We start from the raw sequence: 121,896 nt of genomic DNA on the forward strand, positions 1-121,896 counted from the left end.
CAATAAGGTATATTTGTATTAGTGTAAAAAAATCTAATTGTACTGCTTGCATCAGTTACTTGATGTGGAATAGAGTTCCATGTAGTCATGGCTCTATGTAGTACTGTGTGCCTCCCATAGTCTGTTCTGGACTAGGGGACTGTGAAGAGACCTCTTGTGGCAAGTTTTGTGGGGTATGCATGGGTGTCCGAGCTGTGCGCCAGTAGTTCAAACAGACAGCTCAGTGCATTCAGCATGTCAATACCTCTCATAAATAAAAGTAGTGATGAAGTCAATCTCTCCTCTACTTTGATCCAGGAGAGATTCACATGCATAGTATTGATATTAGATCTCTGTGTATATCCAAGGGCTGTCCCTTTTTGTGGCACTTGACCACACTACTGAACAGTAGTCCAAGTGCAACAAAACGAATGCCTGTAGGATCTGCCTTGTTGATAGTGCTGTTAAGAAGGTAGAGCATTGCTTTATTATGGACAGACTTCTCCCCATCTTAGCTACTGTTGTATAAATTTGTTTTGACCATGACAGTTTACAATCCAGGATTACTCCAAGTAGTGCATATTATTTATTACAATATTTAGTTGAGGTTTATGGTTTAGTAAATGATTTGTTCCAAATACAATGCTTTTAGTTTTAAAAATATTTAAGACTAACTTATTTCTTGCCACCCACTCTGAAACTAACTGCAGCTCTTTGTTTAGTGTTGCAGTCATTTCAGTCGCTGTAGTAGTTGCCATGTATAGTGTTGAGTCATCCGCATACATAGACACACTGGCTTTACTCAAAGCGTGGTATATCATTAGCAAAGATTGGAAAATGTAAGGGGCCTAGACAGCTGCCCTGGGGAATTCCTGATTCTACCTGGATTATGTTGGAGAGGCTTCCATTAAATAACACCCACTTTGTTCTGTTAGACAGGTAACTCTTTATCCACAATATAGCATGGGGTGTAAAGCCATAACACATACTTTTTTCCAGCAGCAGACTATGATCGATAATGTCAAAAGCTACACTGAAGTCTAACAAAACAGCCCACACAATCTTCTTATCATCAATTTCTCTCAGGAAATCATCAGTAATTTGTGTAAGTGCTGTGCTTGTTGAATGTCCTTCCCTATAGGCATGCTGAAAGTTTGTTGTCAATTTGTTTAATGTAAAATAGCACTGTATCTGGTCAAACACAATTTTTTCCAAAAGTTTACTAGGGGTTGGTAACAGGCTGATTGGTTGGCTATTTAAGCCAGTAATGGAGGCTTTACTATTCTTGGGTAGCAGAGTGACTTCTGCCTCCATCCAAGCCTGGGGGCACACACTTTCTAGTAGGCTTCAATTGAAAATATGGCAAATAGGAGTGGCAATATCATCTGCTATTATTCTCAGTAATTTTCCATCCAAGTTGTCAGACCCGGGTGGCTTGTAATTGTTGATAGACAACAATCATGTTTTCACCTCTTCCACACTCACTTTACAGAATTCAAAATTACAATGCTTATCTTTCATAATTTGGTCAGATATACTTGGATGTGTAGTGTCAGCGTTTGTTGCTGGCATGTCATGCCTAAGTTTGTTTATCTTGCCAATGAAAAAAAATATTAAAGTAGTTGGCAATATCAGTGGGTTTTGTGGTGAATGAGCCATCTGATTCAATGAAGGATGGAGCTGTTTGCCTTTTTTCCCAAAATGTTATTTAAGGTGCTCCAAAGCTTTTTACAAAAATCTTTGTCATTTATCTTTGTTTCATAGTGTAGTTTATTTTTCTTTTTATTCAGTTTAGTCACATGATTTCTCCATTTGCAATATGTTTGCCAATTGGTTGTGCAGCCAAACTTATTTGCCATTCCTTTTGACTCATCCCTCTCAACCATACAATGTTTCAATTCCTCATCAATCCACGGGGATTTAACAGTTTTTAACAGTCATTTTCTTAATGGGTGCATGCTTATTAGTAACTGGAATAGGCAATTTCATAAATGTGTCAAGTGCAGGGTTTGTTTGCGCCTCATTACATATCACAGACCAACAAATATTCTTTACATCAACAACATAGGTATCACTACAAAACTTATTGTATGACCTCTTATACACTGTTAGGCCCAACCTTTGGAACTTTGGTTTTCCTAGATATGGCTACTATATTGTGATCACTACATCCGGTGGATCTGTATAGTGATTTCAAGCACATTTCTGCAGCATTAGTGAACATGTGATGAACACATGTTGATGATTTCATTCCTGTGCTGTTTGTAACTACCCTGGTAGGTTGACTGATAACCTGAACCAGGTTGCAGGCACTGGTTAAAGTTTGAAGCTTTTTCTTGAGTGGGCAGCTTGATGAAAGCCAGTCAATATTTAAATCCCCCAGAAAATATGTTGATATCACATACATCATCATGCATTTTCACACGTTTTCCAGATATTGACTGTTAGCACTTTGTGGTCTATAGCAGCTTTCCAACAGAATATTGCTTCAACAGTATTTAACCTGAGATCCTCTATAATCTTTACAGGAATGTGGTTCTGAATATAAACAGCAACACTTCCACCATCGGCTTTTCTATCTTTTCTGTAGATGTTATAAACTTGTATTGCTACCACTGTATCATTAAAGGTATTATCTAAGTGAGTTTCAGAAATAGTCAGAATATGAATGTCATCAGTTACTAGCAAATTATTAATTTCATAACCTTTTTTTGTGTGTTTTTTTGTTGTTGAATATTACCCCGTTTTCTCCCCAATTCTGTGGTATCAGATTTAGTAGCTACTATTTAGTAGCTACTATCTTGTCTCATTGCTACAACTCCCTTAGAGAGGTTGAAAGTCATGCGTTCTCCGATACACAACCCAACCAAGCCGCACTGCTTCTTAATACAGCGCGCATTCAACCCGGAAGACAGCCGCACCAATGTGTCGGAGGAAACACCGTGCACCTGGCGCGCACTGCGCCCGGCCCGCCACAGGAGTCGCTGGTGCGCGATGAGACAAGGATATCCCTACCGGCCAACCCATCCCTAACGACGCTGGGCCAATTGTGTGTCGCCCCACGGACCTCCCGGTCGCGGTTACGACAGAGCCTGGGCGCGAACCCAGAGTCTCTGGTGGCACAGCTGGCGCTGCAGTACAGCGCCCTTAACCACTGCGCCACCCGGGAGGCATAACCTTGTTTCTTATGCTACATTTGTTAACATGGGCTATTTTGAGCACTTTTCTTCTGGTATGCTTACTTGTTTTCATTGCTTTACTGAGAAGCTTAGCAGACGTAGATATGCTCATGTTATTTATGTTAGTGCAGGGTGAGCTGCACACAGTGGACTTCCTCCTAGGGTACACCGCCTCAGTGCTAACAGTATAAATCTAGTTCATGATTACAGCATACAATAGCTGTCACGACTTTGGCCGCAGTTGATGCCTCTCCTTGTTCGGGTGGTGTTCGGTGGTCGACGTCACCGGTCTTCTAACCATCGCCGATCCATTTGTCATTTGTTTTGTCTCGTTTTTCCTCACACCTGGTTTTCACTTCCCAATTACTGGTCATGTATTTAACCCTCTGTTTCCCCCATGTCTTTGTGTGTGATTGTTATTTGTTCAGGTCGGATTGTTCCGGCTGGTTTGTACCGGTGCTGTTTATCACCTATGTTTTGTGGCAACCGTTCTTTTTTCCACTTTGTAAATTGTTTACTTTGTGCTGTCGGGTAATGCGTTGTTTCACTCATCTCTGCTCTCCAACGCCTGACTTTCTACACCAGCTACACCTACCAGCCTGACATCATTCAGAGCAGTTAGAGGGACATAAATTAGGTTACTTACATTGTATTGTGTCTACCAACGCCCCTGGTGTAATGTACAATTGCTCAAGCATTATGACAACTCTGTGTCACAATGGTAGGGATAAGCTGAGCTAGGCTTGAGTCATTGATAAGTCATTGTCTGAACGCAGCCCTATAATGCTGTTAAAGGATACAGGAACCCAAATCATTTGGATTGATCCCATCCTCCTTATAAAACATGTTTTGTTTTCAAAAGGTATTGAAATTGTCAAGAAAAGTTACACCCATTGAGCTGCAATAATCACGTAACCAGTTGTGAAGAGAAAGAATCCTGCTAAAGTGTTCAATGCCACGATTCAATTTTTTATTTTTATTTATTTTACCTTTATTTAGCCAGGCAAGTCAGTTAAGAACAAATTCTTATTTTCAATGACGGCCTGGGAACAGTGGGTTAACTGCCTGTTCAGGGGCAGAACGACAGATTTGTACCTTGTCAGCTCGGGGGTTTGAACTCGCAACCTTCCGGTTACTAGTCCAACGCTCTAACCACTAGGCTACCCTGCCGCCCCGATGAGGGCACAGGGCCAGATAGGATGGGTGTCACGTTCGTTATAAAGATTGGACCAAGGCGCAGCGTGGTATGCGTACATTCTTATTTATTAAAATAATGAACACTGAACAAAATAACAAAATGAACCGTGAAGCTATACAAACGATTGCTGACAGGCAAGCCAATCAAAGGCAACGATAAACAGCTGTCTCTGATTGGGAACCATATCAGGCCAACATAGAATTACAAAAACCCAGAGACCTACAAAACCCTAGACCGACAAAACCCTAGACATACAAAAACCCTAGACAATACAAAAACCCTAGACAATACAAAACTAGCGTACCCACCCTTGTCACACCCTGACCTAACCAAAATATAAAGAAAACAGAGATATCTCAGGTCTGGGCTGGACAATGGGTCTTCTGTTAGTGTCAAGCAGAGAGTCAATTAGCTCTTTGCAGTAAAACTGCAAAAAAATGTAGCAAAGAAAATAACCTTATGTCCTGAATAGGAAACGGTATGTTTGGGGCAAATGCGACAACATGTTACTGAGTAGCACTCTTCATATTTTCAAGCATGGTGGTGACTGCATCATATTATGGGTATGTTTGTCACCGGCAAGGACTGGGGAGTTTATAATACCGTACACCTTTTGTTTAATGGGTCCGCACTCAAAAAGATATTGCATAAAGCATACTTCGTTTTTTGATTTTTTTCATCCTTTTCACTGAATCAGGGATAGTGTACACAGACGTTTCGGCTTTGCAGCCTTCTTCTTGGTAAAAAAAACGGAATAAAGCTAAGCACAGGTAAAATCCTAGGGGAAAACCTGTTTCAGTCTGCTTTCCAACAGACACTTGGAGACAAATTCCCCTTTCAGCAGGACAATAACCTAAAACACAAGGCCAAGTATACACTGGAGTTGCTTACCAAGAAGACAGTGAATGTTCCTGAGTGGCCGAGTTGCATTTATGTACAAAGCCTTTATATAAAGGAGAAACGTATGAAATGTGCCCCTGACTGTCTGTTAACATTTGGTTAAACCTCCTCCAGCAGCTGGATTTGGGTACTGAAGGCTTGACTTCCCATCAACAAAGTTCTGAAAGAATGATGTCTTAAGATTTGTGATACACCATGTAGCCTAACAAAGTTAGCTAGCTGATGTTAGCTAACAAAGTTTAACTTAGTTGTATAATGTTAACATTGTTGCTAACTTTATCTAGTCAGTTTATTTTATTTCTCTTAGTAATATATTGAGATATCACACACTATGAAAAAGGTTAACTTAGTTGCTTACCTTGGAGCAAACGTGTCCTTCATTAGCTATCTTGCTTGTTGTGTTCAACTGTGAATGAAGTCGTCCACAAAGTTTTATCCACAAACTACACTTCTCTCTGTTAGCTTTTGGTTTTGGAAAGGGTATGTCACATATAGATATCGCATATATATAGATAGGTATAGCATAAAGCATGCTTCATATATATATATATATATATATATATATATATATATATATATATATATATATATATATATGAAGTATGCTTTATGCGATATCTATATGTGACATACCCTTTCCAAAACCAAAGTTTATAATTTTAAATTTGGAAAAGATCCCCTTATTTCCAGATTTGGGACCACACAGTAACTCCACTGAATAGTAGGCTAGTGATTGCTTTGCAATGCTTGCAGTTAGCCACTGTTACTGATTCCTTCCAAACCACTCATTGTTGAATTTGCGATTTCCAACTTGTTGTGTAATGTTTATGTCCAATGGCCGAAGAGCACTCATACGTTTTATCTATAATTTCTCTTCATTATTTCTCTTCATATGACAAGGATTAAAATGGATTTTCCAGCTAAGATTTTGAAAATATGATGTTGACATGATCAGTCCAATCAAAGCTACTATAGATATAACGTGATTTGATGTGGTGATTTGACCGAGCACATCACATAAAAATACTAATCCCGCACAAATTTAGGCAGGCAACAGGTTACCCTTATTCACACAGAAATTAACGCAAATGAAACCAGGTGTGAAAAAAATAACCAAAGACAAAACAAACAGAAAAGGAAAAAAGGATCGGTGGTGGCTAGTAGACCGGCGACGCGAGCGCTGCCCAAACAGGGAGAGGAGTTACCTTCGGTAGAAGTCGTGACAGCAAACTGATATGTGACACATATTAATGCCAAAATAACATGCAAAACAGGCAATATGCTTTATGCTTTATGCTATACCTATCTATATATATATCTATATATATATCTATATATATCTATCTATATATATATATCTATATATATATATATATATGAAGCATGCTTTATGCGATATCTATATATCTATATATCTATATATATATATATATACACACAGAGGCAACTTTGCCTGTTTTGCATGTTATTTTGGCATTAATATGTGTCACATATCAGTTTGCTGTCACGACTTCTACCGAAGGTAACTCCTCTCCCTGTTTGGGCAGCGCTCGCGTCGCCGGTCTACTAGCCACCACCGATCCTTTTTTCCCTTTCTGTTTGTTTTGTCTTTGGTTATTTTTTTCACACCTGGTTTCATTTGCGTTAATTTCTGTGTGAATAAGGGTAACCTGTTGCCTGCCTAAATTTGTGCGGGATTAGTATTTTTATGTGATGTGCTCGGTTGGATTTACCTTTATTTGTTTTCACGGTTACGTAAGTGTATATTGTGTCGGAACTGTGTTTGTTCCTCCGTGCGTTTGCATCGGTTCTCTGTTACGAGGGCGTAGTCCTTTTCGACTGTGCCATTCCTGTGTTGGTGGACTGTCTTAATAAAACACGCTTCTCAGACATCCCTGCTCTCCTGCCCCTGAGTCCTACACCTATCACCTAGACGCACCTTATCACATTTGCAAACAATGTAAAAAATATATATATATCATAGAGTTAATAAAGCCGCATACAAACATGGTCTCTTTTATTTTCTTGAGTAAGGCAGTTCCAACATGCAGGTGTTTCAGCCTAGCTCAGTGCTTTCTGTGGTAGTGGGGCAAGCCAGCAGAATATACGAAGCGCCGTGGTTGGCCCCATGTTCTGTCACTCATGGGGACACTAGGTCATCACCAAGTCTAAGGGTAGTGCTAGAAAATTCTAGCCCCTTGTGTGCTGCCATAGAGTTACATTGGAAGTGCCCATCCAAGAAGGCTCAAGGTCATTGGCCACAGATAAAACCACATCAAATCACGTTATATCTATAGTAGCTTTGATTGGACTGATCATGTCAACATCATATTTTCAAAATCTTAGCTGGAAAATCCATTTTAATCCTTGTCATATGAAGAGAAATAATGAAGAGAAATTATAGATAAAACGTATGAGTGCTCTTCGGCCATTGGACATAAACATTACACAACAAGTTGGAAATCGCAAATTCAACAATGAGTGGTTTGGAAGGAATCAGTAACAGTGGCTAACTGCAAGCATTGCAAAGCAATCACTAGCCTACTATTCAGTGGAGTTACTGTGTGGTCCCAAATCTGGAAATAGGGGGATCTTTTCCAAATTTAAAATGATAAACTTTCAACATTGGCCATGCTGTCGATGAAGCATGATTTGTGCCGCACTCAAAACAACTGTTAACTGCGAAAACTTGACTTCAGTGAGTTCAAGACAACTGGGAAGTCGGGAATAAACGAGCTCCGACTGGGAAAATACGTTTTGAACGGTCATCCAACTCGGAATTGTAAATCCGGCCTCTTTCTAGAGCTGCAACCTGAAGATCAATGACGTCATCATGATTCGACCTTGTTTTTTTTTTAGAAGTTCCCAGTTGTCTTGAAAGGACCATAAATCCAGAGAATGCCAGACTTTGATGACAACATTTTCCCACAAAGGTCCACCGCTCCACCTTCCTGTTCAAGTGAGCAGAGCACAACAAGGTGAGTCCAAAAATGTATTGTATACTGCTGCATAAATTATGTAATATGCCAGGGAGATATGTATACTGTAGCTAAGAAAGTAATACTAAGTGTATGTTGTGTAGTAAGATGTTAGTAGTCCAAGTGCCTCACCCTAAAAATGTGGTCTATTTACCCCTCTTAATTTCGCCTACTGTTCTGACTTGGTGGTGCACATGTAGCCTATAACCCTCACTAACTTTTATAGCTGTATCACCGCCTGGCACAGCAACTGCACCGCCCGCAATCGCAAGGCTCTCCAGAGGTTGGTGCGGTCTACCCAACGCATTAACGAGGGCAAACTACCCGCCCTCAAAGACACCTACAGCACCCGATATCACATGAAGGCCAAAAGGATCATCAAGGACATCAACCACCCGAGCCACTGCCTGTTCACCTAGCTATCATCCAGAAGGTGAGGTCAGTACAGGTGCATCAAAGCTGGGACCAAGAGAAAAACAGCTTCTATCTCAAGGCCAGCTTCTATTCTAAACAGCCATCACTAGCACATTAGAGGCTGCTGCCTATAAGCATAGACTAGAAATCACTGGCCACTTTAATAATGTTTACATATCTGGCATTACTCATCTCATATGTACAGTGGGGAGAACAAGTATTTGATACACTGCCGATTTTGCAGGTTTTTCCTACTTACAAAGCATGTAGAGATCTGTAATTTTTTATCATAGGCACACTTCAACTGTGAGAGACGGAATCTAAAACAAAAATCCAGAAAATCACATTGTATGATTTTTAAGTAATTAATTTGCATTTTATTGCATTACATAAGTATTTGATACAGAAATTTCAGCCCACCATACTCACGTGTTTTCCTAATGTACTTTTCTTAGCGGATGTACAATCGTCGCAAATGTAATTATGGGGATTTTCAGTCCCCGGAGTGAACATAATTGTACACTCGCAAACCCGACTGAAAAAGAGGGCTGAGGGGCTTATGTTGCAAACTTCCCTTGCTTGGCTAATCATTTGGACCGCCCTCCTTGGGATGATGGTTTGTCTTTTAAGTGTTTGGACCGCAACCAGGGAGAAATATGTTTCAAGTGAACATAAAATTGTAAAACGGTGTGCCTGGGGCACATGTAGTACTGACAGTTGGTACCTGGAGAGGTTAGAGGGTGGTGTCTTTTTATATATATAAAAACAATAAACAAGGGACTGTGTGGATAGTGTGTGTCTTTTAAGTGTTTGGACTACATACCAGGGCTGGGGGGCTTACGTTGCAAACTTCCCTTGCTTGGCTAACCATTTGGACTGCCCTTCAAGATGGCGACGGGGATTCCCCAAGGGCATAAGGCGAGGGTAAGTGGGCGAGGGTGAGTGTTTTAAGTGTTTGGACCGCAAATGTAGGCCAAAGACGCAATGGAGATTCTTTGCGAAAAGTGTCCGAGGTCTGAGTGGCTGGTTTACGGTAAGCTCTGGTTGGTCAATCGCGGTTCGGGGGGGAGTTTAGAGCAGGTTCAATCGGATGGAAACCGTTCTCCTCCGCACACAACTGATGCTTTGTAGCGATGCATTCAAGGGCATGGTTTATATGACGCCTTGGTGGGTGTGTTCTTTGCTGACAATTAGTGTTTGGTTTCACATTATATTCGTTCAGTCAACATGCGTTCCTCCCACAACTGTGTATCCGGAGACCACCATTATTTTTTTGCGTAAATAGAGTGATATTTTAGTACCAGTGTGCAGCAACAAAATTGACCGCATAACATATTTGATTATTACGCCAAGTGCATGAACTAGGATGTCTGCAACGGACTGGTACGCGCACAAATCCCTCGGTGAAGGTCTGTACTGGATCCAGGAGAAGTTTTTTGAATCGTCAAACAGAGCAAATATTTGGCTCCTTCGAGGATCTCACCAAGATGTAGTGATAGACACAGGCTTGGGGTTGAGGAGTTTACCAGATTACATTAACACCAAAGGTCTGCTTGGAGACGACCCGCAGCGAAAGAACCCCATTTTGGCGATCGCCACCCACGCCCACTTCGACCACTCAGGTGGTCTGCATCAGTTCGAACAGGTGGGAGTCCACAGTGCAGAGGTCGATGCTCTGGCCAACGGAGACAACTTCGAGACCGTTACGTGGCTGTCTGACAGAGAGATAGTCCAGGCTCCCTGGCCAGGATGGAGGGCCAGAGAATACAGAGTCAAGGCTGTACAACCGACACACATACTACAAGAAGGTAATAACCAAACCATACAATCTAGTGGTTATGGTACACCAATGTGGTGGCATGATTGTTACCAGTAATCTGAAAGACCATTTGCTGTGTTCAGTCTCTAATGCATGATATGGATTTGAGAGAAGGATATGGTCAATATGAATGTAATTAAACAGTCCTTAAAGGATGTTTGCCCCTTGTTACAGAAAATCAACATTGCATTGGAATCCGCTTTCACATTAAGCTGCATCCCATAGCGAAATGTATACTGCAGAGTAGACTTGGCAGGGCACCAACACTGACCTCGCAAGTCACACACACACACACACACACACACACACACACACACTCGTGCAAAGGTGCGCATGCAAGCGCACACATGCAAGAACACACACACACACACACACACACACACACACACACACAGCCTCACATCAAGCATGATCCACCCCTATTTTATACACTTTTCTAACTGTATAGTCAATCTCATCATACTCTCTCAATAGAAGTCAGAGCTTCAAAAAGGCCTATTGTTGAGTCTCTGGCTGCACATTGTTAAGATGACGTTTCACTCCCTACATCAGTTTGACTCGGTTACATGAACTGTACAATGTTGTTGCTTACAATGGGTCCCATAGGAGGGATTATTTAAGGTCATGGCTTTAATGTGTGAATGACAGTGGCTCACAAATAGCATTAGTGGTTGTTATTCTGCAGTATGCCTGTATCTGCAGAGATGCTGTTTTCATACTCAGCCCATAACTTTGATGGATTTTATTTCAGCCAGGGAAGTACAGCAGCCTAGACCCAGCCATACTGAATAACTACAGAGCCTGACAGGGAGAACGTCCTCATTTTCATTCACATCCACAGAGATCAGACCACAAGTTATCTTCTTTTTATGACACACACACACACACACACACACACACACACACACACACACACACACACACACACACACACACACACACACACACACACACACACACACACACACACACACACACACACACACACACACACACACACACACACACACACACACACACACACACACACACACACACACACACACACACACACACACACACACACACTCTCACTCCTGATCCATATTCTTCATCATAGCAGGTCTTTTGTCCCTTCTTGTTTCATTTTCACTCATTGCTGCTCACTTGACAAAGTTGGAGCAAACTCTCCCCACCTAGCGTCCTATCCCTGTGTCATTTTTACACCAGTCAATACACTTCTGCTGTGTCAGTGCTGCAATGCAGTTGGAATATCTTATTGCTCAATGAGTCCATTTTCCACGTCTCTCTCTCCTTGCTCTCCCTCAGGTGATGTCATCAACCTGGGCGACAGGCAGCTGAAGGTGCTGCACATGCCCGGCCACTCCCGGGGCAGCATCTGCCTGCACGACGGGGACAACAAGATGCTGTTCAGCGGGGACGTGGTCTATGACGGAGCCATGATCGACTGGCTGCCCACCAGCCGTGTCAGCGACTACGTCAGTAGCTGTGAGCGCCTGGTGGGGCTGGTGGATAGTGAGCAGGTGGACCAGGTAATGCCTGGACACTATCACACGTTTGGTGCGAAACGTCTCCACCACATCGCCTCGGGGTACATCGACAGAGCCGGCACCTGCCCGGCACGCTTCTCCACGTTTGCCAGGAGGACCTTGGCCGGATTGGCGCTACGGGCGTCCAACACACATCGCATCTGCTAGCCACATGGCATCTGCTAGCCACATGGCATCTGCTAGCCACATGGCATCTGCTAGCCATATCGCATCTGCTAGCCACATGGCACCCCCAGTTTGAATCTTTTGCAGAGTTAGGCTGGGGGATGTGAGGAATATAATTCACCCCCTCAATTAACAGGATTTCCTTGTACTGTCTATTATAAACTGATGTGATCCAAAGTATGTTATTTTAAATGATTCATCAAAATGCCCCCATTGAATTACATCAGGCAATGATTGACAGACTATTGAGATTCCCATTATTACAGGATTCATTAAAGACTGGAAAATAAACCTGGTTTATTATGTAATATTAAGATAAATATTAAGTTGTGTGATCGTTGGAATGCTCTTTCCCATGAGGCAGCCTCTCATATGACAGTGTTTCTTAACCCCAGTACTTCGGGAGTCCCCACAACTACTCAAGCTCTTGATCATTAGTTGAGTAGCTGAATCAGGTGTGCTGTCGCTGGGCTAAAACATATTTAAGAAACCTTAGGGAGGCCCGCTTGGAGTAGAGATGAATAACATAGTTCCCTTAGGGGACACAATGTGACAGCACAACACCTACACAGAGACAGACAGGCAGACAGAGGGCATGACTCATCAGTATCTTTTATAACATTGTCCCCAGGCTAAGAGAGAGGGAGACAGCCAGCTGGTGAAAGAGACTCATATATTTTGTAACACTAGTCTCGGGCGGGCCAAGTTTTTTTCCGGGCCGCCTATGAATAAAATAAAAAAAATGGGGGGTGGATTTTTTTGTCAGTGTTATCTAATATTTATTAATTCCATTATTTTACTTCTAGATGTGTGTATTGTTGTGAATTGTTTTTATATACTACTGCACTGTTGGAGCTAGGAACACAAGCATTTCAATACACCCGCAATAACATCTGCTAAATATGTGTATGTGACCAATAACATCTGCTAAATATGTGTATGTGACCAATACAACTTCATTTAATTGAATTGACTTAAACTAGATATAAAGTATGTAGAAAAGATAATGGGCCTATATATTTGTAAACAGGATTATATTTGAGAACTAACAATCACTGAAATAAAAGCTAGACAGTCAGGGAGAATAAATGAATGAATGGATTTGGTTTGAGTCACTCAGATAGCATAAACCATGGCAAAATGTGTAGAATTGTAGGACATTTTCTTAGAAAAAAAAGTCAGCCTCATTGCAAAATGTGTAGAATTGCAGCAACTTTGCTTTAGAACAGCTACATTTAGTCACTGGGGCCAACAGGAAGGCCTCAAAGTATTTGTTAGTTCTCAAAGATAATAAAGTTCCTGTAATTCTACACATTTTGCAATGAGGCTGACTTTTTTCTTTTAAGAAAATGTCCTACAATTCTACACATTTTGCCATGGTTTATACCATCTGAGTGACTCAAACAACAAAATCCATAAAAACATTTTTTTTTTATTATTCTCCCTGACTATCTAGCTTTTATTTCAGTGATTAAGTCAACAGCTGCACCATTGGCCATGCCCTCCACCTAAACCCCATTTGAATCCAGAAAAAGTCCGCTCTGTATAATCCATCACACTCGCAATAGAATAAAAGTGTTAGCACATTCTTGAAATGAGACAATCCAGTTACTGTGTGGTTTTCCTTTTACTTTCAACACTGTGAAAATGGCATTTTCAACATGCACAAATTCCTATTGAAAGATTCATGTGACAGTTTGGCTGCTTCCCAATTGTGTACCCTTTTCCCCAAAGTGTGCACTTTTACACTCCACATCATAGATTTAACAATGGTGGAAAGTCTGTCTAGCAAAGGATTTTACCAATCCACAATTCTTTTAAATCCATGACTGTTAATGTGTGGAAGTGCACACTGGGAGACGGGTGGAGAATCGCGACGCAGCCTTGGATTCCGTGTGCAGAGAATGATTGTGATATCTAGGTCAATGGGCTCTTGGAGCACATTCAGACTTCAACTCTAAATGGGTGAAATATTAATTCAGTCTCTAAACTGTATAAAAACAAAATACTTTGGTATGCACTCGTTTTATTATTTATTTTGAATAAAGTGTGTGGGCATGCTCTGTAAATAGAATGGGTCTGTTGACATAGGTTTTTTGGTCAACTGACACAGAGTTAGTCAACATTGACAAATAGCACATGGTGTTTGATCTAGAGTTAGTGGATGGCTTTAATCCTCATGTCATACTGACGTGACATTTCTACTGGGATTATACGATGTATATCATTTCCACTAAAAAGGAGAGATATGACAGAATAAATAATCCCAGGCTGTTTCTGAATGGATACATCATTTATTATTGTTATGTTAATACAGTATTTAAAACATGACTGACAGTTCTTATTCCTTCCTCCCCTAGGATGACGTGCATGCAGACAGTCTGCTAACATAAGACACTCTTGCAAGGTTAACATTACAATGTTATCTATTAGACACAGTTATAGATATGCAATCTGTTAAAAATAAATCAATATAGCTGTATTTATAACAAAATCAATCATGTATAATGTATAAGAAAAAGAGTTTTGTTAAGTTATTACAAAACAACTTTACAGTAACAAATGCCACTTTGAAGCATGTGCAGTTGTTTTGCTCTGAGTGAGCCAGCTGCGAGCCCTTGGGACACAGTAGCATGTTAGAAAGTCCATTAGAAGCACAGGGATTGTTAGGCTTTACTGCACAGACCAGAGACACACCTACCCCTGCCCACCTCATCACTTAACCAATACAATCAGCTGCTTGGCATTAGGTGAAAGACTACATTATTTCAAGACAAAAAAACACAACACAATATTTTCTAGAGATCAATATGTCCTGCATTGCATACTTGATCGATTACAATGTTTCATATGGTATTGCAGCAGAATTCTGAGACCGGTTTGCCGGGCATAACATTATGACTGTAGTACCACAAACTAAGAGGTCAGAGTTGTGGGATTCCAAAACTCTTCACCCATGTATGCACATTCCCAGGTTCTACGCTCTTCAAAGTCAGTTCATTTGCACACGGTACTTGAATGAGGCAGTGTAACACAGGAGTTAATATGGCTTCTCGTGATTATGTAGTACATTACCTTTGGCTTCCTTCAATTCATTATAATTACTCCAAACATTGGTACAAATAATTGCAGTCAGTTTCTTAACGGAATGTCCTGGTGAACTCAAATATTGGTTGATGTGTATTAGGCCTACAATGTGTTCATGAATGTAGGGGAAGTTCTGGAAACCCAGCAGAGGAAGTGACCCGGATGTTATCACAGTAGTAGTAGTAGTAACGAGTAGCACAGTAAATTAATGGGAGCACAGTTGCATTAAGTTGAGTTTTCAAAATTCATTCACTTTCTGAGCAGTTTAAAGATCTGAAACAACACATTCCTTGACTTCGAGCACAATCATGCAATAAGCAAATCAGTGTATTAGTAGTTTCAGAGGACTTTTTCTGGCAGGATTTAATTGCCATTACCGACGACAATGGGTCTAGCCATTTGAATAGATCACAAGTTACACCAACAACCCTATGACCACACTCAGATACTAAACATTCCCATACACTGACAATTCTCCTGTCATTAGAGTGAAGTCATTCCAGTTAACACCAAGGCCCTTTCATCAGAGAGGAAGTGGGGGCTTCCTTCCTGTCAGTTCTTACCAGGGCCTTGGGTGATTTGGGGGTCTGAGCTGGGTTATACCTGGCTCTGGAGCCAATTCCGGGGATCCAGTTTAGCCCTCAAGTTCCTGAGGCTCTGACGGGCCGAAGAGGGGTGTGAGAAAGGGGTGCCGTCTGACAACTCAGGGCTGTGACTGCCCTCGCTGGAGCTGTTACTGGAGGTAGAGTTGGAGCAGGACAGGGTGGCCTGGGGGACGCGTTGGGCTGGGATGGGGGCAAGGGAGGAGGAGGAGGGGGGCTGACAGGAGCACTGTAACACCCCTCCACACCCCCTGCCCCTGAGGGTGCTGAGTTTGGCGTCCAGGGAGAGGGTGCGGGGGCGGAAGTGTGAGGAGGGGGAGGAGAGGGAGAGGGGCTCTGCCCAGCCACTGTGGCGGGAGCAAGGGCTGGTGCTGCAGGGGCTGTCGCTGTCCGAGGTCAGGCTGGCTTCTGAGGAGAGCAGGCCGGGCTGGGGGCAGCGCAGGGGGCTGTGGGGGAGGCGGTTGTGGGTGCGGGGGCAACCAGGAGAGTCCTCGAACAGGGACATCCAGGGAGGAGAGGTCCCCAGCTGGCTCCTCAGCTCCAGCTCCTGCATCCGCCTCGCCAGGATGTCCGTCACCGTGCTGATGTCATCAGAGGTGTCAATAACTAGGAGGAACAGAGGAAAGTCATTACTGTGGCCGAACAGACCGTCCTAATAACGTTGAGACAGTCGAATACAGTTCAGAGAGGGTAGACCTAGACTTGGTGATGCTAGTTGAAGGGGGGGGGTGGGGTCAGGTTCAATACTGCAGTGTGTGAGTGGACCCCACTGGTACTTCACCTGTCGTTGTAATAGGAGGAGAGCAGAGCACGAATCTCAGCAGACACAGCATTATCCTGCAGCAAGATACCCTCACAGGACGGGATGGTGAGGGGGGCTAGGGTCCGGGGGGGGGGGGGGGCAGGTTTTTATGTGCATTGACGGGCAGGGTGAAATAAAGTTGTGATACATGATTTGGGGAATAAATTGATGTGCATAACACGGTAAAAAGGAGTTAATTTAGAATGTATGAATATTAGAATTCCATTGGAGTGTAAAATTAACAATGATGGGAATAGAATGATAATGGTAGAAAAAAAGGGGGGGGGAAATGTAATTTGAGGACAGGAACAAGGGAGAGTGGCAGGGAAGGTGATAGCCAAAAAGGAAGGATTGAGAGACACACAATGAGAGAGAGAGAGATAAAGGAAGAGGGAGAGAGAGAGTCAGCACGTCAGAGAAAAGAACACTTCCATCCATTATGCATAGAGGTTGGTGTGCTAGTGCGGTAATAGGCAGCTCAGAGTAGAGTCCGATGGAGAGCTCATGCATATGTACCACCACTGTTAGAACAGTCAGAAACATGCATGCGGTTAAGGGGACGATCATCCTCTGGAAATATACTGAACAAAATTTAAAGTGTTGGTCCCATGTTTCATGAGCTGAAATAAAAATCCCAGAAATGTTCCACACGCACAAAAAGCGTATTTCTCTAAGATTTTGCCCACACGTTTGTTTACATCCCTGTTAGGGAGCATTTCTCTTTTGCCAAGATAATCCATCCACCTGACAGGTGTGGCATATCAAGAAGCTGATTAAACAGCATGATCATTACACAGATATGTGGAGTTTTGTCCACAACACAATGACACAGATGTCTCAAGTTTTGATGGAGTGTGCAATTGGCATGCTGACTGCAGGAATGTCCACCAGAGCTGTTGACAGATAATTTAATGTTCATTTCTCTACCATAAGCCGCCTCCAAGGTTGTTTTAGAGAATTTGGCAGTACGTCCAACTGGTCTCACAACCGCAGACCACGTCCGCCCAGGACCTCCCCATCCGGCTTCTTTACCTGTGGGATCATCTGAGACCAGCCACCCCGACAGCTGATGAAATTGAGGAGTATTTCTGTCTGTAATAAAGCCATTCTTTTTGGGATTTTTTATTTATTGGCTGGGCTTGACTCCCCAAGTGTAGGCCTACCCATGGCTGCGCCCTTCCCAGTCATGTGAAATCTATAGATTAGTGCCTATTTTATTTATTTCTATTGACTGATGTCCTTATATAAACTGTAACTGAGTAAAATCATTGAAATTGTTGCAATTTGCATTTATATATTTTTGTTCAGTTTCATTTATTTGTTTTTGTAAACCTATGAACCTATTATTAAGCTATAGGTTTTGTAACCCTAAACGTATAACTAACAAATTACTCTATGTTCTAACTAACAAATTACTATATGTTCTAGATTTATTACAAATAAATAAAAGCAGAAAGAAACTCAAATCTAAGTGTCCACAACATATTACTGAATCATATAAAAAGTATTTTTGGGCAATTTGTGTCGCTGTCTTACCCATTTCATGGTAAAGAGAACCCTGTTTCGATGTGACCAGGGTTGGTTTCCGGGGCGATGGCAGCTCAATCTTCATTAGGTCATCACAGCACTGCTTCCATTGGCCTGCATGGAAGAAGGAAACTGTCAGTCATCTTCCAACATCCAATCAACCTGAGAAAACCACTAACGACACATCAGGAGTCAATGAGCACATGAACAAGAGCATATCAGGACCTATAGTGTAGGGTGTGTATGTCTACTCTAGGGCCAGGAGTTTTTCCCTGAGCTCACCAATGAAGAACTCAGGCCCCTAATCATGTGATCAGCCTACTTACTCATGTCATAGAACTGTTGCCAGAAGGCCTCCATCCAGCGATGTGTGTCTTCACGACTGTCTGCTGAGAGTGTGTGTGTCACCTCCTCTCCTCCATAATGGTTACTGATACAGATGCTCTGAGCCTTATTGTGGAGGTCCTTCTCCGACGCCCGTATTCTCGTCTTCTAACACACCGGATACACACACACAATCAGCTAATAATGTTGCATTTGACCAAATGATTCAATAACCTCCCCAAAAAGATGAATTTAAGCATCAAAGCATTAATTTTCTCGTCACCTCACAGTGCGTGAATGCACTTACTGACACGCAGAGCGGTGAGTGACATATATGCCAAGTCCACTCAAGTAACCTCAAGCATGAATCTGTCCCAATTATCAGCTATCCAGGCGTGATTGGGAGTCCCATAAGGCGGTGCACAATTGGCCCAGCGTGGTCCAGGTTTGACCGGTGTAGGCCGTCATTGTAAATAAGAATTTGTTCTTAACGGACTTGAACAGTTAAATATAAGTTAAATACGTCCCAGTTGTCTCTCATTCCTCCCAACGTGTGCACATGTTCACTTCCCTTCACTAATTTGAAAGGAAAGGACTGGTATAATGGGTGGAAACTTCCTGTAGCCCATGCCTCCACCAATCCAATGCTTTGGGAAGTAGTAAATGAGTGTACATTTCAGGAGAAAGGAGATATTATTGTGACGCCCTGAAGACAGTACTCCAAATGTATTTCCCCATCCCAACCAGTAGGTGGAAGCAGTGCCCTGTTCCGCCTCACTGGGTTCAGCTTGATCCTCCTGAGAGCAGAGCAGTCAGAGCTACTGATTCATGCATGATTCTACAAAACTGTCTCTGTCTGAAGCTGAATGAAGACTTTTTGCTGTGGGGTCAGGGGCCACCAGCTAGCATGCTTTATTGTTTCATCCACTGACCTTATTGATGGAAATGGTAAAAGCTGGCTCTATGTTAGCCTCTACATCCTCTTGCCGGTGATAACAGAAAAGGTTTGTCCCTTTAAGGACGCCGTAGACGTTTGTCCAACTCTGAGGGTCACCTCCAAACTGCTGTGAGAGACAGATGCGCTAATTAGAGAGAGAGAGAGACATGCCTTGCTATCCTCCCGAACACACACAGACACCCTCACCTTGACCTTCAAGCAGCCGCTCATCATCTGTTGGGTCATACAGTGAGGCTGGGCAGCCAGGCGACAACACACACTGCCGTAGAGAGGCACCCAGTGTGAACACTCCTCTAGAGGGAAAGACAGAGAGGGGGATAGAGAGAGCAAGGAATGAAACAAAACACACACACACACACACACTAGCAGGGAATAAAAGTCTCACAGCTGCAAGGTGAGCCCCTTAACAACATCAAACTATATTACAGCTGTAATAATGAATTAAGCTGTAGCACATGTCAGGGTGTCTACTCCCCTGTACACCTCATCATTGGAGTTTTACACAGCACTCCAATTTATTACTATGACCTTGACAATGACTGTCAGTCAGCTAACACCGTGGCTGGGAGAGGGAGGGGGACTGGGATAAAATGGAGAGAGAAAGAGATGCGAAAGAGGATATCTAGTCGGTTGCACAACAATGCATTCAACCAAAATGTTGTCTTCCGCATTTAACCCAATCCCTCTGAATCAGAGGTGTGGGGAGCTGAGAGAGCGAGAGGTACTGAAACAGAGGGAGGGAGAGAAAGAGAAGTCTGACCCATATTTACTGTACATGGATAAACCACATCCCTTCTGTGACCTACCGTTGCCCGAGATGCTGAGGTCATGTGTGCGGAAGCTGTCCTGGACGTGTGACAGTGACAGGGTGGTGTGGGCCAGGAGATGGTACTTCGGTCCCCTGTGAACAGAACACATGGCAGAGGCACTGGTGAGCTGTGTGACTGTGGTACTAAATACACACGTCGGTGTCTACGTCAGTGACTTTGTGTGGGTGTTTCGCTGCAGGACTGTATACGTGTGTCTGGATGAATGACTGTACACTACATGCCTAGAAATACGTCTCAGGATGTGTGAATATCACTACAGAAGTAGCGTGTGTACACAACATAAACACTCACACCACTGTGGGCAGAGGCAGCAGCAGTGTGGCTCCTCCTCCGTTGCTGATGGGGCTGCAGGCTCCAGGGTCCATGGCGACGCGGAGCTTCTTCCCTGCCGAACGGCCCAGAGAGCTGCTCAGTTTGCTGGCTAGTTTCCGAGGCGTGTTCCCTGTCGAGTAGTCCTCCTCTGAACAGCAGCTGTACAGCTCCACGCGCAGCTCAAATCCCGGGCTGGCCTCGCTGCTTGACACGGCAAACACATATGGAGAGATACACAGTTATACGTGCATAGAAATGCATGCACACACATGCACACAGCAAAAACAAATATATGCAAACACACACAGTCACACACCGAAAACACATACTTATACATACACAGAATGTACACTGAGTGTACAAACATTAAGAACACCTTCCTAATATTCAGTTGCAGACACCTTTACCCTCAGAACAGACTCAATTTGTCAGGTCATAGAGGCTACAAGCTGTCGAAAGCGTTCCACAGGGATGCTGGCGCATGTTGACTCCAATGCTTCCGACAGTTGTGTCAAGTTGGCTGGATGTCCTTTGGGTGGTGGACCATTCTTGATACACATGGGAAACTGTTGAGCATGAAAACCCCAGCAACATTGCAGTTCATAACCCAAACCAATGTGCCTGGCACCTACTACCATACTCAAATATTTTGTCTTGCCCATTCACCCTCAATTGGTGAATGACACATGTACACAATCCATGTCTCAATTGTCTCAAGGCTTAAAAATCCTCCTTTAACCTGTCTCCTCCCCTTCATCTTTAACCTGTCTCCTCCCCTTCATCTTTAACCTGTCTCCTCCCCTTCATCTTTAACCTGTCTCCTCCCCTTCATCTTTAACCTGTCTCCTCCCCTTCATCTTTAACCTGTCTCCTCCCCTTCATCTGTAACCTGTCTCCTCCCGTTCATCTTTAACCTGTCTCCTCCCCTTCATCTTTAACCTGTCTCCTCCCCTTCATCTACACTGATTGAAGTGGATTTAACAAGGGACATCAATAAAGGATCACAGCTTTCACTTGGATTCACCTGTACAGTCTATGTCATGGAAAGAGCAGGTGTTCGTAATGGTTTGTACAGTCAGTGTACAGTACCAGTCAAAAGTTTGGACACTTACTCATTCAAGGGTTTTTCTTTATTTTTACTATTTCCAAAATGGTAGGATAATAGTGAAGACACCAAAATGATGAAATAACACATACGGAATAATTTAGTATTCATCAAAGTGTTAAATCAAAATACATTTTATATTTGAGATTCTTCAAAGTAACCACCCTTTGCCTTGATGACAGCTTTGCAAACTCTTGGCATTCTCTCAACCAGCTTCATGAGGTAGTCACCTGGAAAGCATTTCAATTAACAGGTGTTCCGTGTTAAAAGTTAATTTGTGGAATGTCTTTCTTTCTTAATGTGTTTGAGCCAATCAGTTGTGTTGTGACAAGGTGGTGGTATACAGAAGATGGCCCTATTTGGTAAAAGACCAAGTCCATATTACGGCAAGAACAGATTAAATAAGCAAAGAGAAACGCGAGTCCATCATTACTTTAAGACATGAAGTCAGTCAATGTGGAAAATGTCAAGAACTTTTAACATTTCTTCAACTGAAGTCGGAAAAACCATCAAGCGCTATGATGAAACTGGCTCTCATGAGGACCGCCACAGGAAAGGAAGACCCAGAGTCACCTCTGATGCAGAGGATACGTTCATAGAGTTACCAGCCTCAGAAATTGCAGCCCAAATAAATGCGTCACAAAGTTCAAGTAACAGACACATCTCAACATCAACTGTTCAGAGGAGACTGTGTGAATCAGGCCTTCATGGTCGAATTGCTGCAAAGAAACCACTACTAAAGGACACCAATAAGAACAAGACACTTGCTTGGGCCAAGAAACACGAGCAATGGACATTAGACTGGTTGAAGTCTGTCCTTTGGTCTGATGAGTCCAAATTTCAGATTTTTGGTTCCAACCGCCATGTCTTTGTGAGATGCAGAGTAGGTGAACGGATGATCTCCGCATGTGTGGTTCCCACCGTGAAGCATGGAGGAAGAGGTGTGATGGTACATTGCTGGGGACACTGTCAGTGATTTGTTTAGAATTCAAGGCACACTTAACCAGCATGGCTACCACAGCATTCTGCAGCGATATGCCATCCCATCTGGTTTGCGCTTAGTGGGACTATCATTTATTTTTCAACAGGACAATGACCCAACACACCTCCAGGCTGTGTAAGGGCTATTTGACCAAGAAGGAGAGTGATGGAGTGCTGCATCAGATGACCTGGCCTCCACAATCACCCGACAGAAACCCAATTGAGATGGTTTTGGAAGATTTGGGCCGCAGAGTGAAAGAAAAGCAGTCAACAAGTGCTCAGCATATATGGGAACTCCTTCAAGACGGTTGGAAAAGCATTCCAGGTGAAGCTGGCTGAGAGTGTGCAAAGCTGTCTTCAAGGAAAAGGGTGGCTACTTTGAAGAATCTCAAATATAAAATATATTTTGATTTGTTGAACACTTTTTTGGTTACTACATGATTCCATATGTGTAATTTCATATTTTATGTCTTCACTAATATTCTACAATGTAGAAAAGAGTAAAAATAAAGAAAAACCCTTGAATCAGTAGATGTGTCCAAACTTTTGACTATTTACAGTGCCTTGCGAAAGTATTCGGCCCCCTTGAACTTTGCGAACTTTCGCCACATTTCAGGCTTCAAACATAAAGATATAAAACTGTATTTTTTTGTGAAGAATCAACAACAAGTGGGACACAATAATGAAGTGGAACGACATTTATTGGATATTTCAAACTTTTTTAACAAATCAAAAACTGAAAAATTGGGCGTGCAAAATTATTCAGCCCCTTTACTTTCAGTGCAGCAAACTCTCTCCAGAAGTTCAGTGAGGATCTCTGAATGATCCAATGTTGACCTAAATGACTAATGATGATAAATACAATCCACCTGTGTGTAATCAAGTCTCCGTATAAATGCACCTGCACTGTGATAGTCTCAGAGGTCCGTTAAAAGCGCAGAGAGCATCATGAAGAACAAGGAACACACCAGGCAGGTCCGAGATACTGTTGTGAAGAAGTTTAAAGCCGGATTTGGATACAAAAAGATTTCCCAAGCTTTAAACATCCCAAGGAGCACTGTGCAAGCGATAATATTGAAATGGAAGGAGTATCAGACCACTGCAAATCTACCAAGACCTGGCCGTCCCTCTAAACTTTCAGCTCATACAAGGAGAAGACTGATCAGAGATGCAGCCAAGAGGCCCATGATCACTCTGGATGAACTGCAGAGATCTACAGCTGAGGTGGGAGACTCTGTCCATAGGACAACAATCAGTCGTATATTGCACAAATCTGGCCTTTATGGAAGAGTGGCAAGAAGAAAGCCATTTCTTAAAGATATCCATAAAAGGTGTTGTTTAAAGTTTGCCACAAGCCACCTGGGAGACACACCAAACATGTGGAAGAAGGTGCTCTGGTCAGATGAAACCAAAATTGAACTTTTTGGCAACAATGCAAAACGTTATGTTTGGTGTAAAAGCAACACAGCTGAACACACCATCCCTACTGTCAAACATGGTGGTGGCAGCATCATGGTTTGGGCCTGCTTTTCTTCAGCAGGGACAGGGAAGATGGTTAAAATTGATGGGAAGATGGATGAGGACCAAATACAGGACCATTCTGGAAGAAAACCTGATGGAGTCTGCAAAAGACCTGAGACTGGGACAGAGATTTGTCTTCCAACAAGACAATGATCCAAAACATAAAGCAAAATCTACAATGGAATGGTTCAAAAATAAACATATCCAGGTGTTAGAATGGCCAAGTCAAAGTCCAGACCTGAATCCAAACGATAATCTGTGGAAAGAACTGAAAACTGCTGTTCACAAATGCTCTCCATCCAACCTCACTGAGCTCGAGCTGTTTTGCAAGGAGGAATGGGAAAACATTTCAGTCTCTCGATGTGCAAAACTGATAGAGACATACCCCAAGCGACTTACAGCTGTAATCGCAGCAAAAGGTGGCGCTACAAAGTATTAACTTAAGGGGGCTGAATAATTTTGCACGCCCAATTTTTCAGTTTTTGATTTGTTAAAAAAGTTTGAAATATCCAATAAATGTCGTTCCTCCTCATGATTGTGTCCCACTTGTTGTTGATTCTTCACAAAAAAATACAGTTTTATATCTTTATGTTTGAAGCCTGAAATGTGGCAAAAGGTCGCAAAGTTCAAGGGGGCCGAATACTTTCGCAAGGCACTGTATGTATCAGATACTGACACAGGATTTCAAAAATATATCCATTATCTTATCTATCTTTATCATACAATCATGACATTAAATAAACATGCCCTTATACAGACCAAACAACACTCTCTATATGAAAGATAAGACAGCAAGGCTGTGTTTACAAAGGCAGCCCAATTCTGATATACACTGCTCAAGAAAATAAAGGGAACACTTAAACAACACAATGTAACTCCAAGTCAATCACACTTCTGTGAAATCAAACTGTCCACTTAGGAAGCAACACTGATTGACAATAAATTTCACATGCTGTTGTGCAAATGGAATAGACAACAGGTGGAAATTATAGGCAATTAGCAAGACACCCCCAATAAAGGATTGGTTCTGCAGGTGGGGACCACAGACCACTTCTCAGTTCCTATGCTTCCTGGCTGATGTTTTGGTCACTTTTGAATGCTGGCGGTGCTTTCACTCTAGTGGTGGCATGAGATGGAGTCTACAACCCACACAAGTGGCTCAGGTAGTGCAGCTCATCCAGGATGGCACATCAATGCGAGCTGTGGCAAGGTGGTTTGCTGTGTCTGTCAGCATGGTGTCCAGAGCATGGAGGCGCTACCAGGAGACAGGCCAGTACATCAGGAGACGTGGAGGAGGCCGTAGGAGGGCAACAACCCAGCAGCAGGACTGCTACCTCCGCCTTTGTGCAAGGAGGAGCACTGCCAGAGCCCTGCAAAATGACCTCCAGCAGGCCACAAATGTGCATGTGTCTGCTCAAACGGTCAGAAACAGACTCCATGAGGGTGGAATGAGGGCCCGACGTCCACAGGTGGGGGTTGTGCTTACAGCCCAACACCGTGCAGGACGTTTGGCATTTGCCAGAGAACACCAAGATTGGCAAATTCGCCACTGGCGCCCTGTGCTCTTCACAGATGAAAGCAGGTTCACACTGAGCACGTGACAGACGTGACAGAGTCTGGAGACGCCGTGGAGAACGTTCTGCTGCCTGCAACATCCTCCAGCATGACCGGTTTGGCGGTGGGTCAGTCATGGTGTGGCATTTCTTTGGGGGGCCGCACAGCCCTCCATGTGCTCGCCAGAGGTAGCCTGACTGCCATTAGGTACCGAGATGAGATCCTCAGACCCCTTGTGAGACCATATGCTGGTGCGGTTGGCCCTGGGTTCCTCCTAATGCAAGACAATGCTAGACCTCATGTGGCTGGAGTGTGTCAGCAGTTCCTGCAAGAGGAAGGCATTGATGCTATGGACTGGCCCGCCCGTTCCCCAGACCTGAATCCAATTGAGCACATCTGGGACATCATGTCTCGCTCCATCCACCAACGCCACGTTGCACCACAGACTGTCCAGGAGTTGGCGGATGCTTTAGTCCAGGTCTGGGAGGAGATCCCTCAGGAGACCATCCGCCACCTCATCAGGAGCATGCCCAGGCGTTGTAGGGAGGTCATACAGGCACGTGGAGGCCACACACACTACTGAGCCTCATTTTGACTTGTTTAAGGACATTACATCAAAGTTGGATCAGCCTGTAGTCTGGTTTTCCTCTTTAATTTTGAGTGTGACTCCAAATCCAGACCTCCATAGGTTGATCAATTTGATTTCCATTGATCATTTTTGTGTGATTTTGTTGTCAGCACATTCAACTATGTAAAGAAAAAAGTATTTAATAACAATATTTCATTCATTCAGATCTAGGATGTGTTATTTTAGTTTTCCCTTTATTTTTTTGAGCAGTGTATTTCCACTAATTGGTCTTTTGACCAATCAGATTAGGTATTTTGCCAATAATGGTGTAAACACAGCTTTAGATACAACATAACACAAATATGACTTACAACACTATGGTGTTGTCAAAGCAGATGTCGGTGAGTGTCCGGTCCACTATCACCATGTCTGTGTCGTGGATCTCCGCCCCCACCTGGAGCAGACAGAACACTGCACACCGATGCAGCTCTGAGAGAGATAGAGAGAGACAGAGAGAGAGAGATAAAGACAGACAGACAGACAGACAGACAGACAGACAGACAGACAGACAGACAGAGAGAGAGAGATAAAGACAGACAGACAGACAGACAGACAGACAGACAGACAGACAGAGAGAGATAAAGACAGACAGACAGACAGACAGACAGACAGGCAGACAGACAGACAGACAGACAGACAGACAGACAGACAGACAGACAGACAGAGAGAGAGATAAAGACAGACAGACAGACAGAGAGAGAGAGATAAAGACAGACAGACAGACAGAGAGAGAGAGATAAAGACAGACAGACAGACAGAGAGAGAGAGAGAGAGAGATAAAGACAGACAGACAGACAGACAGACAGACAGACAGAGAGAGAGAGAGAGATAAAGACAGACAGACAGACAGACAGACAGACAGACAGACAGACAGACAGACAGACAGACAGACAGAGAGAGATAAAGACAGACAGACAGACAGACAGAGAGAGAGAGATAAACAGACAGACAGACAGACAGACAGACAGACAGACAGACAGACAGACAGACAGAGAGAGATAAAGACAGACAGACAGAGAGAGAGAGAGATAAAGACAGACAGACAGACAGAGAGAGAGAGATAAAGACAGACAGACAGACAGAGAGAGAGAGATAAAGACAGACAGACAGACACAGAGAGAGAGATAAAGACAGACAGACAGACAGACAGACAGAGAGAGAGAGATAAAGACAGACAGACAGACAGACAGACAGAGAGAGATAAAGACAGACAGACAGACAGACAGAGAGAGAGAGATAAAGAGACAGACAGACAGAGAGAGAGAGATAAAGACAGACAGACAGACAGAGAGAGAGAGAGAGAGAGAGATAAAGACAGACAGACAGACAGACAGACAGACAGACAGACAGAGAGAGAGAGATAAAGACAGACAGACAGACAGACAGACAGACAGACAGACAGACAGACAGAGAGAGAGAGAGAGATAAAGACAGACAGACAGACAGACAGACAGACAGACAGACAGAGAGAGAGATAAAGACAGACAGACAGAGAGAGAGAGAGAGATAAAGACAGACAGACAGACAGAGAGAGAGAGATAAAGACAGACAGACAGACAGAGAGAGAGAGATAAAGACAGACAGACAGACAGAGAGAGAGAGATAAAGACAGACAGACAGACAGAGAGAGAGAGATAAAGACAGACAGACAGACAGAGAGAGATAAAGACAGACAGACAGACAGACAGAGAGAGAGAGATAAAGACAGACAGACAGACAGAGAGAGAGAGATAAAGACAGACAGACAGACAGACAGACAGACAGACAGACAGACAGACAGACAGAGAGATAAAGACAGACAGACAGACAGACAGACAGAGAGAGAGATAAAGACAGACAGACAGACAGACAGAGAGAGAGAGATAAAGACAGACAGACAGAGAGAGAGAGATAAAGACAGACAGACAGACAGAGAGAGAGAGATAAAGACAGACAGACAGACAGAGAGAGAGAGATAAAGACAGACAGACAGACAGAGAGAGAGATAAAGACAGACAGACAGACAGACAGAGACAGACAGACAGACAGACAGAGAGAGAGAGAGATAAAGACAGACAGACAGACAGACAGACAGACAGACAGACAGAGAGAGAGAGAGATAAAGACAGACAGACAGACAGACAGACAGACAGAGAGAGAGATAAAGACAGACAGACAGACAGACAGAGAGAGAGATAAAGACAGACAGACAGACAGAGAGAGAGAGATAAAGACAGACAGACAGACAGAGAGAGAGAGATAAAGACAGACAGACAGACAGAGAGAGAGAGATAAAGACAGACAGACAGACAGAGAGAGAGATAAAGACAGACAGACAGACAGACAGAGAGAGAGAGATAAAGACAGACAGACAGACAGAGAGAGAGAGATAAAGACAGACAGACAGACAGAGAGAGATAAAGACAGACAGACAGACAGACAGACAGACAGACAGACAGACAGAGAGAGATAAAGACAGACAGACAGACAGAGAGAGAGAGATAAAGACAGACAGACAGACAGACAGACAGACAGACAGACAGACAGACAGACAGACAGAGAGAGAGAGATAAAGACAGACAGACAGACAGAGAGAGAGAGAGATAAAGACAGACAGACAGCCAGAGAGAGAGAGAGAGAGAGATAAAGACAGACAGACAGAGAGAGAGAGATAAAGACAGACAGACAGACAGACAGACAGACAGACAGACAGACAGACAGACAGACAGAGAGAGAGAGGTATAGGTAGAGAGAGAGGTAGAGAGAGAGAGAGAGAGAGAGAGGGGGGTAGAGAGAGAAGTGAGAAAAGCAGCATGTGGAAGACATTTGACTAGATTTCCCCACTTGAAAACTCCTCTGGCACTATCTGCACCCTCTGTGGATGTTTTAAACAGACGGAGGCTACAGAGTAAATTATTGGAGGATTGTGGGTTTGGCTGTCAAACTGGACAGACTGGGATGAACAACACCAACTCTAGCAGCTGTTGGACTTGGACAGCCGCACTGTGAGAGTCTGGCCTAAGTAGCTTTAAGAGTGTTCTTCACATGCAGCACGGTGTGTGAGTGTATCGTTTTACACTAAATGTATTTGGGAGTGTGAGTGTATCGTTTTACACTAAATGTATTTGGGAGTGTGAGTGTATCGTTTTACACTAAATGTATTTGGGAGTGTGAGTGTATCGTTTTACACTAAATGTATTTGGGTGTGTGAGTGTATCGTTTTACACTAAATGTATTAGGGAGTGTGAGTGCGGGTGTGTGTGTGCATGCATCAAAAGCGCACACTCTATCATTGCCATCTTAGGCTTCCTTATCTTCCCACTGCACTTAAAAACCTGCACTAATTGCCTCATTATAGATCTATTAGGTCATGCAGACCTCACCAAGGAGTCGGGTTTCAGACCTCACCAAGGAGTCGGGTTTCAGACCTCACCAAGGAGTCGGGTTTCAGCACTTTTGTTTTTTTTACCATAACGTTTTGACCTTAACACGTAGCAGTCAACATAAACCATAACACAGCGGTATCAAAAGAGCACCTAGAACTACAAATACCAGATCCTACGCAGATCCAGGCCTCTTTGCTGCAGTAGCACAGACAAAGACAACAGAGCAGAAGAGGGCTGTCTGTGCAGCAGGTTTCTAGGCCAGAGGCCATCATACCCAATCACTTACTGTTGGAATGTTTGCTTGTCAGTGAGCTGCTGACTTTACAGAGGGAGAAATAGAAACGTACATACATTTCAATAGCCGTATAGAAGTCTTTTTAAAAGAGCATCAACTGTTATGCTCACATGTTCAGTGCTTCAGTTCTAATACATTAAGAGTTCTCTTTCCCAGGGCCCGTATCCACAAAGCGTCTCAGAGTAGGAGTGCTGATCTAGGATCCGATCTCCCACCTGTCCATGTAATGTTATTCATTATCATCTAAAAGATTAAATTGATTCTAAATCAGCCCTCCTACTCTGGGAGGCTTTGTGGATACCACTTTACCCAAATTCTAATCGATTCACATGGCTTCACTCACTCAGTTGACTCACATCACATCTCTTCACACAAAATCAAAGCGATGGATAATAGCACATGAATCATTGATGAGTCTATTCACACCAGTTCTAGCACACTGATATGACTCATTGATGAGTCTATTCACACCAGTTCTAGCACACTGATATGACTCATTGATGAGTCTATTCACACCAGTTCTAGCACACTGATATGACTCATTGATGAGTCTATTCACACCAGTTCTAGCAAACTGATATGACTCATTGATGAGTCTATTCACACCAGTTCTAGCACACTGACATGAATCATTGATGAGTTTATTCATGCCAGTTCTAGCACACTGATATGACTCATTGATGAGTCTATTCACACCAGTTCCAGCACACTGATATGAATCATTGATGAGTTTATTCACACCAGTTCTAGCACACTGATATGACTCATTGATGAGTCTATTCACACCAGTTCTAGCACACTGACTCCTCACCTCCTTTGTTCTTGAAGTACTCTGTGTCTTTCCACATGAGAGGGATCCGCAGGTCTGCAATGACAAAGGACAGTCAGAGAAATCCGTCACAAATGTAAGATATACACAACCACAAACTCATACCACACACACACACACAATCTTTTATCTCCTCCACCAGGCAGTCACTGTCATAAGGCGCGCGTCCGCGCTTGTGTGTATGATGATGAAGCCCATGCTCTGCACTGAGCTTACTCGCTAAACGGCTTCCTGTCGACCCAGTCAATCAATGATAAGTCATAACTTCTGTTCATCAACTGTGTGTGTGTGTGTGTGTGTGTGCCCCTCCAGCTGTGAGCAGTCCGAAGCAGACAGACAGACCTCAGAGCCCCGTCCTCCTGTCCTCCCACTGAACCAGTGCAGTTCATCATAATCCTTTAATTACCTCTTCTCTCTCCTACTCCCACCCTCATCCTTTTATGTAAGTTTATTATGATCCCCATTGGCTTTGCCGAAGCAGCAGCTACACTTCGTAGGTCTACAAAAAACATGACAAGTAACAAAACATTGATAGACAAGGAAAGTCACACAAATGTAAAATACAACGATATCCAAACAATGCAACTAAAACATTATACAAACAATACAACTAAAACAAATTATGTGTGTGTTAGAGAGTGTGTTAAGAGTGTGCCCTCACAGTCTCCGCCTTTCCATTAGTTGTTATTTTGTATCAAAGGTCCTTTTGTATTAAAGGTCATTTTGCTGTTTGCTTGAGTAATGGGAGATGGAAGGGAGTTCCATGCTATCATGGCTCTGTATAAAACTATGCGTTGCTGTCAATTCCTTTTGGACTTGGGGAACGTGAAGAGACCCCTGGTGGCATGTCTTGTGGGGTATGTACGGGTGTCTGAAGAGACCCCTGGTGGCATGTCTTGTGGGGTATGTACGGGTGTCTGAAGAGACCCCTGGTGGCATGTCTTGTGGGGTATGTACGGGTGTCTGAAGAGACCCCTGGTGGCATGTCTTGTGGGGTATGTACGGGTGTCTGAAGAGACCCCTGGTGGCATGTCTTGTGGGGTATGTATGGGTGTCTGAGCTGAATGTTATTTGATTATGCAGACACTCTGGAATTTGTCACAGTATTCCTAAAAGAAAACTAGAAGAGAAGCAGATAATCTCTCGTCAACCAGGAAAGGCTGGCATGCATGTTGTTGATGTTAGTTCTCTATGTGCTGTTAAGGGCAAGGTGTGCTGCTCTGTTCTGAGCCAGCTGCAGCTTTGCTAGGTCTTTCTTTGCAGTACATGACCATATTACCAGACAGTTATCAAGATAGGACAAGACCAAAGCCTGAACAACTAGTACAGTAGACTTTTGTCTAATGATAATTGACCATCCAATGTTATACCTAGGAGTTTTGCTTCCTCAACTTGCGCAATGATCACGCCCTTTAATGAGTAGGAGTATGTTTACATGCAAACAATAATGAGACTATTGTGGATAGTCAGATTAATATAATAGTTCAAATTAAAACGTTTACATGCTTTGGAAGAAGAACGATTTCCTTAATAATCCTGTTTACATGGACACATCTGAAATCAGGTTACCTGATGGCACTCTGATCAATGCCGAAAATCACCAATTAAACTAAACGTTCTACCACAGCGACCATGTTATTTTTGGGAAGCATGTTTGATTCTGAGTTCGGACATAATATATCATGTTTGTTTGTGAAAACTACTTCTAAGACTCGTACATTCAGTTGTTCCGACTTCACTCGCGCTAAAGAGGGAGATTTGAGCTCCCGGTGCTGGCACATGAGCAGATCAGATACACCACTGGAATGCCCATTAAGATGTTTACACGTCATGATAATTCAAAAGATTTCCCAGAAAAGGTGTTTTAATAGGTGCAGAGGTAGAGGTAGAAGAGGGAGGGAGCGAGTGAGGGGCAGGGCCAGAAGAAGGAGGGGCAGGGCCAGAAGAGGGAGGGGCAAAGCCAGGAGAGGGGCGAAGGAGGGGCAGGGGTAGAAGAGGGAGGGGCAGGGCCAGGAGAGGGAAGGGTTGAGGGGCAGGGCCAGGAGAGATGTGTTTTAATAAACAGATGCTTATTTAGATTTTGACCGTACACCGATTAATATAAGTAGAATAAGGTGTTTACATGACTATTGCATAATCTGCCTACTGGCATAATCAGTTGAATATCGAATTATTACTGTGAGCTCACTGGCTTTGGGTGCTGACATGTAGAGTGTGGAATCAGCCGCATACATAGTCATTCTAGCTTTGTGTAAGACCAGTGGCAAATCATTTGTAAAAATAGAGAAGAGTAACGTTCCAAGGCAACTGCCCTGAGGGACACCACATTGTACATATCTGATGTTAGAGAAGCTTCCATTGAATAATATTCAGTTTTTTTCGTTGATAAACAACTCTGTAGTGAAATAGTCATTGAAATGATTGGCAATATCGAAAGGTTTTGTTATAAATAAACCATCACCTTCAATGAACGATGGAGAATAATTGGGTTTTCTGCCCATGATATCATTTAAGGTACTCCAAAGTATTTTTCCATTGTGCTTTATGTCATTTATCTTTATTTGGTAATACAAGTTATTTTTCTTTGTGTTAAGTTTAGTCACAACATTTCTCCATTGACAATATGTCAACCAATCAGATGAGCAGCATAACTTGTTTGCCACCTCTTTTGCATAATTTCTTTAAACCATAACATTTTTAAATCCTCACCACTCGTTCCCTCCCCCTCCACACCTAACGTCATCCTCACCCCTTATCCCCCAAACCCATTCCTCCCTCTCCCCCAACCCTTAATTCCTTATCCCCCCAACCCATTCCTCCCTCTCCCCAAACCCATTCCTCCCTCTCCCCTCAAACCCATTCCTCCCTCTCCCCTCAAACCCATTCCTCCCTCTCCCTTCAAACCCATTCCTCCCTCTCCCTTCAAACCCATTCCTCCCTCTCCCTTCAAACCCATTCCTCCCTCTCCCTTCAAACCCATTCCTCCCTCTCCCCTCAAACCCATTCCCCCCTCCCCCCAACCCTTAATTCCTTATCCCCCCAACCCATTCCTCCCTCTCCCCAAACCCATTCCTCCCTCTCCCCTCAAACCCATTCCTCCCTCTCCCCTCAAACCCATTCCTCCCTCTCCCTTCAAACCCATTCCTCCCTCTCCCTTCAAACCCATTCCTCCCTCTCCCTTCAAACCCATTCCTCCCTCTCCCCTCAAACCCATTCCCCCCTCCCCCCAACCCTTAATTCCTTATCCCCCCAACCCATTCCTCCCTCTCCCCAAACCCATTCCTCCCTCTCCCCTCAAACCCATTCCTCCCTCTCCCCTCAAACCCATTCCTCCCTCTCCCTTCAAACCCATTCCTCCCTCTCCCTTCAAACCCATTCCTCCCTCTCCCTTCAAACCCATTCCTCCCTCTCCCCTCAAACCCATTCCCCCCTCCCCCCAAACCATTCCTTCTCTCCCCCCAAACCCAGTCGTCCCTCCCCCCAAACCCATTCCTCTCTCCCCTCAAACCCATTCCTCCCTCTCCCCTCAAACCCATTCCTCCCTCTCCCTTCAAACCCATTCCTCCCTCTCCCTTCAAACCCATTCCTCCCTCTCCCTTCAAACCCATTCCTCCCTCTCCCTTCAAACCCATTCCTCCCTCTCCCTTCAAACCCATTCCTCCCTCTCCCCTCAAACCCATTCCCCCCTCCCCCCAACCCTTAATTCCTTATCCCCCCAACCCATTCCTCCCTCTCCCCAAACCCATTCCTCCCTCTCCCCTCAAACCCATTCCTCCCTCTCCCCTCAAACCCATTCCTCCCTCTCCCTTCAAACCCATTCCTCCCTCTCCCTTCAAACCCATTCCTCCCTCTCCCTTCAAACCCATTCCTCCCTCTCCCCTCAAACCCATTCCTCCCTCTCCCCTCAAACCCATTCCCCCCTCCCCCCAAACCATTCCTTCTCTCCCCCCAAACCCAGTCGTCCCTCCCCCCAAACCCATTCCTCCCTCCCCCAAACCCATTCCTCCCTCTCCCTTCAAACCCATTCCTTCTCTCCCCCCAAACCCAGTCCTCCCTCCCCCCAAACCCATTCCTCCCTCCCCCAAACCCATTCCTCCCTCCCCCAAACCCATTCCTCCCTCCCCCAACCCATTCCTTCTCTCCCCCCAAACCCATTCCTCCGTCTCCCCTCCCCTCTCCCCCCAAACCCAGTCCTCCCTCTCCCCCCAAACCTAGTCCTCTCTCTCCCCCCCAAACCCAGTCCTCTCTCTCCCCCCAAACCATTTCTCCCTCATTATACCCCCCCTTTCACTTAGCCTAACCCCTTATCCCACACTCAGCCTTTAAATTAACCCCTTTCCATAACCCACATACCCTCACCCCTCCGTAGTGGGGGGTCCTCCTTGGAGGGTGGCTATGAGACCCAGAGACGATCTTGCTTATCATCATGAGCCCGCCCCCCTCAGCATGATGAAGTGGACTACATGAAGCTCTGCTATTGGGTAGACATGCAGCTTTCCTTTACATAGGTACACACACACACACACACACACACACACACACACACACCTGGGGCCTACCTGAGATGGCCACCTTTCCTTTACAGGGTAGTCTGTCGTCCGTGGGCCCTGCGTCCGATGACCTAGTAGAAACAGAAAGAAGAGGATGACAACAACGGAAAATCTAATTGTAAACCCTGCTCAATTGCCCACTCAGACCACATTAAATCCTTCACCCTATGGGTAGAGCTCCATTTATGCACCAAGTTCCTACCCCGCCCCCTTGCCCTGCCCGTTTGCCCTCTGACCTTAGTGCAACCCTCTGCATGACCTGGGCCTCCTTCATCCTCTGCAGCTCCGACATGTAGGCCATGATGCGGGTGTTGCAGGTGAGCAGGCTCTTGGAGGCCTCCAGGGCCTGTTCTCTCTGGGAGCACGCAGCCAGCAGCTTACAGGCCCCGTCACGCATCCGGATCTCATGGTCTATTTTCTTCTGGATGTTACTGTCCTGCAGGCAGAAAGAGAGAGGGAGGGAGAGATGGGTTTGGACATTTTACTGACTGGAACAGGGTTGGTCTTTGAGTGTGGAGTGAGACTGTAATAAGAGGGTAAGTGTGACAGTTCAGTTTAAATGTGACAATGACTGCGGAGAAGAGCGTTTGTGTTTATGGGAGAAAGAGGGCAAATGTGTGTGTGTGTGTGTGTGTGTGTGTGTCTCGTGGGCCCATTAATGGGGTGTATTACTGAAAGCATTCTGGTGTCTCTGTGCGTTGAGGCGTGGGTCAGTCGGGGCACAGAGTAGTCAGGAAGAAGCTGTAAATATGCCCTTACACCCTTCTGCCTCCCCTCCGGCACGCAGACACCAAGATGCTTAATCATTTAACGTACACACCTGTCTATATAAGATCCCAGAGTTGACAGTGTAAGTCAGAGCAAAAACCAAGCCATGAGTTCGAAGGAATTGTCTGTGACAGGATTGTGTCGAGGCACAGATCTGGGGAAGGGTACCAAAACATTTCTGCAGCATTGAAGGTCACCAACAACACAGTGGCCTCCATCATTCTTAAATGGAAGAAGTTTGGAAACACCAAGACTCTTCCAAGAGCTGGCCGCCCAGCCAAACTGAGCAATCGGGGGAGAAGGGCCTTGGTCAGGGAGGTGACCAAGAACCCGATGTTCACTCTGACAGACCTCCTGAGTTCCTCTGTGGAGATGGGAAAATCTTCCAGAAGGACAACCATCTCTGCAGGACTCCACCAATAATGTCCTTGTGGTAGAGTGGCCAGACAGAAGCCACTCCTCAGTAAAAGGCACATGAAAGGCACCAGAGAAACAAAATTCTCTGGTCTGATGAAACCAAGCTTGAACTCTTTGGCCTGAATGCCAAACGTCATGTCTGGAGGAAACCTGGCACTATCCCTACGGTGAAGCGCGGTGGCGGCAGCATCATGCTGTGGGGATGTTTTTCAGTGGCAGGGACTGGGAGACTAGTCGGGATCAAGGAAAAGATGGAAGGCGCAAAGTACAGAGAGATCCTTGATGAAAACCTGCTCCAGAGCACTTAGGAACCCAGACTGGAGCGAAGGTTAACCATCCAACAAGACAACGAGCCTAAGCAGACAGCCAAGACAACACAGAAGTGGCATCAGGACAAGTCTCTGAATGTCCTTGAATGGCCGAGCCAGAGCCCAGACTTGAACCCGATCGAACATCTCTGGAAAAATCTGAAAATAGCTGCGCAGCGACGCTAACCATCCAACCTTACAGAGCTTGAGGGGATCTGCAGAGAAGAATGGGAGAAACTCGCCAAATACAGGTGTGCAAAGCTTGTAGCATCATACCCAAGAAGACTTGACGTTGTAATCGCTGCCAAAAGTGCTTCAACAAAGTACTGATAAAAGGGTCTGAATACTTATGTAACTGATTTAAGTTTTTATTTTTAATAAATTAGCAAAAATGTCTAAAAAACTGTTTTTGATTTGTCATTATGGGGTATTGTGTGTAGATTGATGAGGGGAAAAAAACAATTTAATACATTTTAGAATAAGGCTGTACAGTAACAAAATGTACACACACACACACACACACACAGTCACACAGTCAAAAGTTTGGGCACACCTACTCGTTCAAGGGTTTTTTCATTTATTTTTAGTATTTTCTACATTGTAGAATAATAGTGAAGACATCAAAACTATAAAATAACACATATGGGGTCATGTAGTAACCAAAAAAAAGTGTTAAACAAATCAAAATAGATTTTATATTTGAGATTCTTCAAAGTAGCCACCCTTTGCCTTGATGGCAGCTTTGCACACTCTTGGCATTCTCTCAACCAGCTTCATGAGGTAGTCACCTGGAATGCATTTCAATAAACAGGTGTGCCTTGTTAAGGCCGTCATTGTAAATAAGAATTAGTTCTTCACTGACTTGCCTAGTTAAATAATGGTTAAATATATGTATATATTTTTAAAGTTTACCAAGGAGAGAGACAGAGGGGGAGATGATAGAGAGAGAGGGGGATAGAGAACAATATAAAGAGAAGGATGGACCTTAGGGAAAAGCAGGAGAGAGATAGAGAGCAAGATTTGGGTAGAGTGGGCAGGCACAATTAGTCTGCCACAACCACTCCACCAGATCCCTTCCTCTCTCTCTCTCTCTCTCTCCTGCTTTCCCTCGCTACCACACCAAAAGCATGGCTACAGTGAGGGAGGGAGGGGCAGGACCTGGGGAGGGAGGGAGCGAGGGAGGGGCATGGGCAGGAGAGGAAAGCAGTGAGGGGTAGGGCCAGGGGAGGGAGTGAGGGAGGGGCAAGGCCAGGGGAGGGAGTGAGGGAGGGGCAAGGCCAGGAGAGGGGGGAGGGAGAGAAAGGTTAGGGGAGGGTGCAGGAGAGGGAAGGAGCGAGGGAGAGAGCGGGGGAGGGAGCGAGGGTTAGGGTCAGGAGAGAGAGAGAGGGAGTGAGTAAGGGGCAGGGCCAGAAGAGGGAGGGAGTGAGGGGCAGAGGTAGGGGAGGGAGGGAGCGAGGGGCAGAGGCAGGAGAGGGAGGGAGGGTGCGAGGGGCAGAGGGAGGGAGCGAGGGGCGGGAGGGAGGGAGGGAGGGGCAGAGGTAGGAGAGGGAGGGAGGGAGGGAGTGAGGGGCAGAGGTAGGAGAGGGAGGGAGGGAGTGAGGGGCAGAGGTAGGAGAGGGAGGGAGGGAGGGAGGGAGGGAGGGAGGGAGGGAGGGAGGGAGGGAGGGAGGGAGGGAGGGGCAGAGGTAGAGGTAGAAGAGGGAGGGAGCGAGGGAGGGGCAGGGCCAGAAGAAGGAGGGGCAGGGCCAGAAGAGGGAGGGGCAAAGCCAGAAGAGGGGCGAAGGAGGGGCAGGGGTAGAAGAGGGAGGGGCAGGGCCAGGAGAGGGAAGGGTTGAGGGGCAGGGCCAGGAGAGAGAGGGAGTGAGGGGCAGGACCAGGAGAGGGAGGTATTGAGGGGCAAGGCCAGGAGAGGGAGGGATTGAGGGGCAGGGCCAGGAGAGGGAGGTATTGAGGGGCGGGGCCAGGAGAGGGAGGTATTGAGGGGCAGGGCCAGGAGAGGGAGGAATTGAGGGGCAAGGCCAGGAGAGGGAGGGAGCGAGGGGCAGGGCCAGGAGAGGGAGGGAGGGAGCGAGGGGCAGGGCCAGGAGAGGGAGGGAGGGGCAGGGCCAGGAGGGCCAGGAGAGGGAGGGAGGGAGGGAGCAAGGGAGGGGCAGGGCCAGGAGGGCCAGGAGAGGGAGGGAGGGAGGGGCAGGGCCAGGAGGGCCAGGAGGGCCAGGAGAGGGAGGGGCAGGGCCAAGAGAGGCCCCAGGGAACTGTGGGATATGATCATGGGGGCGAGAGGAACGCACATCAGCAGACTGTCATTAACACACAACACATGAGCTCTCTCTCTCTCCTTCACATACACACGCAAGCTTGTCACACGTAAACATACACTTGCAAGCACACACACCCTAGTTTCAAGACATGCACAAAGAAACAGGCTCAGACTTTGTTCGTCTATCCATCCCTCATACACAAACACAGAGACATAGCCTATGCTAACACATACACACAAACACAGAGACATAACCTATGCTAACACATACACACAAACATAGCCTATGCTAACACATACACACAAACACAGAGACATAGCCTATGCTAACACATACACACAAACACAGAGACATAGCCTATGCTAACACATACACACAAACACAGAGACATAACCTATGCTAACACATACACACAAACACAAATTCCACCAGATGCAAATATACAAAAAATAAAATAAAATCACCCAAAACCAATGGCTTGTTCAAGTAGGACAGTGGTTCTCAACCTTTTTCAGTTACTGTCCACCAACAAAATGTTGCTCTACCTGGAGTACTCCTAAAGTACACTTTCATATGCATTTTTACCAGTTAGATTTGGTCTCATGATTCTTCAAGTAGCCCCTATGGATGGGCCAAGTAGCCCCTATGGATGGGCCAAGTAGCCCCTATGGATGGGCCAAGTAGCCCCTATGGATGGGCCAATTAGCCCCTATGGATGGGCCAATTAGTCCCTATGGATGGGCCAAGTAGCCCCTATGGATGGGCCAAGTAGCCCCTATGGATGGGCCAAGTAGCCCCTATGGATGGGCCAATTAGTCTCTATGGATGGGCCAAGTAGCCCCTATGGATGGGCCAAGTAGCCCCTATGGATGGGCCAAGTAGCCCCTATGGATGGGCCAAGTAGCCCCTATGGATGGGCCAAGTAGCCCCTATGGATGGGCCAAGTAGCCCCTATGGATGGGCCAAGTGGCCCCTATGGATGGGCCAAGTAGCCCCTATGGATGGGCCAAGTAGCCCCTATGGATGGGCCAAGTAGCCCCTATGGATGGGCCAATTAGCCCCTATGGATGGGCCAATTAGTCCCTATGGATGGGCCAAGTAGCCCCTATGGATGGGCCAAGTAGTCCCTATGGATGGGCCAAGTAGCCCCTATGGATGGGCCAAGTAGCCCCTATGGATGGGCCAAGTAGCCCCTATGGATGGGCCAAGTAGCCCCTATGGATGGGCCAAGTAGTCCCTATGGATGGGCCAAGTAGCCCCTATGGATGGGCCAAGTAGCCCCTATGGATGGGCCAAGTAGCCCCTATGGATGGGCCAAGTAGTCCCTATGGATGGGCCAAGTAGCCCCTATGGATGGGCCAAGTAGCCCCTATGGATGGGCCAAGTAGTCCCTATGGATGGGCCAAGTAGCCCCTATGGATGGGCCAAGTAGCCCCTATGGATGGGCCAAGTAGCCCCTATGGATGGGCCAAGTAGCCCCTATGGATGGGCCAAGTAGTCCCTATGGATGGGCCAAGTAGCCCCTATGGATGGGCCAAGTAGCCCCTATGGATGGGCCAAGTAGCCCCTATGGATGGGCCAAGTAGTCCCTATGGATGGGCCAAGTAGCCCCTATGGATGGGCCAAGTAGCCCCTATGGATGGGCCAAGTGGCCCCTATGGATGGGCCAAGTAGCCCCTATGGATGGGCCAAGTACCCCCGGGGGGGGGGGGCATTTAGCCTGATCACTAAAAATAGACGGCTGTTTGATAAGGTCCTGAGAACATCATATATGTCATCCTCTGCAGAAACAATAAAAATGATTTCACAGCACTGAACGCCAACTCCTGATGGTTGATAGTTGGTGGAAACAGCATGTTGTTTTTAATTATAACCACTTGGAGTGAATACCTAAACTTAACCCTTTGAGTTGTTTCTGTTTTAACCCTGTAACCAGGCGGAATTGACCCTGTAACCAGGCGGAATTGACCCTGTAACAAGGCGGAATTGACCCTGTAACCACACAGAATTGCCCCTGTAACCACACAGAATTGCCCCGTTAATCACGCGGAATTGACCCTGTAACCACGCGGAATTGACCCTGTAACCACGCGGAATTGACCCTGTAACCACGCGGAATTGACCCTGTAACCACGCGGAATTGACCCTGTAACCACGCGGAATTGACCCTGTAACCACGCGGAATTGACCCTGTAACCACGCGGAATTGACCCTGTAACCACACAGAATTGACCCTGTAACCACACAGAATTGACCCTGTAACCACACAGAATTGACCCTGTAACCACGCGGAATTGACCCTGTAACCACGCGGAATTGACCCTGTAACCACGCGGAATTGACCCTGTAACCACACAGAATTGACCCTGTAACCACGCAGAATTAACCCTGTAACCACGCGGAATTAATGCCTTAAAAATGCCTCATTGGGGTATTTGTGTACCTCCATTAACGATAGCAACGCAGTGGCAAAGCAGTTCAACCACAATCCTGTCCAAGGCACAGACTTCTCCCTCCGGTCTGAGTGTGTTTCCCAGTCTACAGCCAGAGTGCTGAAGTCACCAGGGCCTGAACGAATTCTGCAGTGGTCTAATGGTGGAAGAACCAGAGGCTTTGTCCCAATACATATAGCACTGAACAGAACCAGCAAATGTAATAAACTATCCACAAACAACTCCCAAGACACACACTGGTTGAATCAACTTTGTTCTCACGTCATTTCAAATCAAATCTTATTGGTCACATACACATGGTAAGCAGATGTTATTGTGAGTGTGGTGAAGTGCTTGTGCTTCTAGATCTGACAGTGCAGCAGTATCTAACAAGTAATATCTAACAATTCCACAACAAAACCTAATACGCACAATCTAGTAAAGGAATGGAATGAGAATATATAAGTATAAAATATATGGATGAGCAGTGACAGAGCGGTTAAGATGCAATAGATAGTGAAGGATACAGTATACAATATATACATATGAGATAAGTAATGTGAGATATGTAAACATTCTTAAAGTGGCATTATTAAAGTGAATAGTGTTCCATTTATGAAAGTGGCCAATGATATCAAGTCTGTATGTAGGCAGCCGCCTCTCTGTGCTAGTGGTGGCTGTTTAACAGTCTGATGGCCTTGAGAAAGAAGCTGTTTTTCCAATCTCTCTGTCCCAGCTTTGATGCACCTGTACTGACCTCGCCTTCTGGATGGAAGCGGGGTGAACAGGCAGTGGCCCGGGAGGTTGTTGTCCTTGAGGATCTTTATGGCCTTCCTGTGACATCGGGTGGTGTAGGTGTCCTGGAGGGCAGGTAGTTTTCCCCCGGTGATGCGTTGTGCAGACCGCACCACCCTCTGGAGAGCCCTGCGGTTGTGGGCGGTGTAGTTGCTGTACCAGGCGGTGATACAGCCCGACAGGATGCTCTCAATTGTGCACCTGTAAAAGTTAGTGAGGGTTTTTGGTGACAAGCCACATTTTTTCAGCCTCCTGAGGTGCTGTTGTGCCTTCTTCACTACACTGTCTGTGTGGGTGGACCATTTCAGTTTGTCCGTGATGTGTACGTACAGGAACTGTCCACCTTCTCCACTACTGTCCCATCGATGTGGATAGGGGGGTGCTCCCTCTGCTGTTTCCTGAAGTCCACAATCATCTCGTTTGTTTTGCTGACATTGAGTGAGAGGTTATTTTCCTGACACCACACTCCGAGGGCCCTCACCTCCTCCCTGTAGGCCATCTCATCGTTGTAATCAAGCCTACCACTGTAGTGTCGTCTGCAAACTTGATGATTGAGTTGGAGGCGTGCATGGTCACGCAGTCATGGGTGAACAGGGAGTACAGGAGAGGGCTGAGAACACACCCTTGTGGGGCCCCAGTGTTGAGGATCAGCGGAGTGGAGATGTTATTTCCTACCCTCACTACCTGGGGGCGGCCCGTCAACGAAATTACATTGAACCAACATGGAATAGACGTTTAATTGACGTCTGTGCCCAGTGGGAATGGACGGCTTTAGGCATACGTGCGACTGTGTGTGTTTGTCGGGAGAGTATCAAATCAAATCAACGACATAGTGTGTGACTGCTGCCAGCTGTTCTCATACAAAGGCACTGAGTGTTCCAGTGCAGCTGGGCCCCTGCTCAGAGGGGAGCGGTGTGTGTGGATAGAAAAAGAGGATGTGATTGTATATGTGTGTGTGTGTGTGTGTTATCTGGAGCAGAGACACAGCCTAGGTGTTCTACATAGCAAACTTTCCATGGGTCCAGCTCTTTGAAAGAGTACACTACTAGCTGGGGGTCAGTGGAATTCATGGGTCCAGCTCTATGAAAGAGTACACTACTAGCTGGGGTCGGTGGAATTCATGGGTCCAGCTCTATGAAAGAGTACACTACTAGCTGGGGGTCGTGGAATTCATGGGTCCAGCTCTATGAAAGAGTACACTACTAGCTGGGGGTCGGTGGAATTCATGGGTCCAGCTCTATGAAAGAGTACACTACTAGCTGGGGGTCGGTGGAATTCATGGGTCCAGCTCTATGAAAGAGTACACTACTAGCTGGGGGTCGGTGGAATTCATGGGTCCAGCTCTATGAAAGAGTACACTACTAGCTGGGGGTCGGTGGGGGTCATGGGTGCAGCTCTATGAAAGAGTACACTACTTGCTGGGGGGCGGTGGGGGTCATGGGTGCAGCTCTATGAAAAGAGTACACTACTAGCTGGGGGTCGGTGGAATTCATGGGTGCAGCTCTATGAAAGAGTACACTACTAGCTGGGGGTCGGTGGGGGTCATGGGTGCAGCTCTATGAAAGAGTACACTACTAGCTGGGGGTCGGTGGGATTCATGGGTCCAGCTCTATGAAAGAGTACACTACTAGCTGGGGGTCGTGGAATTCATGGGTCCAGCTCTATGAAAGAGTACACTACTAGCTGGGGGTCGGTGGAATTCATGGGTCCAGCTCTATGAAAGAGTACACTACTAGCTGGGGGTCGGTGGAATTCATGGGTCCAGCTCTATGAAAGAGTACACTACTAGCTGGGGGTCGGTGGAATTCATGGGTCCAGCTCTATGAAAGAGTACACTACTAGCTGGGGGTCGGTGGGGGTCATGGGTGCAGCTCTATGAAAGAGTACACTACTAGCTGGGGGTCGGTGGGGGTCATGGGTGCAGCTCTATGAAAAGAGTACACTACTAGCTGGGGGTCGGTGGAATTCATGGGTGCAGCTCTATGAAAGAGTACACTACTAGCTGGGGGTCGGTGGGGGTCATGGGTGCAGCTCTATGAAAGAGTACACTACTAGCTGGGGGTCGGTGGGGGTCATGGGTGCAGCTCTATGAAAGAGTACACTACTAGCTGGGGGTCGGTGGGGGTCATGGGTGCAGCTCTATGAAAGAGTACACTACTAGCTGGGGGTCGGTGGGGGTCATGGGTGCAGCTCTATGAAAGAGTACACTACTAGCTGGGGGTCGGTGGGGGTCATGGGTGCAGCTCTATGAAAGAGTACACTACTAGCTGGGGGTCGGTGGGGGTCATGGGTGCATGCGTGTGTGAGAGTAGGAATGTTTTAACGTGATGTTTCAAATGCCTTTATCGCGGTCGGTATCGCAAGAATTAAGGTGAGTATTTTTTTTTCTGTTTTTTTTGTCTCGTCTCCTTCACTTCTTCTGTGCACCTTCCCGCTCACACAGACACCAAGCTCCTTCCCCTGCCACTCACAACAACAAAGAGACTAAAGATCACTTCTTCCTCTCTGACGCCAAACAGTTTCAACTCGCTATTTGTATCTGAGGTTTGGTCCGACATAAAATCGGCCATTTGGAAACAGACACACATTATTTTCCTGTAATATAGGAGAACTTAACATTTGTAACGATACCCTTTTTATGTCTCAACTCCCAAAATGTTGAACAGATCTTGAACAGATCATAAATATTATGTGGCTACTCACGAGACCTGTGTTCATTTTCTATCATGCCTGAAACCAGAAGTTGGTGATTATTAGCCAATGTGCATTGTCCATAATTCTGGTTAAATTTGGAACCAAAATGTCATTTTTATAGACAGACTTGAAAGCCAGATCAGTGATTACTACAAATAAGCAGGTTAAACCATTTTGATGAAATAATGCCATTATTAGTGGGTCTGATGGTTGTGGAAGGTTTATATTTAGCCTAGATGTCATTTTACAAGCCCTGAATTCATTAGATTACTGCTGACTGTTTGAAATGCAGTGTATTGACCTATAATTATACAACAAAGCTTATTTAGAGAAAAAGGTTTTAAAAAATCTATATATATATATATATGGTGAATCGCTCACGAGTAAAAACAACAATAATAATACAACAATCTGATTTCAGGCTATATCACCCAGCCCTATGTGAATGTGTATTTGCATGTGTGTGAGGGTTTAGTTTGAAGAGACCAAGCCCGTCCATGGTGAAAGGAAAGTGCCTAAGAGCTTCACAACAACAAGCTCATCCGTTAAGAGTAGAGACTGGCAGCCAAGCCAAGCCCTGCTTACAGACTCACTAAGACCTTCTGGCAGACTCACCCTCATGAACTGAGATTAGCTTGGTTTGTTATCAATTACACAGGGCTAGTACCACTTGTACCTCATAAAGTGTCCTCAAGGCTCAGGTTTTAAAGGTGTGACTAAAATAAGTAGGCTAATCTGAGAAGATACTGAATTTACCAAATTAATTCATTGGCGTGCACATTCAGAGAGTTAAAACCTCCAGAATTGTCTAAAATGACATTCCCAAATCTGAGCTCAAGACCTGAAGCAAGGAAATGCATATTCTTGACACCATTTGAAAGGAAACACTTTGAAGTTTGTGGAAATGTGAAATGAATGTAGGAGAATATAACAGATCTGGTAAAAGATAATACAAAGAAAAAAACATGCGTTTTTTTGTATTTTGTTTTGTACCATCATGCAAGAAATGCAAGAGAAGGGCCTTAATGTATTATTCCAGATGGATCCAATTAACCATCGTTTCTCTGTTCAAAATGTTGTATCAAGAATTCCCAAATGTGCCTAATTGGTTAATTAATAACTTTTCAAGTTCATAACTGTGCACTCTCCTCAAACAATAGCATGGTATTCTTTCACTGTAATTAATAGCTACTGTAAATTGGACAGTGCAGTTAGATTAACAATCATTTAAGCTTTCTGCCAATAATCAGATATGTCTATGTCCTGGAAAATGTTCTTGTTACTTACAACCTCATGCTAATCACAGCCTACGCTAGCTCAACCGTCCCGAAGGGGGACCCACCAATCCTATAGAGGTTTTAACCCACTGTGCCCCGGTAGGCCATCATTGTAAATAAAAATTTGTTCTTAACTGACTTGCCTAGTTAAATAAAGGTTATATTTAAATATGATATTTGGGCCATATCGCCCAGCCCTAACTCCACTACATTCCATCGTCTGCCAATCTAACAGGAATGGGAAAAACTCTAATGAGAATGATTGGCAAAACTGACTGTCCGGGAGCTGCAGGAGGAAATTAATTACACACAAAACCATTATGCACAGCAGGGCGCCTATACACACACAAGCATAATAGACAGTAGAAAAGGCCCAGTGTTATATTGTAGGTTGGAACAAAGCCACAAACTACTACACATGTTCAGAGCGCTGGCTCGTTAACTGATTAGCTGGCTTTTCTTGTAAGCTAACGGAAGATAAAAGAGAATAACTGTTAAGATAGGTCTAGGTAAGACCCTGATCAAAGTCTCCTATGATCTCTCTCAACGAGACCTTTTTGATTCTTCTCTTCATCCTGGAATTTAATTGAAGAAAGACGGAGCGAGAGAGACAGAGCGAGAGACAGACAGATACAATGCAGAGAGAGGAATCTGCTGTAGAAGAGAGGAGGGATGAGGGGGAGAGGACATGGTGTGCCAGAAAGAGATAGACCCCACTTGTGGTGCCTGTACACACACACACATACACCCCACACACAGTCACACCCACACTGCTGGTGGCTGCGTGGCACTCTCTAATCCAGGGCTTTTCTGTGTCTGAAGCTGGATGAGGAAATCAGGGCTAATCAGATGAGCCGGCCTAGCTGGCCCTTAAACTCCCCCCCCCCCCCTAACCCTCCCACTCTAACCTTCCCCTAATATAGACTTCCAGCAGACATTGCAGGGGGACCTTGGACCCTGGGTGACTACACACATAGACCACACATCCAAAACATGCATACACAAACACACCAAACGAAAACAAACACACCCTGACTTAACGTCACTGCTGCTGCCTTATTTAGAACACACACACACACACACACACACACACACACATAGAAGTAGATAGCAAGTAGAAGATGCTTGTTGTGATGCTGTGAGCAGGACCATTGGCTCTGCCACCTTGACATATCATTACATTTACGTCATTTAGCAGACGTTCTTATCCAGAACGACTTACAGTAGTGAGTTCATACGTTTTCATACTTTTTTCCCCATACTGGTCCCCTGTGGGAATCAAACCCACAAACCTGGCATTGCAAGCGCCATGCTCTACCAACTGAGCCTCATGGGACATTGAGGGGACAGTGTTCATCATCATATGTGACTCGTTTCAGGAAACTAGGCATATGTCACGCGTCACTACTTCACAGGAGAGCCTTAATAACAAAATTGTATGCCACCTGTAAATACGAATACATTGTTTATATTACAAGCCTAGTTGGTTGAGCCACGGAAAGAGTCAAGAACCTTCCCGCTAGCCATGATTGCCTGAGATAATGGATGGGATAGCCTTCCCAACAGATGAGTTCGGATTGGTCAGCCATGTAGCACGCTTCTGCCTATAACGTGAGCTGGTCAGTATGTGTAGGTAATCCTTTTTAACGTGGCTTTAAAAAAAATAAAAGATATCACGTAGTAGAAATGCAAAAGTGTTGCTCTCCACTTACCGGAGGAACGAGTTTTGAAATCAGTGGCATGCCCAGTGGAATTGGAGAAAATTCTGTCATTTGATTGCAAATATGAAGAGGGAGTCGAAAAGAGAACACAGAAGGCTGTTGTATAAAAGACCTGTCTTCGGATTACATTTTCAAACTAAGGGCAACCATGGCATCCATGACAGAGAGGGAGAAGTGTCCATCCATGTATTTGGGTAAGAGAGCCTAACTAGCTAAATGTTCATATATTATATATTTCTAATTTTGTCAGAACGTCATTTTAATTTCATGTTAAAGCGTACTGTTAGCTATCTAACGTTTGTATCTCAGAGCTATTTGCACTGCTAGTTAATGACTAATGTTAGCTAGCTAGCTAACATTGAACATGGTTGGTTAATTACAGTGGGGCAAAAAAGTATTTAGTCAGCCACCAATTGTGCAAGTTCTCCCACTTAAAAAGATGACAGGCCTGTAATTTTCATCATAGGTACACTTCACCTATGACAGACAAAATTAGAAAAAAAATCCAGAAAAATCACATTGTAGGATTTTTAATGAATTTATTAGCAAATTATGGTGGAAAATAAGTATTTGGTCACCTACAAACAAGCAAGATTTCTGTCTCTCACAGACCTGGAACTTCTTCTTTAAGAGGCTCCTCTGTCCTCCACTCGTTACCTGTATTAATGGCACCTGTTTGAACTTGTTATCAGTATAAAAAACACCTGTCCACAACCTCAAACAGTCACACTCCAAACTCCACTATGGCCAAGACCAAAGAGCTGTCAAAGGACACCAGAAACAAAATTGTAGACCTGCACCAGGCTGGGAAGACTGAATATGCAATAGGTAAGCAGCTTGGTTTGAAGAAATCAACTGTGGGAGCAATTATTAGGAAATGGAAGACATACAAGACCACTGATAATCTCCCTCGATCTGGGGCTCCACGCAAGATCTCACCCCGTGGGGTCAAAATGATCACTAGAACGGTGAGCAAAAATCCCAGAACCACGTGGGGGGACCTAGTGAATGACCTGCAGAGAGCTGGGACCAAAGTAACAAAGCCTACCATCAGTAACACACTACGCCGCCAGGGACTCAAATCCTGCAGTGCCAGACGTGTCCTCCTGCTTAAGCCAATACCTGTCCAGGCCCGTCTGAAGTTTGCTAGAGAGCATTTGGATGATCCAGAAGAAGATTGGGAGAATGTCATATGGTCAGATGAAACCAAAATATAACGTTTTGGTAAAAACTCAACTCGTCGTGTTTGGAGGACAAAGAATGCTGAGTTGCATCCAAAGAACACCATACCTACTGTGAAGCATGGGGGTGGAAACATCATGCTTTGGGGCTGTTTTTCTGCAAAGGGACCAGGACGACTGATCCGTGTAAAGGGAAGAATGAATGGGGCCATGTATCGTGAGATTTTCAGTGAAAACCTCCTTCCATCAGCAAGGGCATTGAAGATGAAACGTGGCTGGGTCTTTCAGCATGACAATGATCCCAAACACACCGCACGGGCAACAAAGGAGTGGCTTCGTAAGAAGCATTTCAAGGTCCTGGAGTGGACTAGCCAGTCTCCAGATGTCAACCCCATAGAAAATATTTGGAGGGAGTTGAAAGTCCGTGTTGCCCAGCAACAGCCCCAAAACATCACTGCTATAGAGGAGATCTGCATGGAGGAATGGGCCAAAATACCAGCAACAGTGTGTGAAAACCTTGTGAAGACTTACAGAAAACGTTTGACCTCTGTCATTGCCAACAAAGGGTATATAAAGTATTGAGATAAAATGTTGTTATTGACCAAATACTTATTTTCCACCATAATTTGCAAATAAATTCATTATAAACCTACAATGTGATTTTCTGGATATTTCTTTTCTCATTTTGTCTGTCATAGTTCAAGTGTACCTATGGTGAAAATTACAGGCCTCTCATCTTTTTAAGTGGGAGAACTTGCACAATTGGTGGCTGACTAAATACTTTTTTGCCCCACTGTAGGTGTGGACTGTGGTAAAACACACACACCTTTCAATCAGACATAGAGCAGTGTAACACGGATCATCGTGAACTGTTCTCCCACTAAACAGGTAGGCCATACGAGGGCCTGACAGACTATATAAATGACTGACTGGTACCTGTCTGCTGCGAGAGATGCCTGCCACACTGAATTACCTGTCTGGCTGCTGGAGTCTATCTACATACACATAAATCTATCCCCTGCAGAGACATCAATCACTTTGACTGTCTAATATACTGCTCTCCATCTCTCCTCCATCCCTCTTCCACATCTCCTCTCTCAACAGGCTCGTAGGAGGCACCCTGCAGCTCATCAGGAAAAACCAACCAGAATGATTCGCCGCTTCTAAAAACAAGTCGGGACAGAGAGAACTAAATTGTATTTATTTTTTTATTTCAGGTGGGACCACTCGAGCCAATGAGAGGCCAGATAACGCATGTGAAGAAAAGGCACAAGGGGTTTATACTACTTACCACAGCCAAAGTTTAAAAATCTCTATCTTAAAAATTCATGAAAACAAATATTTAGCTTTTATTTGCTTAATTTAAGGTTAGACAAGGTTAGCAGTGTGGTTAAAATCACATTTTGAGAAGAGAAATGGCAGAAATAGGCGAGGTTTATGACTGTGGCTGTGGTAACTAGTGATGACCAGACAACTCCTATATTTGTTTTTTCTTCACAAAGTTGCCAGGATGTCATGTGTTCTAATTACATCAGTACGCTCGTAAGAACCTAATCATTAATCAAATAAGCCACACGTAGCAAATAAGCCATACAAAAACTCCAGGCTTGGTGAGCGAAAAAAATAAAATATATCACCTGCTGGAGAAGATAGGGATCACTGGGCCCAAAATCTCTCACTTCACCTCCTCCTCTCTGGTTCTCACTTCGACAATAACTTCAAGGACACACACGCACACACACACACAAAGAGAAATGGCCCCTATTAGCTCGTGCCGACTAGAGAATTGGGAGTCCTATAAACATCATACCCGTGTCACGGTCCTTAACCCCCAGGACAGGAGTCCTACAACATCATACCTGTGTCACGGTCCTTAACCCCCAGGACAGGAGCCATGATATTGCGCTGGCCTGGGTGGCCAGAGGCAGTCACAATGACAGATATGTGAAAGACAGAGGAAACATGTCCTGACCTTTACAGCTGAAGCCGAGCAGAGAGCGAGAGAGCGAGAGAGAGAGAGACAGGATGTTACTGCATTCTGCTCCTCTGCAGTGACTATATTGATTGTGGAAAGCAGAGGAATCACATGTACAGACTGTAGGCCTATCATTACACTAACGCAAAAAGAGATCTCTACTGAAACTAGCATGATGACCTTTTTACATTTAATGATAAGAGTATGTCTGTCTCTGTGACTAGTAATGACAGCGAATGGAGATGTAGAGAGATTCCTAGAATTAAAATATATAAAAGAGAGACTGGCTGTAGCAGCCTCTGTGTCACAACGCAAGTGACTTTTTTCATATTAGACTACAACGAATCCGTATAGGCAACAAAACATGCACACACACACAACAGGAAGGAGTCCTAGACAGTCCTCATAAGAGCGGTCACACACCCTCAAGCTCAAACATTTCTGTCTGCTGCAGCAGTGCTTCAGTGATGCTGGCATGTGCCTGGAGCCCAGCACATAGAACAACACAAGTTGACATTGAGATTGTATATGATAAGACAGGTCCAAATACAGGTGATCTTGTCCTGTATCAAAGTCAGTGTGGTACAAGAGAAATGGACAGAGATTCAGGCCACTGCTATAATACTCTGACAGAAGCACAAGGCATCTACAGCAGCTCTCCACAGTCTGGAAATGTATTGATGACTGAAACGTCATTAAAAAGCACAGTAGCTGCAATGTCCCACTTCTCAGAAGTTGAAAGACAATGTCTCCTAATGTCCCACAGAACATCCCAAACCACACCCCATCTACCCTGTGACCCAACCAGATGAGAGCTATGCCACAGCCAAAGAATGTGTGTGTCTTTGACTAATGTCCATTTGTAGAGAATAATCTAGCATGCCTTCAATGTCACCACAGAGAAGAACTGTTTGTTCATGGTCATGATGGCATACAGTATGTCATGCACTCTCCTTGTCCCCACAGGGTTTCGCCATAAAAATGGCACGACTTTTAACAATGTACTTTCCCTGCTGTACAATGAGCTACTTACTACAAGTGGACTTGTCATATGTATTTATGTCATGACAGACTGTTGTGATGATTTTATGGCAGAAGAACGCACAATTCCTATGTAGCCAAGATCAAATAGTCTCTAAATTAAAGCGTGTCGACATTTCCACTAGAAACACCTATGAAAACATAAATTACCTATTTACTTCGATCAACATAAAGCCAGCACACTTACCCGCTGATTCTTTGAGTTATTCATGCCGGCCATGATTGAAAGATGTACACTCTTCAAGTCTCCAAACCGGCAAACCGCTTACGCAACAGGCTACACGCAACGTTCCAAACCTCCCTCACACCCAGAAAACAGATTCCTCAAGACATAAATCAATCAATTAACAGAATATCCAAGTATCTTCAGAAAGGTTGTATGTAGCCCACTGCAGTGTTATGTATGATCACTATAGTCCGTTCACCAAAACCGGATATCCCTGGCTCGCGCAGGACCAGTGGTGAATGTGGCATTCATCTGCCCAAGCTCATCTCTGCGCTGTCATCAGTAAACTAGCCCCTCCGACTCGCTCTCCAGCACCGGGCGGGGGGCTGAGGAGGCGGGTGTGCACACCCGAGAAAGCAGGCAGGAGCGTGGGCAAGGTTTTAGTATAAGGTTGCGCGTCTGTCAAATCCGTTACTGACTGTGGCTATAGCTGCCCACTATGAAAAATGATATCCAAAATAAATAGAATGCATGTGCGTCCGATTCCACAATGGTTTTGAAATAGTGACAGATCCCGTATGACTCAAATCGCCTGTGTTATAGCAAAGGTACGTTGTTTTCTTACAGCGCATGAGTCCACAGCTAGGCTACTGTGCCACAACAGTACTGTAACCCAAATCCCTGCTAAATCTCTTCCTCCTCCCCCTCTTTTCTCTATCCTCGCCGAATTTCCATTGCTCAAGCAAATAACGTTTCAAGATTACATCATCGCCAGTTTACCGTGTGGAGACTGTGTGACAGTCGGTGCTTGTGAGGTTCTGAAACGGTCATTGCCTGGACTCTGTTTAAATAAAGGATAATCGGAGGTGTTTGGAAAATGTGAAGATGACTATCATCTATCCAAATTTCAATCCGGGACTGTGACAACATTTCGCCTCAATACTGTGCGCAATAAGCAAATATAAAATACCAAATAGCAAATGTTTTACATGCAGGGCTGGCTCTAGCCTTTTGGGGGCCCCCAACTTGCATACAAATGTTTCATCTCTTGACGGTGGAGAGAAATGTATGTTTTAAAGTACATTTCTTGCAATTATATAAAATATACACTACCGTTCAAAAGTTTTGGGTCACTACCCGCAAAACACCAATCTCAACATCAACAGTGAAGAGGCGACTCTGGGTTGCTGGCCTTCTAGGCAGAGTTCCTCTGTCCAGTGTCTGTTCTTTTGCCCATCTGAATCTTTTCTTTTCATTGGTCAGTCTGAGCTATGGCTTTTATCTTTGCAACTCTACCTAGAAGGCCAGCATCCCGAAGTCGCCGCTTCACTGTTGACGTTGAGACTGGTGTTTTGTGGGTACTATTTAATGAAGCTGCTAGTTGAAGACTTGTGAGGCGTCTGTTTCTCAAACTAGACACTAATGTACTTGTCCTCTTGCTCAGTTGTGCACCGGGGCCTCCCACTCCTCTTTCTATTCTGGTTAGGGCCAGTTTGCACTGTTCTGTGACGGGACTAGTACACAGCGTTTTGCGAGATCTTCAGTTTCTTGGCAATTTCTCACATGGAATAGCCTTCATTTCTCAGAACAAGAATAGACTGCCGAGTTTCAGAAGAAAGTTATTTGTTTCTGGCCATTTTGAGCCTGTAATCGAACCCACAAATGCTGACGCTCCAGAGACTTAACTAGTCTAAAGAAGGCCAGTTTTATTGCTTCTTTAATCAGGACAACAGTTTTCAGCTGTGCTAACATAATTGCAAAAGGATTTTCTGTGATCAATTAGCCTTTTAAAATGATCAACTTGGTTTAGCTAACACCACATGCCATTGGAACACAAGAGTGGTGGTTGCTGATAATGGGCCTCTGCACACCTATGTAGATATTCCATTAAAAAATCAGCCGATTCCAGCTACAATAGTCATGTACAACATTAACAATGTCTACACTCTATTTCTGATAAATTTTATGTTATTTTAATGGACAGAAAATGTGCTTTTCTTTCAAAAACAAGGACATTTTTAAGTGACCCCAAACTTTTGAATGGTAGCGTATATATGACCATTTCATAAATGGTAAAATTGCGTGTGATATGATTTTGGAACCCTGCTCCCTCCGTCGCCCCACGATGAATGGTTTTGACCACGATCCACTGCTTTGATTGGTGCAGCTAGAAATCATTAGTGTATATCTTATAATGAAAAGAAAGAAAATTCCACGAAGTTGTTTATTATCTATTTTGTGCTGTTACATTTGTATTGGTGTTTTGTTTCACGCCCCATGTGCTCAGGGTGTAGTTACATATCATTAGCGGCGGGCATCATGAGCAAAGTTATTGTAGCCTATCATTTCCCTTCCCCTAGCTGTGAGAACCATGGCATGAGCACTGGCTGACTTGGCATTGCTGTCACGCAGCTAAATGGCCTGCCAGCAGTCTACCAAAGGTTGCACCGTGTCCATTACAATGTATAAAAGAGCATCTCTAGTCCAGACAGTTAAGTTATCCATATTACCGGAGCTTCATCCTATTCTTTGTAAGGCATATTCGCGGTCGCAATTTATGGAACATTCCAAAACTTGAGATAACAATAAATGCCCAAGTCAAAAGTTACTGGTTTCCTCTATTAATCCGTGGCAAAGTTTTTCCTAAATGCGTATTACAAATCCAGCTGCAGAACCACCCCTAGCCTAGCCACCTGGCTAATCTTTTGAATATGGTATAACAACAACAGATAACATTACCTAGCTATGTAGAAAAGGCTAGCATGCTAGAAAGCTACACTGAAAGATGACAGTACCCTACTTGTTATTTCTCCACCTCGTACCAACCCCCCAATTCATGAATATGCATTAGCAGCCTGCGTCATTCTTCGCAGGTGGAACCTAAACAGGAATTACTTCAAAATATAAGACAGGAATTACTTCAAAATAGGGGCAGCATTGCCCTCTGGTGGGGGCCTTTAAAGCTAAATTCCTACAATTCTACACATTTTGCCAATACTTATGCCATGTTAATATGATATCTAAGTGAAAATAACTAACTAAATCAAAAAAGGGGAGGCCCCCTGGAGGTCAAGGCCCCTGGGCACGTGCCCTGCATGCCCGGTCGGTATTCAGCCATGATTACTACAAGTTTGATCGCTGGCTGAACTAACTACAAAGCTAAAAATTGACATGACTAATTATCAGCTAATTGAGTGAATGACAAGAGAAAAACTGCTGATGCACAACCAAATTTTCGAAATTGCACCTGGTGTATTTTACACAAGAGTGTGCAAAGCTGTCATCAAGGTAAAGGGTGGCTACGTTAAAGAATCTAAAATATATTTAGATTTGTTTCACACTTTTTTGGTTACTACATGAATCCATATGTGTTATTTCATAGTTTTGATGTCTTCACTATTATTCTACAATGTAGAAAATCATAAAAAAAATAATGAAAAAAAACTTGAATGAGTAGGTGTGTCCAAACTTTTGACTGATATATTATAATATTTGTCAAATAAATCAGTATATTTATCCCAAGCCTACTCTATAAGCAAAACATTAGCCGTTCCTTGTTCCCTGGCCGTGGCTAAATTGCAAAGCCTTGTGGGTGCGCTGGGAAGTTGGTGTGCGCTGATGCGTATCGTGCTGTCAGCTGGTGATGGATGAAAGCGTTTTGCAGCCTGGGTGATGGAAAGGAGAGTGGAGGAAACGGATGGCCTACAGAATTAACTGAGAACAAACGGGCTTCAAATACACTGACTGCATGCTCTGCCAAATACAAGTTCTTAGCGTTCAACTAGCAATGTTTCTGAAAGCATAAATCAGATTGTTAATACTTTATAGGCACTATAGGTATAATGTGTGATAACTTATGAGCATACATTAAATGGCTTATACAGTAAAAGTCTATAGTATGAGATGCATGGCATGCTAATGACATGTCTTGGAATTCATTTTTAGTGGTTAGAGAGTGTTGGGCCAGTAACCGAAAGGTTGCTGGATCAAATCCCCGAGCTGACAAGGTAAAAATCTGTTATTCTGTCCCTGAGCAAGGCAGTTAACGCACAGTTCCCTGGGCGCCTAAGACGTGGATGTCAATGCAGCCCCCCGCACCTCTCTGATTCAGAGGGGTTGAGTTAAATGCGTTAGACACATTTCAGTTGAAGGCATTCAGTTGTACAACTGACTAGTTATCCCCCTTTGCCATTGTAGCCTCCCTACGGTGCCTTCAGAAAGTATTCACAACCCTTTACTTTTTCCACATTTTGTTGCGTTACAGTCTGAGTTTAAAATTGATTACATTGAGATTTTGTGTAACTGATTTACACACAATACCCCATATTGTCAAAGTGGATTTTGTTTTTGTAGATTTTTTTTTTTTTATTAATAAAATGTTTTAAAGCTGAAATGCCTTGATCCGATAATTATTCAACCCCTTTGTTATGGCAAGCCTAAATAAGTTCAAGTGTAACAAATTGCATAATAAGTTGCATGGACTCATTCCGTGTTCAATAATGGTGAACATGTACCACACACACACAATTATCTGTAAGGTCTCTCAATTGAGTAGTGAATTTCAAACACCTTTCAACCACAAAGACCAGGGATGTTTTTCAATGCCTTGCAAAGAAAGGCACCGATTGGTAAATGTGTACAAATAAATATCCCTTTGAACATGGTGAAGTCATTAATTAGGCTTTGGATGGTGTATCAATACACCCAGTCTCTACAAAGATACAAACATCCTTAACTTTTTGTCTTGAATACAAATTTTTGGGGCAAAAACAACACAACACATCAGGTGGCTGTATCATGTTATGGGTATGATTGCCATTGGTAAGTACTAGAGAGTTGCTTCCCAAGACGACATTGAATGTTCCCGTGTGGCCTAGTTACAGTTTTGACATAGAATCGTCTTGAAAATCTATGGCAAGGCTTGAACATGGCTGTCTAGCGATGATCAACAATCAACTTGAAAGACCTTGAATTTTTTTTAAAGAATTATGGGAAAATATTATACAATCCAGGTGTGCAAATAGCCTAGTAATACAGCACTTTTTATATTTTCATAATTAATAGGCTGACACATTACCTTTAGCTACAGAATATCTCACCACCATGAGTTTTCATCTCCACCCCTCTCTCCTTCATTCCATTCTCCAGTGTGCAGAGAGAGGGACTGTCAGTTTAATTGAAAATGTTTCATTGTGAAAACATGCTACTGTCGATGTTCCCGAAGAGATTTCACTTGTTTTCCTAAATTAAGCACTGGGTTGGAGAGAAACAGGGTTGGAGAGCCCATGGCATAAAGCGTTTGGGTAGAATATTACCGGTTATGCAGTGAAATAACCGTAGTAGCCTACCGACATGAGTGAAAAACGAACCCTTGGGAAAGTGGCCTCCATTCGCTATTCGGGTGCATACAGATGACATGTCTTTTCCCACCGCCACTGTTCTTGTCCAATAACTGGCCATTCGAAATGAATTTCACATATTAGTAAAGACAAGATTCAATTGAGACTAGTCTGATGGCTGAAAATATGCTCACTTGATGAGAGAACAGTGTGTGCAGCCTGAGGCAAGGAACAGAGTGCAAGCTTTTTCTGCTTCTTTCTCAAATCATCAATAGCCTATAGTCACATCATTTAGCCAATATACCGTACTCTATGTTTTGATTTCTAAGACATTCTAAGGGTTGTATTATTCACAACTAAAGTTGCCAAATAACTCTAAATCTAACATATAGGACCTGTTTCAAATTATCACTTTCACGCTCAACATAGCCACTTCATATGTGTACTCTTGCTGCAGAATGGGAAACATATCCTTACTATTTTATTCAGCTAAGTTCAATTATATTCTTCTTACCAAAAAATCTAATAATAGCATGCGATTTATAAGCATATCTTGACCCCTATATGAACAAGTCTACAGACTATGGCACGGCGCATATCCAGATTACAGTAGGCCAACTCATATTCTGTTCATCTGAAATACATTATCTTTATATCATAATGTTTCTTTAGACCTGACTAAAGTAAATCATGGATGTATTGTGATGGTGTATATTCAATTGATTTATTATACTTTAAATGTTCCAAAGGCTCGCATCAGCGGCTTGTATGTGTGGAGTCCTGGAGAAGCTATATGTGTTCATGTTAATTAATGGCCAATTACCGTGAGACCGGCAGTCTTTTGTATGACAATAACCTGCTGATAAAATTTCACGACCGCCACAGCCCTAGATGTGGTCGAGTAAAGAAGTGGAATGGAAAACAGATGAAGATCTGGTAAGATATAAGAAATGAGGTTTGGAGGGAGGAGGAGTGGGCCCGTTTGGCATGACTACACTCAAATACAGTACAGTCACGCACTACCCATCTCTACATCTATAACAGAGATCTTCACCTCCGGCTAAAGACTGTGGAGGAGGCAGTCTCGCGACGGTTTGTCATGGTAACCGCTTCACTGTGAGTACTGTTATGACTACCACACTGTTAAGAGCCAGGGGCAGTGTGGTCAAGCAGCCATCAACATCATCTGCTGTAGGACCATCATCTGATTAACATAATCTGATCAACATCATCTGCTGTAGGACCATCATCTGATTAACACCATCTGATCAACATCATCTGCTGTAGGACCATCATCTGATTAACACCATCTGATCAACATCATCTGCTGTAGGACCATCATCTGATCAACATCATCTGCTGTAGGACCATCATCTGATCAACATCATCTGATCAACATCATCTGATCAACATCATCTGCTGTAGGACCATCATCTGATCAACATCATCTGATCAACATCATCTGCTGTAGAACCATCATCTGATCAACAACATCTGCTGTAGGACCATCATCTGATCAACAACATCTATTCAACATCATCTGATCAACAACATCTGCTGTAGGACCATCATCTGATCAACAACATCTGCTGTAGGACCATCATCTGATCAACAACATCTGCTGTAGGACCATCATCTGATCAACAACATCTGCTGTAGGACCATCATCTGATCAACAACATCTGCTGTAGGACCATCATCTGATCAACATCATCTGCTGTAGGACCATCATCTGATCAACAACATCTGCAGATTTTTCTTTTTCCTTTCAATTAAGACCTAGACAACCAGGTGTGGGGGGGGGTCCTTACTAATTAGTGACCTTAATTAATTCATCAAGTGCAAGGGAGGAGAGAGAACCTGCAGACACTCGGCACCTCCGTGGAATGATTTTGACACGTGGTTTAGATGGATTCTCTAGATTCTCACAGCAACAGGCATTACAAGACAGCCGTGGTCAACAACAGTGGGGTCAAGGGGCTTAAGTTCAGCCTAAGTGTACCTGACACAAACATTATCTACGAACATGACCGGTGTTCTGACACACTGACCAATGACACCTTGTCTGAGGGGGGCGTGGCTGAGCAGGGGTTAACAATGGGTCTCTGGGACAGACAAGTGGCCAGCCGATGAGGAGTGAGCTGTGTGCTTCCAAGGGCCAATGAAAAGGCCTGCACCACTACAGTAAACTAGCTTAGCCTTTACATCTCCCAGTCAAGATTAGACACCCCCCTGCTGGAGGAAGAGTGTGGCATTCTGCTTCTTCACTGGGAAAGGCTATTGTGCAGAGAGAGAGAAAGAAAAAGAGAGGAAGGAGAGAGAGACAGAGAGGGCAAGAGCAAGGGGAGAGAGAGAGAGCAAACATGTGCAGGAGAAAAGAGCTCCACAACATAACAGGTAGACAGCCTTATGGGAAGCCATCCCAGAGTCAAAGTCAGCCAACTTAAAAAAGGGCACTGTTTCAACACCCCAGACCCCCACTCCGTCTGTGACCCTGTACTAGTGACCCCTAATCGAGAGCTTGTGGGTAGGGGGGTTGCATAACATCACCCTGTCTGAGGGTTTGTTCCGCTGACGAAATCTTCCAGAGGCAGAGGGGAGAACAGGCTGTCCGGGCAGCCCATTCCAGTCAAATAATGCCCAGCCAGCCCAGTCAAGCCCAGCCAGCCCACCTCAGTCCAGACCAGAGAGACTGACCCAGTCCCAGCTCCCACAGTCCTCTCTGGGGATTTACACCTAAAGTAAAGGTATCCACACAGCCATCTACAGTTGAATTCGGAAGTTTACGTACACTTAGGTTGGAGTCATTAAAACTCGTTTTTCAACCACTCCACAAATTTCTTGTTAACCTACTATAGTTTTGGAAAGTCGGTTAGGACATCTACTTTGTGCACGACACAAGTAATTTTCCAACAATTGTTTACAGACAAATTATTTCACTGTATCACAATTCCAGTGGGTCAGAAGTTTACATACACGAAGTTGACTGTGCCTTTAAACAGATTGGAAAAATCCAGAAATGATGTCATAGCTTTAGAAGCTTCTGATAGGCTGACATAATTTGAGTCAATTGGAGGTGTATCTGTGGATGTATTTTAAGGCCTACCTTCAAACTCAGTGCCTCTTTGCTTGATATCATGGGAAAATCAAAAGAAATCAGCCAAGACCTCAAAAAAAAATCATAGACCTCCACAAGTCTGGTTCATCCTTGGGAGCAATTTCCAAACGCCTGAAGGTACCATGTTCATCTGTACAAACAATAGTACGCAAATATAAACACCATGGGACCACGCAGCCGCCACACCGCTCAGGAAGGAGACGCGTTCTGTCTCCTAGAGATGAACGTACTTTGGTGCGAAAAGTGCAAATCAATCCCATAACAATAGCAAAGGACCTAGTGAAGATGCTCGAGGAAACATGTACAAAAGTATCTATATCCATAGTAAAACGAGTCCTATATCGACATAACCTGAAAGGCCGCTCAGCAAGGAAGAAACCACTGCTTCAAACCCGCCATAAAAAAGCCAGACTATGGTTTGCAACTGCACATGGGAACAAAGATCATACTTTTTGGAGAAATGTCCTCTGGTCTGATGAAAGAAAATTAGAACTGGTTTGGCCATAATTACCATCGCTATGTTTGGAGGAAAAAGGGGGAGGCTTGCAAGCCGAAGAACACCATCCCAACCGTGAAGCACGGGGGTGGCAGCATCATGTTGTGGGGGTTCTTTGCTGTAGGAGGGACTGGTGCACTTCACAAAATAGATGGCTGCATGAGGAAGGGAAATTATGTGGATATATTGAAGCAACATCTCAAGACATCAGTTAAAGCTTGGTCGCAAATGCGCCTTCCAAATGGACAAGCATACTTCCAAAGTTGTGGCAAAATGGTTAAAGGACAACAAAGTCAAGGTATTGGAGTGGCCATCATAAAGCGGTGACCTCAATCCTATAGAAATGTTGTGGGCAGAACTGAAAAAGCATGTGCGAGCAAGGAGGCCCACAAACCTGACTCAGTTACACCAGCTCTGTCAGGAGGAATGGGCCAAAATTCACCCAACTTATTGTGGGAAGCTTGAGGAAGGCTCACCGAAACGTTTGACCCAAGTTAAACAATTTAAAGGCAATGCTACCAAATACTAATTAAGTGTATTTCATCTTCTGACCCACTGGGAATGTGATGAAAGAAATAAAAGCTGAAATAAATCCCTCTCTCTACTATTATTCTTACATTTCACATTCTTAAAATAAAGTGGTGATCCTAAATGACCTAAGAGAGGGAATTTTTACTAAGATTAATTGTCAGGAATTGTGAAAAACTGAGTTTAAATGTATTTGGCTAAGGTGTATGTAAACTTCTGACTTCAACTGTATCTACCCATAAACAGGCATCAGTTAGACCCTCCAGTATAACCTTACTACCAGGTATCCTAAGACTGCAATAGCTTAGTTTGAGAGGCACAAAGAGCAGCGTACTATATTTGCTTTGACCTAGGGAAATTGTGTTGAAACATGCATACACTGAGTATACAAAACATTCACCAGGTGAATCTAGGTGAAAGACAAATTGAGACATGGATTGTGTTAGTATGCCATTCAGAGGGTGAATATATAGACACAATATTTAAGTGCCTTTGAACAGGGTGTGGTAGTAGGTGCCAGGCGCAGCGATTTGTGTCAAGAACTGCAACGCTGCTGGGTTTTTCATGCTCAACAGTTTCCTGTGTGTATCAAGAATGGCCCACCAACCAAAGGACATCCAGACAACTTGACACAACTGTGGGTAGCATTTGAGTCAACATGGGCCAGCATCCCTGTGGAACGATTCTGACACCATGTAGAGTCCATACCCTGACGAATTGAGGCTGTTCTCGGGGAAAAAGGAGGGGGTGCAACTCAATATTATGAAGGTGTTCCTAATGTTTGGTATACTCTGTGTATAAATCTAATTTTTTTGCCGCAAATGTGAAGATGTATAAGCCCAACAGAGGATATCTAGCTGAGAGCCAAACCGAAATCTAAAATTAGAAGCATCTGGAGTTGATTCCCTGAATCTGCACGCCAATTAATTAAAGTTCAGTATCTTCTTGCTTAGCCTAGCTGTTTTTGCCCACAGGACTGCCGCCAACCCTAGACACTGTCGTGCATGAAAAGTGCAGGATTGCGTCAGTTTCTGAGATACTGGATCCGGTGCACCCAGCACCAACGATCATACCACACTCAAAGTTGCTTAGGTCACTTGTTTTGCCCAACGTTCACTCAAACAGTAACTGAATGCCTCGATGCCGGCCTGCCTGCTTTACAGTGCCTTGCAAAAATATTCATCCCCCTTGGCATTTTTCCTATTTTGTTGCATTACAACCTGTAATTTAAATATATTTTTATTTGGATTTCATGTATTGGCCATACACAAAATAGTCCAAATTGGTGAAGTGAAATTAAAAAATAAAAAACTGAAAAGTTGGCATGTGGGAGACTCCCCAACATATGGAAGAAAGTACTCTGGTCAGATGAGAATAAAATTGAGCATTTTGGCCATCAAGAAAAACGCTATGTCTGGCGCAAACCCAACACCTGTAACGGGATTCTTCCGTCGAAGGAGAGGCGGACCAATACGCAGCGTGGTTGAAGTTCATGGTTTTTTAATAAGAAAAACTATACATGAACAAACTACAAAACAATAAATGTAAAAACCCGAAACCAGTCCCGTGTGGTACAAACACCGACACAGGAGACAATCACCCACAAAAGCCAACACCAAACAGGCTACCTAAATATGGTTCCCAATCAGAGACAATGACTAACACCTGCCTCTGATTGAGAACCATATCAGGTCAAACACAGAAACAGACAAACTAGACACACAACATAGAATGCCCACTCAGATCACACCCTGACCAAACAAAACATAGAAACATACAAAGCAAACTATGGTCAGGGTGTGACAACACCTCCCTTCACCCCGAGAATACCATCCCCACAGTGAAGCATGGTGGTGGCAGCATCATGCTGTAGGGATCTTTTTCCATCGGCAGTGACTGGGAAACTGTTCAGAATTGAAGGAATGATGGATGGTGCTAAATACAGGGAAACCTGTTTCAGTCTTCCAGAGATTTGAGACTGGGACCGAGGTTCACCTTCCAGCAGGACAATGACCCTAAGCATACTGCTAAAGCAACACTCGAGTGGTTTAAGGGGAAACATTTAAATGTCTTGGAATGGCCTAGTCAAATCCCAGACCTCAACCCAATTGAGAATCTGTAGTATGACTTAAAGATTGCTGTACACCAGCAAAAACCCATCCAACTTGAAGGAGCTGGAGCAGTTTTGCCTTGAAAAATTGGCAAAAATCCCAATGGCTAGATGTGCCAAGCGTATAGAGACATAACCCAAGAGACTTGTTGCTGTAATTGCTGCAAAGTATTGACTTTGGGGGGGTGAATACTTACGCACGCTCATGTTTTCAGTTTTTGTTATTTATTGTTTGTTTCACAATAAAAAAATATTTTGCATCTTCAAAGTGGTAGGCATGTTGTGTAAATCAAATGATACAACCCCCCCCCCCCCCTAAAATCCATTTGAATTCCAGGTTGTTAGGCAACAAAATAGGAAAAATGCCATATACAGTGAGGGAAAAAAGTATTTGATCCCCTGCTGATTTTGTACGTTTGCCCACTGACAAAGAAAGGATCAGTCTATAATTTTAATGGTCGGTTTATTTGAACAGTGAGAGACAGAAAAACACATGTCAAAAATGTTAGAACTTGATTTGCATTTTAATGAGGCCCCTCTGCAAAACATGACTTAGTACTTGGTGGCAAAACCCTTGTTGGCAATCACAGAGGTCAGACGTTTCTTGTAGTTGGCCACCAGGTTCACACATCTCAGGAGGGATTTTGTCCCACTCCTCTTTGCAGATCTTCTCAAAGTCATTAAGGTTTCGAGGCTAATGTTTGGCAACTCGAACCTTCAGCTCCCTCCACAGATTTTCTATGTGATTAAGGTCTGGAGACTGGCTAAGCAACACCAGGACCTTAATGTGCTTCTTCTTGAGCCACTCCTTTGTTGCCTTGGCCATGTGTTTTGGGTCATTGTCATGCTGGAATACCCATCCACGACCCATTTTCAATGCCCTGGCTGAGGGAAGGAGGTTCTCAACCAAGATTTGACGTTACATGGCCCCGTCCATCGTCCCTTTGATGCGGTGAAGTTGTCCTGTTCCCTTAGCAGAAAAACACCCCCAAAGCATAATGTTTCCACCTCCATGTTTGACGGTGGGGATGGTGTTCTTGGTGTCATAGGCAGCATTCCTCCTCCTACAAACACGGTGAGTTGAGTTGATGTCAAAGAGCTCCATTTTGGTCTCATCTGACCACAACACTGACCACAATCACCCAGTTGTCCTCTGAATCATTCAGATGTTCATTGGCAAACTTCAGACGGGCATGTATATGTGCTTTCTTGAGCAGGGGGACCTTGCGGGCGCTGCTGGATTTCAGTCCTTCACGGCGTAGTGTGTTACCAATTGTTTTCTTGGTGACTATGGTCCCAGCTGCCTTGAGATCATTGACAAGATCCTCCCGTGTAGTTCTGGGCTGATTCCTCACCGTTCTCATGATCATTGCAACTCCACGAGGTGAGATCTTGCATGGAGCCCCAGGCCGAGGGAGATTGACGGTTCTTTTGTGTTTCTTCCATTTGCGAATAATCGCACCAATTGTTGTCATGTTCTCACCAAGCTGCTTGGCGATGGTCTTGTTGCCCATTCCAGCCTTGTGTAGGTCTACAATCTTGTCCCTGACATCCTTGGGGAGCTCTTTGGTCTTGGTCATGGTGGAGAGTTTGGAATCTGATTGATTGATTGCTTCTGTGGACAGGTGTCTTTTATACAGGTAACAAACTGAGATTAGGAGCACTCCCTTTAAGAGTGTGCTCCTAATCTCAGCTCGTTACCTGTATAAAAAGACACCTGGGAGCCAGAAATCTTTCTGATTGAGAGGGGGTCAAATACTTATTTCCCTCATTAATTTTGTTGTTGTTGTTATTCTGTCTCTCACTGTTCAAATAAACCTACCATTAAAATTGGGCAAAAACGTACAAAATCAGCAGGGGATAAAATACTTTTTCCCCCTCACTGTATATAGCCACGTGACTCACTGTCTGTAAGAGCGATCCATTTCCATGAACCTAATAAACTGTCTTGCAGAAGCAAAATAATGAAAGCCATAGAATTGGGCCACTTGAGCTCACAGCGACTGGTAGAGTTTAGAGTAATTTAAGAACATTGACAGTGTTTCTCTCCTGCCCAGACTCAGAACTACAGCGGCCTTTAACTCTTGCTAGGAGAGACAATGTGTAGTCCTGCAGAGGCATCCTGCACATACACACACACTCCTGTGGTGAGGCGTGATTCAATTTCACAGCCTGACACATGCTTGCACTACACACACACCTCGGCAATCTGTCCCAGCAACATCATTCTCTGAGTCACAAGGATGTCTGCGCTAGCCACTTCAGGGGAATATCCAGCAGTGACTTGTTTGTTTTGATGGTGATAAGTGTTTGTTTATTTGGTCCCGGGGGAGGGAGGGAAGGAAGAAAGGAAGGAAGGAAGAGCGAGAGAGAGAGAGAGAGAGAGAGAGAGAGAGAGAGAGAGAGAGAGAGAGAAGCACTTATAAATGAGACTCCACCTTCCCGTCCTAACACTGGCTTCTTAAAGACAGAGTGCCTACCATAACTATATACACATATACAATAACTGAAATGGACAGGCTAATACACACACACACACACACACACACACACACACACACACACACACACACACACACACACACACACACACACACACACACACACACACACACACACACACACACACACACACACACACACACTTATCAATCCCCACAGACGCAGATAAATGTACATGGATTCTGTAAAAATACACTAATACTCACATAGAACAGAATCACAACACTCCTTGACAATTGTCTTGTAAAAAATAGACACACACACACTTATATTCATGTACAAATACTGTAATCTCAAAAGTACACAAAAAGAATAATCACAGATGTACATTACATCAACATGGACAAATTTAAATAAAAGTTTATAAGCACAAACAAATACACTATCAAGAAACGCTTTTTCACAGACAATTTACATGAAAAGACAGCCGACATCTGTAAAAACAGCACACACAGCCAGCTGCAACTCCAGAGTATCTTCAGAAGTTTTTAGGCCTTGTGTTTTTAATTTCTCCTCTTGGGCAAGGTTGTTAACAATTTACACAGTGGTTTTTTGACTACTTTCTACTCAGAGACAACATGAATCAAGCTGAGATTTGTTCTGGCTCTGTATTGCTGTCCATCTTATCATGCCAGAGTGCTACGTCTGAGTGAGCTGTGTTAGCTGAGTAGAGAAGGATAGAAGGAAGAGAGAGAGAGAAGACAAGGTAGAGAGTGGTAAAACAGAGTGGTAAAACAGAATGGTAAAACAGAATGGTAAAACAGAATGGTAAAACAGAATGGTAAAACAGAATGGTAAAACAGAGTGGTAAAACAGAGTGGTAAAACAGAATGGTAAAACAGAGTGGTAAAACAGAATGGTAAAACAGAGTGGTAAAACAGAGTGGTAAAACAGAGTGGTAAAACAGAATGGTAAAACAGAGTGGTAAAACAGAGTGGTAAAACAGAGTGGTAAAACAGAGTGGTAAAACAGAATGGTAAAACAGAATGGTAAAACAGAGTGGTAAAACAGAGTGGTAAAACAGAGTGGTAAAACAGAATGGTAAAACAGAGTGGTAAAACAGAGTGGTAAAACAGAATGGTAAAACAGAGTGGTAATACAGAATGGTAAAACAGAATGGTAAAACAGAGTGGTAAAACAGAGTGGTAAAACAGAGTGGTAATACAGAATGGTAAAACAGAATGGTAAAACAGAGTGGTAAAACAGAGTGGTAAAACAGAATGGTAAAACAGAGTGGTAATACAGAATGGTAAAACAGAATGGTAAACAGAATGGTAAAACAGAGTGGTAAAACAGAATGGTAAAACAGAATGGTAAAACAGAATGGTAAAACAGAATGGTAAAACAGAGTGGTAAAACAGAGTGTGAATGAGAACAGAGGGTGTTAAACATGATGTTAGAGAGAGTGCATGGGAGGACAGTGTAGGATGTTAGAGTGAAAGGACAGAGTGGGCAGCAGGGAGAAAGTAGAGAAAGTGAGGGCTGGGGGGAGGGGGCTGTTGCTAGGCTGTTGCTTGGCTGGCTGTCTCCTCCTGCACCCTCCTGGCTCCTGACTGGTGTCTTTCAAAAGGAAGCTGGCTCAAGTCAAGGCATTTCACTGGTTCCTGAGACTAGGGCAGGCCTGCTCCTAGTCCTAACCACACCAGGACCCAAGTTGGGGCCAGCGGGGGCGTGGGTGACCACACACAATGTCCCCTTTCTCTACCGCCTATCCCCATGCCCACTCCCTCTCCACAACTGCAGGGCACAACTGCGTTGCGACAGCCATGCAGGGCACAGTTGCAAAGACAGACAGAGTCCCATTATGATAGAACCCAGAGAGATCAAAATACACACATGTAGTGGCCCTCACCATAACAACAGGATTCTGTATAGACTGAAGGCTTACTTACTGCATACACACAACCCTACAACAGCACTCTAACACACACAACCACACTAACATACAAACACAACCGCACTGACACGCACACACACAACCGCACAAACACAACCGCACAAACACATACACATAAAGATAAAAATAAAATAAAATAAAAACACAACAGATAAAAATAAAATAAAAACACAACTGCACAAACACACCCGCACTAACATACAACCCTACAACCGCACTCACACACACACACAACCCTACAACAACTACACTAACATACAACCCTACAACCGCACTAACTGCCAACTCCCAAAGAGAGTGAAGCAGAGGAGCTGGACAGAAGGGAATATACTATGTGTGCACACACGCACGCACGCACGCACGCACACACACGCAAACACACACACACACACACACCCCTACAACTGCATTAACACACACAACCCTACAACCACACTAACACACACACACACACACAACCGCACTAACACCCGCACTAACACACACACCCGCACTAACACACACCCGTATGAACACCCACACCCAGAACCGCACTAACACAACTGCACTCTCTCACACATACACAACCCTAACACACACCCACACTCACACACACACGCACACAACCGCACTCACACAACCGCACTAACACACACAACCCTTCAACCGCACTAACACACACCTACACAGCCGCATACAACTGCACAAACACACACAACCGCACTAACACACACACACACAACCGCACTCACACGCACACCCCTACAACAGCACTAACACACACACACAACCCTACAACCGCACTAACACACACACACACACAACCGCACAACCACAACCGCACTAACACACACACAACCACTCTAACACACACACAACCACACTAACACACACACACACACAAACATACAACCACACTAACACACACACAACCACACTAACACACACACACACACAACCACACTAACACACACACACAACCGCACTAACACACACACACAACCACACTAACACAACCACACACACACCCCTACAACAGCACTAACACACACACAACCCTACAACCGCACTAACACACACTCACACACGCACTCGCACCTGCACTAACACACACACACACACAACCGCACTAACACACACACACACACACACACACACACACACACAATCCGACAACCGCACTAAAACACACCCGCACGCACACAGACACACGCACACAGACACACATTATATATCCAGCTACACCAAAGGCTTATCTGGCATGACTTAGCACACCTTCTGTGCGGAAGGCAGATCTGGGATCAGTTAAGCTACTTCCACAACCTGACAGCTGAACCAACACTGGGAGAGGAGACCCTGGATCTCCCTGCTGACTGGACGTGAATTAATTAATGGATGGATGGGTGCATGGTTGGATGAATGGAGGAATGAATGGGTGGATGGACCTTTGTAGTAGCTTTGAGCGTACACCATCACTTTTACTCTTCTGGGTCTTTAACCAAGTAAACAACCAATAAATCAACAAGTAAATCAACAAAAACAGAGTTGACCTCCTAAATACATGATGGTCTAGTACTCAGCATACCAGGACCAGCAGGGACAGCCTTCATATAAGTCTTGTTAGTCTACATTATGGAACATGTTTATTAATCACGGCCCACCTATACACGCCATATCAAAATGAACCATGTAGGTAACACCACAGTGTTCCTGTGGTGACACCATACCATTGTGACAAGGTCAAGGAAACAAAAGTATCCCTTTAATAGTACAGGGTATTCCACCTACAATGGACTATTGTGTGTAACCTACTTTTCATTGCTTTTGTTGCACACAACAGTGGTCAGTGTATCATCACAGCGGATAAGACAGGGAGAAGCTGCTCCATGCCATTGTTGTGTTGCTCAGCCTGGGTAGGGCTGGCTGGGTGTTACTGGGGTTACTTGTTGGGTCAACTAATCCTCTCTGTCCCTGAGCAGCTGCTCTGTGATCTTTCTAATATCTCGGCAAACAGAGGCAGCATCCAGTGGAATAACAAGGGGAGAGGTACAGAGGCGAGGAGATGGGAGGAGACCGAACGGGAGGGGAGGAGATGGGAGAGGAACGGAGGAGGAGGAGAAGATGGAAGAGAAACAGAGGAGGAGGAGATGGCAGAGGAACGGAGGAGGAGGAGATGGGAGAGGAACGGAGGAGGAGAAGATGGAAGAGAAACAGAGGAGGAGGAGATGGGAGAGGAACGGAGGAGGAGGAGAAGATGGAAGAGAAACAGAGGAGGAGGAGATGGCAGAGGAATGGAGGAGGAGGAGATGGGAGAGGAACGGAGGAGGAGGAGATGGGAGGAGACCGAATGGGAGGGGAGGAGATGGGAGAGGAACGGAGGAGGAGGAGATGGAAGAGAAACAGAGGAGGAGGAGATGGCAGAGGAACAGAGGAGGAGAAGATGGAAGAGAAACAGAGGAGGAGGAGATGGGAGAGGAACGGAGGAGGAGGAGAAGATGGAAGAGAAACAGAGGAGGAGGAGATGGCAGAGGAACGGAGGAGGAGGAGATGGGAGAGGAACGGAGGAGGAGGAGATGGGAGAGGAACGGAGGAGGAGGAGATGGGAGGAGACCGAATGGGAGGGGAGGAGATGGGAGAGGAACAGAGGAGGAGGAGATGGGAGAGGAATGGAGGAGGAGGAGAAGATGGAAGAGAAACAGAGGAGGAGGAGATGGGAGAGGAACGGAGGGTAGAGGGGGAGATGCTCAGGGCTCCCGAGTGGCGCTGTGGTCTAAGGCACTGCATCTCAGTGCTAGAGGAGTCATTACAGACCCTGGCTCGATTCCAGGCTGTATCACAACTGGCCGTGATTGGGAGTCCCATAGGGCGGCGCACAATTGGCCCTGCGTCGTCCGGGTTAAGGTTTGGTCCGGTTAAGCCGTCATTGTTCTTAACTGACTTGCCTAGTTAAAGGTTAAATAAAAAATAAAGAGATGGCAGAGGAACGGAGGGGAGGGGAGCAACAGACCAGAACTATCTTGCTGCACTCCAGTCTGGACGCCTGCTAAGTGGGGCAGGGCGCACACACACACACAATGTGGTACAGTATGTTTCCAAAGAAGATCAGAATAGAGTAGTAAGGTTCTTCAATGAAAAGAACACCCTCCCTACAGTCAAACATGGGGAGGTTTGATAATGCTGTGGGGTTGCGTTGCTGCCTCTGGTACTGGGGGCCTTGAATGTGAGTAACGCATCATGAAATCAGCAGATTATAAAAGGTGATTTGGAGTCCAATGTTCAACCCAGTGTCCAAAAACACGGTCTCCATTGAACACAGTCTCCATTCAGCGAGAGCTGAAAACAAATCCATTACCTATGGCGAGAGCTGAAAACACATCCATTATCTATGGCGAGATCTGAAAACAAATCCATTACCTATGGTGAGAGCTGAAAACACATCCATTATCTATGGCGAGAGCTGAAAACACATCCATTACCTATGGCGAGATCTGAAAACAAATCCATTACCTATGGCGAGAGCTGAAAACACATCCATTATCTATGGCGAGATCTGAAAACAAATCCATTACCTATGGCGAGAGCTGAAAACACATCCATTATCTATGGCGAGATCTGAAAACAAATCCATTACCTATGGCGAGAGCTGAAAACACATCCATTACCTATGGCGAGAGCTGAAAACACATCCATTATCTATGGCGAGAGCTGAAAACACATCCATTACCTATGGCGAGAGCTGAAAACAAATCCATTGCTTATGGCGAGAGCTGAAAACACATCCATTATCTATGGCGAGATCTGAAAACACGTCCATTACCTATGGCGAGAGCTGAAAACAGCAGTTGGTGGAGGGCACCCCTCAAACGTGAAAGAATTAGAGCAGTTTGCTGAAAAGTGAGCCTAATTGCCAGTAGAAAGGTGCAGGAAGCTACAAGAAGCATTTGTCAGGAGTCATCTTGGCCAACAGCTGTGCAAACAAGTACTAGTGTCAGGGTGCCAATAATGTTGTCCATGTTAATTGTATTTATTTTCTGAATTAAATTTCAAACTTAAGTTTGCAAAAATACTATTTATTCTTCAATGTTGAAAATCCAATAAGGTGTGGAGATCAAATGTTTTTTATTTTTTATTTCAACTTTAGAAGAAATTGAGAATTATTTAAGAAAAGTGCAAGGGTGACCTATCATATAGTGTATTTGACCTTAGACAGCACTCTGGGCCACAGGCTAATTATAGTCATTTAGGGCCCTCCCCTCTGCCTGTGACCCCCAGTAAAAGGACAAGGGGGGCATGGGACTGGCCAGTGACTTGGAGGACAGAGCCCTGGAAAGCACACTCACTAATGCAGTCACTCAGGCATCTCCACTATATCTGTCAATGATCTACAGTGTGTGTGTGTGTGTGTGTGTGTGTGTGTGTGTGTGTGTGTGTGTGTGTGTGTGTGTGTGTGTGTGTGTGTGTGTGTGTGTGTGTGTGTGTGTGTGTGTACAGGCATCATGCTGACCCCTCTATTGGGAACCATTTGTTTCACTGGGCTGTTTCCTGTTCCCATCAGCCAGCAGTGGGCTGGGAATTCCTGCATTCCGTAGACAAAAGGGCTTCACAGCGCTGTCACTGACTAGGTGTTTTACTGTGGCCCTTAGGAGCGTCATAACTGAGGTGAGCGAGAGAGCCATGAAAAACAAGAATCACAGCTCAGAGGAGCCAAGAATGTGGTGATTCCTATTTTAAAAACGGACTTGTTAAAAGGGTAGGTAACATAAACGTAACCTCATGCAACATATGGATTTGCATTAGTATACGCATCAAAAGTCCTGCTGCAAAATTACACCTATTTTTCAAGTTATTACATAAAACTGATTAGAATTCCAAAGAATGCCAAAGTCATGCCAGAAAATGTTTTGCGGGGTGTGACGTTATATGAAGGATCCGGCAAGCTAGCCTATTCCCTATAATGTAAACTTCAACAGAAATAACTTCAAATGTATATTGAACAAAAATATAAAACACAACATACATATGTAAAGTGTTAGTCCCATGTTTCATGAGCCGAAATAAAAGGTCCCAGAAATGATGAAAGTCCAACAAAGCTGTTGCCAGAGAATTGAATGTTAATTTCTCTACCGCAAGCTGACTCCTACATCAATTTTGAGAATTTTGCAGTATGTCCAAAATCAGCCTCACAACCGCAGACCATGTATAACCGCACCAGCCCAGGACCTCCACACCCGGCTTCTTCACCTGCGGGATCGTCTGAGACCAGCCACCAGGACAGCTGATGAAACTGTGGATTTGCACAACTGAATAATTTTTGCACAAACTGTCAGAAACGGTCTCAAGGAAGCTCATCTGTGTGCTCGTCGTCCTCACCAGGGTCTTGACATAACTGCAGTTCGGTGTTGTAAAGGTATTTAGTGGGAAAATGCTCACCTTCGATGGCCACTGGTATGCTGGAGAAGTGTGCTCTTCACGGATGAATACCAGTTTCAACTGTACCGGGCAGATGGCAGACAACGTGTATGGAATCGTGTGGGAGAGTGGTTTGCTGATGCCAACGTTGTGAACAGGGTGCCCCATGGTGGCGGGGGGGCATAAGCTACGGACAACGAACACAATTGCATTTTGTCGGCCGTCGCTGTAAATGTTCATTTATTCTTAACTGACTTGCCTAGTTAAATAAAGGTTCAGTTTAAAAAATATATCAATGTCAATTTGAATGCGACGAAATCCTGAGGACCATTGTCATGGCATTCATCCGCCGCAATCACCTCATGTTTCAGCATAATAATGGTCGCAACAATCTGTACACAATTCCTGGAAGCTGAAAATGTCCCAGTTCTTCCATGGCCTGCATACTCACCAGACATGTCACAGATTGAGCATGTTTGGGATGCTCTGGATCTATGTGTACGACAGCGTGTTCCAGTTCTCACCAATATCCAGCAACTTTGAACAGCCATTGAAGAGGAGTGGGACAACATTCCACAGGCCTCAATTAACAGCCTGGTCAACTCTATGCAAAGAGTGTCACAACGTATGAGGCAATGGGCACACCAGATACTGACTGGTTTTCTGATCCATGTCCCTACCTTTAAAGTATCCGTGACCAACAGACGCATATTTCCCATTAATGTGAAATGTATTAATTTGGGCCTAATGAAATGATTTCAATTGACTGATTTCCTTATATTAACTGTAACTCAGTAAAATCTTTGAAATTGCCGCATGTTGCGTTTATATTTTTGTTCACTGTATATATGTATAACTTTGAGCTGGATTACCTGTCTTTGCAATTTGTATATTCTGGTAATAGACGCCCAATGGGCGTTGTTGGTGCCCCCTTGTGTACTAAGCCGGTAATACCGTAAATCCCGGTGTGAGAGAAGGACGGTATGAGGGTACGCGGATAGGAAAATCTGGTTACAGCCCAAACCTACCACCTAACCAGTTATCAAATAATGTTACCGGTATATGCAGTTATATCTTAGCCAGCCAGCTATAGCTAGTTATTTTGCCAGGGACCTCACGATACAATATTATCATGATACTTTGGTGCCAATATGATATGTATTGCGATTCCCATGATTCTATTCCTATTGCAATTCGATACAAGGGTTTTATTGTGTTCCAAACAAATTGCTCACCATATGTCTGCTGCAGAGGCACAAGAGAGAGCCATGAGAAAACAAGTTGAGATCAGTCATAGAAATAAAAGCGCTGAAAATAAATTGGCTCCCTGTTTAAAAAAAAGAACAAGCTATGAAGGAGAAATGGTTTTTGTGCAGGTACAGCCAACTAGCGCAAACATATTGCGATATTGTCAAAATGATACAAAATATCGTCAAAAAGAATATCCCGATATGGAACTATCCATTTTCCCCATCACTATTAGCTAGCCAGCTAACTAGCCTAGATAGCCAAGTAGTAAGCCAGAGAACACCACCAACTAGTCTAGCACAGGCAGGAACCCACAAAACACAACAACAACAAATCCAGCAGATAGAGAGAAGAGTTACCAATTGATGGCTTAGCTACCAAAGAAGAGTCTAGGAGAGGAGCTTCAGAGGGAGAGGCCTTTTCATCAGCCGAGGGAAAGTCAGCTAATCCAATAGCGATATTATGAGGTAAATCCACAGTGAACTTATTCGGTTCATCTCCATCCCTACTGACACTCACAATGTACCCGTAGGTCGGTAGGAAATAGAGGTTGCAGGCTTCACATTCATGCTTGGTACAGCACCTGGTTTCAGTCAGAGTCTCATTCCAAATATTGTCTTCCACTGATTATAGCCATCAAAGTCCTCCGAGGTGAAATTAACACTGCATACAGTAGACGTCCCGCGGTTACCTTACTCCAATTCGCTTGCTTCAACTGGACAAACCGGTCCCACTTTAAAGCTAGCTTCTCGTTTCTGGGCCACAAATGAGTCGTAACCTCATCCTTGTGGGTATTATTACTGCAACCACCAACAACAAACCTCCTTGGCATATTTAGCTTTTTAAAAAGCTGTTGGGTCTGAAATGTAAACTAAAACTAGCTACAGATGACGGAAAACTAAAACAACTCACCTCGCTTGACTACCAAATGCACAGGAGAAGAGGAGATGCACTTTGGTGTATTAATGTATATTGTTTCTTCTTCATGGATGTACATAGTAGTTCACCAATGCCAACACTTGGGCTTGAATGTAATTACATACTAGCATGGCTAGTAGCTAACATTAGCCAGCTGGAGCTAGCTAGGTAACACCAGTTCTCCACATGACATTTACAATAGTGCATTGTGGGTAGTTCCGAAGATATCCGAAAATATGTTGACTACAACTAAGTTACTAAGTCATTGACCACACTACATTGTTACTTTGGTGAGTAAAAACTCATGCTATCTACCCTTTATAACCTGAACAAACAGGGATGTTGTAAGGAGGGTAAGGAGTGTCTACCTGGATGACTAAAAACAAACCAAGGAGTAAGGGAATATAACTTGCTGTGAGCCGAAGCATTGACATACTCTGATTATGTAAAGGTCTGGAATGCTGGCTCTGACCCTCTGGGTGTGTTCTCTTGTTCTGTGTAAGCACAGCAGCTCAGGACAGCTGCCCACCGATGACCAATGTCTTACCAGTAGAGCTCCAGGAACTAAGCTGAGAACTCATGTTTGCACCTTGAACAGACACAAGCCTCCCAGACAGCAACAAGGGGGAAGTTTACTGTTTTTAGACCAAAGCAACTGGATCATCCACAGGACTCTTCTAAACTACCAACCTTTAGGGCAAATGATGGTCTGCTACAGCTTATGGAGGCCACGCTGCAGCACACGGAGAACTCAGCATGGAGTTGTAGTAGGTCGCACAGCTCTACCACATATATATATAATCGATTCCAGCAACCCACCCAGACAGGGAAACCATTGAGGACACTGAAGAGAAACACAAGCCTGTTTACTGAGATCCTACACTGACAACCCAGTTGGGATCTCTTTGTTGAGAGTGTATCTGCCACTGCATTCTGCCAGCATAGAACACAGATTCAGCATGTAGACTGACTGGCTTTTTCCAGTTTGTTTGTGAAGTAAACAAGTCAGTGGCTCAAAGAAGGCTCTTTCATAGAGTATAAATGAGTGGTTTGAGACTGATTGACATCTGGTGACTGGGATGAAAGGGTACAACTCGTGAGAGCATCCGTGATGATTCTGTAATGGCTGAGGGATTGAGGGATTGAGGATTCAACGGGGAGGCAGGGAACGTCAGGGGAAAAGCCGGTGTTATAAATTATCTTCTGGACACAAAGGAGACCCATCTGGGTGGGGGTGTCCGTGTGTGGTATTGTTCTTCTATCCTCATGGGGACCTGAAACCCCCAAATGTCCCCACGAGGATGGTAAAATGAGGGAAATTCTTCCTCGTGGGAACATTTCCCACGTCTCCATGAAGACAAAGGCTATTTTCATTTTAGAGGTTAGGTTTAGGGTTAGAATTAGGGTTAAGGGTTAAGGGTTAGGGAAAATAGGATTTTGAATGGAAATAAACTTTAGGTCCCCAAGAGGATAGAAGAACAAGTGTGTGTTTGTGTGTATGCGTGTGCCCATTAGACACCCACTGTTCTATTAAAAAGTCATGTTGTCCATCGTATACCCAAATGGACCAACTGGCTTTCTGTTTGCGCCAGATTAGCTAAGACACAGCTCCATGAGTAGTGGAGGTGAGATGCCAACTTGTGCCATGGTGATACTACTGCCCCAACACAGAGCCCTTCAGGTCCCACAGTTGCAGAGGCTGACACTCCCATTGTCACTTAGATGGTGGGTCACGACCTTCAATGGGTTTGAATGTTTTTTTTTTTTATTGTAATAAAATACTCCAGTCTGAACTTAAACAACTAAAACCAGGTAGAAAGTGTGTAAAAATGATAATGAACTTATATTTTTTAATAATTTAACCTCTATACTAGTATTTAAAATATAGAGTTATTAGCAGTGCTAATTCACAGATGTGGTTGATTTTGTGGTCTCAAACCAGTGAGCTTAACATTATGGGCAAAATTTAATTATTGACAATAAAAAAAGAAGGGACTGTTGTCATATAATTGGTACATTTACTATCAATATAGAATGAAACATAGTTTTCCAGATTTCAACAACTAAAAACTAAAAATCACCATGCGAATATTGGATGACAGAAAACCTGGTTCAAGGTCCCAAGGTAAAACCAGTAGATGACACGCTCCTAACACACAACAGCTGCAGAGCTAACATAGTTTCACAATAGAGCAGCCAAGCATCCAAAAATGTTACATTAGAATTTCCTTTGGATATTCCCTGTATGATTTCCAATGGCCATGTGTCTCCTGCCTCTCTCCTCAGATTAAAGCCTCCATGCAGTGTTTTAATGTTATTTTTAAATCATCACTGTATGTCTAATAAATCACTGTGTGTGTTTATTTAATGAAAATAACTCCAAAATATAATTGTAATAATTTAGTTCCCCGAGCATCTTTTGGCCATTGAAATGCTGTCTGATTGTGTGGGAGAAATAAATCAGAATATATTTACATACACAGCCCTGATTGGCTGATAGGATGGTCTAGAGCCCACTCTCTTACCCAGATGAATGGTCATTGGTCTATTATAAATCAGATCAGATTGTGATGTCATGATCTGGGCTAAAAACTCCACCCCACCTGAACAGGCAGACATTTCTGCCATCTTTCCAAACAGCTCATACACAAAAGGGGCATTATCATAATTTTCACAATTTCAGAGTGTTATTTTAACCTTCTAGTGCAGAAATATTCAATGTCCCTTTAGTTCAGACACTCTGCTCATCAAAGAACAGACACATTGTGTGCTCTGTGAGGTGGACTGTAATGCTCAGCTTAGTCCCAAAATGACTAAATTGTTATGTATAATGTTCACATCAACGATATAACACTGACTACATAAGAACCAGTACAGTCCCATTTCACTTGGCAATTGATACGTATTGCATCATTAGGCCTCTCTTCCTTTCCATCTCTCTTTCCCTGTCACACGCACCCACGTTTACCCCATTGGGGACTTGTGAGTCCCACACATACAGCATGCAGCTGCAGATAGTGTTAGTACGCTGGGTTAGAGAGTAACAAACTGTACATGACTTGTGGTGTTTTCTGTTCTCTCTCACTGAGAACTTCTGGAGACCACACCAGAGTAAGCATGACACCTTGGTCAGGGACATTCTTCAGTTAGCCCCTCCTAACTCTTAATATGTAAAAGCAGCGGAGCTGGGAACTCACTCAGTAAACTGGCTCATGTAGTCTACTGTATGTTCACAGATCAGTGGAAAGTCGGAAATGAGCGCCTGTACACGCTGGTCCCTGCCACATCAGATACTGTCTGAGATAGACCACAGCTTACTCGCTCTCCCTGTCTATTGCCACCCTATGATTTGTACACCTACACTTCAAAATATAACTTCACTGAAACGCCCTGCTTGACTTGGGAGAGAAGGCAAAGATATGACATGACAACACCGCACATCGACTAGCAGGTGAAAGAAGAGCTAGGACATCAGCTCCTGTGAGAGGCGCTGGGAATCAGATGTGACAGTGATAGCTTCCATAAAAGTGCAGTCAACCTTTGGGGACGGTCTACGTTAATTACCTGTAAACTCAGGGCAATCTGGCGAATGTACATCATGTTCAGGTCCTCCAAAATGCGCAGTTTGTCCTCCATGTCAGCGTATCTGTCCATTGGCATCCCTCGAAGAAATATCCACAAATTGAGGTAGCCTATGATTGAAGGTTTTCACTTCCACGCCCCCCTTTTAAAATGAATTTGTTACAAATGTGAGGCGTTTAAGGGAGCTGAGAACTCAAATTCCCAAGGAAAAAAAATGCTACGAACGCTTATGGTGGCAAATGAAAAACTTAGCAGACAGTAACATGAAGATTTAGAGAAAATACTAATTTTGAGAATGTACTGTTAGATAAAGTACAGCGGTCTCCAAATCCAATGCGCAAAGAGCATACGCAATAAACTTTTTGTCTTTCGAACTATTCAAACCAGTTTCTCTGTTAAAACTGCACAGCACTGACTTTTCCGCGAACCAAAGAGGTAGAGAGACGTGTGCGAGCGCCCTAACAGTATACAGTAACACTGTTCATAAAACATACAGCTAGTCCACAGTGCATATTCTTGGCTACTTCTTTTCAAGCAACAAAGGGCCTCTCAAACACCCACAGTCAACACCCCTCCTGGGCAGTTGCGGAAAGAATGGTCCTTTTTAATGCAATTATTCTCTTTGTGTCCTTGCGTCCTGATTGTGAGGGTGCCGTCTGTCCACTGTGACAAGACCTCTCCGCAAAAGGGCATCGCCTCCGCGGGAACGAACAGCACAGCAACCCCACTGTGCGCAATAATCGCTACAGGAGCCGGGGGAACTCGCGCTAAATTAACCCGTACAACGCGCCTCTCGAAACGGAGCATTAAACACAAAGTGGGAGAAAATAAATAAAGAAAGAGACTCCACTCCCTTTAAAATAAACAAATACGAAATACCAAACAATTAAAGGGGCATCTGGAAAAAAAGGAAGTGGCGAGCAGGATAGCTTTGTTCTTTTCAGACACTTGATAACGAGTGATATTAAAACCGTGTCAGATGGCGCATTACCACACTTAGATAAAACAAGAAAAAAATATGCCCAACCTAACAGCAAATGAAAACCTCGCTATCGTAAGGTAACGGTGACAATGAATGAGATGAGAAAAATATCTGAATTATTCATATTTTAAGAGTGGACATCGTTCGTTTCTGTATATTCACGGACGAGAGGGAACTATTATGCATAATGTCGGACACTGGGGCTTTTGGGATGGTCAATTAAAATGCATATTTGACAATACAAGTCCCGTATGACATAAACCTTTCCATTGCTTACTTAATAATGTATTATAGACTATTCAGGAAAACCCTGTCAATTTAAAAAGAGGCGTCCTCAAACGGAAAACAGGCTAATGGATGGAATTCTCCAATTTAAAAAAATAAATAAAAATTCGCTGGTATCATTAATGAAATTGTGAAAACTATCAGTTGAAACTATAGGTCTATTACTGAATTTGATACTCTAAAAATAGTCTACAATTTAGGGCTTGCAATCGATGGGAAGTGTATTTCCAAGTTGTAGCCTAATAAATAGTCTACAATTTGGGCTTGCAATCGAAGTGTATTTCCAAGTAGTAGCCTATTAAAGATGTCAGGCGTATATGTTTATGAGAAAAATTGTGTTTTCCAAGCATCAGTGAATTTATTAACAGTATAACTTTCCAGTGTTTTCTCAGTTCACGCAGCCAAGTGTTGGTGCCCAGTCTTCAACTCTTGAAGCGCTGGTTCTCTAACTTGCACAGTTATAGTTATTTCTAGGTGTTCCTCTTCACCAGTGGAACTTCGGAGTCCTGAAATTGAGAAAATCCCAAAGCTAAACGTTCTAGAGTCCACTTTCTGCCAAATGTTCCTCTCATTTTCCTCTGAGAAACTTCTGGGGTTATGTCTTCTGTGTTCTTCAAAACAGTAACGAAATGGAGATGGCTGAAATCAAGAAAACTGCTCCCAAATCCGGGCCGATCCCACAATCATTTTCTGTCTCCTGTCTCATTTGCGCGCGTCCTGTAGCGGGTCCAGGCGTTCCAGTGAATTACAGATGATGTGCCAGTGCATCTGGTGTGTGTGTCCTTCCATGTGGCGTGGGAGAGACCGCAATAACTACAAGCGAAGCCCCTCACAGGAAACTGGGGTCATCTCGCGCACAACTCTCACGACCTTCTTACACACATTTATTCCTCTGTTGTTCACAAACACTACAAAATAAAAACACATGTGCACGCACAATTCCCTGCACATCTGAAAACAAATCAACTGTACTAAGCCCCCCCCCCCCCCCACCACCACCACCACCACCACCACCCTCACAGAACACAGGAGCAGTAGCTCACCAGGTCACTTCCCCAAGAAAAGCCTTCAGCCTGAAGTTTAAATTACCCAGCTAATCTTCCTCAGACACTGGGTTAGGCTATGTACAGTAAGAAAATAGATGTATTGTTCTAGTGGAGGGAGGTGGAAAGATAAATAGTGGATTAAAATGCACTGGAGGGAGGGTGTTGGTTCAGAGGTTAAACCTCCAGGTACCACCTAGCAGTCCCCCGAGAAACTCTATCTGACATGTGGAACTCTGCAGCAGCAGGTTGGGCAAAATCCTGTATGTAAGTCACTTGTCAAAACTTCAAAACCACAGTACTAAAACAACATTAGAATGTTAAAACACAAACACTCTTAAACAAGGGAAAGAATCCTCTGCATAGTGCTCTCAGAGGCAGGAGAGTACACCTATTCTCGTTTCTCAAGGCTTCTTTCTGCTGAGAAGAGTTCCAATGCTAGCGGGAGGTGTGTGAAGTCACTCCATTGCCCATTCAGGCATTAGGGCACATCTTTAGATCATGGATTCATGTGATTCTAGGACTTCGAGGCAGTGAAATCTATAGACTCTTTTGATGGAAAAGGTCACATACACAGAGCCAATAACTATTCTAGAATTGTAGCATCAGAACTAATCAGTTGCTTCTTTTACATTACAGAACCATTCTATTATAATGTACCTGCGTCTATGTTCACCATATTTGATCAAATAGGAGAACATGTGGAAAATATGATGACCATGTCCCAAGGTGAGATGGGCCGAGAAAGAGAGAGAATCTTATCACATAACACACACATTCCTCAGTGTGCCAGTCTAGCTTGCCCTGGACCTTACGTAACAGCCTGGGATATTGGGCTACGTTCACAATGCCCGGCGTGCTCTGTGTTCCTGAGCGGATGTGTAGAGTAATATGGGACATTTCCTGTCTGTAATCAGCAGGGTGGAACACACGGCCAGTCGGCCAGTCAATAGGTAGTGGCTATTAGCTACAGACTAGCCAGAGCTGGCCAGTCCTGCTCTTTGTTCCTCACCTGATTAAACTCCACATGATCTAGAGGTCGAAGACTATGATTGATATAGTCTTCAATATTTTGAATCAGGTGTTTTAGTGTGGGGTCGAAACAAAATCCTGCATACACTGGAGCCCTTCAAGAGCAGGGTTGGCCAGTCACTGCTATGGATACATTGGTAGGGGATGAAGGGATGGCAGCTAAGAAGATAAAGGGAGAGTCTCCACTGTCCACTGTGTAACTTTAGCCCATTAAACATTAACCAACCAGCATGATTGAATTGGATTCTTTCACATGAGGAGAGAAACCCCCTGTTGGTTTGACCGTTTACTGTTCAGGTCATCAGTCAACCTACTGAATCACTAGGTTAGATGGGCCTGTCTAAAACCCATTCCAATTCTTATCTCTGGCACAATTATTGGCAAAAGAGGCAATGTTGATTGGTCAAATGAACAATTATTGATTTTTTTTTTGAAATAGGGCTTCCTGTGTTAACACAGTCAGAGTAGGAAAGGGAGTACAGATACATTGTCACGACTTCTACCGAAGTCGGTTCCTCTCCTTGTTCAGGCGGTGTTCGGCGGTCAACGTCACCGGTTTTCTAGCCATCATCAATCTATTTTTCATGTTCCATTTGTTTTGTCTCACCTGGTTTCAATTGGTTTCATCTGGTTTCAATTCCCTAATTACATGTTGTATATGTTCCCTCTGTTTCCCCCATGTCCTTGTGGGGAATTGTTTATTGTAAGTACGTGTGTTTTATGTGACTGGTGCGATACAGGTTTCATGCCCATGTGGTTTGTTATTTTTGTATGCCGGTAGTTCTGTACATTAAACGGATCCGGCTATTTACCAAGTTCTGCTCTCCTGACATACATGGGGACGTGTCGAACTGACCAAGTTCTGCTCTCCTGACATACATGGGGATGTGTCGAACTGACCAAGTTCTGCTCTCCTGACATACATGGGGACGTGTCAAACTGACCAAGTTCTGCTCTCCTGACATACATGGGGACGTGTCGAACTGACCAAGTTCTGCTCTCCTGACATACATGGGGATGTGTCAAACTGACCAAGTTCTGCTCTCCTGACATACATGGGGATGTGTCGAACTGACCAAGTTCTGCTCTCCTGACATACATGGGGACGTGTCGAACTGACCAAGTTCTGCTCTCCTGACATACATGGGGATGTGTCGAACTGACCAAGTTCTGCTCTCCTGACATACATGGGGACATGTCGAACTGACCAAGTTCTGCTCTTCTGCGTTTGACTTCCATGCTACCAGTTCCGCAGCCCTGACATACATGGGGATGTGTCGAACTGACCAAGTTCTGCTCTCCTGCGTTTGGCTCCCATGCTACCAGTTCCGCAGCCCTGACATACATGGGGATGTGTCGAACTGACCAAGTTCTGCTCTCCTGCGTTTGACTTCCATGCTACCAGTTCCGCAGCCCTGACATACATGGGGATGTGTCGAACTGACCAAGTTCTGCTCTCCTGCGTTTGGCTTCCATGCTACCAGTTCCGCAGCCCTGACATACATGGGGATGTGTCGAACTGACCAAGTTCTGCTCTCCTGCATTTGGCTTCCATGCTACCAGTTCCGCAGCCCTGACATACATGGGGATGTGTCGAACTGACCAAGTTGCAAAGGTCTAAAATACTTGAGGGCATTTCTATCAAAAAGGACCCATGAACACAAAACATAAAGTTCCTAGGTGCACATCAACTTGGGTGTCAAATTTCAACCTTTCTTCATCTTCAAAATGTGTCAGAAGTAGAGGCTTTGATAAACAGATGGAAAGGGTCTAGGAAAGCACATTCTTAAAGGTATCAGAAATACATCAAAACACAATGTTGACGTAAAGACCACCGCCAACTAATATCAACACTTATATTTAGTTTTTGACAAATTCTTTACCTTCCGTAAATATTGCCTTCTGTCTCGTAAATATTGCCTTCTGTCTTGTAATTTACAATTACCAACAACCCATATATCTTGAAAATATATCCTAATTTCTCTCCCTCATGAGGAGGAAGGATAATGAAAGTTCACAGAATTAACAAGTAATGGTAATCTATCATATTAGTTATAGTGATTTTACTGATATCAACTTTGTTTATGAATTAAGCGATTCAAACTTGTAATTCAGTTACCAAATTGGTAACAGAAGTACCCCAAAAAATCCTTAATGGAATTACTGCAACTGAATTGCCTTCAATGGGAAATCATAATAGTCATGAACCACAGTTGGGTCACCTGCTATGTTCCTCCCTTCCACCAGCATACCGTTATGTTCAGCTCATAAATGGAAATCTGAACCTATCATAGATTTATGCTTCACAAGTTCACAAGTTTGGATTGCAGTGAGCACAGTACAATACAGTACAGTACAGTAGAGCATAGTACACTGCTCAAAAAAATAAAGGGAACACTTAAACACCACAATGTAACTCCAAGTCAATCACACTTCTGTGAAATCAAACTGTCCACTTAGGAAGCAACACTGATTGACAATAAATTTCACATGCTGTTGTGCAAATGGAATAGACAACAGGTGGAAATTATAGGCAATTAGCAATGCACCCCCAATAAAGGAGTGGTTCTGCAGGTGGTAACCACAGACCACTTCTCAGTTCCTATGCTTCCTGGCTGATGTTTTGGTCACTTTTGAATGCTGGCGGTGCTTTCACTCTAGTGGTAGTATGAGACGGAGTCTACAACCCACACAAGTGGCTCAGGTAGTGCAGCTCATCCAGGATGGCACATCAATGCGAGCTGTGGCAAGAAGGTTTGCTGTGTCTGTCAGCGTAGTGTCCAGAGCATGGAGGCGCTACCAGGAGACAGGCCAGTACATCAGGAGACGTGGAGGAGGCCGTAGGAGGGCAACAACCCAGCAGCAGGACTGCTACCTCCGCCTTTGTGCAAGGAGGAGCAGGAGGAGCTCGGTCAGCACATTCAACTATGTAAAGAAAAAAGTATTTAATAATAATATTTAATTCATTCAGATCTAGGATGTGTTATTTTAGTGTTCCCTTTATTTTTTTGAGCAGTGTATATTGTACTGTACTGAAATATACTGTACAATACTGTGATGTCCAAACTTGTAAAACACGAGGAGAATGACATTCATATTTATTAATTTCTTTGTAGTACAAATCAGGAACCAACGATGTAATTCCATTACCAGGCGTAAATCCACTTCACATACTGTGGTTTAATAACCAAAATAGTTTTGTTTTATTTCCAAAGTCAAGGTGTCATGTCATCGCTGACACCACATTCTTTCTGCAGACATCTTTCAATCTTAATTCGGAGATGATAGCTAACAGAGTTTTTGGGAAACGTGGTCGCATAAAAACCTGAGAAAGATTTTAAGGTAATGTAGTTACTCGTGTTTGCATCTGCACAGTTCTTACACCAAATTCGTTTTTTGTTCATTTTTAAGGGAAATTGTTAAAAGTAGTCCTTGTGTATAGAGTTGTACTGTTTGTTAAACTGTGAAAATCAAATGGTTTTTGTTTGTGTTAGCAGTTGATGTTATTCTTTAATAACACAGACCCCAAAGCAAATCAATGGGAGGAAAATAGGTTTATTCGAAGAGGATAAATCATATAGAAGTAGATGGTCATTCTCCCCTGTCCTCAGTGATGCTCTCCAGTGAACAACGGGACAGAATGTAGTATAACCCAGCCCTAGCCTGTGGTTGACCAATTAGAATTCCTTGCAGTAAAACTGGGTCAAATGGCCAAATAACAAGTATCCTATTTCAGGTTGAATATATAGACCCCATGCCTCTGCATTAATCCCCTATTACAGAAAATCCACCATTTCCTTTGATCGTTAGTACTGCATTGACCTCTCGTCCTCTGTCTCTGCATTGTGTATTTATCTTCCAAATATTCTTATATTTAACATACATTTTCAAGAGAAAAAAACTGAGCCAGAGTGTAATTCTGTTACCGTGGAATCCCATTAATACTATGTGTGTGTAAGTCCTTTCAGTAGGAGAGAGTACCAGAGTCAGATCCGTTTAAGTGTCTCCAATCTGCCAACAGTCAGGCAGCAGGGCAGGGCCCCAAACCACAATAAAAGAACCCTGGCTGTCATCTACCCCCAATCGGTAAACTGAGCCCCACCCACGCCACAGCTCCCACGCACAAACATCAGCATGCGCTGATATAGACACATATAAATAGAAAGACTGTGGGAAAACATACACAAAACATCCCCCCACACACACAAAATCTTAAGGACACTTTGAGACGGTCAAGGACTGTGTGAACTTGTGAGCCAATAAATGATCTATGGAATTGGGTGTTAGTCTGAGAAACCATTTGATGATGCGGTACACTGTCTGTGTGATTCAGTGTGTTTTTCTTCTAGTGGGAGTCAGTAGGAGTCAGTCGGCAGGCGTATCATGCAACACACCTGTTTCACCTAATGATATCGTCTGATGAGCTGTGAAACCAGACAGCAGTCATACAGAAACCTCCGGAGGACACAGACCCAGACAGATGACAGAGGGAATTCACTTTGTTGTCTGTTCTCAATGTGACATCATAGCTCACTAGAATACTGTAAACGAGCTTTCACAATAGTTTTTAACAGATTTTGCAATATAGAGTGATATTATTGTTTTCTATCATTAGTGGGCATGTAGCATGAGAACAGTGAATCACACACTTGGAGCGGTATGGGAGAGTAGTAGTCTATGTCACGTTTTTCCAGCATCAGTAGCAGAAGGAGAGCTAGCATAGGGACCTTTGACACATTTGAAATATCTCAGCAGCATTCTTGGCTGACAACTATGAGAGAGAAACAGTGAGTAACACACACACACACACACACACACACACACACACACACACACACACACACACACACACACACACACACACACACACACACACACTGACACAAGCATTTCCTCCACACTTATCCCTCTGGAGACACTTCAACACCAAGTCAGCTGGAGCCTGCCAGAACTTTCTGTGAGCCTCCAAGCCACTCTCCCTGGCCGCTTGTAAGCCCTCAGTCACTGTACATACGCTAAGCTTCATCCCATCACCCTGTACCTCAATTAACTCGTCATGAGCACATTAGCCAATTCAACTCCATTGATTTCCATCCTCATGAAGGTAACGTCTATATTGTGACAATTCATTGTTTTGTCTCTTTTGGATGAAGTTGGATTTCTATGGCTCATCAATTTGTCTTTTGAGACTCATTTTGATGGATACTCAGAGAGATGAATCCTAGATTTACATGTATATACATTCTACATACAGTAGTTATGTAGATAATAGTTAGACAGAATGAGAAGTTTTTGCTCTGTACTAGATAAGGACATTACACAATGGAACAATGGCTCCCTCTACAGGAACAACTGCAAATGGCGCATTCCATTTTTATACTTGGTGAGACTCTTAGCGCCGCGCACGCACACACACACACACACACACACACACACACACACACACACACACACACACACACACACACACACACACACACACACACACACACACACACACACACACACACACACACACACACACACACACACAGGATGTGAGTACTAAGTGAATCCACAACAAACCAAGAACTCTGTTAGTCCAAACAAAGCAATTAAGAGTAAACAAGTTTGAGGAGAGGTTGAGTACAGCACTGCAGTGTTCAGTTGTCTTGTTTTCCTTCTTTGGGAAGTGAAAGAGAACCACAGCAGAGAGAAACCGCAGACCTATTTTCTATCACCAACTGCCCTCTGAGGCCAGTCAGTGTTCAAATGGGGGCAGTAAGAATGGGAATGGGGTCACTGGAGAAAAATACATTCTGTAGCTATTAAAAATCCATTCTGTCGCTATTACCTGAAGAGGGATTGTAATGAGCATGAAGGGAACTAAACTATAAAAGGGAACCAGAAATGAAAATGAAAATCAAGGCTAAAAGGGTACTCAACAACAACTGAAAATGGACAGTTAGGTACACGTATTGGTGTACAAACACAGTCGCTCATTCCTCCAGACCAACCGTAACCAGTGACCTCAGCCCTTGCAAACTCAACAGCTGTCGAGCATCCAAAAGTTGAAGTGGATTTCACAATAGAGTGGCATTGTTTTCTCAGTCAAATCATAATCAAATTGTATGTCACATGCGCCAAATACAACGGGTGTAGACCTCATCGTGAAATACTTACAGCCCTTCCCAACGATGCAGAGTTAAAAAAATACAACGGGTGTAGACCTCATCGTGAAACACTTACAGCCCTTCCCAACGATGCAGAGTTAGAAAATACAACGGGTGTAGACCTCATCGTGAAATACTTACAGCCCTTCCCAACGATGCAGAGTTAGAAAATACAACGGGTGTAGACCTCATCGTGAAATACTTACAGCCCTTCCCAACGATGCAGAGTTAGAAAATACAACGGGTGTAGACCTCATCGTGAAACACTTGCTTACAGCCCTTCCCAACGATGCAGAGTTAAAAAAATATAACGGGTGTAAACCTCATCGTGAAACACTTACAGCCCTTCCCAACGATGCAGAGTTAGAAAATACAACGGGTGTAGACCTCATCGTGAAACACTTGCTTACAGCCCTTCCCAACGATGCAGAGTTAAAAAATACAACGGGTGTAGACCTCATCGTGAAACACTTGCTTACAGCCCTTCCCAACGATGCAGAGTTAAAAAATACAACGGGTGTAGACCTCATCGTGAAACACTTGCTTACAGCCCTTCCCAACGATGCAGAGTTAAAAAATACAACGGGTGTAGACCTCATCGTGAAACACTTACAGCCCTTCCCAACGATGCAGAGTTAGAAAATACAACGGGTGTAGACCTCATCGTGAAACACTTGCTTACAGCCCTTCCCAACGATGCAGAGTTAAAAAATACAACGGGTGTAGACCTCATCGTGAAACACTTGCTTACAGCCCTTCCCAACGATGCAGAGTTAAAAAATACAAATAGTAACGCAAGAGGAATAAAATACACAAGAATGGAGCTATAAACAGGGTGTACCAGTATCAAATCAAATTTTATTGGTCACATACACATGGTTAGCAGATGTTACTGTGTGTAGCGAAATACTTGTGCTTCTAGTTCTGACAGTGCAGCAATATCAACAAGTAATATTTAACAATTCTACAACTACCTAATACACACAAATCTAAGTAATAAGAATATATAAATATAAATATATGGATGAGCAATGACAGAGCGGCATAGGCAAGATGCAATAGATGGTATAAAATACAGTATATACATATGAGATGAGTAATGCAAGATATGTAAACATTATTAAAGTGGCATTATTAAAGTGACTAGTGATCCTTTTATGAAAGTGGCCAATGATTTCAAGTCTGTATGTAGGCAGCAGCCTCTCTGTGTTAGTGATGGCTGTTTAACAGTCTGATGGCCTTGAGAAAGAAGCTGTTTTTCAGTCTCTCTGTCCCAGCTTTGATGCACCTGTACTGACCTCGCCTTCTGGATGGTAGCGGGGTGAACAGGCAATGGCTCGGGTGGCTGTTGTCCTTGATGATCTTTTTGGCCTTCCTGTGACATTGGGTGCTATAGATGTCCTGGAGGGCAGGTGGTTTGCCCCCGGTGATGCATTGTGCAGACTGCACCACCCACAACCGCAGGGCTCTCCAGAGGGTGGAGAGAGTTGCCATACCAGGCGGTGATACAGCCTGACAGGATGCTCTCAATTGTGCATCTGTAAAAGTTTGTTAGGGTTTTAGGTAACAAGCCAAATTTCTTCAGCCTCCTGAGGTTGAAGAGGCGCTGTTGTGCCTTCTTCACCACACTGTCTGTGTGGGTGGACCATTTCAGTTTGTCCGTGATGTGTACGCCGAGGAACTTAAAAGATGTTCCACCTTCTTCCCTGCTGTTCTGTTGATATGGGTAGGGGGGTGCTCCTTCTGCTGTTTCCTGAAGTCCACAATCATCTTCTTTGTTTTGTTGACATTGAGTGAGAGGTTATTTTCCTGACACCACACACCGAGAGGCCTCACCTCCTCCCTGTAGGCTGTCTCGTCATTGTTGGTAATCTAGCCTACTACTGTGTGTGTGGGGGTTGTGTGTGAGTGAGTGTGAATATAGTCCGTGCAAGATAGCATTAGTGCAGATAGTCGTTTAACTATTTAGCAGGCTTAAGGCTATTTAGCAGTCTTATGGGTTGGGGGTAGAAGCTGTCTTGGACTGACACTCTGGATACTGACCCCACCACCCTGTGCACTGGACTGACACTCTGGATACTGACCCCACCACCCTGGGCACTAGACTCTGACACTCTGGATACTGACCCCACCACCCTGGGCACTGGACTGACATTCTGGATACTGACCCCACCACCCTGTGCACTAGATTGCAGTCATCCCAGACCAGTAGCAGTCAGTCAGCATCTGGCAAGGCAAGAGAAGGCTCAGAGTCTCAGATACTGTGCAGACAGCTAAAAACATCTAAAAGCAGCGGATGGCTGTTCTATCGCTTGCTGTGACCACAATGTGTTAAAGAAACCACCTGTTGGGGGACAGCGAACGGTTGATGTTTGCGCCACCGTTAGTGTGTTTCCTCTCAAGGAGGAATAGAACCCCAGCATCTGTTACTGCCTGGTTTGAGAAAGCTGTGAGCTTGAAACATGCTACTGACTAACTGATAGGTCTGAAATCTGTCCGTCTGTTTAGTCCCAGAGGGTATTATCAGGGCTCTTATGTACAGGAACAAGGACATTAAACATGAATGACAGACATTCCATCTCTACCCATCCTAGTAAACTCCAGGGGGTATGGATGCGTGTGTTCCTATCTTTCTCTCAACTAGTTTAGTGAGAGACCTCCTCTGCCAAACTATCAGTACAATAGACAAAACAGAAACTAGTGGAATGGCCTCCCAAGTGGCGCAGTGGTCTAAGGCACAGTGCTAGCTGTGCCACTAGAGAATCCGGGTTCGAGTCCAGGCTCTGTTGCAGCCAGCCGCGACTGGGAGACCCATGGGGCAGAGGGTTTAGGGATGTCATTGTCCCATTGTGCACTAGTGACTCCTGTGGTGGGTCGGGTGCAGTGCACGCTGACACAGTCTCCAGGTGTACAGCGTTTCCTCTGACACATTAGTGCAGCTGGCTTCTGGGTTAAGCGGGCGCTGTGTCAAGAAGCAGTGAGGCTCGGCTGGGTTGTATTTTGGAGGACGCATGGCTCCTGGTTGGAGGATTATGGATTTCCTGCTTATTCCCTCTTGATTCCGGGCAATCTTCCAACTTGGATTTCAGGAAAATCTGGGAATTTATTGAAAGTTCCTGGAATTGTGCAACCCTACCAATGGGAGTAATCTTCATACTCCTAGATTTTTGGAAGGTATTCAGGAATGATGCATCTCCATTGAACTGTGTTGCATAGACAAGTCTTAACCCATGACAGCTCAGGAGTCGGTGCCCACACACAAAAGCCTGCTTGTGGCTGTGTGAATGGGGCTGCCGTGAGAGGGCGTTGGTGTTAGTTAGTCATTGTCTTGGTGTGTGTAGGCTTTTGTGTGTGTGTAGGCTTTTGTGTGTGTGTGTGTATATACACGTGTCCATACACATCACTGATAGGGGCATAGACATTCTAGAGACAGACTTGTGTTAGTCACTTCCTGCCAAAATACAGAAATACAGCTGATGCATGCTATGTTGTTGTCTTAGGTCTCTCTTTATGTAGTGTTGTCTCTCTTGTCACAATGTGTGTTTTGTCCTATATTTGGATTTTATTTTAAATCCCAGCCCCCGTCCCCGCAGGAGGACTTTTGGTAGGCTGTCATTGTAAATAAGAATTTGTGACTTGCCTAGTTAAATAAAAGTTAAATTAATCATACTGCCTGTATTTCTGTATTTTGAAAGTACATATCTTGAAAACTTGATTGTTGACATGAAAAAATGTTTGGGACTATATCAACAATGGACTAATTAAACAAATACCAAAAGATAGTTTATGGGAGGAATTTTACTTTAACCTACAAATGTGTCAAAACTGTCCTGCCTCTGGACAGAGTCTGCTGACCCTGGCCCACAGGCGTTGGACATGAGTGTGTGTGAGTATGCGTCTGTACAGGGAAGGGAAAGGATGTTCAGCACATTCTCAACAGGCTTTCAGCTGTTCAACCATAACCTGACACCCTCTACTGATTGCTGCACAACACAAGAGATGTGTGTGTGTGTGTGTGTGTGTGTGTGTGTGTGTACACAAGAAAGCAAGCATGTGTATGTTGACTGTCAATGAGAAAAGGAATAAAATGGGGTGTATTCTCTAAAGGAAAGGTTTAATCAGAAAAGAGGACCAGTCTGTATACTAAAGTATATACTACTAAAGTAGAGGTCTTCATGGGTCCAAAAGTGGCTTTCCCTCCCGACCTGGTATGCATTTTAAATGGAGACATTTATCGAATGGACCCGAGGACACTCAGACCCGTTTTGAAAAGGCCTGTGGAAAAACAGACCCCTTATGGTTCAGATCCGATAGACCCATTCATATCCGAGAGTAGAAAGAGAGAGAGAAACCTCAGACTGGGCACTGCCAGCGCCATCAATAGATCAGAGATATTGGCCAAATGATCCACAGTTAAGCCCTTTGTGTCCTTAAAAACGACCCAATAACAAATTACCAAAGAAACTAGTTGTAATTTGATGACTAGCATATTCAAATCTTTATAGCCAATTCATAGATTGCACGTTTAGTCACAATATTGTTTTGAATATTTATTTTAGGACTGATGCCCAGCTGAGCATTCTACTCAATGCAGTGTCAATGCAGTGTCAATAGGTGCTGACGAAGATCTTGTCTAAAGTAAATAAAGTAAACAGGACAATGAAAAACAAATGATAGACCCACTAATCACAAACCAGATGGGATGGCGTATTGCTGCAGAATGCTGTGGTAGCCATGCTGGTTAAGTGTGCCTTGAATTCTAAATAAATCAGTGTCACCAGCAAAGCATAAGCACACCATCACACCTCCTCCTCCATGCTTCAGGGTGGGAACAACACATGCGGAGATCATCCATTTACCTACTCTGCGTCTAACAAAGACACGGCGGTTGGAACCAAAAATCTCAGATTTAGACTCATCAGACCAAAGGACAGATTTCCACCGGTCTAATGTCCATTGCTCATGTTTCTTGGCCCAAGCAAGACTCTTATCAAATCAAATAGTATTTGTCACATACACATGGTAAGCAGATGTTATTGCGAGTGTAGTGAAATGCTTATGCTTCTAGATCCGACAGTGCAGCAGTTTATAACAGGTAATATCTAACAATTCCACAACAAAACCTAATACACACAATCTAGTAAAGGAATGGGGTAAGAATATTTAAGAATAAAATATATGGATGAGCAGTGACAGAGCGGCTAAGATGCAATAGATAGTGAAGGATACAGTATACAATATATACATATGAGATGAGTAATGCGAGATATGGGGGGGTAGCCTAGTGTAGCCTAGTGTTTAGAGGATTGGGCCAGTAACCGAAAGGTTGCTAGATCGAATCCCCGAGCTGACAAGGTAAAAATATGTCGTTCTGCCCCTGAACAAAGCAGTTAACCCACTGTTCCTAGGCCATCATTGTAAATAAGAATTTGTTCTTAACTGATTTGCCTAAACAAAGCTTAAATTAAAGAATATATATGTAAACATTCTTAAAGTGACTATTGTTCCATTTATTAAAGTGGCCAATGATATCAAGTCTGTAGGTAGGCAGCCACCTCTCTGTGCTAGTGGTGGCTGTTTAACAATCTGATGGCCTTGAGATAGAAGCTGTTTTTCAGTGTCTCGGTCCCTGCTTTGATGCACCTGTACTGACCTCGCCTTCTGGATGGTAGTGGGGTGAACAAGCAGGGGCTTGGGTGGTTGTTGTCCTTGATGATCTTTTTGGCCTTCCTTTGACATCGGGTGATTACCAGAATATAGTTCATTTCTCCCCACCTTCTGATGTTTCCAGAATCTCTATGTTAACCAAGGGATTTGCAAATGTAACATCAGTAGGGTAGAGAGAGGAAAAAGGGAGGAAGAGGTATTTATGACTGTCATAAACCTCCCCTCCAGGCCAACGTCATGACAGTACATGCATGTTTTGTTTGATGAAGTTCATATTTATATCCATAAATCTCAGTTTACATTGGCGTGTTATGTTCAGTAATGTTATGCCTCCAAAACCTCTGGTGATTTTGCAGAGAGCCACATTAATTTACAGAAATACTCATAAACTTTGATGAAAGATACAAGTGTTACACATAGGATTAAAGATAAACTTCTTCTTGATGCAACCGCTGTGTCAGATTTCAAAAAAGCTTTACGGCGAAAGCACACCATGCGATAATCTGAGTACAGCGCTCAGCCACCAAAACAAGCCATACAGATACCCGCCAAGTTGTGGAATCAACAAAAGTCAGAAATAGCATTATAAAGATTCACTTACCTTTGATTATCTTCATCGGAATGCACTCCTAGGAATCCCAGTTCCACAATAAATGTTAGTTTTGTTCGATAAAGTTAATCTTTATGTCCAAATACCTCCTTTTTGTTTTCACGTTTAATTCACTAATCCAAATGCAGAAAGCGCGGGCATTAACTCCAGACGAAAAGTTTTTAAAAATCCATTAAAGTTCGTAGAAACATGTCAAACGATGTATATAATCAATCTTTAGGATGTTTTTATCATAAATCTTCAATAATATTCCAACTGGACAATTCCATTGTCATTAGAAAGGAAAGGGAATGGAGCTAGGGCGATAAACAACTCATGGCTTTCAGCTGAGCCACCTGCTTTGAGTGGTCTTATTCTCTCCCCTTTCACAATAAAAGCCTGAAACAACTTTCTAAAGACTGTTGACATCTAGTGGAAGCCTTAGGAAGTGCAATCTGACCCCACAGACACTGGATATTGTATAGGCAATCTCTTGAAAAACTACAAACCTCAGATTTCCCACTTCCTGGTTGGGTTTTTCTCAGGTTTTCACCTGCCATATTAGTTATGTTATACTCACAAACATCATTCAAACAGTTTTAGAAACTTCAGAGTGTTTTCTATCCAAATCTGGCCTGAGTAGCAGGAAGTTTACTCTGGGCACGCTTTTCATCCGGACGTGAAAATACTGCCCCCTAGCCCAAAGAGGTTATTAAGGGCTTGAAAGTAAGCATTTTACGGTAATCAGGACCTGTTGTATTTGGCTCATGTGACAAATAACATTTGATATGTTTTTACTCGCCGTGGAAGTTGAAGTAAGCGTTCTCTGGCAAAGAGGGCCTGCTTGGAGATGTTAAGCCCGGATGGGACGCAGACCAGAAACGTCTTTCCCGCCCTGGATCCAGAGGTTCTGGCGCCTTATTCCTTAGGGGCTTCCGATTCGAGATGGGATCCGGAGGTACATGCGCCTTCGTCCTCTGTTCCGTCTCCCTCTCCGGTGGCTTTTCTACTGTGTCATTGATTTGTTTATTGTGTTACTGGCTTGTTTATTGTTTACTCCATGTGTAACTCTGTGTTGTTGTCTGTGTCACACTGCTTTGCTATATCTTGGCAGGTCGCAGTTGCAAATGAGAACTTGTTCTCAACTAGCCTACCTGGTTAAATAAAGGTGAAACATTTTTATTTTTTTTATAATAAAAAATAGCCAACCAAACCTTAGTAAACTTCTGGAGAAAGAAATAGTGTTTGACTATATTCTATAGTAAACAAAATTAACAACAGACTTTCAGCACGCTTATAGGGAAAGACATTCAACAAGCAGGGCACTTACACAAATGACTGATGATTGGCTGAGAGAAATTGATGATAAAAAGATTGTGGGGGCTGTTTGTTAGACTTCAGTGCGGCTTTTGACATTATCGATCATAGTCCGCTGCTTGAAAAACTTGTGTTATGGAGAGGGTGTTCTTTTTGTTGTTGAATTTTACCCCCTTTTCTCCCCAATTTCGTGGTATCCAATTGTTAATAGTTACTATCTTGTCTCATCGCTACAACTCCCGTACGGGCTCGGGAGAGACGAAGGTCGAAAGCCATGCAACACCGTGCATCTCCTGAAACGCAACCCAACCAAGCCGCACTGCTTTTTAACACAGCACGCATCAAACCCGGATGCCAGCCGCACCAATGTGTCGGAGGAAACACCGTGCATCTGGCGACCTGGTTAGCGTGATGAGACAAGGATATCCCTACCGGCCAAACCCTCCCTAACCCGGATGACGCTAGGCCAATTGTGCGTCACCCCACGGACCTCCCGGTCGCGGCCAGCTGCGACCGGCTGCGAACCCACCCGGGAGGCCCAGAGGGTGTTCTTTAATGGAAGCCTATCCAAATAATCATATCATCAATATAATCAGGAATTCCCCAGGGTAGCTGTTTAGGCCCCTTACTTTTTTCAATCTTTACTAACAACATGCCACTGTGTCTATGTATGCGGATCACTCAACACTATACACGCCAGATACTACAGCAACTGAAATGACAGCAAAACTTAATAAAGAGCTACAGTTATTTTCAGAATGGGTGGGAAGGAATAAGTTAGTCCTAAATATTTCCAAAATTAAAAGCATTGTATTTGGGACAAATCATTCACTACACTCTAAACCTCAACTAAATCTCGTAATCAATAATGAGGACATTTAGCAAGTTGTCATTTTCAAAACATATTGATAACGCAGTAGCTAAGATGGGGCTGAAGTCTGTCCATAATAAAGCCCTGCTCTGTCTTCTGCCCTGCTCTGCCACTATCAACATGGCAGGTCATACAGGCCTAGTTTTGTCGCAACTGGACTACTGTTCAGTAGTCTGGTCAGGTGCCACAAAGAGGGACTTGGGAAAATTGCAGTTGGCTCAGAACAGGGCAGCACGGCTGACCCTTAAAAGTACACGGAGAGCTAACATTAATGATATGCATGTCAATCTCTTATGGCTCAAAGTGAAAGAGAGATTGACTTCATCACTACTTGTTCTCGTAAGAAGTGTTGACAAGCTAAATGTACCGAGCTGTCTGTACTTGCACATAGCTCGAACACCCATGCATACCCCACAAGACATGCCACCAGTGGTCTCTTCACAATCCCAAAGTCCAGAACAGACTACGGGAGGCACACAGTACTTCCTAGAGCCATGACTACATGGAACTCTATTCCACATCAGGTTACTGATGCAAGCAGTGAATCAGATTTTTTTTAAATTGGTGAAAATACACCTTATGGAACAGCAGGGAATGTGAAGAGACACACACAAAAGGAACAGGCAAATAAAAAAAGGCTACCACTGCTATACAGACATACAGTTGAAGTCTGAGGTTTACATACACCTTAGCCAAATACATTTCAACTCAGTTTTTCACAATTCCTGACATTTAATCCTAGTTCAAATTCCCTGTCTTAGGTCAGTTAGGATCACCACTTTATTTTAAGAATGTGAAATGTCAGAATAATGGAATTATTTCAGATTTTATTTCTTTCATCACATTCCCAGTGGGTCAGAAGTTTACATACACTCAATTAGTATTTGGTAGCATTGCCTTTAAATTGTTTAACTTGGTGGTTGAAAAACAAGTTTTAATGACTCCAACATAAGTGTATGTAAACTTCCGACTTCAACTGTAGGTGTACAGAAGGAGACTAATTTGTTCATTTTTTTATCAAAATATTTTCTAGTGAATGGTGAGTTGCACACAGTCCATTTGGCTGCTCCAACGTTCTTATCATATTTTTCTCTAAAACATGTCCCCACCTCCGGCTTCTCTTCCTCCTCTGATTTGAATTTGCCATCAACAGTAGAGTCTCTCTCTCTCAATGGAATTACATCACGGGTTCCTGATCTGTACTAAACAGAAATGCATAATTCTGGCTATGATGAATGTCATTCTCCTAATGTTTCACAAGTTTGGACATCACAGCGCAGCGCATAGTAGAGTACATTGCGGTACTATACAGCACAGTAGAGTACAGTGCAGTACTTTTCTTTACAGCACTGTGCTATCCAAACTTGTGTAACTTACATCTATGATAGTTTCAGATTTGGTCCAGTCAGATCAGTCTGTGGACCTTAATATCAAGGCCAGGGTGGACTGACCAAATTTCAACTACACTGAACAAAAATATAAAAGCAATATGTAAAGTGTTGGTCCCATGTTCCAAGAGCTGAAATAAAAGATCCCAGTAATTGTCCATACGCATAAAAAGCTTATTTTGCTCAAATTTTGTGCACACATTTTTTTACATCCCTGTTAGTGAGCATTTTTCCTTTGCCAACATAATCCATCCACTTGACAGGTGTGGCATATCAAGAAGCTGATTAAACAACATTGAATTGATTAAACATTACATAGGTGCACCTTGTGCTGGGAACAATAAAAAGCCACTCTAAAATGTACCGTTTTGTCACACTGCCACAAATGTCTCAAATTGAGGGAGCATGCAATTGGAATGCTGACCTCAGGAATGTCCACCAGAGCTGTTGTCAGAGAATTTAACATGAACTTCTCTACCATAAGCCGCCTCCAACATCGTTTTAGAGAATTCGGCAGTACGTCTAACTGCAGACCACGTATATGGCATTGTGTGGGCGAGCGGTCAACGTTGTGAACATAGTGCCCCATGGTGGCGGTGGGGTTATGGTATGGGCAAGCATAAGCTACGGACAATGAACAAAATTGCATTTTATCAATGGCAATTTGAATGCACAGAAATACCGTAACAAGATCCTGAGGCCCATTGTGAGGTCCATTTTTAAAAAAAAAGTATCTGTGACTAACACATCCATATCTGTATCCAGTCATGTGAAATCCTTATATTAGGGCCTAATGAATATGTTTCAATTGACTGATTTCCTCATATTAACTTACTCAGTAAAATCTTTGAAATCGTTGCATGTTGCATTTCGATTTTTGTTCAGTATACTTTTCAATGTCCATGGATGTCCGGTGTCGGTCGGTGCTCAGTGGGTGAGGATGCTGGTTACTGTAATTGGAAAGGGAGGGGGCTCATGGGTAGGTGTCGGTAAGAGCTGAGAGAGGCGACATTTAACTGGAGAATCAGAGAGTGAGGCAGAGCGAGAGACAGTCTTGATTTGACCACCAGACAACAGAAATAAAACAGTTATCAGTAGAACATAACAGAATGCCAGTGGAAGGGAGGACAGTAACAGGTGACGCAACTGTGGTTTGTGACTATTATGATTTTCCAATGTAGCCAAATCAGTTGCAGTAATTCCGTTAAAGATTTTTTGGAAATTCCGTTATGAGTTTCAATCACTTAATCATTTATAGGTCTACCATTACTTGTTACTGTGCACTTTCATTATGCTCCCTCATGAGGAAGACAAATAAAAGATAGCTGAGGCACAAGGCAATATTTCTTAAACTTACATAAGGTAAACAGTTTCTCCAAAATAAAATGTAAGTGTTGATATTAGTTGGCAGGGGTCTTTAGGTCAACATTGTGTTCCTATGTATTTCTGATACCTTTTAAGACTTTTCTGATGTTTTCTAAGACCCCTTTTTCATCTGTTTATCCAGAAATTGTGACGACCCTCCCACTCTATCTGCCGTATTCTCTCTTTGTTCTTGTTTCCTTATTAGGATGCTGTTGGGCGGAGTTGGGAGGGTCGTCAGCTACATGGGAAACACCTGGGCCCGGTGTGTCCCAGGATAAATAGACCTCTTCCACATTCATGGAGGAGACTCTCTCCATGCAGACACTTTGATAGATTTTGTTGTGTTTCTTGGTGGTTTTAGGTTGTTTGCTTTATAGCACCTTCCAACACTCTGCATTATCACATCCATGCATGAAAAACACTCACTTACACTACTGATTACACACACCATTGTATATTTTGCTTAGTTGCTTCATTTAATAAATTTATATTTTGTTACTCCTTATCTCCACGTTGTCTCCCTTTTGTTACGGGCTTTGAGCCGGTTCGTGACAAAATCAAAACTCTAAAATTATGCAAATATTCGGGGATGGAACATTGTTGAAAAATGCACCTATGCCTTCATTTCACAAAAATAAACTTTTAGCTTTCATTTGACATGCTCCTATGAACTTCACATGTTGGTGCTCATGGATCATTTTCAGAGGAAATGCCCACAACCAACTTAACAGGAAGAAAGGAGGAGGAGAGAAGGAAAAAGGAGAGAGGGAAGAGGAAAGAGAGAGAGAGAGGCTGGTTCAATTGTAAGGCATGCCATTTGTTTTTCCCTTCTCACCAAGCATTATAATACTATTGCATTGTGAATTGTGAACAATGGCAGGATGCTGTTTTCAAAAAATTAAATGTTTAATCTTGTGCAAAGATGGGGGGGGCGCAGCTTGATGTATTACATTTGGACAAAGTATTCTCTATCTTGGATGTACAAACAGTCACAAGCATTGTCCACACACACAGACAAAGCCGGCAGCTAGCAAAACAAACTCAAGCTATACACGCCATCATTTATTTGCCAAAGGTATGTTCTGCATACCAAGGAAGCCTCTCAGAGGAGGGTCCAGGCTTTGTTTCAAAGGGGGGGTGAGGGGGTAAACCTCCTCCTAGCATCACTAATGCACCCCTGTCACATGCATTATGCCAGGGAAACCTAAGAGGAACCCTTTGGCTCCCCCAGCCCCTTAAGGTGGTCCCTCAGTGTGGCATTTGTGCCCCAGGCATGAGTCTTGAGCTGGGCCAGAGCACTGAGTGATAGATTGTGTATTGTTCTCCAGGCCCTGGGCTGTCTTGAGCATAGCTGAGTTGAGGGGATGTTTTTGCATTCCTCGACACGACTCCCCCCGTGTTCATGATTCGAGGTGCTTCCTCTCCGTGGCAACAGCACCAGCATCGGTGTGAATCTGAGTTTGAGTTTGAGTGAGTGACAGAGCGACCACCAGTCACACACCCCCCCCCCCCCCCCTCGGAAAGTACTCAGACACCTTGACTTTTTCTACATTTTTCTACAACCTTATTCTAAAATGGATTTTAAAAAATCTAACAAATCCTCAGCAATCTACACCCAATATATGACAAAGCAAAAATAGGTTTTTAGAAATTTTAGCAAATGTATAAAAAAAATAATAACAGTAACACCTTATGTTCATAAGTATTCAGACCCTTTGCTATGAGACTCAAAATGGAGCTCAGATGCATCCTGTTTCCATTGATCATCCTTGAGGTGTTCCTACAACTTGATTGGAGTCCACCTGTGGTAAATACAACTGACACTGAGCATTCGGAAAGGATTCAGACCTCTAGACTTTTTCCATATTTTGTTACGTTACAGCCTTATTCTAAAACGGATTAAATCGTCGTCGTCGTCGTCCCCCCTCATCAATCTACACACACTTTACCCAATAATGACAAAGCAAAAACAGATTTAAAAGGACATTTTTGCTAATTTATAAAAAACAAAAAAATGAAATATCACATTTCCATAAGTATTCAGACCCTTTACTCAGTACTTTGTTGAAGCACCTTTGGCAGCAGCTATAGCCTCAATTCATCTTTGGTATGACGCTACAAGCTTGGCACACCTGTATTTGGGGAGTTTCTCTGAATTCTGCTCAGCAGATCGTCTCAAGCTCTGTCAGGTTGGATGGGGAGCGTTGCTGCACAGCTATTTTCAGGTCTCTCCATAGATGTTTGATCAGGTTCAAGTCCGGGCTCTGGCTGGGCCACTCAAGGACATTTCAGAGACTTGTTCCAAAGCCACTCCTGTGTTGTCTTGGCTGTGTGCTTAGGGTTGTTGTTCTGTTGGAAGGTGAACCTTTGCCCCCGTCTGAGGTCCTGAGCGCTCTGGAGCAGGTTTCCATCAAGGATCTCTCTGTACTTTGCTTAGTTCATATTTCCCCTCGATCATGACTAGTCTCCCACTCCCTGCCACTGAAAAAACATCCCCACAGCATGATGCTGCCACCAACATGCTTCACCGTAGGGATGGTGCCAGGTTTCCTCCAGACGTGACGCTTGGCATTCAGGCCAAAGAGTTCAATCTTAGTTTCATCAGACCAGAGAATCTTGTTTCTTAAGAGTCCTTTAGATGCCTTTTTGGCACCTTTTACTGAGGAGTGGCTTCCGTCTGGCCACTCTACCATAAAGGCCTGATTGGTGGAGTGCTGCGGAGATGGTTGTCCTTCTGGAAGGTTCTCCCATCTCCACAGAGGAACTCTGGAGCTCTGTCAGAGTGACCAAGGCTCTCCTCCCCAGATTGCTCAGTTTGGCTGGGCGGCCAGATCTAAGAAGAGTTTTGGTGGTTCCAAACTTCTTCCATTTAAGAATGATGGAGGCCACTGTGTTCTTGGGGACCTTCAAATGCTGCAGAAATATGTTGGTACCCTTCCCCAGATCTGTGTGTGACGATCCTCCCACTCTGTCTGCCGTATTCTCAATCCTGTCTCTGAGCTCTACGGACAATTCAACTGTGGGACCTTATATAGACAGCCTTTCCAAATCATGTCCAATCAATGTAATTTACCACAGGTGGACTTCAAGTTGTACAAACATCTCAAAGATGATCAATGGAAACAGGATGCACCTGAGCTAAATTGAGTCTCATAGCAAAGTGTCTGAACTTATGTAAATAAGGTATCCATTGTTTATTTTTAACACATTTGCAAAATGTTCTACAAAACTGTTTTATCTTTGACCTTATGGGGTATTGTGTGTAGATTGAAGAAGGAAAAAAAACATTTAATACATTTTAGAAAAAGGCTGTAATGTAACAAAATTAGAAAAAAATTGAAGGTGTCTGAATATGTTTTTGTGTATATATATATATTTTATAGCTACTATTTTTATTACTGTCTTCATAATTTTTGTATATCACTACGCTTTGCCAACATTGATTGACCTTGTCATTCATGCCATTAAAGCATATTGAATTGAGATGGCCCTATATCCATATAAGATATAGGGCCTGTCTCTAAGCCTGTATGCTCATGCACAGACAGGCTTAAATAAATCATCTGGAAAAACACATTGGTGGTTTATAGTCATGCAATCTCTGCCAAACCACATTAAACATTTTAACAGTGCTCTCATGCCCGAAATAGTGCATGTCTGAGAACAGTGCAGGTATGCGCCAGGTCTCAACAAAACTTCTGGAGCATTGCATGTTGCAGATAGATTACAAGTAGTCACACAACTCGTAAATGACTTCAGCAAAATAACTTCTACACCACAAAGCTGGGAATAAACTACATCCCTGGTAATTTAAGTTGTTTTGCACCAGCTCCACAGCATCATAGGCCCAGCCGGACTGAACTGGTACAGATCAAAGAGAGATGGGTCCTCCCTGCCTTGACATTCCCACTGATTGGACAATGTAGGATTGGTGAAAGCAATAGGTTGGTAACCTTGCTCTCACTCATCCAATCATTTCTAGATAATTTATAACCTCCAGGAAGGCAGGGTACATTTGGTCAGTATTGGAATGAGGCCCATGGCGCTCTGCTCCACAGGCCCTGCCACATGCTCCTGGAGGCTAACTGGACTGGGAGAGAGTGGGTGGAGAGCTGGGACTGGGAAAGAGTGGGTGAAGAGCTGGGACTGGGAGAGAGTGGGCGGCCGCCAGGGACTGGGAGAGAGTGTGTGAAGAGCTGGGACTGGGAAAGAGTGGGTGAAGAGCTGGGACTGGGAAAGAGTGGGTGATGAGCTGGGACTGGGAAAGAATGTGTGAAGAGCTGGGACTGGGAGAGAGTGGGCAGCTGCCAGGGACTGTGAGAGAGTGGGTGAAGAGCTGGGACTGGGAGAGAGTGGGCAGCTGCCAGGGACTGGGAGAGATCGGGTGAAGAGCTGGGACTGGGAGAGAGTGGGTGAAGAGCTGGGACTGGGAGAGAGTGGGCGGCTGCCAGGGACTGGGAGAGAGTGTGCTGGGTGTGGGTGTCTCCATCACAACATCACATGATCCAACCACTTCCTAAACCAAAGTATAGCTGCTGGTGGCCATGGTGGTTGGGTGGGTAGTGTCAGAAATTACATTGTAGGGTCGAGTTTGAACTCTTAGCGTTCCATTTCTCTCTCTATCACTCCCACTATCCATACATGGGTGTCTCTCTGTGGCAGAAAAACAGCATGGACAGAATAGTTTGCAGTGAGTTTAGTGTTTTGTGCGGGGCAATTGAAAAGGCAGATGCCAACTCCCAAAGAGAGTGAAGCAGAGGAGCTGGACAGAAGGGAATATACTATGTGTGCACGCACGCACGCACACACGCAAACACCCCCCCCCCCCCCCCCCCCCCCACCACACACACACACACACACACACACACACACACACACACACACACACACACACACACACACACACACACACACACACACACACACACAGAAAAACAGACAGGCTGCCATACGTGTTGATTCAGCAGTAGTCTCAGGGTCTGGTAGTCAGATGGAGATCCATCCATCATGAACCCCAGAGACAGAGTAACCAGGAAGACCCACAGGAATACTACTATACTGGAACTACAGTAGCAGATGTGGACACCCCTCCAGGAACACTCACAGGTGGAAAGAAAGACATATATGCAAGAGTTCTCAGAGTGAGTGGGTTCAAACCAAGTCCACAGCAATTTTATATACAGTATATATTTTTAATTCTCCCCAATTTTGTGATATCCAAATTGGTAGTTACAGTCTCGTCCCATCGCTGCAATTCCTGCATGGACTCTGGAGAGGCGAAGATCGAGAGCCATGCGTCCTCTGAAACACGATCCCGCCAACCTGCACTGCTTCTTGACACACTGCTCGTTTAACCCGGAAGCCAGCCGCACCAATGTGTTGGAGGAAACACTGTGCAGCTAGCGACCGAAGTCAGCATGCATGAGCCCGGCCTGCCACAAGGAGTCGCTAGAGCGCGATGGGACAAGGACATCCCAGCCGGCCAAACCTTCCCCTAACCCGGACGACGCTGGGCCAATTGTCAAGTGTGCAAAGCTGCTATCAAGGCAAAGGGTGGCTACTTTGAAGAATCTCAAATATAAAATATATTTTTGTTTGTTTAACACTTTTTTGGTTACTACATGATTCCATATGTGTGTTATTTCATAATTTTGATGTCTTCACTATTATTCTACAATGTAGAAAATAATAAAAATAAAGAAAAACCCGGGAAAACACACACACCACACAACCGTTCAAAAGTTTGGGGTCACTTAGAAATGTCTTTTTGTTTTTGGAAAAAAAGCACATTCTTTGGTCCATTAAAATAACATCAAATTGATCAGAAATACAGTGTAGACATTGTTAATGTTGTAAATGACTATTGTAGCTGGAAACGGCAGATATTTTATGGAATATCTACATAGGCCCATTATCAGCCACCATCACTCCTGTGGTCTAATGGCACGTTGTGTTAGCTAATCCAAGTTTATAATTTTAAAAGGTTAATTGATCATTAGAAAACCCTTTTGCAATTATGTTAGCACAGCTGAAAACTGTTGTCCTGATTAAAGAAGCAATACAACTGGCCTTCTTTAGACTAGTTAAGTATCTGGAGCATCAGCATTTGTGGGTTCGATTACAGGCTCAAAATGGCCAGAAACAAAGAACTTTCTTCTGAGACTCGTCAGTCTATTATTGTTCTGAGAAATGAAGGCTATTCCATGTGAGAAATTGCCAAGAAACTGAAGATCTCGTACAACGCTGTGTACTACTACCTTCATAGAACAGCGCAAACTGGCCCTAACCAGAATAGAAAGAGGAGTGGGAGGCCCCAATGCACAACTGAGCAAGAGGACAAGTACATTAGAGTGTCTAGCTTGAGAAACAGATGCCTCACAGGTCCTCAACTGGCAAATTCATTAAATAGTACCCGCAAAACACCAGTCTCAACATCAACAGTGAAGAAGCGACTCCGGGATGCTGGCCTTCTAGGCAGAGTTCCTCTGTCCAGTGTCTGTGTTCTTTTGCCCATCTGAATCTTTTATTTTTATTGGCCAGTCTGAGATATGGCTTTTTCTTTGCAACTGGTTTGATTCCAGGCTGTATCACAACCGGCCGTGGTTGCCACAATCTATCTGCAATATTAAAGCTGATCTACACCCCCCTCGCCAAAAAACATAAATATATATATTTATGTTTTTCTATATATATATATATATATATATATTTTTTTTAAATTAAATACAAACAAATTTTTATTTGGTGGATTTCGAAAAGAGGCGTATCCAGAAAACATGATGCTAACAGAAAGGAAGGAGGTGGGTAGCTAGCTAACTGTGTGCCATTGTGGCAAACTATTTATACGGAACAAAAATTTTAAAAACGCAACATGCAAATATATCAATGATTTTACTGAGTTACAGTTCAAATAAGAAAATCATTCAATTTAAATAAATTCATTTGGCCCTAATCGATGAATTTCACAACTGGGCAGAAGCTCAGCCATGGGTGGGTCTGGGAGAGCATAGGCCCTACCACTGGGGAGCCGGGCCCACCCACTTGGGAGGTGCACTTGTGTAATGATCATGCGGTTTCATCAGCTTCTTGATATGCCACACCTGTCAGGTGGATGGATTTTCTTGGCAAAGGAGAAATGTTCACTAACAGGGATGTAAACAAATGTGTGCACAACATTTTGAGAGAAATAAGGTTTTTGTGCGTATGGAACATTTCTGGGATCTTCTATTTCAGCTCATGAAACCAACACTTCACATATTGTGGTTATACTTTTATTCAGTATATAAACAAAAAGACCTGACATACTGTATTACCTCTCAGGTAGCTTTCCGTTTTGATAGGGTTATTTTACCTAAAATTCTTCAGGCCTACCTATAAAAAAATAACAAATACAACTCTGAACCTCTGCCCAGCCTGGCAAGAGTGGTGGTGGTGGAACAAACAAAGACACACACATGAGTTTCTTTTCTGGAAAATGTGGCTCAGGACATTTCACCTGCAGCATTTAAATGTATCGGACCCATATGCATTGGGTGCATAATCCATTAGGGCGTTCACCCACGGTGCTCAGAATGACACAAATCACAAATAGATGAAGGTAATTCATATTAACAGAACATGCAAGTCAAGGGTGCAACGATGTGCAGTCTTTCTTTCCTAATTCTGATGAGCAATTTGACGATATTAAAATAACTGTCCACGTTTACTTTTCCTCAGCCAACAAGTTGAGTAACGAAAAGAAAAAAAATCACTAGCCTATGTCAAACTACTATCCCCACAGTAGAAAAGTTGACCTATTCTATTGGTCAGCTTGTCGAGAAAGAAATAGCCTATACCAAACAGACTCTGGGACAGTTGTGGGATGATAGATCCCAAATTCATACAACCAGTAGGCTGCAGGCTACATAATATATATTTTTTAAAGCAAATGAGTCTGATGCCACAGATCAGAAGGTTTATCTTAAAATGTTGATAAACTATTTTTCTTCACATAAGCGCAGCAATGTGCACAAGGCAGTAGGCTACGTGCAAATGTTTGTTCCATAATGCATTTAGCGGAAAAACACCATCTAAAGAACACGCACATGAGAGCGGAATTTAGAAAGAGGGGAGATCTGATATGCAATAACTAGCATGTGCTAATTTTATTTATCAGCTTTTCTATACATTTAAGTCGACCAAAAGCCGGCTATTACCGGCTAATGGAAACCCCACACAGAGCCTGTATTGGGCTTCACAGGGTGAAAGGGGTTCTTTCACAACACCATGGCCTGCTTCATTGATATGCCACTGGCTGTGTCGGAGCATTGAGATCTAATGGAGGCACTGCAGTCCCACAGGGAAGAAATTGGCTGTGAGAAACTCTCAGGTATTCCAGGGTATCAATAACATGAAACACAATGGCTGAAACACACATTATCTAACATCATTCAAATGGACCACAATGGCTGAAACCTACATTATCTAACATCATTAACATGGAACACAATGGCTGAAACCTACATTATCTAACATCATTCAAATGTACCACAATGGCTGAAACCTACATTATCTAACATCATTCAAATGTACCACAATGGCTGAAACCTACATTATCTAACATCATTAACATGGAACACAAAGGCTGAAACCCACATTAATCTTGTATGAGGAATGGAAAGCGGATTATGGAGAGAGAAGGCAATGATTGTTTGGTTGTTGCCAGTGGAAAGACTAAATGACAAACGGAAAAGCAAAATGTGAAAATCTAAACAATTTAGATGCTCATCAACAAAATGGACAACGCCACTGGAAAGGCAACCTAAGCATGCAAAACTAAAGTTTGTATTTTCCGAATGTAACATTCAACATTTAGGAGTCCACATTTTGGGGTATACTGTTCTATATACACACACACACACACACACACACATCAAAACTTTGTTTGTCAATTCAGCCTCATCCATAACACTAGAATTGCCCATAAGTAATGTGTTAACACTGGAAGAGAAAAGGGCCTATAGGGCAGGATTTATTCAGGGTGGAACGTCCCTATCAAGCAAAAGCTACAGTACAGCTACAGTACAACAGAGCTACAGTACAGCAGAGCTACAGTACAGAACAGCAGAGCTACAGCTACAGAACAGCAGAGCTACAGTACAGCACAGCAGAGCTACAGTACAGCACAGCAGAGCTACAGCTACAGAACAGCAGAGCTACAGTACAGTACAGCTACAGTACAGCACAGCAGAGCTACAGTACAGCACAGCAGAGCTACAGCACAGCTACAGCTACAGTACAGCAGAGCTACAGTACAGCTACAGTACAGCACAGCAGAGCTACAGTACAGCTACAGTACAGCAGAGCTACAGTACAGCTACAGTACAGCACAGCAGAGCTACAGTACAGCTACAGTATAGCACAGAAGAGCTACAGTACAGCTACAGTACAGCAGAGCTACAGTACAGCTACAGCTACAGTACAGCTACAGTACAGCACAGCTACAGTACAGCACAGCTACAGCTACAGTACAGCACAGCTACAGCTACAGTACAGCTACAGTACAGCTCAGCAGAGCTACAGTACAGCTACAGTACAGCACAGTTACAGCTACAGTACAGCACAGCTACAGCTACAGTACAGCTACAGCTACAGTACAGCAGAGCTAGAGTACAGCACAGCTACAGCTACAGTACAGCAGAGCTACAGTACAGCTACAGTACAGCACATTACAGCACAGCTACAGCAGAGCTACAGTATAGTATAGTACAGCTACAGCATAGTACAGCTGCAGTACAGCAGAGCTACAGCACAGCTACAGTACAGCAGAGCTACAGTACAGCACATTACAGCACAGCTACAGCAGAGCTACAGTACAGCTACAGTATAGTACAGCTACAGTGTAGTACAGCTACAGTGTAGTACAGCTGCAGTACAGCTACAGTATAGTACAGCTACAGTACAGCAGAGCTACAGTACAGATACAGTACAGCACATTACAGCACAGCTACAGTACAGCTACAGTACAGCACAGCTACAGCTACAGTACAGCTACAGTACAGCACAGCTACAGCACAGCTACAGTACAGCACAGCTACAGTACAGCTACAGTACAGCTACAGCTACAGTACAGCTACAGTACAGCAGAGCTACAGCACAGCTACAGTACAGCACAGCTACAGTACAGCTACAGTACAGCACAGCTACAGTACAGCTACAGTACAGCAGAGCTACAGTACAGAACAGCAGAGCTACAGCTACAGAACAGCAGAGCTACAGTACAGCACAGCAGAGCTACAGTACAGCACAGCAGAGCTACAGCTACAGAACAGCAGAGCTACAGTACAGTACAGCTACAGTACAGCACAGCAGAGCTACAGTACAGCACAGCAGAGCTACAGCACAGCTACAGCTACAGTACAGCAGAGCTACAGTACAGCTACAGTACAGCACAGCAGAGCTACAGTACAGCTACAGTACAGCAGAGCTACAGTACAGCTACAGTACAGCACAGCAGAGCTACAGTACAGCTACAGTATAGCACAGAAGAGCTACAGTACAGCTACAGTACAGCAGAGCTACAGTACAGCTACAGCTACAGTACAGCTACAGTACAGCACAGCTACAGTACAGCACAGCTACAGCTACAGCTACAGTACAGCACAGCTACAGCTACAGCTACAGTACAGCTACAGTACAGCTACAGTACAGCTCAGCAGAGCTACAGTACAGCTACAGTACAGCACAGTTACAGCTACAGTACAGCACAGCTACAGCTACAGTACAGCTACAGCTACAGTACAGCAGAGCTAGAGTACAGCACAGCTACAGCTACAGTACAGCAGAGCTACAGTACAGCTACAGTACAGCACATTACAGCACAGCTACAGCAGAGCTACAGTATAGTATAGTACAGCTACAGCATAGTACAGCTGCAGTACAGCAGAGCTACAGCACAGCTACAGTACAGCAGAGCTACAGTACAGCACATCACAGCACAGCTACAGCAGAGCTACAGTACAGCTACAGTATAGTACAGCTACAGTGTAGTACAGCTACAGTGTAGTACAGCTGCAGTACAGCTACAGTATAGTACAGCTACAGTACAGCAGAGCTACAGTACAGATACAGTACAGCACATTACAGCACAGCTACAGTACAGCTACAGTACAGCACAGCTACAGCTACAGTACAGCTACAGTACAGCACAGCTACAGCACAGCTACAGTACAGCACAGCTACAGTACAGCTACAGTACAGCTACAGCTACAGTACAGCTACAGTACAGCAGAGCTACAGCACAGCTACAGTACAGCACAGCTACAGTACAGCTACAGTACAGCACAGCTACAGTACAGCTACAGTGCAGCAGAGCTACAGTACAGCTACAGTACAGCACAGTAGAGCTACAGCACAGCACAGATACCACAAAGCTACAGTACAGATACAGTACAGTACAGCTACAGCTACAGTACAGTACAGCTACATCAGAGCTACAGTACAGATATCATACAGTACAGCTACAGCACAGCAGAGCTACAGTACAGCACAGCTACAGTACAGTACAGCTACATCAGAGCTACAGTACAGCTACAATATAGTACAGCTACAGTACAGCAGAGCTACAGCACAGCACAGAACAGCTACAGTACAGCAGAGCTACAGCACAGCTACAGTACAAATACAGTATAATACAGCTACAGTATAGCACAGCTACAGTACAGCAGAGCTACAGTACAGCTACAGCACAGCTACAGTAGAGCTACAGTATAGTACAGCTACAGCTACAGCAGAGCTACAGTACAGCAAAGCTACAGTACAGCAGAGCTACAGTACAGCTACAGCACAGCTACAGCAGAACTACAGTACAGCTACAGTACAGTAGAGCTACAGCAGAGCTACAGTACAGCTACAGTACAGCAGAGCTACAGCACAGCAGAGCTACAGTACAGCAGAGCTACAGTACAGCTACAGTACAGCAGAGCTACAGTAAGTGACAGGGTTTCTGTTAGCCGGTAATAGCCAGCTTTTGGCATCTTTTATTGGTATTGGTGTCTTTGCAATATATACTCCAATTTAATGAAATATCTTGTTTTTGTCTATAACTGTTCTGTACTTTGTTATGTATTTGTGCATTTTATGTGGACTCCAAGGAAGAGTAGATGCTGCATGTGCAGTAGCAAATGGGGATCCTAATAAACTAAACCCACTAGTAATAACTTTCCGACATGATGCCTCTCCAAAATCAGATGGCCATGAGCAGTCCAACCACATCTGCACAGACACATTCATTCATCAACTAGTACAGCATTCAACACCACTGTCCACTCCAAGTTTGTCACCAAGCTTAGGACTCTGAACACCTCCCTCTGCAACTGGATCCTGGACTTCCTGACGGGCTGATCCCGGGTGGTGAGGGTAGGCAACATCACCTCCGCCACGCTGCCCCTTAACATAGGAGCCCCACATGGGTGTGTGCTTAGTCCCCTCCTGTACTCTCGGTTCACCCACGACTGTGTGGCCACGCACGCCTCCAACACCATCATCAAGTTTGCTGATGACACAACGATGGTGGGCCTGATCACCGGTGACAATGAATCAGCCTACAGGGAGATGTTTAGTGACTTGGCAGTGTGGTGCCAGAACAACAACCTCTCCCTCAACATCAGCAAGACCAAGGAGTTGATCGTGAACTACAGGAAACGGGGGGCCGAGCACGCCCCTATCCACATCGACGGGCCGCAGTGGAGCAGGTCGACAGCTTCCTCAGTTCCTCGGTGTCCAAATCACTAAAGACATAAAATGGTCCAAACACACACACACACAGTCGCAAAGAAGGCACAACAGCATTTTGACTGGCTGGATCACTGCCTGGTATGGCAATAGCACCACCCTCGATTGCATGGCGCTACAGAGGGTGGTGCAGACAGCCCATGTCCATCACTGGCGCCGAGCTCCCTGCCATCCAGGACATCTATATCAGGCCCGGAAAATCGTTAAAGACTCCAACCACCTCTCTGCTTCCGCACGGCAGGCGGTACCGGTGCATCAAGTCTGGCACCAACAGCCTCTTGAACAGCTTCCATCCCCAAGAATAAGACTGACAAAAAGTTCACAAAATAGCTACACAGACTGAGTTAACCTTGTATCCTCATTGACCTTTTTATTTTTGTCTCTGTGCACACTCACAGGGCCCTAGACACACACTCACTCACTCCATCTTCTGATCACTCACACATAACATGCAAATACATTTATACTGACTCTACACCCACTCACATACAAGCTGCTGCTCCTCTGTTTATCTTACATCCTGTTGCCTAGTCACCTTACTATTCATATCTACCTGGATCAGTATCCCTGCACATTGTAAATATGCTATTGGAACGGACCCTGTATATTGTATGCTAACTTACTTATTATGGTCTTCATATGACTTATTTTTGTGTTTTCTTTTTCTTGTATTACATTGTTATTGATTATTGCATGGTTGGGTTTTGCAAGAAAGACATTTCACTATACTGCGTGTGACATTAAAACTTAAATTGTTTCTTGCTAGAGAGAATGTCATCTGATCTACGGAGGTCAAATAAGAGGGATAGCAGCCTTCATTCAGGGAACCAAGGCAAGTAGCGAATCAATACAATAATGGAGTGCTCCTCTCTAGCCATTTATTAGGTTTCCTGTGACATGAATTATAAAAAAAACACAGCACAGCAAGATAGACAGAGATTCATTCCCTGCACTATGGCACAATTAAGATTCCTTAAAGTATCCTTTCAGAATTCACAGTCTGCACTGCTACATTCACATTCTCTTGCATTGTATTTATTAAGGATCCACATTAGCTGCTGCCAAGGCAGTAGCTACTCTTCCTGGGGTACAGCAACATTAAGACAGTTACAGTGCATTCGGAAAGTATTCAGACCCCTTCACTTTTTCCACATTTTGTTACGTTACAGCCTTTTTCTAAAATGGCTAAAAGTTTCTTTTTTACCCCTGAATCTACACACAACACCCCATAATGACAAAGCGAAAATAGGTTTTAGACATTTTAGCAAATACATAAAAAAATGTTTTATTTTTTACAGAAGTATTCATACCCTTTGCTATGAGACTCGAAATTGAACTCAGGATGATCAATGGCAACTCAGGAATCCTGTTGCCATTGATCATCTTTGAGATGTTTCTACAACTTGATTGGAGCCCACCCGTGGTAAATTTAATTGATTGGACATGATTTGGAAAGGCACGCACCTGTCTGTATAAGGTCTCACAGTTGACAGTGCATGTCAGAGCGAAAACCAAGCCATGAGGTCGAAGGAATCGTCCGTTGAGCTCCGAGATGACAGGATTGTGTTGTGGCACAGATCTGGGGAAGGGTACCAACACATTTGCAGCATTGAAGGTCCCCAAGAACACAGTGGCCTCCATCATTCTTAAATTGAAGAAGTTTGGAACCACCAATACTCTTCCTAGAGCTGGCCGCCTGTCCATACTGAGAAATTAGGGGAGAAGGGCCATGGTCAGGAAGGTGACCAAGAACCTGATGGTCACTGACAGAGCTCCAGAGTTTCTCTGTGGAGATAAGAGAACCTTCCAGAAGGACAACCATCTCTGCACCACTCCCCCAATCAGGCCTATATGGTAGTGGTCACACGGAAGCCACTCCTCAGTAAAAAGGCACATGACAGTCTGCTTGGAGTTTGCCAAAAAGGCACCTAAAGGACTCTCAGACCATGAGAAACAAGATTCTCTTTTCTGATAAAACCAAGATTGAACACTTTGACCTGAATTCCAAGTGTCACGTCTAGAGTGGCTTCGGGTCTCTGAAGTCTCTGAATGTCCTTGAGTGGCCCAGCCAGAGCCCGGCCTTGAACCCGATCGAACACCTCTGGAGAGACTTGAAAATAGCTGTGCAGCGACGCTCCCCATCCAGCCTGACAGAGCTTCAGAGGATCTGCAGAGAAGAATGGGAGAAACTCCCCAAATACAGGTGTGCCAAGCTTGTAGCGTCATACCCAAGAAGACTCGAGGCTGTAACCAAAGGTGCTTCAACAAAGTACTGAGCAAAGGGTCTGAATACTTATGTAAATGTTATATTTCAGTTTTGTATTTTTAATACATTTGCAAAAATGTCTAAAAACCTGTTTTTACTTTGTCATTATGGAGTATGGAGTATTGTTTAATACATTTAAAAGTAAGGCTGTAACGTAACAAAATGTGCAAAAAGTGAAGGGGTCTCAATACTTTCCGAATGCACCCAAAAAAACGACATGATATGACATAACACTTGTCACAACACATTAAGTGTGTTCCCTCAGGCCACTACTCTACAATACAAAATCCATGTGTATAGAGATCGGCCGAATATGATTTTTCAACGCCGATACCGATACCAATTATTGGGGGACCAAAAAAAGCCGATACCGATTAATCGGACGATTTATTTATTTATTTATAATAATGACAAATACAACAATACTGAATAAACACTTATTTTAACTTAATATAATACATCAATCAAATCAATTTAGCCTCAAATAAATAATGAAACATGTTCAATTTGGTTTAAATAATGTAAAAACAAAGTGTTGGAGTAAAAGTGCAATATGTGCCATGTAAAAAAGCTAACGTGTAAGTTCCTTGCTCAGAACATGAAAACATATGAAAGCTGGTGGTTCCTTTTAACATGAGTCGTCAATATTCCCAGGTAAGAAGTTTTAGGTTGAGGTTATTATAGGAATTATAGGACTATTTCTCTCTATACCATTTGTATTTCATATACCTTTGACTATTGGATGTTCTTATAGGGACTTTAGTATTGCCAGTGTAACAGTATAGCTTCCGTTCCTCTCCTTGCCCCTACCTGGGCTCGAACCAGGAACACATCGACAACAGCCACCCTAAAAGCATCATTACCCATCTCTTCACAAAAGCCGCGGCCCTTGCAGAGCAAGGGGAACAACTACTCCAAGTCTCAGAGCGAGTGACGTTTGAAACACTATTAGCGCGCACCCTGCTAACTAGCTAGCCATTTCACATCGGTTACACCAGTCTAATCTCGGGAGTTGATAGGCTTGAAGTCATAAACAGCTGCTGGCAAACGCACGAAAGTTCTGTTTGAATGAATGCTTACGAGCCTGCTGCTGCCTACCATCGCTCAGTCAGACTGCTCTATCAAATATCAAATCATAGACTTAATTATAATATAATAAACACACAGCCTTAGGTCATTAATATGGTCAAATCCAGAAACTATCATTTCGAAAATAAAACATTTATTCTTTCAGTGAAATACGGAACTGTTCCGTATTTTATCGAACGGGTGGCATCCATAAATCTAAATATTCCTGTTACATTGCACAACCTTCAATGTTATGTCATAATTACGTAAAATTCTGGCAAATTAGTTCGCAACAAGCCAGGCGGCCCAAACTGTTGCATATACCCTGACTCTGCATGCAATGAACGCAAGAGAAGTGACACAATTTCCCTAATTTATTATTGCCTGCTAACCTGGATTTCTTTTAACCAAATATGCAGGTTTAAAAATATATACTTCTGTGTATTGATTTTAAGAAAGGCATTGATGTTTATGGTTAGGTACTTTCGTGCAACGATTACACATTTTTCGCAAATGCGCTTTTGTTAAATCATCCCGTTTGGCAAAGTTGGCAGTCTTTGTTAGGAAGAAATAGTCTTCACAGTTCACAACGAGCCAGGCGGCCCAAACTGCTGCATATACCCTGACTCTGTTGCACAGAATGCAAGAGAAGTGACACAATATCCCTTGTTAAAAGAAATTCATGTTAGCAGGCAATATTAACTAAATATGCAGGTTTAAAAATATATACTTGTGTATTGATTTTAAGAAAGGCGTTGATGTTTATGGTTAGGTACACATTGCGAATGCGCTTGTTAAATCACCCATTTGGCGAAGTAGGGTATGATTCAATGATAAATTAACAGGCACCGCATCGATTATATGACAGACAGAATAGAACTACATTCATTTTTTTTAAAGGCACAAGTAGATTACATATCAATGCATACAAACGTTTTACTATAATTCTATGTCATTTATCTTTGTTTCATATTGTAGTTTATACTTTTTATTCAGTTTAAATCACGATTTCTCAATTTACAGTACATTTGCCAATCAGCTGTGCAGCCAGAGCAATTTTCCATTCCTATTGCCTCATCCCTCTCAAGCATAAAATGTTCCAAATTCTCATCAAGCCACAGGGATTTAACCATTTTTTACAGTCATTTTCTTAATGGGGGCACGCTTCTTAGTACTGGAATAAGCAATTTCATGACTGCGTCAAGTGCAGCGTCTAGTTACACACCACAGACCAGCAACTATTCTTTACATCTTTAACATATGTACACTACAAAGAGTATTGTATGACCTCTTGGTTTTCCTGGATATGGCTACTATATTGTGATCACTACATCCAATGGATGTGGATGCTGCTTTAGAGCACAATTCAGCAACATTAGTAAAGATGTGATCAATACATGCGGATGATTTAATTCCTGTGCTGGTTGTAACTAACAGGGTAGGTTGACTTATAACCTGAATCAGGTTGCAGGCACTGGTTACAGTTTGAAGCTTTTTCTTGAGACAGCTTGATGAAAGCCAGTCAATATTTAGGTCACCCAGAAAACACATCTCTCTGTTGATATCACATACATTATCAAGCATTTCACACATATTATCCAGATACTGACTGTCAGCACTTGGTGGTCTATAGCAACTTCTCACAAGAATGGGCTTTAGGTGAGGCAGATGAACCTGTAGCCATATTACTTCAACAGTATTTAACATTAGATCCTCTCAAAGCTTTACAGGAATGCAGTGACCATATTACAGCCAGTCATGTGTCATGACCACAGTAAAATTCGACATGACCGTTGAGTCACAGTAATCTACTTTTATGCACTCTGGACATGCGTTGGTTCTACCAAACTTGCTAAAGATCATCAGATCGCTAATGGCCTGGTACTCGGGGATCTATTGTCCCTCTAACCACTGACTTCAACGCAAATGCAATAGGAAATGACATCAAACACTTATCAAAACAACATCCTGCTTTTAAAACTCACCTCACTGTGATGATCAATTTGAAGAAAGAAGTTCAACAGCAGGTTGAAACTGAGTGGAAAATAAGGTTGTTGTGGATGTTGTTTCAAAGTCTAACACAACAAGGTGATGATTCATTCAAAACCCTGTATGCATATTAGAGCTTATGCATAGGCTTATGAGCCCAAGCCCCCCCCCCCCCCCCCCCAAGTGAATTAAAATGATGTTTGTGCCTTTATACAATACATAACCTACCGCATATTACACATGGCAGAAAAACATAAAACAAAACTGATTGAAGATGTCTTTGGTACATGATTGGTCTAGCCTATACTCCGAAATTAAACAAATTCAAGTAACCACCTTTGAGTGTGGTGTGCATTATTATTCATACTGAATGGACTGGTTACCTGATGCTATGCGCCACAATTTGTCTGGGAGAGAAAGTATAGCCCTAGGCAATGCTGTTGGTTTATCTGTTGTGCAGGGCTGCTTACAGAGTTAGCCTACAATTATATTACATTTGTATTTGAGTTTGAATAACCTAGTAATAGGGCATGTTTTTACATGCTCATAATGAATTAGGTGACACATTACTTTTAGCAACACAGAGTATCTCACCACCGTGCGTTTCCATCTCCTCCTCTCTCCTTTATTCATTTTTAGAGGGGCTGTCAGCAGTTTAGTGAAATATATTTTGTTGAAAAAACATGTTACTACCGAAGTTCCCGAACATATTTCACTTGGTTTCCCCAAGTGATGCACACGGTAGCTGCAGGAAAAGGGTTGGAGAGCCCATGGCATACAGAGTTCGGGCAGAATATTACCTGTCCCTTAGTGAGATCATGCTCCTCAAACAGTGGTTGATGCCCGGAGTGAAATAAGTTATCGTATATTTATTTCTCTGCTGCTCATATTAAGCACAGCTCAACTATAAAACCAACTACCCGGCATCATTGAAAAACGGACCGACAGGAAAGCGTGCGGCCTCCGGATGACAGGTCTTTCTCAAATCATTAGTAGCCTATAGTCCAGCATATATCTTTAGATTTCTAAGGTTTGTATCATTCACAACTGAAGTTCCCAAACCATTGTAAATCTAGCGTATAGAAACTTTTTCAAATTATCACTTTTACGCTCAACCTAGACACTTCATTATTATATATATACACACATACACACATACACACATACATACATACATACATACATACACATTATATACACATACACATACATACATAATTAAAATGTTGTTAATATTAGGACAACATTTATATTTGTGGGAACAAATTTGAGATTGTCCCATTTTTAAAGAATCCCTGAGCTCTAAAACAGCACCATTTTATCTTAGGCTCATGACGAAATGTGTAAAAGCCTGAGATTAGCTATAATACTCCACATTTTTTTCAGTGCCCCATAGAAGAACAAATGATTGCGGGGCACCGCGAAACTGCGCTACGCCACTGGGCGAAATCATTGCGCTTTGATGCATGGCGGAACGACCAGTGAAAGTAAACAAAACCCTACACGCTTGTCCTCGAAAACCACATACTGAGAAGGACATCGTGGTTGCAATAAAGAAGAACCTCAATTACCTGTAAAGTGTCCAACAAAACACTTCGTCTGAATTTTCCTCGCCGTATCTCCATTTCAAGGGCTGAACCCCGGGCAATCGTGGCTCTTGTTGTTTGATTTCGGCAAAACATTGCAAACTTCTGGTGCTAATCAAAATGACCTTGCTGTTTGAAACGTCGTATTGGTAGAGCGCTAGTGTGAAGATCCTTTTCAATGTAGCTCATCCAGGTGCGCAGCTACTGCAACATTTATCGAAAGGACACAATTATGTCAACTCAGTCTTACAATTATTTCTCAACCGCAAATAACAAACTATTCATAGATTAACGTTTACAGACTCCTTCCGTTCCAGCATCTTTCCAAGACTGTTATAAAGCGGTGTGTGACACCGCTGTGGTGCGCGACGTAACTTTTCCACTATCCCAGTTCAGACCTCTACCCCAGTTCAGACCTCTACGGGCGGTGTCTCGCTTAGCGCTGTGTGTAGGCAGTGATTTGGCTTTGTACTGCTGCTGGTTGGTTGGTTGGTAGGCTATGATTGTGTAGAGCCGGGCACGGTACGGTTGGAGGGAGGGACTGCAACTGAACAAACACCAGAGAAATGACAGAAGCCTGTTTCTTCTGGTTGAGTTACAAAGTAGATCACCTCCACTAGGCATTGCTAGGGCAGTGAATGGGGACAACCTGCCTGCCTACTGAATGTACAGCCTAGCTACTGTAGAAAAATGACATCAGTCTACTGTTGGTGCTGCTACTGATTATGGTAACAGATTATTCATAGGCAAAAGAGAGGACAAGTAGGATGAGGGGGTGTACATGCAGGTAGGTGTCATGGACCAGATGGGGCAAAGAGGTTTCTGTCTGGATAGATGTGTCTACGCAGGGTTGGATCAAAAACCTACAGGAGGGTAGCTCTCCGGGCCCAGGGTTGGAGGGAAAACCTACAGGACTGTAGCTCTCCAGGAACAGGGTTGGAGAGCCCTGGACTCTACTGTGTTGCTCATATCATATACAGACAGACAGGAAAGCATGAGGATGCAGGATGTGTGTTTTGGGTATCAACTATAATTGAAAAAGATAATGGACGGCTCTTGAAGAGAGTGAATATGACATATAAAGTTTTATACCTAAACTAATAGAGCATTCAAAAAAAATCGTCCTGCAAGGCCTACTTCTCCCATCACTCCCTTCCCCCTCACCGCAATCAGTTCTATTGGAGTGATGCTGATGGTTGTTGCCTGTGTGGGTAAGGTAGGTATGGGTGACAGAGATCATGTCCGTAGGGGCACCAGCCTGGGTTCCATGGTTGAGAGGCCACCCGTAATGGCTGGTGGGCAAGGCGCTATGTTTAATTTATGACCACCTGTAATGGCTCATAAAGATCAAGGAATGTGTATCAGAAACCCTCCCTGTACTGAGTCATATGGACTACTAGGCCTGCTGAGATTGGAATCTGAAAGGTCAAAGGTTGTCTGTCTCGGATAGGTCTCGCTGAAGACTTATCACTGGTATTAGCTACTCAGTCCTCATTCTTCTAATGGTCTCAATCCAGAGAATCAGTTCATTTTACTAAATTTAGTTTTCAGCCATGAGGGTTTAAAGTTTCTACTGTCTAATATAATGTGAAGGTGGCTGTGTGCCTCAATTTTCATTTGAAAGGGGGGAGGGGCAGTTTAGTCTTGCCAAAGCTGTAAATGTCAGACCTGGCTGCCCTCTCGGACACAAACTGCCTTCCGTCTCCTGACCAGCCCTCAGAACTAGGCACGCCATATGCCTAAAGGGCCATCCTCACAACACTATCAACAAGGCAGGTCCTACAGGCCCTGGTTTTGTCGCATCTAGACTATTGTTCAGTAGTCTGGTCAGGTGCCACAAAGAGGGACTTGGGAAAAATGCAGTTGGCTCAGAACAGGGCAGCACGGCTGGCCCTTACATGTACACAGAGATCT

The 121,896-nt window shown here is 43.8% G+C and overlaps 2 protein-coding genes across 13 annotated transcripts; one reads left to right on the forward strand and one right to left on the reverse strand.

The window, feature by feature from the left end:
- Positions 1–10,014: 10,014 nt before the first annotated feature.
- LOC139411914 (acyl-coenzyme A thioesterase MBLAC2-like) lies at positions 10,015–12,164 on the forward strand. Its single transcript, XM_071158669.1, has 2 exons — positions 10,015–10,456; positions 11,776–12,164. Exons 1-2 carry the CDS (start codon positions 10,015–10,017, stop codon positions 12,162–12,164), a joined length of 831 nt encoding a protein of 276 aa, XP_071014770.1.
- Positions 12,165–13,790: 1,626 nt separating this feature from the next.
- LOC139410635 (rhotekin a) lies at positions 13,791–120,300 on the reverse strand. Of its 12 annotated transcripts, none has more exons than XM_071155979.1 (13): positions 119,968–120,300; positions 35,689–35,888; positions 35,462–35,523; positions 30,885–30,938; positions 30,065–30,097; positions 26,725–26,842; positions 20,604–20,828; positions 20,289–20,383; positions 19,669–19,775; positions 19,457–19,588; positions 18,527–18,692; positions 18,210–18,314; positions 14,457–16,477 (listed from the first exon to the last, which is right to left on the reverse strand). In XM_071155979.1, exons 1-13 carry the CDS (start codon positions 120,076–120,078, stop codon positions 15,867–15,869), a joined length of 2,019 nt encoding a protein of 672 aa, XP_071012080.1. In that variant the 5' UTR covers positions 120,079–120,300; the 3' UTR covers positions 14,457–15,866. The 12 variants fall into 12 exon arrangements, with proteins under 12 accessions (XP_071012087.1, XP_071012080.1, XP_071012081.1 ...); XM_071155980.1 differs by lacking the exon at positions 119,968–120,300 and adding an exon at positions 79,594–79,802; XM_071155985.1 differs by lacking the exon at positions 119,968–120,300 and adding an exon at positions 52,507–52,727.
- Between the last annotated feature and the right edge of the window lie 1,596 nt (positions 120,301–121,896).

Source organism: Oncorhynchus clarkii, chromosome 6 (genome assembly GCF_045791955.1).
Source record: "Oncorhynchus clarkii lewisi isolate Uvic-CL-2024 chromosome 6, UVic_Ocla_1.0, whole genome shotgun sequence".
NCBI classification, from domain to species: Eukaryota; Metazoa; Chordata; class Actinopteri; order Salmoniformes; family Salmonidae; genus Oncorhynchus; species Oncorhynchus clarkii.

What these genes read in the sequence shown, in the direction of transcription:
- LOC139411914 (XM_071158669.1), top strand. Translation starts at nt 10,015, where the DNA reads ATGTCTGCAACGGACTGGTACGCGCACAAATCCCTCGGTGAAGGTCTG. An exon ending in GACACACATACTACAAGAAG is followed by an intron (nt 10,457 to 11,775) that starts GTAATAACCAAA and finishes GCTCTCCCTCAG; the next exon opens with GTGATGTCATCAACCTGGGC.
- LOC139410635 (XM_071155979.1), bottom strand. Translation starts at nt 120,078, where the DNA reads ATGTTTTGCCGAAATCAAACAACAAGAGCCACGATTGCCCGGGGTTCA. An exon ending in ATGCAGAGGGTTGCACTAAG is followed by an intron (nt 35,524 to 35,688) that starts GTCAGAGGGCAA and finishes TGTTTCTACTAG; the next exon opens with GTCATCGGACGCAGGGCCCA. An exon ending in GCGGCTGCTTGAAGGTCAAG is followed by an intron (nt 19,589 to 19,668) that starts GTGAGGGTGTCT and finishes TGTCTCTCACAG; the next exon opens with CAGTTTGGAGGTGACCCTCA.